Genomic DNA, 110,437 nt, shown 5'->3' on the forward strand with positions numbered 1-110,437 from the left:
TGCAGCTCCCTGCTGCACCTCAGAGCCGCCTGGAGCGAGATCAAGGTGAGAGCCCGAGGGACATGTCACAGATGTAAGCGGACTTCCTAGATGTGACCTGGCTGTGTGGCCCAAGCGGGCTCGGTGTCTTGTTCTGGCATCAGCGGAACAGGCTGTCTTGACCCATTTGGTGCCCCCATTTCTGTCCCAACCTGGTCTCTTGGCTCGGAGCAGGAGAGGTTTCACCTGGTGGGAGCAGGGCTCTCAGGCAGGTGGAGCACAGAAAGGAGTGGAGGTGGCAGATGCTTGGCTCAGCTGGGCCCCCCTTGTTTTGTACAGGAGCAGCGGTCCCATAATGCCTTGCTCTTGAGTAGCACTCTGCTGCTTTCAGATCCATCACTGATCCTCACGGTAACATGAAAGTTTACAGTATCTTCATTGTTACCCTTTTACAGTGAAGGAATTTAGACGCGGCCTCCTCTGAGGACTTAAGGGTCCTCAGCTTGTGATAAGTGGGATTGCAATCCGGTTTTGACACCAGATGGAGGCTTTCCCCATCTCACTGTGCTGTCCCTGCGACTCTATAGTCCCCACATTTCAGAGCACTTGCAATCATTTACTTGCTTGACTGGCAACATTGCTCTGAGGCTGGAGGGGCATGAATTATTAGTTTGCAAATGAAGAAATTGAAGTTCCAGGAGGTGACATCACTTGGTCACATGGTAAGTCAGTAGCAGGAGTGCAGTCAGAGCAGCTGGGCCCGGCATTACATCCATGCTGCAGGAAAGAGCACAGCTGAGGCCAGGTGAGTGAGGAGACTCGGGGCTCAGCCAGAGTGCTCGCAGCAGGGACGGGCTGAGCGCCCCTTGTTGCCCTCTGCCCTGCCAGGCCACGTGTGCAGCATGCCCCGAGCAGGCGCCGCGTCCACATTCAGGGCACAGGTGAGCGCTGTCCAAGAGGACTCCCTGTGATGAGGGAAGCGGTCTCCTCTGCACCGTGCCGTGCGGGAGCCACTAGTCACATGTGGCTTTGAGCACTTCAAACATGGCCAGTGTGACTGAGAAGCCGAATTTTACATTTTAATTTAAATAGTCATGTGCGGCTAGTGGGTATCGTCTGGATGGCACAGAACTAGCTGGAGGCCCAGGGATGAGCGTCATACGGGAAGTGGCTGAGCCTAAATTCAAACCCAGGTCTGTCAGACTCTGACACCCATGACTTTCCCCCAGTGCCGTGTTAGGAGGGAGGTGCACGTGAGTGAGTGGTAGACATTGGCTGCGGGGCTCAGAACACTTAGTTTCGTTCAGTAAGGCTGTCCCTTGCTTTACACTCGTATGGTTAGTGCCATCGCTGCTCTGTGCCCTCCCATCTTCATCGTCGTTGTCGTCTACACCGTTTATTGTACCAGGGGCTCTACCTCCATCGTGACTGATCCTGCTAATTCCTCCCCAGTGACGTTACTGTTGCCCCGTTTCACAGACGAGCACGTTGATGCTCAAAAAGGTTGAGAAACTTGTCCAAGCTGGGTAACCTCTTGCTGGAAGAGTCACGCTGGTATAAACACAAAATGCCCAGTTCTTGCTCCTGTTTCTCTGCAGCTCTAGACCAGAGCTAAACTGAAGTTAGACGGTGCTATGGAGGCAGCCAGGAAGCCCTCTCCCTGTCCTGTCCTTGAGAAGACATTGCACTGAGCACGCCGCCTGGGCACCAGCCACTGCCCACACAGGAGGGGGGCGGCAGGGGCCAAGCATGCTTTGGGGGGACAGGCTCACCTGTGTGTGTCTGTGGCTTTCTGACAACTATTGTAGTAGAAGGCACTGGCCTCAAACACATTTTTAAAAAAGCCTACCACAATCTTAAATGCAAGTTTTGTTTATCTTGGAGCTAATAAGATACGTGGCAACATGCCAGCACGTTTATAATGAGAGTCATGGGAAAACTAAATTCCTTGTCACTCACGAGCTGCGTGACCTTGGACAGGTCTCTTCAGCCCCACCCCAGCGAGTGGATTAGATGACCTCTAAGGGCCCTTCTCCAATGTTCTGTGATTCCTTATATAGCACAAGTAGTAGAGAAATCAGGATCTGGGCCTGACCCTGCTGCTTTCACATTGTGTGACTTACCTCTGAACCTCTGGTTCCTCACCTGTCCTGGTGCTGCCCGCACAGAGCTGTGAGGCCTGAGCTGGGCAAGGGGCTGCCATGTGGCGAGTGCGCAGGGAAGGCCCTGATGGGCTTCGGGGCTGCACGCACAACACCCAGCAGTACCTTGTCACCCTGCTCTCAAGGAAGAGAAGTTGGAAGAAGGGGAACGTGTCCTCTTTGGGCCAAGACGCTGGCGCAGGTGCCAAGAGCTATGCCAAAGAGAGCCTCCTGTGGTGCCGTCCAGCTGGTACAGCCCTGCCTCTCCTCACCGTAGGAGGGGCTGCGCCCACCGCCGGCACAACAGGGAGGAACTGGCAGGGACAGGCGACAAAAGCATCTAGGCCTGGGAGAGGGAAGCTTCCTGGAGCTTGTGGGGAGGAGCTGCCCCAGGATTAGAGGGCCATCAGCACAGTGGCCCTGCGAGCCCTGGTCTGAAGCAAGCCTAGGGCCTGGGGTAGCCCAAGGGCTGAGAGTCAGGGCTGTGGAATCACATGGTCTAACGTCAGCCCTGCCACTGCCCAGCTCTCTGGCTCTGGGCAAAGCACTTAACCTCTCTGAGCCTTACTGTCCTTATCTATGAAATGGGAAGGATAATAGTCCTTGCCTGCCTCTTAGGATTATAAAATTACACCCGTGAAGGCCCTTACGTGCCAGGCAGAGAAGGGACTCCATAAGTGGTTATTATTAGCTTCCCTGGACCTGACCCCAGAAAGGCCAGCTGTTGCCAGAGGAGACTGTGCTTCACAGTCTGGACTCTGATGCCCACAGGGTAACAGCAGGAGGCAGTCCTGCTCGGAGTTCCACCCCTGACCTCAGTTAGGCTGTGGCCTTAGCGCTAACAGGGAGGGGCCCGGCTGGCTGGCTGGGCAATCGAGACCAGAACCCCAGGTTTATGGGGGGTTCCTCAACCCACCCCTAAGGAGGCCTGAGGAGCTAGGATCCCCTGGATTCCACAGGTTGCCCCCATCCTCTGGTCAGAAGCTTCCCCACAAGCCTTCCTGGGGGCTCATGCGCAGGCTGCCAGGTGGAAGGGAGAAGTGACAGGGATTCAAGATTCCCAGCATGGAGCCCTGTGTACCCCAGCCGCACGTACACACTCAGGGGCAAGCTTACCTCCAGGCCTCGGCCCAAGCCGTCCCCATCACCCACCCATGCCCTCTGCCAGCCTTTTCCACCCAGCTTTTCCCTATCCTTCAAGGCCCAGCCCAAATGTCTCTCACTCCAGAAAGTTTCCTTCAGTTACCTCAGCCAAAATTGTCTTCCCCTGGACTTTTCTGATACCCGGTACGACCCACAATATTGATCATATGGTAATTTGTGTTCATGTCTTTTTTTTTTTTTTTTTTTTTACTGGGGAGTGACAGATCAGACCTGGGGTTTTTTGTATTTGTTTATTTATTTATTTATTTATGGCTGTGTTGGGTCTTCGTTTCTGTGCGAGGGCTCTCTCCAGTTGTGGCAAGCGGGGGCCACTCTTCATCACGGTGCGCGGGCCTCTCACTATCGCAGCCTCTCCTGTTGCAGAGCACAGGCTCCAGACACGCAGGCTCAGTAATTGTGGCCCACGGGCCCAGCTGCTCCGCAGCATGTGGGATCTTCCCAGACCAGGGCTCGAACCCGTGTCCCCTGCATTAGCAGGCAGATTCTCAACCACTGCGCCACCAGGGAAGCCCCCATGTCTTTTTTGTTTTAGCTTTTTTTTTTGTGGCAAAATATACATAACACTTACCATTTTAGCCATTTTTAAGTGTAAAGTTCAGTGTGAACTACATTCACATTGTTGTGCAACCATCACCACTGTCCATCTCCAGAACTTTCTCATCATTTCCTACTGAAGCTGTGTCCCCACTGAACATTTTCATCAGCCCTGAAGGAAGCCCCATTCCCGTTAGCATCAGCCCCCATTCCCCACTCCTCCTGGAAGCCACCATTCTATTCTGCTTCCTGTCTCTGACTTTGGCTAGTCTAAGTTTCTCATGGAAGTGGAATTATGCAGTACCTGTCTGTGTTCATGTCTTAACCCTCCATAGAGCCCTGTGCCTCTACTGAGCGACTGAGTAAAAGCGGCAAATGAAGGAGCAAAAGAACAAAGGTGATGCCTAAGGCTTCCTGAGACAGGCCTGGTCCCCTGCCACGCCCCTCACATCACTGACCTCCTAGAATTCATTCATGTGACGACAGGCATCCATTAAGCACTCACTGTGGCTGAGACAGGGTTCTAGGTGCTGGAGACACCACAGTGAACAGAACAGAATAAAATCCCTGCTCTCGTGGAGCTCATATTTTAGTAGAAGAGACAGACAATAAATGAGTATATATATAGTCTGCTGGGTATTGCTGAGCATCAAAGAGAAAAATTAAATTGGCAGGGGGGGCAGGAGGCATGGGTTAAGGTTAAGGGGGATGATAATTGGCAACTGGAGAGTGAACAAAATCTTACTCTTTATGTATAAAGTGCAGATATGTGAAAAGTACATACACAAATATACAGTGTATCTATGGTATTAAAATTTCATGAGCATGGAGATTAGGGGAGAGGATGTCTTAAAAGGCTCCTTGGGGAACAATAATGAAAAAAAGAGTGAGGGGAGGTCCCTGGCGGCGCAGTGGTTAGGACACGGCGCTTTCACTGCCATGGCCTGGGTTCGATCCCCAGTCAGGGAACTAAGGTCCCACAAGCCACATGGCACAGCCAAAAGAGAAGCACCGGTTAAGAGAGGAAGGGACGGAGGGTCAGGGCTTGGAGCACACACTCATTTGGCCACACAATAACAGGGCTCAGTCCTGGTGCTGGGGACAGAGGTGACCAAGCTCAGAGACACCGCCCTTAAGCTACAATCTAGTGTGGGACAGGCAAGAAACTAGGCAATCATTATACCCAATGACAAGTGCCGTGCTGGGGCCAGGGGTAGGAGTGGGGATGGGGCTCTAGCATCAGGAAGGCTCCAAAGACAGGGCCAAGCAGGGCTGGACAGGTGACTAGGTAGCTCTGGGCAAGGGCAGCCTGCTGGATCCCAGCTCCCCATCCAGGGGCCGAGTGAGCAGATGCCTACACAGAGTGATTCCTTTGGGTAAACGGGGCGAAGAGTGGGTTGAGGGGAGGCTGAGAATTTCCTTCTTTCAGACCCTCAGCTCAAAAATAACATCACCACTGGAAGATGCCTGGAATCCTCCCATTAGAGCTCCATCCCTCAACTTGAAATATTGTTCTTCATGGCAAGCAGATATGGTGGAAAGAATTCCAGACCAGGTGCCAAAATACCTGACTCTTGGTCCCGGCAGTGCCCCAATGTACTGAGTCAGCATCCTGTATCTCTAAAACGGGAGATAAGTACAATCTCTTCCCCCGCCTACTTCACAAGGGCAATGGATATGGGAAGACACATAGGAGCCACCAGTCTCGGCCTACAGACACATGAGCTCATCTACTCACACACACCCCCGTGATGAGGAGATTCCTTCCCATTTTATAGGTGAGGAGACTGAGGCACAGAGAAGTTAGTCACTTGCCAAGGCCACACAGGTAGTAAGTGGAGGAGCCAAGATTTGAACCCACTGGCTGAAAACAGGCATGGGTGGGGTGTGAGAAGACACAGACAGGGGTGGGTTTAGGGAGGCAGATGCATCGGATGCTCAGCCAGGGCGGCCCTGGGATGTCTGTCTGAGAGCCACGATCCCTCACTCTCTGGGCGCCGTTTACAAGCAGAGCACACGCTGAAGAGGTGGGCTTGGGGCAGCCGGAGGCCCTGGAGATCCCAGGCTGGAAAAAGGAAGGCCCGCGGGGCCATACAGCTGTCTTCACAGACCTCCCAACTTCAACTGGAATCTGCTTAGGACATGGATGAGGTCACATCGTGCCCTGGCTCCAACCCCCCAGAGAGCCCAAGATGAAGTCCTGGCGACTCAGCTGGGCAGACAGGGCTCTCTGCAACCTGACCTTGGCCAGCCTCTCCAGCCTCATCACTCAGGATTCCTGGCCTCAAACCTCACTCTCCAGGTTATCAAACTGCCAGTAGCCCCACACACACTGTGCCTGGCCCTGCTGCTGGGGCGAGAAGGAAGAGCGGCCCCCCGCTCCCTGAGCCTCTGCTCGTGCTGTCCCGAAGGCCAGAATGCCTGTCCTTCCCCTTTCCCTGGCCGACTCCTGCTTCCGCTGGAAGGCATTCCGAGCTGTGACTCAGATGTCAGCTTTTTCAGGAAGCCCTCCTTCATGCCTCTGTTGCAGCCTAGGCTTTCCCTGACCCCAGGGGCCGCTGTCTCTGGGTCTGCCTAGCCGGACAGGGCCGGGCCAGAGTCCGGATCTGCGGGTGGACCAGCTGCCTCACTGGCTCTCACAGGAGGCCAGCACAGCCTCATTCTGTGTTATCATCCCCATTGCACAGGGGGAGAAACGGAGGCACTTAGCCAAGGTCACACAGCTACTAGGAGGTGGAACTGGGGTTGTAACCCAGAAGTCCGATGCCAGAGCTGCCATCTCAGCTGTGCAGGAAGAGCACCCCTTCCTGGTGGGGGCAGGGGGAGCTCCGTAGCCTTTGTGGACCTTCCCAACACCAGGGTTCTCGGATTCTAATAATATTAATTGTAGCTCAGTGTCACCTTCCCAGAGAGCCTCCCCTGTCCACACTGCCTAAAACGGTCCCATATCACTCTCCATCCTTTCACCCTCCTTTAGTCGTTTTCATCGCACTTGTCACCACCTACATTTTTATAAATGTCTCTACTCATTGGTCTGTCTCCTCACCTACACTGTAGGTACCACAGGGGCAGGGACCTGGCCTGTGTGGCTCACTGTTGGATTCCCAGCGCCTACGACAGGGCAGGAGCCCAGAAAACACTTGCTGAACGAATGAATACGTCCCATGCCCATCTGCCCAGGGGGCCTGAGCCCTTCACACCTGTCACCCACCCATCCTCCCAGCAATCCTTGAAGTTAGGAGGTAGGCACATTTTTTTCAGAGAGGAAGTGGGGCCTCAGAGTGGTTAAGTAGTGATTTGCTCAGGGCCTCTGGTAGGTAGCCAGTGTCCAGGTCCATCGGATTCCGAAGGCTGCACTCTCAGACACCAGGCCAGAAACGAGGAAGCTGGCACCAGAGAGGCTAACGGACTGGCCCCGGTCTCCTGCCTGAAGACCCTGGCTTTGTTCTCTGCACAGCCCTCTGCTGGGTCCCTGAGGGCCTGAGGCCCAGAGCAGGTCCTATTTGCAGTACTTCCACTCTGCCTTTTATTAAGCACGTAAGGACTGCAGCCTTCACAATTGCCCAGAGTTCAGCTTTGCCTTTTTTTTCCCCCTCTTTAAATGAGCACACCCTTCAGTGGCTGTGGCATCATTAATTCTCTGGTCCCCATCCTTGGTGAGAGCCTCAGGTCAAGATCTTCTGATGGCCGTAGTAGGAGCATTTTCAAGCTCCTCATCCACCTCGCAGTTGTTAGAACTCTCGGAAATTTTGCCCTCTCATCCCGTCCAGTGGCCCAGGTAACACCAGAGGAGACTAGTGTTTGTCTTCCCAATTCTGTCCCTGAGACCTAAGTTCCATCTTCTGGACACTCCTTTCTGGCTGTGTGACCTGGAGCAAGTCCCTTCCCTTCTAGGATGTCTTAATAGTTCTTCCAGCTCAGATGTTCTGAAACCAATAGAAATACGATACAAGCCACAAGTGTCATTTTAAATTTTCTATCAGCCATGTGAAAAGGGTAAGAAAAAAACAGGTGAAATTAATTTAACAATATATTTTATTTAACCCAATACATCCAAATTATTTTCATCTTAATGTGTAATCAATATAAAAATACTAATGAGATATCTGACTTTTTTTTCATACTAAATCATCTCAGTTCAGACTATCTACTTTTCAAGTGCTCAATAGCCACGTGGGACTAGTGGCTGCCATATTGGATGGTGCTGGGCTGGAGTTTTCACCTTGTCTTGACCCCCAGACCCCCAGCCTCTGCTCTCACGCATCCAGGAGAACCGTGGCCCCTGCCTGGGCCTGTGGACTGCCCTCTCTCCCCATCCCTCCCCACCTGCTAAGAGCCAGGCTGGACAGCAGCTATAGGGCCTGTGACACCAAGAGCTCCCTCTGAGGCTGGGGGAGTCCTACGAGGGCTTGAAGGTACATGCAGCCCTGTAAGGCTTCTCTCTGCCCAGCATGGGAAGAGAGGACGGAGGGGAGAAGGGCACTGCCTTCCTCGTCCCCAGGAGGGGGTGAGGTCATGGGGAAAATAGATCTCAGGACCCGGGTTCCATTTTTTTTTTTTTTTTTTTTTTTTAAAGTTTTACTTGATTTTATTTATTTATTTATTTATTTATTTTGGCTGTGTTGGGTCTTCGGTTCGTGCGAGGGCTTTCTCCAGTTGCGGCAAGCGGGGGCCACTCTTCATCGCGGTGCGGGGACCGCTCTTCATCGCGGTGCGCGGGCCTTTCTCTATCGCGGCCCCTCCCGTCGCGGGGCACAGGCTCCAGACGCGCAGGCTCAGCAACTGTGGCTCACGGGCCCAGCTGCTCCGTGGCATGTGGGATCTTCCCAGACCAGGGCTCGAACCCGTGTCCCCTGCATTAGCAGGCAGATTCTCAACCACTGCGCCACCAGGGAAGCCCCCGGGTTCCATTTTTGAGTGTGTGTCCCTTCAATTGAGCCAGGTGCTGGGCTAAACCCTTTACATGAATCATCGCATTTACCCTCCCAAGAGCCCAGTGGGATGTGTGATATTCCGATCCTGATTTCCCCCAGAGGAGGAAACTGAGGCTCAGAGAGATGAAGTGACTCTTTTCCTTGCTCCTTGAACCCTCTCTCATTCTGCCTCTCCCTTTCCCTCTCCTTCCCGGCCATCATGCGTATGTGCGAGTTTGTGTTTGTTGGGGTAGGGGGGACTACAATCTCCCTGGGACACACACACTGCCTTGGGATTAGGCATTATCATTCCTGCTTGCAAGCTGCCCCTTTGCTGGGGGTCGGGGCAGTGCAGGGAGGATGGGCTCACAGCAGTATTCTGGCATCGGGAGACACAGGACTTAGCTCCCTCACCTCAGCTAAGGTGTGAGGGGAAGGGAGGCTGGGAGCAGAACTTTCTTCTCCTGCCCCACCCAGTGCCCTGAGCTACACCCCCTCCCCACACCCCGGGATCCGGCACCCCACGTGTTCGCTGGGACCCCAGCACCCTGGGCGTGGCCCTGAGCGCTTTGTGAACGAGCATCTTCCCAGCGTTCCCATCTGTCTGTTCATCCTCCCCTCCCTGTCTCTTTCGTGCCCTCCCCTGTCCTTGCATCTCTCTCTCCACCTCCGTCCTTGGGCTTCGTGTGAGCCTCTCTCGCTGGCTCCCTCAACCTGTCTCTCTGCCCCTTTCTGACTCTCTCCCTCTCTCCTTCTCTCGCCTTGTTCCCTCTGGGTCTTCTTCTCTTTCCCCTCCTTTCAGGGTTGATCTCTGGGGCTCTATCTCTCCCGAGGTCTCTAACCTCACCCTCATCCTCTCCAGCCTCCTCCTCCTCTTCCTCTTCCTCCTTCTCCTCCCCCCCTCTGTTCCTCTGTGTCTGCTCTCGCCGCCCCCTTCCCCTCTCTCCCTGTCACTTGTTTATTCTTCTCCTCCCTGAGCTTCAGTGGAGCCCCCGGCTCCTCTCAACCTCCTGTTTCTCCTCCCCGGGAATGTGGGTGGCGGCAGCGGCAGCCAGCGAGAGGCCCCGCTGGATGACAGCCGAGCCCAAGCCTCCCTCGGAGCTGTCACCAAGGAAATCACACACCAGCGCCTGAAATTCAAATTAGAGTTTTGCTGAAGCTGCTAAAACACATCAAATACTATCTTTGAAGTCCCCTAGCAAGCTGGTCATTGCTCTTAAACGAGTCTCTGTTGGAAATGAGGGTTGGGCAGAGGGTTTGGGCAGGGCCACCATCCCCGGGCCTGGAGTGGGGGCCCCTCCCTGCCAGGCCAACCCCAGACATGCCCTGTCACATGGTCCCCCCTGGGGGTTCCCTGGGTCAGCCGCCAGCCTCACCAGGCTGAGATCCCACTGCCCCATAGGCTCCCCACCTCTCCCCAGGGGATCAGCCCGCCATGGACTTGTGGAGGGGCAGCAAGAAACAGAGGAAGGAGTCCTGGACAGAGAGCCTGAGGCCCTGGGAGGAGGTGTGATGCGGGCTCTGCACAGATTCTTCTTCCAGGGCCCCGTCCCTCTGCTGCTCCCTGGCAGCTGACTTCACCCCTCGGGGCTTCCTCCACGGGCCGGGGTGAGAGTATTTACCCACACGGTGTGGCAAGGGTGAAATGAGCCATCACATGACTAGGGCCAGCACACTGCTCAATAAATAACCACCATCACTTCAACAGTAAGAGCAAAAGCGTGGGTAGTCAACCAGCATCTTCATCAACTTACGCACCAGGCCTGCCTCTCAGAGCTGTGTCTACGTCCACTCCTTCCATCCTCAGAACAACCCTGGAAGGAAGCTGCTGGGATTATCCCCATTTTACAGAGTTGTTAAGCAGCTCAGGCTCCTCCCCAGCGGCTCTCCCACAGCCTCCCCTGCTGGCCCTCCTGCCTCCCCAGTCCCAGGGTCTGGAGCTCTGTCCCGAGCCTGCCCTTCGCCGGTGGGCTGCACTTCAGTTTCCCCGGCAGCCTTCCGCCCGCCCTTGTGACGAGGTGTCTGCGGGCCCCTCGCTATTCCCGCCGCCTGCCTGGCGCACCCTCCCTGCCCGCCGGGCCTGCCTGCTTTTCCGCCATTGCTGTCCCCCCACCAGTCTGACCTTTCCCACTGCAGATCATCCTTTGAGTTTGGTCTTGTCACAAGCTACCACCGGCGAGGACAGAAAGTTTTCTGCTCAGGAACTTGAAAAGTCCTTGGACTCTTCTTCCCGTTGTCGCTGAAAGATGATCCCTGGAAAGGGCAAAAGTCATGAGACTGAGATGGGAAGATTGAACCCCGAGGCCCTTGGGAATGTGAGAGGGACCCGCTGTGTTTGGAAAAGGCACCCAGGAGGGCATGGCTGACATTTGGGCACCGGCCCTGTGCCTGGCACTGTAGAAGGACAGTCCCCAGCTGAGTGTGGCTCTGGCACAGGGGTGGAGCCCACTGGGCAAGCAGCCCCGTGGAGGGGTCTTGGCCCCAGAAATGGCCACATGTGGCAGGCCCTCGTCTGCCTGAAGAGCAAGGAGGGCACTCAAATCATGCAGTGGGAACCAGTGGGGGGACATGAGTGTATGCTAGAACCCCCCCAACCCTGAGTTTCCCTTGGAGAGGACACCACCCCAGCTCTCCCAAGTTCAAGGTGGCCGGAGAAGGCGCCCAGCATGGACATGTCACCGAGATGAGTTCTGTGATGGCAGAAGTTCATGAGGCTGGGCAGCCTGAGGACGCACCCACCCAGGGCGGGGAGCCAGGGAAGGCGTTTTGGACACCTGAAGTTTGAGTAGTTTGAAGTTGAGTTCACCAGGAGAAGGGATAGGGCAAGGGGAAGAGGAGTGTGCCAGCCGAGGGGCCGGCGGAGGGGCGCTGGGGAACCACGGCAGACTGCGGAAACTGAAGTTCAGTGGGGTTATTGCTTAGTGTGGGGACGGAGGAGTGGTGAGACCTGCGGCTGAAGAGGTAAGCAAGAGCCAGGCCACAGAACTCTCTCTGTGGGGAATTGACACAGAAGAAGGGATTTCTGAACGCTCTTGAAAATTCACTCTTACGGGATTTGGTGGCTGAGTTCAGACTAGCCAGACTTCCCTGAGTATCTACTACGTGAGGTGTACTTAGCACTACGTGAACAAAGATGATTGTCAACAGAGGAGACACCCCTCACAGAGCCTCCTCGGCCCTGAGGCCAGGCTGCAGGGGCCCCAGGCCAGCCAGTATTCACCACGTGATTCAGACAACCATCACGGATGCTCCGATGACCAGGGCAGGACAAGGACTTTTCAGATAAGGAAACTGACACCAAAAAGGAGGACGCCTTGGTCATACAAGAAGCCAAGGTCACACAGGAGTTAGTGTCAAGGTCAGAACTCAAAAGCCCAGACTCCCCATCCAGGGCTTTCAACTCAACCAAATGAGGCTCAGACAAAGCGCGAGGGTCTCGGTTAGGAATCTCCCTGATGGCTGCAGCAACTGAATGCATTCAGCCAACGCACATCTCCCGGTGCCTGCTGTGTGCCAGGCACTGTGCTGTGCATTCGGAGGCTGTGCTGTGGGACAAGCGGGGGGAGGGGGGGATATTAGATCACATCTGACCCACATGAAAGCCGTTTCAGAAGGATGCAGGGGATGAGTGAGTGCTATGCAAATATAAAGTGCTATCTGAAAGAGGAAGAGACCGCGAGGGATGCAGACTATGGAAAGATGCCTGGGACCCACCCTCCCCATCCTGAGGCCAAGGGCACTGCTGAAACCATCTGCCGGGGTTCCCTATCCTACCCTGCTGGGCTGCTCGCTGAGCCTGTGTGCGTGCACGCGTTTGCACACGTGTGCACGGCTCGCGTGTGCACGTGTGATGAGCAGGCGCTGCTGACAAGTGCCCCAGGTGTATTTCGGGGGCCGTTAAATCTCTGTGTTTAATGGCCACAGTGGTCACGGCTGTCATCCAGGATTTCACGGGCTCGTTTACATCTTTAGCTTCCTCCTTCGGAGACGAGTTCATCATCCCCAGCACCCCAGCCCCTCGGCAGTGGTGGGGAGAGGAGGTTTGGTCAGAGCGCTGAGCTCCCACGTTGGGGTTCAAAGCTCTGGTGGGGGAAACAGGCTGACAGAACAAGCCCAAAGCCCAGACTGAGGGCGGGGCAGGGCCTTGGGTGGGATCCCCAGCTGCTGGCACAGAGCCAGCAGGCTGGAGGTGGGCTGGGCCAGAGGCAGATCTGAATGTGGAGATGGGGATCGGGGACAAGCGGGAGACGAGATCCGATCTGGAAGCCGGGAGGTCACAGCTGGGTGAGGTCAGGAACTCCAGAGTCAGCTGAGGGGTTGCAGAAATGGAGCTGAGAGAGTCCGAGGAGTGGGCTGTGAATTCCTGGCTGCACTGGGAGGGGCGGCCCCTTCCTGCCACCAGCTAGAGGCTGCTCGGATCTGTCAGGGCCCCAGAGGCCCCGGGCTGCTGGGAGGGGCGGCCCTGGCTACAGTCTGACTTACCAGGGCTACTTCCAGCTAGAGCTCGGGACCAGCCCCCAGAAGCCGAGATACCAAGGATAGGATGTGAGATAGAATGTAGGTGATCAGGATCCTTGAATTCTTGGCTCACAGCAGCCACTTACCTGCTGGTACCTTTGAGCACATCATTCCCACCTGGAGCCCCCATTTCCTCCTTTATAAAGTGGGTGATCATAAGGCACTCAAGGTAATCATAAGGTGGATGAGACAGACAAACGGGCATTTACCACACTCTGGTGGGTGCCAGGATGGAATGAGGCAACATGGACACAACACTTAGCGCACACCCTGCACACCTTGAGAATTTACCCCAGTGAGCTGTTAGGATGATTAAGGGGTAAGTGCCAGGGACACTGGGAGGGGGGCACCCAACGCAGACTTCTGGACTTCAGTTCAGAGAAGGCTTCAAGGAGGAGGCGATGTCCAAGCTGAGACCTACTGGAGAAGTAGAATTAGGCCCCTTGGGGAAGTGGCAGGGCGAGGGGTGGGTGTTAGGAGACAGAGGCAAAGGTGTGCAAAGGCCCAGTGCAGATAGGAGAAGCGTGCAGGGTGTGACCACAAAGGGCAGAAGCCAGGCCACAAAGGGCTTCGCTTCTCAGGCCAAGGAGACAGGGCTTTCTCCTGGGACAGTGGGATGGCTGCAGGTGGTAAGCAGGGGAGTGTCGCGCTTTAGAAAGATTACCCCGCCTGCGCCTGCGGGTGGAAGCGGGATTGGAGGAGTGGCAAGGAGAGAGGGAGGTGATGGGGTTAAAGAGGGGGATGGATTCACTGGGTGGTCCCAAACCAGAGCGGGGATGGTGGCTGGGCGATGCCTTGGGCGTCTGGGGAGGAGGCTCGCTCGGAGAGGCTGAGCCCCTGCCCATCGCTGTCTCTAGGCGAGGGGCCAGCCTGCCTCCCCCTCATCAGCACTCCCTCCACAGCCCAGGCCTGTCACCAGCAGCCCCAGGAAATATCCCCCTGGAGAGGCCCTGATGGACCTGTCACCACAGTGCCATCCCGCCCAGCCGGCCCCTCACTGGGGAATCTGCCTTCACCAGGAACGTTGTCCTTCAGCCTCCCCCGGCTCCCAGCTCAGAGCAGGGAGGGCAGGGCGCACAGGGCTGAGAAGCTGTCTTTCTTCCCTGAACAAATGACCTTGGGCCAGGGCCGGGAACAGCTTGGCCGGAATTCAAACAGCCTGGGCCTCCGGCAGCCCTGGGCGCTTACCCCCTCTTCCAGTCACATCCCAGGGAGTAAATCTGCATCTGGGATAATTACAAACTAAACTGGACTCTTGGGAGCTCCTTCTAAGTGACCCCAGCCACAGATGGGTCTCCAGCTTCCGAGTTACACTCTGTCTCCTTCCCAAGAACCCCGCCCCAGGGAGTCGTCTGGCTGAGAGTGACATACACTGGTTTGAGCGTCAGGTATCCTTGGGTTCACATCTCATTTCGGCTACTTCCTGGCTGGGTGACCTTGGACAGCTTGCTCTCCCTCTCTGAGCCTCCAGGGAGCCTAAAGTAAATGGTATGATACCCCTGCAAGCCTGGTGTGGGGTGACTGGAGAGGGGAACTGCAAAGCATCCAGCCCCCAGCTGGCACCTCATAGATGACGACCCCTTCTGGCTGCTCATTCCCCCTGCCACTGGGAAGCAGGACATAGATCCACCCCACCTCTCCCTGAGGCTGGCATGTGAGCAAGCCCCCAGCCTGGTCCCCTCTCCATGTCCTGGCTGCTCTGTGGTGACATGGCCTCCCGTGAGGGCCATAGCACTGGACAAAGAGCCAGGAGATTGGGTTCTGGTCCCAGATTTGCTGCTGGCTGTGTGACCTTGGGGAAATCATTTGCCTTCTCTGGGCCTGTGACGCCTCCCCTCCTCCTCCGCACAGGCATACCATTACCGCCCTATTTAGCTCTCCCTCCTTTGGGCTCTTCAGTAGCTTGTCGGTGTTGCCACCATGGCCATGAAAGGATCTGTTCTAGGTCTCTCTGTACTGTCAGGCAAGCAGTTCCCGCAGCGCCGTTGGTGTGCACCCACCCTCCAGCATGCAGCACAGCACCCACCCCCCATCCTAACACTTCTGGGCGTCAGAAAATTGGGTGGAGAGAATGGGATGAAAGTGCAACAGGTTCCTTGCCCGTATGACAGAGGAGCAAACGGGCCCAGGAAGGAGGCCTGGTGCAGCGCTGGGGGACACCCTTCGGTTTGGAGCAGCAGCGACTGAGGCTGCTCGGTGACCAAGCAACGTAGGGCCAGGGCTTCCCCATGCTGCGGTGACTGTGGTGATGGCAGTGGTCGTGGCAGCTGGGAAGGTGGCAGCCGTGGTGCGGGTGAGAGTGGCCTCCGTGCTGGTCACGACCCTGGCTCGGGCTCCTGTAATCAGACCTTCCCAGGCAGTGAGGGAGCCCCTGCCCCTCCCGTCACACCCTCTGCCTCAGCGGCCTTAATGAAAATCAGACACAGATCTTTAGAGCTGCTTAGCATTTCAGTACATTCAATATTGGGTATTACCAAGTCACCCTCCTAAAGCTATTATTCCCTGTTCTGGAGATATGTCATCACTACCCACCCACCCCTAGCCCCACACTCACACCCACCCCCAGCAAGTCATGTCACCCAGGCACTCTCATTCTCCTACACACACACACACACACATAGGGTCTCTCTCTGTGTGTGTCTCTCTGCGTCTCTCTCCCGCCTTCTCTGTCTGACTCTCTCCCGCAAACACCCGCAAACACAGAGAGCTGCTCCCATCTGTCAGAGTGCTGATGTGGGCTCATCTCCTCCCGACAGGCAGAATGATGATAAGGTTATTTTTTAATATCAGGGATATTAATGCTCCTCTTTCTGATAATGAGCCACAGCCCGATCCCTCCTGCTCCCTGAGAAAGGTCCTGGGGCCGGGCGGAGAACAGTGGGTAAAGGGCTGTGATGCATGAGGGCCTCCTGTGTGCCAGGCACCCTTTTAATCACCATACCCCCTAAAGGGCAGGCGGTGGTGTCCCATTTTTCAGACCGGAACCTGACACTCAGAGAGGTGAAGTGACCTCCCAAAGACACACAGCTCAGGGAAGGGCCAGCACGCCCCCAGGGATAACCCACAAATTGTTGCCCAGTATGGCATCTGCTCTCCCTCGCTGCTAACCAACTGCGAGTCTGGACCTCCCACTCATCTGAGTACCCCCGCTCTCCCCTGTCCCAGCTGCCTCAAGACGAAGCCCGTGGGCTCTGGAACCACAGATCTGGGTTTGAATCCTGGGTCTGCCGCTTTGTAGCTGGGGCATCGTGGACAAATAATGTCCCCGCCACCCCCACCTGATTCTCCTCATTTATAAAGTGTAGATAATAATAGAACTTATTTCAAGGGCTGTTATTAAGATTAATAAGAATAGCGAATACTCTGCCACATCATCCTAGATGTTGAGAGCCCCTGGAGGCCTCCCCCACGCTGAGCAGCGCCCCAGAGAGGTAACGTCATTTGCCTGGAGTCACACAGGCAGGTAGTGGCAAAGAGAATCCAGCCCCCATTCCAGGTCTGGGCCAGGCCCCCAAAAGGTGCCAGGACCAAGGCCAAAGTCCTTATGGAGGTGGTCACGTACGGGATATTGAGGATTTGGAGTCCAGCAGGAGCAGAGGTGGTCCCTGCTCTCACAGGAAGGTACAGGTGAGTTTCCTAACTGAGCCAGGGTGTGGAGGTTCTGCAAGCGAGCTGACTTGGGCCAGGGCTCAGGAATGGCTTCCCTGAGGACGATCAGGGGGTACTGGAGGTGGGGCGGGGGCCGTCCCACAGGCAGAGTTGCAGAGGCAAAGGCTGTGCGTGGGAGGGGACACCACCACCGCGCATTCGAGAAAGTGCAGACAGGGAGGAGGTGGTGCCTGGAGAGGTGACAGAGTCCAGACCACCTGGACAGGGCCTTGCAGGCATGGTAAGGATTTGGGTCTTTATCTGGGAGAGTAGTGGAAGGCTCTGGAAAGGTTCTAATCAGGGGAGGGGAGGGCATGGGGCAGGGCCCGGCCATGATATTTTGCACTGACCAGTCTTTCTGGCTGCAGTGTGGTGCACGACTGAAGGGGCTTAGAGAGTGTGCATGGGGGCCAGTGATGTGGGCCCCGCAGTTGTCACGGTTGGAGCTGATGGGGTTCAGGCCTGGCTGCTGGCCATAGTGAGGGGAAGATGGAGTCGAGATACATTTGAGTGGTAAAATCAAAGGACCTGGGGATGTCCTGGGTACACAGCTGCTGGAGAAGGAGGAAGGCGGATAAAGCTCAGGTTCCTGACACATACAACTGGGTGGATGGTGGTGTCGGACAAGGACCAGGCGTGGGACAGAGAATCACGGAGTGTGCATCTGGGCAGGGGGTGTTTGGGGGACCGTGGAGGTGATAATGGACAAAGAGGAACAGAGAGGGAAAAAATAGAGTCCGTGAGGACAGATGATTCCTTCAAGAAGTTTGCTGGGAAGGGGAGGAGAGAGGGATGGGCAAGGGGGGTGAGGGATAAAGGAAGGGTTGGTTCTGTTTTTTCAGGACAGGAAAGACTTGAGCATGAAGGATGGAGCTGCCCAGACCTTTGAGGCCCATCCCAATCTTGTCATCTTTCCGCTCCATTCTGCTGCTGGCCAGTGGTTCCAAACTGCGGAAGTGATTGATTATATGCAAACAGGAGGAAGCAATTAGTCTGTGCATGCCTGGTCATTAATAAGCCTCTTACGTATTTATAACAACACCTCATTTACCCTCCAACCTGAGAACAAACATCCAGAGACCAGCCAGGAATAAGCGGAAGTGACCTCTGAACAGCCACAACCATTGACACCAATCTCATATATTCTTTACTCATGGGAAAGTCCCTCACTTAGAACCCGTTGACTCTTACTTTACATGCAATGCTAATAAACATTCATTTTTTTAAAGTCCACAATAGATTAGAAGTAGCAATTTAGGGGGCAGTTGGGAACTGCCAGAGGTGGGAGCTCTACAGCAGAGAGCAGAGGCAGCTGACAGCCTGAGAGTGAGGGAAGAGACAGAAATGCTATTAAGCAGAGAAGCCCGGGCTCATTTAGTGAACAAGGGAAAATAGGTCCACCCATCTCTGTGGCCCTGAAGGCACCTCTGTCTCCTACTGTCCCACAAGCAGTGGCTTGATTAACTCATCTCTAGATCCTTTTCCACATGAAGATTCAATGATTCTGTGTTCACAGCAATGACTCTGAGCCCCTGAGAAAGGGCTGAATTACATTCGGTATTTTCTGCTTCAAGAGGACTTTTTTTTTGAAATATTTTAAATTGTAAATTTTATTTTAAGCTTTGGTGCCTACAGTTCCTGAAATATTCCCTTATGTGGAGGGGGATTTTGTAATTGCCTATTTAATGATCTGCTTCCCCGTTAGACGGAAACTCTGTGCCGGGGGGGCCCCCCCATCTTATTCCCAGCATCTGGCACAGCCCTGCAGGAGGGGCTCAATACATAGCTGTTGAATTACTGAATTGATTAACAAAATTAATATTACATACCAGGCAATTGCACTCAACAAATATATTATTACACTTAATTCCACCTATTTTTACTTTTTAACATAGCTACTAGAAAAAAATTAAGTTACATATGTGGCGCACGCTGTATTTCTATCTGACAGGGCTGTCTTAGGCACTCCTGCCCTGGCTCTAGAAGTACAAAGTTTAAACACCTTCCCCGTGGTCCAGGCGAATCTCTCCTATGTAATGTAAGCTACTTCCTCACTAGTTCCTGGGGGGCTTCCTCCCCTCCAGCCTGGGAGCACATCACAGGCAGGGTACTATCTTATGACCTGGGAACCCCAGCACCAGCCCAGTGGAGGGTCAGCTCTACGCTCCCTTCATGCCCATTGCAACTCGGGAAAATGGGTACAGCAGGCACGTCACAGATGGGAAAACTGAGGCGCTAAGCAGGGAAGCAACATGGGTTTCATGTTAGGAAGCCGGCTAAGATCTCCAATGGCTCGTCCAGGCCTGGGGGAGAAGAAGAAGTTTCTATGCAAATGTGAGGAATGCCCACCCCCTCCGGTCCCCTCACAGAGTGAGCCAGGCGGAGGGTGAGGAGGGGCAGCGGAGTGGGGTTTCTCTGAAGGAGTCTAGGCCCTGAGTGGACAGTTTGAGGCAATAAGACATCCAGGGCAGGGGCTAGGGTGGCTCAAGGATGAGCGGGGTTTAACCGCTGGCCACTGAACCCAACCCCACACACTCACGCACACCCATCTCCCGCCAGACACCTCTTCTACCTGTGCCCGAAGTGGCGCCCTGCAGAGCTCATCCCTCGGGATGCAGGACAGCCCGGCTCCAGGCCCCTCCTTTAAAGTACAGAACGCCTTCCAATCCCAGCTGTCTTTCTAGGTATCCAAGCACGTTTGCACCTGTGAACTCACATGAGGCTCACAGCAATCCTCTGAATTGGTGGCATATCCTCATTATGCATTATTCTCGTTATTCTCACATAGTTGGAGAAACTGAGGCTCAGAAAGGTCCAGTGAGAAGAAATACTCTTGGGAGAGTATTTATTCCAGGAAATGGAGAGTGTAATGGGCTTGTCAGACGTTCCTGCAACTCCCCTTCCAACTCCCAGAAGGAAAAGACAAGGGTCAGGGAGCTGGCCCTCAGGTGGGAAAGGACTGGCTCAGAGGCCTTCCTGCTTGGTCAAGTCCAGCCCTTTCCACCCCACCTCCACCTTGCTCCATAGAGTAAGGTCCCAAGGCGCCAGTGTGCCAATGGGAGGGGGTGAGCGCTGTTCAGATGCACCCCCTGGAGAGTTGAGGTCAAGCTCTCGTAGCAGATCCGGCTAGCGCAGCTGTGCAGCAATCCAGAAAGCAAGGTGTCCTGTAACCCAGAAACGGCCTTCCAGCAATGACGGCCTCAAGCACTGGGTCAACAGGGTGTGGGCTTCTGCCCATCTGCTCATGATTTGCTGGATCATTCAGCTAATGTCCCCAGAGCACCTACTGTGCGCCAGGAGGATGCAACAGGACCCAGCCGGGACCCTGCCGTGGGCTTTCAGAACCCTGTCCGGAGAGGAGACACATTCCACAACCATCACGGATCCCGCTCGTGCGCCTCACAGACTTTCCCACTTCGTCAGTCAGCCCTCGCAAACCTCACTCTCCTTGTCTTTAAAATGGGGTGAAAGCCCCAAGTTGCAGGGATTCCATGAGAGAGGGATGCAGAGTCCAGCCTGGGAGGTGCACAGTGAGTGAAGTGAAGTGAAGCTGGTGGGGGGCGGGGCTGGGGCGCTAATGGCTTCTTCCTCCCCGTTGGCAGGCTGGCAACTTGCTACTTGGAAACCCGGGACAGGCAGAGGGAGAGGTGTGGGAGGAGAGACCCCAGGAGAGGGTGCACCTGGGCTGGGGTGTCCTGGGAGTATCAGAGGTGCAGAGAGACAACTGAAAGCAAACCGCTCTTGGCCCGCAGAACGTTTGGTGAAATGAATTTCTTATTTTGTCAAAGAGGATTCAGAATATGGAGCAGGCCCCTGACAGAGAGCCACCCCTCACGCTCACCGAGTCCTTCAAGGATTCCCCAGCTTCCTCACCTGCAAAATGGACAAAACCCAGGTTTGGCTGGCTCCACCTCAACCTGGGGGTGCAGAATCCCAGCCCCCAACAAAGCTTCCTCCACCAGCAAATATTTCTGGGAACCCTGGCCGGGGTGTGGGATGCCCATGAGTGCCGTGACTGCATCCTGCACGGTCTGCATCTTTCTGCCCTACCTTGCCCACTGCCCCAGTGGCCCAGGAGTGAGGTGCCAGCCAGGGACTCTTCTGTCTAAAAGAAGCCAAGAAGGAAGGTCTGCAGTCCTGAGAGCTGTGGCCACCTCTCCACAGGTTTGCACACACTTGTTATTAAAATGTTTCCATTAGCTGCCAACTTTAAATACTAGGAGACACCGCATAAAAATTCCAGATATACAGCTTCTCTTGAAAACGCAGAAAATTGGGCTCATACCCCCAGGGCAATGTTGACTGGAGCTGGGAACACTTCCCTTGGCAAGTTTCATTAGCCTGCCTGCCTGTCTCACATGGGCATTTGAGTTTGCCTCTCCGGGTCTAATCCAATCTGCTCCCCTGAACCCCAGCCCCCTTCACAGCATCCCTGAACAGTCTCTAGCTAGTGTCGCTTTGAACGCTTCAGCTAACAGGGGGCTTACTACATCTTTGAGGCAGTTGGTCTGAGCTGTTAGAAAAGGGCTCCTAATACGAGCCGTCTTCCCCTTTCTGTAACAAAGAAAGACGCACAGGAAAGAAGTGGGTTTTGGAGTCCAGCGGATCTGGATCTGAGCACCTCTCTAGCATTTAACCAGCTGTGTGATCTAAGGCAAATGATGGCCATTCTGCACTTCAGTTTCCTTAGCTGCACCTCCCCTGCGGGGCTGTGTGAGGCTTAAAGTAGCGCAAGTTTATAAAGCGCCTAAAACAGGGTCTGGTACACAGCACACACTCCCCAAATGGCCTTTATCATCCCATGTAACCTCCAGCCGTTGGTCCAACTCTTCCCCAGTGAGCACAGGAGTGGAAGTGTATTCAGAGGGGGCTGAGCAGTGGTGTGCACCAGCTGGAAGGCAGAGCAGAGGTGAGACTTGCCCCAGTGGGCACACACTTGCCAGCCAGTCCCCAGGAGCTGCAGATCTCTTATCTGCTTCCTGGACAGCTTGGCCCACCAGGTGCTCACCGGGCTGGAGGCTGGTAGGTCAGGCTTCAGGAGGGAGCCCCATGACACCATCCTCCGCCTACAGCCTGCAGCCTTCCCAGGATGAGATCTCTAATCCTGGGAACGGAATTGGAGTGAATGAAGTCAGGGGAGGGGAAAGCAAGGAATAGTAACCACCATCATCCAAGCTGGCCACCTGGCTGTGTGCCTGGCAGTATGCCGGGCACTTTACCTGGGTCCTTGAATATAATTCTCAAAACCACCCTAGGACATAGACACTCTTGTCCCTGTTTTACAGACATGGAAGTTGAGACTCAGGGAGGTTAAGAAACTTGCCCAAGGCCAGCATTGAAACGTCTGCCTGGTCCCTGAGCCTGAGCTCATGATCACCGCACTCTAAGGCCTCCCGAAACTCGAGACTCGAGACTCGGGGTGCCCAGTCATTGGGATGGGGGAGGGGAGAGAATGTTTAACTAGAAGTGCTTCTGAGTTTGCCTCTGAGCCTCTGTCCGTGAACTAGTGTGTGTGCATCACCCCACGAGGCACTTTGAGGGGGCGCGTGTGCCTGAGGGTCACGTGTGTAAGAGAGAGTGTGCCCGCGTGTGTCCATGCGGGGCCTCCCCGGGTGGGTCCGTGGGTCCCGGTGTCGCGTGGCGTCCGAACCGTGGCTGGGTGCGCGGCGGCTGAGTCCACGTGCAGACGTGGGGCGGGCGAGGGCGAGCGTGCGCACGGGCGGCGGGCGGCGGTGTCCGCGGGTCGGTGTCCGCGGGTCGGTGTCCGCGGCGGGCTCCGTGTCCCCCCCCCCACCCGCCTCGGTGCTGATTGGCTCGGCGCCGTGACGGGCCGGCCCCCGCCCGGGGCGCCGGCGGCGGCGGCGGGCGCGGGTGCCCGCGTGTGCGCTGCGAGTCGGCTTGTGCGCCGGTGTGTGCGCCCGTGTGTGCGCCCGGCAGCCGGGTGTGCGGGTGAGCAGGGAGCGCGCCGACGCGCGGGCCGCCGCGGCCGAGCCCAGGGTGCGCGGCGTCCCCGCCAGCCCGGCCCGGCCATGGCCCCCGCTCGGGGCCGCCTGCCCCCGGCGCTCTGGGTCGTCACGGCCGCGGCGGCGGCAGCCACCTGCGTGTCCGCGGCGCGCGGCGAAGGTGAGCAGCCGCGGTGGCGGCGCGGCGGGGCGGGGCGGGGCGGGGCGGGGGGGTGGTGAGGGGCCTGGGGGCGCGGCGCGCGCAGCCAGAGCGAGTCTCAACTTCCTTTCCCTCGACCCCGAATGCCAAAGGAGCTGGGATCCCTGGGTCTGGGGGGGCAGGCGTGGCACCGCGGGAGAGACCTGGGGTCAGGGGATAGAGCGATGGCGATGGGGACAGGACTGAGGGAGAGGGACCGGAGGGCTTGAGGATGAGGGACAGAGACACGGGGTCAGGGACAGGAGGACAGGACTGAGGGATTCGGAGCCGGGGACAGGGAACTGAGGCTCGGACACTGGGGATGAGGAGACAGGGCGGGGAGACGGAAGACAGGAGAAGAGGTACAGGGCAGAGAGGAGACAGGGCAGAGGACAGGGGTGGGGACAGAGGACAGAGAGCAGAGTGACAGAGGGACACAAGGATGCAGGGTGAGGTTCAGAGAGCTGAAGGAAAAGGGGCTGCGGACAGCGTGGAGAGATGGGGACCAGGAACTGGGAAACGAGGACCAGAGAACAGGACTGGGTTTGGGGGAAGATGGGAATGAGGGGCAGCGAATGAGGGTCTTGGAAGTGGGCCGGGCTGGAGGGTTGAGGACTGGGGGAGAAGGAGGGACAGCAGCCAGGGAGTGACAGCCGGAGGGGAGGCAGCTTTGGTGGGCACTGGGGAGAAGGAGCCAGTGAGGGCTGCAGACGGACTGAGGCAGGAAAGGCCCTGGAGAGCTGGGTCTTGTCCGGAGTCAAGGCTGGGGCAGTCCGGTCACTCAGGGGACACAGGGTGGGGGTGAGGGCTGAGCAGTTGGAACCAAAAGGGTCGGGGTCTCCACACACCTACGTGCGAGCGTGCACGCGTGTGCACACACACACATACATCTTAGCCCCACTGGACCCCCCAGGTCCAGCTCAGGATGCCACCCTGGGTTCTGCTCCTCACCCCAGCCCCTGCCCTGGACCTCCTCTGCTTTTGCATCTCTGCCAGGAGGAGACTAGACCTGGTGCTCTGTGCAGGATCCTGGGACTGACATCCTGGGTCCAGAGCTGCGTTCTCACCCTGGCAGGATGAACTTCCAGGTTCCAGGAAGCTCCAGAGCCAGTGTTCCTCATCCACGCTCAGATATACCACAGATCCACCCCTCACACACGAACGGCTCACAGAGATGCAGTCGTACCCACAACCAAACATGCACAAACAAACACGTGTTAGGATTCACACACATAGACCCAGGCCTGTAGAGACTCATGTGCATGGACAGCCCCCTCCCCACGCCATAGTCAGATGCACGGAAATGCGGCCAGTACACGTGTGCACACATATACATGTAAAGATTCATGCACATGAAAATATGCACATCCGTGGGCAGACATCACACATATAAAAAGACCCTCAAACTTGCATTCGTGTCCACAGAAATGCATGTGCACAGAATAAACGCACACAGACATAGATAAACTCATAATCTCCAATGAAACGGGGGCCACACAGGGAGCAGGGACCCTAGCAAGGGAGCTGAGGGGAAGAGTGTGCAAGGGGCCTGGGAGCGCTTGGAGCTGTGGCCTGAGGACACAGTTTTCCCAGGGCTGGATGGGGAGAAGGGGACAGTTTCTTCACCCAGCAGGATTCTGAAGGGCCCACATCAAGGCTCTGGGCATTGGGTGGTGCATCCCCAGCTCCTTGCTTCAACTCTCTTCTCCGGCGAGGAGCCAGCACCCTCCAGAATCCCAGGCTGGCAAACCCCAGAGCCCCTGGGGAGGGGACTTTGACCAGGCTCCCTAGCAGAGGACAGACCATTAGCCTGGGAGAGAGGATGTGTCCAGGGAGGGGCGACAGTTGGGGAAGAGGCAAGGTCTCAAAGAGAGGAAGGGGGGACATCTGTCAAGGGTGAGAAGGAGGGAGACGTTGTCCAAGGGCCAGCCCATACCTATCTGATCAACACAGCAGGGTACCCATGGCTGGACATGGGTTACCCACGCAGGTCTGACAGTCCTGGGTGGAGACCTGGGGCATGGGTTCCACGTAGAACAGCCAGGAGTCGCTGGGCTGGTGCAGAGCCAGGATCGGCCAGGGAGACTGTTGGAACTCAGGGAGGGGGCTCTTTTCCCAGCTGGGGTCCTGCAAAGGTGACAGTGCCCCAGGCTGCCCAAGTGCCCATATGCCAGGTCCCTCACAGTGCTGGGGACGGTCCTACACCTGCAGAGATGCCCCTGAGCCCCACCAGACTCGAAGCCTTATCACTCTGTGGTGTGGATTATCCACCACTTCGGGGGTGATCTCCGAGGCATTCACATCTTGGCTGACATCCCCTGGCCACCCCGAACTCTCCAGCCTCACCATCATGCGCTGCGTCCTCAGGGAATGTAAATCAATTTAGGTATTAGTCTCAGCGAAATGGAATGGGGGAAGGTGACAGTGCTGGAGGAAAAAAAGAAATCGCATAATGCCTTCCACAGTCGAACAGGAGAGGCTTAGGAATTATCTGTGCTTCTCAGAGCAGGAGAGGGACCCGTTTGATCCCCCAGAACAGCCTGGCAAGTAGGCCCAGGAAGGATGCCTACAGACATCTTGCTGATGAGGAAACCGAGGCACAGCGGGGTTAAGTGGTTGCTTCACTGAAGGCCCTAAGAGACCATGGGTCCAATCCTCCCACTTACAAGTGGGGAGACAGGCCCAGAGAGGGTCATTGACTTCACAGATGTCACACAGACCTGCAGTCCAGCCGTGCAAGAGGCAGGAGAGAGCCCAGCCCAGGTGAGCAGAGGGTTGGCATCTCCAAGGGGATTCAGGCCCAAGCTGGATGGGCTTAACGCTGGGATTCTATCCAGCCCTGCTGAGCCCTCCTGTGGGCCTGGAGCTTCCCATGAGAGACACTCTGTGTTCCCCCCACAGAAGGGGACATGAGGTAGGGAAGAAGGGGACAGAGAGGGAGGAGGGGAGGGGATAGACGGAGAAGGGTCTGGAGGGAATTGGAGCAAGCTGCCCTGGAATCCTATAACTCTTCCTGAATCCAATAGAATCGACTTTTGACTTATTTTTGGATTATCTGAGCCCCCTGGCTGACTGATCAAGAAGCAGCTGCAGGTGTGGTTGGGGATTTCCAGAGGGGAGGGAAGGGTCTAGAAAGTGGGGTCTGCAGGCAGTTGCCTCTAGAGTCAGGGTGTTAAGGGGGAGAAGTCCCAGCGAGGGACATTCATTGCCCCTGGGTAGGGGCAGGTCTGAGCTGTATCCGGGTGATGCTGGCGAAGGGCTGAGACCCCATCTGGGATGTGGGTTGGGGCGGGGGAACCCACACGTCCCCTTTCCCCACCCTCTCCCCAAACTGGGCCCTGCTGGTCTGGGGGAAACTGCAGTGCGGCCCCCTCCCCCTCCCCCCAGCCAGCAGGAGGAGAGAGCTCGCCTGACCCAGTTTTCTCTCCATTGCCTAAGAGGGAGGGAGGGAGGGAGGTAGGCGGGAAGGCTTCTCTGCCTGTGCCCCTGGCATGGGGCCGGCTGGGCTCGGGGAAGGGAGATCCCTCTGCGGACATTCGCTCCATCCCCTGATCCCACCTGGCCCCTGGGGACCCCGGGGAGGACCTCAGAGGCCCCTTCCTGGTTCGGCAAGTCCTCTCTCCAGCCAGCCTCTGGGGCCCCTGACAATGGGTGGGGAGGGTGAGAGGAGGAAGAGGAAGAAAATCAGCAAATAAGAGCATCTTCACTCTAACATTTCCTGAGGACACTTGTCTCCATCTTTGAGGGGCGGGCGCAGAGCTATGCAAATCTCAGGCAGAAGGACGCCCAGCTTCTCTTCGGGAAAGTTCCAGGAGGGCCCCGTTTGAACCCTCTGTGACCTGCCGGAGTCCGCAGATTGGGTTGTTTGGAAGCCCCTGGTTGCTGGCTGGGAGAGGGGGTACATAGAAGAGAAAGTGAAATGAAAGCTGTGGGCCTTGGAGCCCAAAGCCCTTTCATCGGCTAGATCAAAGGAAGCAGGGGCCCAGAGAGGTGAAGGGACTTACCCAAGGACACACAGCAGTTAGAGACAGTGCTGAGATTCAAGCCCTGCTCTTCACAGTTTAGTGCATCTTTATCACCTTAAAGTGAGTGGGTGGCTCCTAGGTCCCAAGAGAGAGGCAGGAGGGCCAGGACTTAGGGAATAGGAACCAGCTTTAGTAAGGCATTGACTCCAGACTTTACAGTTTACCCTCGCCCACCCTTACGTATTATTATCCCCATTTTACAGATGAGGAAATTGAGGTTCGGTTAAGTGCAGGTCACCTGCTACCAAGTAGCTGTATTGAGATATGAGCCCAGTGATGTCTGATTCCTAAGGCAGGCTCTTTTCTCCACCCTGTTGTTGGTACTTTGCAGGGTCCCCTTTGAGGATCTGGCTTAGAGTAAACTTGGCTTTCAGGCCAGCGCTCCTTCCCACCACAGTGACAGCCCAGAGGTTCTGCTCCTTGGGCTCAAGCTACCAGGGCTGGTGGCCTTGTCTGTGGTGCTCTGGATGCCAGCCCTGCAGCTACACCTGTGGGGCTCCAGGCATGTTCCTGATCTTCACTGAGGCTCAGTGTTTTCATCTGGAAAATGGAGATAAGAATGAACACCTTTCAGCCTTGTTGTGCGGGCCACAGATGAGGCATCTCAAGCTCCCCTAGCAGAGCCCAGCACATAGCAGGTGCTCCCTACAAGGCAGCTCTTCCTCCTCCAAAACCCTCCACGTCCCATGTGCACAGAGGACCTGTTGGTGCGAGGCACCCACTGGGAGACACTGGTGATGGGAAAGCTGGGGCCAGTCCTCTGGGGGGAGGTTTGACCTCACAGCATGAATGTCGGTGGGTGCTTTTGAATGCCATCATGTCCCATGAGTGGCCCAGGTCATCTTCACAAGCCCCTGTAAGGCAGGCATCACTGTCACCCCATTTTAGGGGAGGAAACGGGGGCTCGGGGAAGGGAGGAAACTTGCTGAGGGACACACAGCTTCTGACTGACAGAGCTGGGATTCTGACCCAGGACTCCTGGACCACTGAGCCCAGCTCTCAGCCGCCCCACTGCACCACCAACCATGGTAGCCTGGCACTTGGGGCAGCTTGTATTCTGGGAGGTGAGAAGGTTATGTTTTGGCGGTGATGGTGGAAGAAGGCTTCAAGGAAGAGAAAGAACTTGAACTGAGCCTTGAAGGATGGGGAAGTGAGAAAGGACCCAGAGACTGGAGCTGGCGTGTTTGGGCTGAGAGCAGACCAGTGTGGCCAGGCTGGGCTGGTCCTATGGGACTGGGGAAGGGGGGCCCAGGGGTCTGATGTGCTCTTGTTTCCTGTTCTGCAGTGAATTTGCTGGACACGTCGACCATCCATGGGGACTGGGGCTGGCTCACGTATCCCGCTCACGGGGTAAGTGATGGGCAGTGGGGCCAGTGTTGTCCCTCTGTGAGCAGGGAGAGGCTGTGACTCACAGTCTTATCATCAGACAGATCAAAAGGAAGTAGAGGCCCAGAGAGGTGAAGGGACTTACCCAAGGACACACAGCAGTCAGAGACAGAGCTGCTGATTTCTTAAATTTAGTGCATGCAGACCTTTGGGATTCCAGAACCAACCCTAGTGCCGCCTCCCGATTCTCCAAGTCTGAGGCTTGGATGTGGGATGCTTATGTCTGTGTCCCAGGCCCATCTGGCCTCCATGGTCTTGGCACTGTGCCTGGCACACGGTGCGCCCTCATTAAACGTATTATCATTGTTATTAGTGTGTAGTATGGTTACATCTCAATAAATTTCCTCCTGCAAACGTGCTCAGAAACGCACACACACAAGCACACGCATCCCCACCATAGACACAAACGCATCATACACCCAAGACTTCTTTCATGAACACTTTGGCAGCCCCCATGCCTCTGGAGACAGAGGGATAATAATATATTGATGATGATGTTGATGATGATGATGATGATGATGATGATGATGATGATGATGATGATACTGAGCTGGTATTTGAATATTTCTTTACTTTGGGGTAAGATTGTCCTCTGGGCTCTCTGTGGCCTGTGACTGGGGTCAGGACGAGCCCAACCCCTCTCTCTCTGGGGGTCTCGTCCCCAGGTATCAGTAAGCTGAGTCTGCTGTCATCAGCCCCGGTGCACCAGGCTTCAGGGAGCTGGAGGGGCAGGCCAGGGGCCCCGAGAGCCCGGAGGACCCCCTTCTCTGCCTGAGAAGGTCAGCCCTGCCTGAGGACAAAGGCTGGGTCCTGGGATGTCCCTTTACCCCCCAGGGCCTCAGTCTCTCCCTGTGAAGCACTCTTTTGTGTGTCCCACGTGGCTGTCTCCCGGGGTGAGCGTGGGTGTGAAAGGGCTTTGGCACGGTCAACCGGCTCTGCCAGTGGCAGGGGCTGACCCGTGAGCAGGTGGGCTGGGTCAGCATCTCCCCTGAGACCCAGCAGCTAGGAAGGAATGGGCCTGGCTCCCCGGGTTGGCTCTGGGTGTCTCTGTCCCTCTGTCCCACTCAGAGCTTAGGACTTGTTTTTTAGGGTAACAAGAAGTTGGAAAGGTTTTAAGCGGGGGGTGAGGAATATGGCCAGACTAGGGTTTTGGTCGATCACGTTGGTGATCTAAGGTTCTTTTGTTTGCTGGGTGCTGTAAAGAGTGGCTCAGGGAATTCCCTGGCGGTCCAGTGGTTAGGACTCCGCACTTTCACTGCTGAGGGCACAGGTTCAATACCTGGTCGGGGAACTAAGATCCCGCAAGCTGTGTGTCACAGCCAAAAAAAAGAAAAGAGTGGCTCAGAGTTACCTCATTTCGTTTAGGAGTTAGAACAAATAACTTATCTTCACATAGCTCTTAACAGTTCATGGACATTATCTCATTTCATCCCCACTACCAATCCTGCAAGTGGGTGCAGCCACCCCATTTCACAGATGAGGAAGCTGAGGCTCAGAGCAATGAGAAAAAACTTGCCACCGTCAGACAGGTTCCAAGTGATGGATGCAAACGCAGATCTCTCTGGGCCTGGAGCCCGTGTTGAGTCCCTTGTGCCACCTTGTGAAGGGGTGGGAACCAATGCTGCATTATCTACTGAGCCAGGGACCACCTCCCATCATTATGGGGCCTGGAGATTGGGCTTGCCCAGAGAGGAAAGAAGGTTTCCAAACTCTAGATCTTGAACCTGTGCCAGGCTGGCGGGTGAAACACACAGATGCCAACATCCAGTGGGTCTGGGGAGGGGCCTGGGAATCCTTTGTTTAATAAGTGTCAGCTGGGTGGAGAGAGATGGTCCTTGAGGTTCCATCCACCCTTCTGATTCTGGAGTCTGTTAAGCACCCTGGGTACCAGGGTCATCCAGGGCTGTCTCCAGCATCACAAAGTTATCAGATTGTCCGGCATGCCACAAGGCGTAAAGCCAGCGGTGCTGGGTCTGAATGAGCTGGTGCTCTGCCACCTCTAATCAGTGTGACTCAGACCAGTCGCTTTACCTCGCCTCCACCTCCTTGTTTATAACACAGGGATGATCACAGAATCTGCTCCAAGCAGTTTTCATCCGTGAGATGATGCAGGAAATGGACAATCGTACTGGCGAGAAACCAGACGCTCTGAGAGCTTAAGCATCTCTGCTAAGGTCAGGGGAGTCTGGCCCCAGAACTCATGCTTTTTACCAGGCTGCACCCCTCTCTTTGGACTCCTCCTTCCACATACTGGGTACTGCTCCACCTTACCTGGTGAATTAACAGCCATTCGTGAACTTTCCTCTTTATTGTCTCGCTTGATGAAGTAGATGAAAGGGGCAGGCATTAGCTACCCGCTTTGACCTATGAGAAGCCCAAAGCTCAGAGAGGGAATGTGATATACCCAGGGATGCACAGCTGGTTTGCTGCATTCTGTTCCGGGAAGGGGACAGAGTTCCAGAGCTGTGGCGGGGGTTGGGGGAGGAGTGTGCCAGTGGGTGGAGAGGTGGCTGGGGTGGGAGTGCCCCAGGTGGAGAACAGGGCTGATTCCGCCCTTTCCCACCCTCCAGGAACTTATGCCCCTCTGGGTGTCTGCAGCAGCCCCTGGGCTAAGCCAGGCCATTGGCACTGGTAGAGCGGCTGGAGCAGACTCAGATTGAGCTGATTAATTTATCCGGGTCCCTGGCAGGAAACAGACAGCGAGCAGCTGGCTGGCTCTTGGGTGCTCCATTAATTGTGACAATGACTTTAACCCCAGATGTGACTCAGTGCTGCCCAGAGCCCCGGCTGCAGAGTGGGGTGCAGCGTGGGGGTCCTTCTTGGGGTGGGGGGTGCAGGAGGCACGCAGGCTTCCAGGTGAGGCTGGCACGCCCTGGACTGCTTCCCCAGGGGTCCCTAGAGGCAGGTACGGGTGGGCTGGGAAGAGGCTGCCAGTTCAGCATCATACCAGTCCTGTTCCTCGGGTGCCTTCTGTGCCAGGCCCAAGCTAAGCACTTTGTAGGCATCTCCTTTCATCCTCTCAAGCCTCACTGAAGTGGGGCCTTTCTGAGCCCCTCTTACAGATAAGGGCACTGAGGACTGGCACATATAACTGGCCAAGACGAAGTCAGACCGAGGGGCTTTCGTCAGGCAGGAAAGACTTGAGATGCCCACAGTCCCGACTCTTGCGCTTGCGGGACAGCTCAGGACCCCACAGTTTCTCAGAGCCCCGTGAGGCATGGTCTTTACCTCCTTCCTCCCCTCCCCGATCCCCTGCTTAAGCAGTAGCATCTCTAGTTCAAGGACAATACACATAGAGGCCCAAGAGAGAAGATCAAGGCACTACATCTCTGGTGGAGCCAGGACAGGGACCCAGAGCCTGTCCCCCCCCTCCCCCGCCCTTGGCCACCAGCCCCTCCTCAGAACCCTCCGGAGTCCACTGAACTCAGCCCAACAGTGACTGCTCCTGGCTGATCAGCATTCTGCAGCTGAGGAAGCTGGGGCCCAGAGAGGAGCAGCAATTTGCCCAAGGTCACACAGCCATTTAGAGACTGACCCAGGCCCAGAACCCAGGCCTCTCGACTTTCGGATCATTTCACAACACTGTGTCTTCAGTATGACTCTTCTGTGTCCAAACTGGGCTTGCTGAACATTGCTTACACTTCCCAGCTTCTGCTGGGGCTCGTCCCTCCCATCCCTGAAAGAGGGTCCTGCTTCAGCCTACAGAAAGTTTTGCCATACCCTACATGCCCACTCCCTTTGGTGTGTCACCCTCCACACCTTGTCTATGAGGATGTGAGGTGCTTGGGGGCAGGGAGTATTTCTGGTGTATTTCTTTCTTTTTTTTTTTTTTTTTTAATAGATTTATTTATTTTTATTTATTTATTTTTGGCTGTGTTGGGTCTTCATTGCTGCGCATGGGCTTTCTCTAGTTGCGGCGAGCGGGGGCTACTCTTCATTGTGGTGCGCGGGCTTCTCATTGCAGTGGCTTCTCTTGTTGCGGAGCACAGGCTCTAGGCGCGCAGGCTTCAGTAGTTGTGGCACACGGGCTCAGTAGTTGTGGCTCACGGCCTCTAGAGCACAGGCTCAGTGATTGTGGTGCACAAGCTTAGTTGCTCTGCAGCATGTGGGATCTTCCCAGACCAGGGCTTGAACCCGTGTCCCCTGCATTGGCAGGCAGATTCTTCACCACTGCGCCACCAGGGAAGCCCTCTTTCTTTTTTTTTAAAAAAAAAATTGTGATAAAATACGCTTAACATAAAATTTACCATCTTAACCATTTTTAAGCCTACAGTTCAGTGGCATTAAGTACATTCACGTTGTTATATGACCATCACCACCATCCATCTCTAGAACTCTTTCATCTTCCCAGACTGAAACTCTGTATCCATTAAACTCTAACTCCCATGCCCCCCTTCCCCTGGCCCCTGGCAAGTACCACTCTACTTTCTGTCTCTAGGAATCTGACTTAAGTACCTCAAATAAGTGGAAGCATACAGGAATTGTCCTTTTGTGTCTGGTTTATTTCACTTTGCATAACGTCCTCAGCGTTCCTCCATGTCGTTGCAAGTGTCAGAATTTCATTCATTTTTAAGACTGAATAATATCCCATTGTATGGATATACACATTTTGTTTATCAGTTCATCCACTGATGGACATTCGTGTTTCCACCTTTGGGCTGCTATGAATGTGGGTGTGCAAATCTCTGTGTCCCTATAAAAAAATAAATATTTATTTATTTATTTATTTTTACTTTTATTTATGTATTTTTTGGGTCTTAGTTGCGGCACGAGGGCTCTTCATTACAGCGCGCAGGCTTCTCTCTAGTTGTGGCATGCAGGTTTTCTCTCTCTAGTTGTGGCGCATGGGTTCCAGAGCACGTGGGCTCTGTAGTTGCAGTGTGCAGGCTCTCGTTGAGGCACGCGAGCTCAGTAGTTGTGGCGCACGGGCTTAGTTGCCCCGCGGCATGTGAGATCTTAGTTCCCTGACCAGGGATCGAACCCACGTCCACTGCATTGGAAGGTGGATTCTTTTACCACTGGACCACCAAGGAAGTCCCCCCTGCTTTTGTTTCTTTTGGGTGTACACCCAGAAGACGAATTTATGGTAATTCTATGTTTAATTTTTTGAGGAACTGCCATAGTGTTTTCCACAGTGACTGCACCAGCTTACATTCCCACCAGCAATGCACAGGGTTCCTCACCAACACTTGTTATTTTCTGTTGTTTTGATAATAGCTAATGGGTGTGAAGTGGTATCTCATCGTGGTTTTGATTTGAATTTCCCTAACGCTTAGTGATGTCGAGCATCTTTCCATGTGCTATTTAGCCATCTGTGTATCTTCTTTAGATAAATGTCTATTCAAGTCCTTTGCCCATTTTTTAACAGATCTGTTTGGTTCTTTGTTGTTCAGTTGTAGGAGTTCCTTACATATTCTGGATATTAATCCCATATAAGATATGTGATTTGCAGATATTTTCTTCCATCCTGTGGGTTGCTTTTTCACTCTGTTGATAGTGTCAGTGATGGTCACTGGTTTATTTCTGAATCAGTGATTCCCGGCCAGCACCTGGCACAGGAGCAATCATACTCAACTTTCCCACATCCTGGTACCCCCCTTGTGTGGGATCCAGGCCAGCCCGTGAGCCCCCAGCCTTAGGTTGGGGGCAGAGGGAACATCACACACAGCAAAGCAGAGGGAGTCCATCCATCAGACAGTCACTCAACAAGCACCAATGCAGGGGTTGCTGCTGAAGGATTTGAGGCGGGGGGTGCAACATAGTCAGGTTCATGCATTAGAAAGGTCCTTCTGGCAGCTGATATGGAAACTGGACTAGTGGGCTCACTGATTTCCCCAAGCAAGTCACCCCACTCTGGGAGTGACGGAGTAGCCGTGTAGAAATGAGGTCAGAGCTTTGTAGCTTTGGCATCAGTTCCAGTCCCAGCTCCATCACTCACTAGCTATGTGACCCCAGACGCGTGGCTCTATGTCTGAGCCCCTCTGTTCCTCATCTGTGAAAAGGCAGCAAATAACACTTCCCCAGAAGAATGTGACACTCTATGAGATCACTTCTGTAGGGTGCATGGCATCTGGTTGACAGTCCACTGGAAGGTCAGCTCCTCGAGGCTGCAGAACATTCCGTCTTCTTCCCCAGGAAGCCACCAGCACAAGTGCATGTGGCTTGTGGTGAGAGAGGGCCAGGTGCTGCCTCTCGTTTCAGCTGGCTGTGCTCTCTCTGCCCACAGTGGGACTCCATCAACGAGGTGGATGAGTCCTTCCAGCCCATCCACACATACCAGGTGTGCAACGTCATGAGCCCCAACCAGAACAACTGGCTGCGCACCAGCTGGGTGCCCCGTGACGGCGCCCGGCGCGTCTACGCCGAGATCAAGTTCACCCTGCGGGACTGCAACAGCATGCCCGGCGTGCTGGGCACCTGCAAGGAGACCTTCAACCTCTACTACCTGGAGTCGGACCGTGACCTGGGCGCCAGCACACAGGAGAGCCAGTTCCTCAAAATCGATACCATCGCGGCTGATGAGAGCTTCACCGGGGCCGACCTGGGTGTGCGGCGCCTCAAGCTCAACACGGAGGTGCGAGGTGTGGGCCCCCTCAGCAAGCGTGGCTTCTACCTGGCCTTCCAGGACATCGGTGCCTGCCTTGCCATCCTGTCTCTCCGCATCTACTACAAGAAGTGCCCCACCATGGTGCGCAACCTGGCCGCCTTCTCGGAGGCGGTGACGGGGGCCGACTCATCCTCGCTGGTGGAGGTGCGGGGCCAGTGCGTGCGTCACTCCGAGGAGCGGGACACGCCCAAAATGTACTGCAGCGCCGAGGGCGAGTGGCTGGTGCCCATTGGCAAGTGCGTGTGCAGCGCGGGCTACGAGGAGCGGCGGGATGCCTGTGTGGGTGAGCGCGCCTCTGTGCGGGTGGACTGACAGCTGGGCTCAGTCTGGGCAGGGATGCTGGGGGCCGGGGAGCAGGGCTGGCACAGTCAGCAAGCTCCTGGGTGGTACACACAGCACCTGGGAAGATGCGTGAACCTCCAGTGTTCCTGTGTCACCAGGCCACCCACGTGTGTGTTGTGTGTGTGTTGTGGGGAGGGAGACACACCACAACCAGGTGGACCCTCCGTGGGCATCGTGATGTACCCAGAGAGGTACATCTCTGGGCACCAGTGTGATTGGGAATACTACTGGGTACATACCTGTGCTAGGGAACAGTGATGTGACCTAACATGTCCAGCATTATTCTAAGCACTTTTCACGTATTAACTCATTTAATCCCCACAACCATCCAGCGAAACAGGAACTACTATTATCCTGGCTTTAAACATGAGGGCACTGAAGCACAGAGAGGCAAAGCAACTTGCCCAAGGTGACACAGCTAGGAAGTGGCAGAGCTATGATTTGAACGCAGAAGTCTGGCTCCAGAGTCTGGGCTCAGAACCACTAAACTTCTAACCTGTTGGGCAGGAGGAGGAGTGGGTTGGAATCAGGGCTCAGGGTGAATGTGTGGCATACAGGGCCATTGTGAGGTTATGCGGGCAGGGGCACCCCGGGAGGACTGTCTGGGGTGGGTATGTCACAGCCTGCCTGTGTTCAGGGATGTGGGGGAAGGGACGGCCAGGAGCACTTGGGTCATGAAATAGCACCTGTTCCCATGGTGTACTGCTGGGGTTCCCATGTCACAGACCAGGAGCCGGATCCAGAGCCCAGGCTGTGTGCATGTGTGTGTGGTCAGCAGACCCCTACGTGGGGGCAGTGCAGCCAGGCATCCTGACAGCCCAGGAACACTGGGAGGGCTGGTGTGCACGGACAGCTGGTGCCCCAGCGATTAGTGGTCTCCACCTGGTTGCCCTTCCTTGATCTCCCCAGGGACTAGACGCATGGCAGCTCAGCCACTCAGAGCTCAGTGAAGCCTGCTTCTGGGACCATTGGTTCTCCTGAGGGAGGAGATGTTCCTGGGCAGGGATCAGAGAGACTAGGGCCTGCCCCCAGACAGCCTCAGTGAAAACTGGGACGGGGCCCTGAAAGACACTAGAAATATCCTCTGAGCCCTTTGCTGGTAAGACACAGGCCCTGAGACCACAGTTAGAGGGACCTTCAGGCCTCTCAGCACCATCCCTCTGCCCTAGGCGGCAGGAAGGCGCCTTGGTGCTCGCAGGACTGAGCAGGACACAGGCTGACAGTTTCAGGTGATGTGCAAAGTAGCTTCAGAGTCCAGCCTGGTCCAGCTTGGGAGTTATCTTGCCCCGAGATCTCCAGGACTAGATGCTTCTGTCCAGCTACCAGGCCCTTTCTGGCCCCTCTCTGGGGCTCTCTGATTTCCTTAAGAAACCTTTTTTCATACTGCCAACTGCCACAAGTCTTCACTCTCCTGGACCCTAAACCCCCAAGCACCTTCTGTGACATTTGCCTGTTTCTGGATTTGTTCTACCCTCTATGGCCTAGTTTTCCAGGCTCTCCAGGCCTCCAGCCTCTCCTGGTTCCTTCACAGACATCCCTGTACTTCTCAACTTCCCTCTGGGTAGTAACAGTAACAACAAACATCCCTGTTGCCTATACAGCTTGCAAGGGGATTCCTAGCACATCCATTCATTGGCTCGTTGTAGCAAGGCAGGTATTACAATTCCATTTTACAGATGGGGAAACTGAGGCTCAAGAGGTAGTGTCCTGCTTAGGTTCAGAGCTGGTGAGAGGTGGAGCTGGGCTCTGAGTCAGGTCTGTCTTACTCTCAGCCATGTGTGTAGGCTTTTCACCTATCCCTGGCCCATCCTGACTGCACTCCCTGCTAGAGCCAGCTCCCAACATCCCCTTATTCGGATGGGGATATAAAGTCCCTTCGTGACAATTTTTTGAGTGTTTGCCATGTGCCAGGCACTCTAATGAGCACTTAGTACACATTATATCAGTTACACATTCTGTTGAGCATCTACTGTGTCCCAGGCATCAGGGATAGAGACACAGGGCATCCTTGCCTTCGGGGAGTTCACAGTTTCTCATCCTTACAATAGTCCTCTAAGCTAGGTATTACATCCCCATCTTACAGACATGAAAAACTGAGTCCCCTCAACTTAAGTGGCAGAGTAGGGATCTGATCCCATGTTGTCTCACTCCAGAGCCCTGAACTGCTTCCTCTGCCCACAAAGCTCTCTGCGAAGCCCCCTGGGGTAACATTAAAAAGGTTAGTAACCAGGACAGTATAAGCTGTAACAGTCGGGCGGGCTAGCCAGTAGATACCCGCTCAAGGTCAGCTGCCCCCAGCCCTGGATTGAGCCAGTGAGCACAGCAGGCCACTTGTTTGTACAGCGTGAATCCTTGCCCTGAGGAGGGAGACTGGTCCTCCTGACTTCGGGGTTGGGGCCTCACTCAGAGGTACTGCTCCAGCCTCCTTTTTTGATAGAGATGGGAAGTGGAGCCCAGAGAGGGAATGCGTCTTGCCCAAGGACCCACAGCATGTCAAGGGCAGGACTCTTGGTGGAAACCCCACGGCCTGAGCAGGGGGACCTCCTCAGAGCTGGGAGAAGCCAAGGCCACTCCCATTTCCTGACGCTGCTGGTACGTTAATAAAAAATAATGAAGAAATGCCAAAGCAGGGTTAGGGAATTGCAGCATATTTTGAATTTTACATTTAAATCACAATGCAGCGTAATTATGCCAGTTGCAAGATAATTACAGGTTTTATAAAAAATATTAATTCATAGTGCACTGCAGGCAGTGACGTTTGGGGGCGGAATGCCGGTTTTAAATCGCACGAGGAGAGACTTTTCTTAACCCTGTCGGTGGGCTTCTGTGATTGTCTGTTAACCTCCTTTGAAGAAACAGCACAGGTGCAAAACTGAGGCCCTCCCCGAACGGGAGACCTGGGCCAGCGGCCCTGCAGTGTCGCCCATCCCCACCCCTCCCTAGTGGGTAGCCCGAGAGTGGGAGAGGATGGGGGATGAGCAGGAGCTGGACACAGACTGGGGGTGCCTCTGCTGGGCTACTTGAGATGGCCTCTCAAAGCTGGAGCCCCCTGCCCAGCCTGAGCGGGGCCTCCTGAGACCCGAGGGGCCCTGGCCTTCTCCATCGGGCAGTTCTGTCTGAGCAAACAGGGCTGGGAGAGGGATTCCCGGCTTCCCCAACCCGAGTGCCCCCCCCACTCCGCCTTCCTTCTAGTGATAGGAGAAGGGACCCAGAGCTTGAGGCCTGTGGCAGCGGCCAGGCCCATGGCGAGAGCCACCCTCCCAGCTGCCAGGTTCCCATCTCGCTAGTCTCACCCTCAAGGCTCCCCTCAGAAGTGGCTGGGCAGCAGTTGCTTTTACGGAGAAGACAGTAAAGCCCAGGAGAGGGGACCAGCCCAATCACATGGCTTTTTAGAATCCTTATGGAGACCGCACTTGGGCCTCAGGGACCCACGGAAGAATGTCGGAGCCACGTGGAGCTAGTCCAGTTTACCAGTGGGGAAATGGAGGCCCAGAGAGGTGAAGTGACTGACCCAAGGGCACACAGCTAGGAGTGGTTGATTGAATCCCACATCTCCCAACCCCCTGACCAGAAAGCTCCCCACACTACCCAGTTTCTGACCCAGTGACCTCCCCCGACACGTGGCTGCATCCCCCCCCACCCCCTCCAGAGAGAGGAAGGACCTCTCAGAGCATCACCCAACAGAGCAGCCCCCAGAGTCTCAAGTCCTGGCTGCCGTCCTTTCTGTCACCTGGACACAAAATATAAACCACCCTCTGCGGCCCTAATCATCTTTCTATAAATATCAGAGCATCTCATTTCGGAGGGGCAGCGTGAACAACGAGCTCTTTTGCCTTCCTGACTGTGTTCAAAATCTGATTTAGAATTAATTTCCTTTGGTCGGCCACTGGCAGACACCTTATTTGTCAAATCTCAAGCTCTTCGTGGGGGAGAGGAGAGAGGTGGCCAGGGTCTCCGTCAGCTTGCCGGCCTGACAGGCGGCCTGGGCAAGGTGCCCTCGGCAGGGGCGGGAGCCCCTCCTGGCGCACGGCCGACACCGGGCACTGCAGACTCCGGAAGTGCCCTGGGTCGACGGGCAGGGCCGGGCCCCAGCCCAGAGACGCTCCATCTGTCTCGGCCATTAATTCCCGGCTCTGCCTCCAGGTCTCCGGGCTCCCTGAGGCCTGGTGATTAGTATTCTTATTCAAGATTATTTTATTTTCATTGAGCGGATTAATCTAGCCTTGACACTTTATAGCCATATGGGTATTAGCCGAGCGTGTGAGAACCGCCCACCGGTGAAGTGGCAGGATGGCGGGGCCGTCTCTAAGCAGAGGCCGGGTGTTGAGAGGCTGGTGGGGGAAAGGCTGGGGTTTGCATCCTGGCTCAGCGGGGACCCTGGGGCGAGGCATGCAAGCTCCCCAGCCTCTGTTTCCTCTCTGCCAAACAGATGTATTCATGCTGACTGCGTACAGTGGTAATGACGAGTGCCAGGCGCTGTGCTCGTGTGAATTCACGTGTATTCACTCTTGTCATCCTCACAACAGCCCTCGGAGGTGGGAACTATTATTGTCCCCATTTTCCAGATGAAGACACTGAGGCCCAGCAACTTGCCTAATGTCACTTAGCCTGGGGGAAGGGGCTGGAAAAGAAAAGGAACCCAGGCAGCCTGCTCCCAAGTTTCTGCCCTTTAACACCTGAGGACTAGCAGAACTCTGAATGGTCAGGGACTCAAAAAGCAAAGGCTGTCATGTTGCGCCATGCATCACACCAAGGTGTCACCGCATGTGTCCTGATCTGCCCCTCACTGCTCTGACAGCTCCTTGAAAGCAGCACTAGCTCTTACTTACGTCCGGTCAGTGGCTCAGTAAATTTGGGTGAAGGAATAAATAAGGGACAGAATAAGCAAACGGTTCCAGAGATATTGATCAAGATGGACCTAATTAGTACAGTGAGGAAGAGTGGCATTCAGTTCAGCCACAGGTTCGATAAATGTTTGCTGGTGAAGCGCAAAGCCTGTTTCCCCTGTCTGCTTCTTGGGCTCAGAAGGAAGCTCTCTTAGGCTGTGCCCCGGGACTGGGCCTCCCCGGGGGGCTTCTGGGAGGAGGAGGGGAGATCACAGGGTGTCAACTAGGACCTTCCCCACAACCCCAAGCACCCAGCCCCCAGTCAGGCCTGAGCCCTCTTGGGGTCTCCCCAGGGGGCAGGAAAGAGGTCTCAAAACTGAGGCATATTCTCGCTGGCTTCCCAACCTATAAGCCCCTTCCGGCTCCACGGCCTCTGAGTCTGGGAAGCAACTTAAGGGCATCATCATTTCTCCTGATTTCAGGTTTTCTCTCAAGTTTGTAGAATTTTACAAATTAACCTAATTTTAGCTATTATGATAAAGAGGTACAGTCAAATAAATGACATATCTTTGCAAATGAAGCTTCTCTCAAGCACTGAGTTTTCTAGAACGGGACTTAGCGGAGAGAGATCCCAGTGAGTTTCCTGGTGGTCCCCGTGGCAGAGGAGTTCAGTTCCACAGATGGAGCTGGGAGCTGCCCGGCTGGGTGGCATTTGGTCCTCCTGAACCCCTGGGTTGTCTTTCTGCCCAGAGCAGATAATGGCCGGATTAGCTCACTTTGAAAACTCCCACCAGTGTTGACAATTTCTACCCTGAGCCAGACCCTAGGAACTTTGAGATGAATAAGGCGGCCCTGCCCTATTCACAAGGATCTACCCACAAGGAGAGAGAGTCAGACACACAGATGAAAAAGTACAGCCATAATGTTGCAGGTGGTGAGACCGAACAGGGATGCAAAGAGGGGGAGGGAAGAGGTTGCTTCTGTGTGTGTGTGTGTGTGTGTGTGTGTACATGTGGAGATGTGGATCAGTCCAGAAAGGCTTCATCAAAGGCACAGTTAAAATGAATCTTGAAAGAATTCAACAGGGTGACAAAAGAGAAAAGGCACAGCATGTGCAAAGGCCCCGAGACAGGAAACAACTCCTGAATGTGGGGAATGGCCAGTCCTTTAGTTCGGCCTGAGGGAGAGGGAGTGGCACTGAAGGAGGCTGCAGGGAGGCTTTGAACACCAGGCTTTATTGTTTAGGCCATGGGGAGCCTGTGAGGGTTTGGCCCAGCAGCAGTGTCATTTTAGAGAGTCCCTCAACCCACAACATCTGCACTCCCTGCATGGCTGACTCGTTCTCAGCCTTTAGGCCACAACTCAAAGACCTTCTCCGGGAAGGTCGCTCCTCCCACCATCTACCCTTTGCCACATCCTCTGCTTTATTTCCTTCTGGAAATGATCACAGCCTCATTTACTGTGTCTCCCCCTGCCGCCTTGAAAAATGCCAGCTTCTTTAGGGCAGACACTATGTGGACCTTGTTCGTGGCTGTGTCTCTGGCACAGAATAGGTGCTCATAGATACTGGCTAAAGGAATAGTGATCTCGCGGGCAGTGGGGCTGGGGAGGCGGGGCTGGGGGCCAGGTTTGGAAGCTGCTGTGGTCATCAGGGGCAAGATGTGTGTGTCAAAGGCCGGAGAGAAGGTCAGATAAGAGAAACGTATCAGGTCAGCCACGGTGAGACTGGGAGGGTCAGGAGCCTGCAGTTCCTGGACGATCAGCATTGTTCGCGGCGCTTGTAAAACACAGATTCCCAGGCCCCACCCCTGGCTCTTCTAACTCAGTGGCTGTGATGGGGCCGGGGTTTGTGTTTTTATAGGGATGGTTCCACGCCTGTCCGTGTTGGGAACCTCTGGTCTCATCACACACATCTCTTCCAGTCACGTTCCTCCCCCACCCCCATTCCCTCTCTGGCTTTCATGTCCCCAGGTCACATCCCTGGGGTTTCGGCCCCCCTCGGATTCTTAGCCTTGACCCCTGCCCCTGAGGCTGGTGTCTCGCTCAAAGACAAGTGCCCTGTGAACGACAGAACCTGGGTGGGAGGGGCCATTGGAGGCCTGGCGAGGGGGATTCAGAGAGGCTCCTCCCTGTGCAGACTATGGGGCTGGGACTCAGGTGTCAGGGTCCCAGCCTCAGCTCTGCCTCCGACTTCTGTGCAACCCTGTGTAAGTCAGAGGCCCTCTCTGAGCTTCAGTCCCTCCATCTGCAGATGAGAGTAAGAACGGGTGATGCTGAAGGTCTGCATCTTTGTCCCTCAGGGGATCCCCCAGGAACCCCGGGGCCAGAGAGCTGTCCCCGAGACCCGTCAGGGTGGCCCGGCCGGCTCACCTGAAGCCTCCTTCTCTTCCACAGCCTGTGAGCTGGGCTTCTACAAGTCGGCCCCCGGGGACCAGCTCTGCGCCCGCTGCCCTCCCCACAGCCACTCTGCAGCCCCTGCCGCCCAGGCCTGCCGCTGCGACCTCAGCTACTTCCGTGCAGCCCTGGACCCACCGTCTGCAGCCTGCACCCGTGAGTACCACCCCGTGGCCCCAGAACCCTCGAGACTAGGCTAGGACCCCATGCTCGGCCCCTCAAGCTCCCAGGGAGCCAGGTCTCAGCGGGTGAGGCAGGGACAGGTGGCTCTCATGGGCCAGGGGCCAGTCTGGGGATGGGGGGTGACTCTGACCCCTCAACAATGGCCTTGACCTCTCTGGGCTCCCAGCTTCTTGTCATAGGTCACCTGCCATCTCTCCAGGGAAATCTTTCCATTCCTCCCTCGGTCTCTCCTCTCTGCTCCAAAGGGCAGGACAGAACTGGACTCATGCCCTTCCCAGCACCAGGTGGCTTTGGTCATCTTCTGACCCAAGGGTCATGCCAATGTCCTGGGGGCTGGGGGACTGCCTGTGAGGCAAGGCGGGCATCAGAGGAGCCGCCCCCACCCCTGCCCCGCATCACTGCCATCCCTGAGAGACTGGTGGGGGCTGCTGAATTCGGGGAGCTGCTTTAGTGTGTGGGGGGAGTGTGTGCATGATTGTGTATGTGGAGTGGGTGTGGCTGCTGTGTGTCGGATTCTGTGTGTGCCTTGGGAGGCCTACAGCGCTTGTGACTGTGTGTGTCCTTGTCGGTAGCAGTTCATGCAGAAGATACCTGCATAGAGTGTGAGTGTTCAAGTGCTTGTGCCCACGTGTGTAAAGTGTTCTTAGAGGGGCGTGTGCACACGTGTGTGTGCGTCTGGGTACCTGGAACGGACTCATGAGTCCCCGTGGAGCTTGAATGAGCCTGCTTTGTGAGCTCAGCATGAGCACACCTGGCCCCGCAGGGGAGGTGTGCGCCGGGAGAGGGTGAGGCAGCAGCGCATGCCCCGTACCTGAGGGGACGCCAAGCGACTCTGGCGCCGTGCCTGCAGGGCTGCGTGACTGTCTTGGCATTTCTGCTGATGCAGCTCCTGCATGGCCTCCTCTCCCCTGGCCCAGAGGGGCCTCTCCCTCCCACCCCCGCTGGGGAGGAGCTGCAGCCAGCTCAGCCCACCCTGTTCACCAGCCTTGGGCTCTTGTGACGGGGGGAGGGGTACTTTACTCGGTGCTGCTGGGTTTTGCCCCAGAATTTACCCCAACCTGATCTCCATCTCCCCCTCCCCCAACTTCCATCACCACCCAGCCCCAGACCCCCTGCACAGGGCAGGTAAGGGCCCAGGTGTATTCACATTGCTACACACACGCACACACACACACACTACACACAGATACACCACACCACACCCAGGCGCACGAGTAAACCCTTCTTCCCTCCCTCCCTCCCTCCCTCCCCTGTTCGGCCCAGACGTGTGCCTTTGCCCCATGTAGGACCTGCTGGGGCAGAAAGGATTGCTGAGGGGCATGGTGACTGCTCTGGGCTCCTCAGGCCAGGTGAGCCTGGCTCTAGGTCACGAGCATTTGCACTCAGCTGGCTGGACTCCAGTTTCTCTCCAAATCCACAATCCAGTGCCCTCCAGTTCTAGGAATCTTAAGACTGTAAAAGACTAGGCTTTTAGTATTCCATACCCTGCAGAGTCTAAGGTTCTTTATGATTCTGAGATTCTACAATTCTATTTTCTTAAGATCTAAGATTCCCAGCTTAGGATTCTGAGAGTTGGAATTCCATCGTCCCTCAGGCCCTCCTGGTTCAAATCCCCACCCCCAGGATCCTACCCCAACTCCCAGCCCCCAGCCCCACCCCTCTCTCCAGTGTCCTTGTGCTGCCCAGACTGGGGCTCCCATCCTGGGGCAGTGGGGAGGGGTCACTTGGCACACGGAGCTCTGCTTTTCTCCACCACAGTGTTCGGTGTCATTTACATTAAGTTCAGCCAGGGGGTTAAGGAGTGGAGTGGGGGATGCAGATGACTGGGGCATCTCACACCCAGGGTAGCTGCTATGTGCAGTCTCTCCCCAGCTCTGGATGAAAATTTTGTGAAGCACAAACCCCAGGATCCGGGTGGTGCTACATGGGGTGGGGGAAGGGTGGCTTCTGTGCCCAGACCCTGACTGTGCTCCCAATCTGATGGCAGAGACACTGCCTCTGCCCTCGGGGAGCTTCCAGAGGATGGAGTAGGTGTGCCCTTATCCTTAGGGAGCCCCAAGTATCATGGGGAAACCACAGCCCTTCCCTGATCTGATGGGGGAGACTAGACCAGCCCAAATATGTGCCCTCCACGCCCACCTGTCATTCTCTGCTTTCCAGGCCCCCCGTCGGCACCAGTGAATCTGATCTCCAGCGTGAATGGGACTTCTGTGACCCTGGAGTGGGCCCCTCCACTGGACCGGGGCGGCCGCAGTGACATCACCTACAATGCCGTGTGCCGCCGCTGCCCCTGGGCCTTGGGCCACTGCGAGACGTGCGGGAGCAGCACCCGCTTCGTGCCCCAGCAGACCAGCCTGGTGCAGGCCAGCCTGCTGGTGGCCAACCTGCTGGCCCACATGAACTACTCCTTCTGGATCGAGGCCGTCAACGGTGTGTCCGACCTGAGCCCAGAGCCCCGCCGGGCTGCCGTCGTCAACATCACCACGAACCAGGCAGGTAGGCGGAGCCGCCCGTCCCCAGCTCCCGGGCCCTTCGTCCTCCCCGGCATCCGACTTGCTGTGGCGTTTGGGCAAGTGCCTGCCTCTCTGGGCTCCGCCTTCCTCACCAGGACTCTGAGCTCCAGGCTTTGCGCCCTTAGAAAAGTGAAACATGTTCTATAAGTGGAAGGAAACCAAAAAGCACAGAGGCAGGCTAGCATGGCCATCCCAGGCCTGGGTTCTAGAATTTTCCCTCTCTGCCTCTGTCTCCTCCCTGTTGTAATAGGAGTAATAATACCTGCTCTGTTACTGAGGCTTAAATGAAGGAAGTGAAAATGCTTAGCCCGGTACCTGGCCCACGGTACGTGCTCAATAAATGTCATTAAAATATCAAATCACTCTGATTATCATTTTCCAGAACAGCTGCCACTGCTGCCCCTGGGATGGATCTGGTCATACTGGTTTGGACGACAACCACTTATCTCTCTGTTTCTAGCCAGTTGTTGGACTGAAGTTAGCCCCTTTCTTTCCAAATTCTGGTGGGTCCTGCCTGTCGAGTGGTAGCCTGACCCGAGGGCCGCCTGCGGCAGTTTCCCTGCTAACAGCGCCCCTGTCACGTGCCCTGTGGCTCCTCACCCCCGTCTCCTCCCAACACCACGCAGGCCTGGCTCAGTGACTCCGTTCCCACCGTGTCACAGAGGAGGAGCTGCGGCCCGGAGCCAGCCAGGGTCACCACATAGAAGTGGCAGAGTCAGGATTCGAACCCAGGTCTGTCTCACTCCCAGGTGAAATAGGCTTCCCCACCCTGAACCCAGGGCACCCCCTCCCTGATGCCAGGGCTCCATCCTCCCAAGAGACCCTCATTCCTCTGGCACCTGTGGAGCACCGGTGAGATGCCACGCTCTCTGCTCGGTGCTAGTGACGCAATCGGGAGTAGGCCCTTGTGCGTGGGGCCAGGCCCCGCCCCTGCCCACGTGTCTCTTGGGGGCCGAGACAGGTGTCTGGCTGGTCAGGGGCGGAGGGCGGAGCAGAGAACCTGCGGCCCTCACACTGCTCCGTGTGCTCTATCATTAAAAAGAACAGCCTCCCGTGAGCCCGCACGCCCTTCCAGCCACGAGACTACTTCTCTTCACGTGGAAGCTTCCTTAAAGAGCTGTCTTGCCCTCGCATCTGCGTCCTCTCCTCTGTGGGCCTCTTCGGGCACCTCCAGTCGGGCGCCTTTGCCCACCTGTCCCCAGAAATTCAGTTTGCGGTGGGCACTCCACCCTCCCACCCCCCGCTCTTCTTCCCTCCTTCTTGGAGTACTTTTCTCTTGCCTTCCATGCCCAACCCACCCCCCACTTTCCATCCAGCTCTCCGGCCTGTCCTTCTCCATCTCCACCAGCCCCTTCTCTCTGCACAACTTCCCGAAAGCTGGAGGACCCCAGGCACGTCCGGACCCTCCTCTCTTTCCTACTTACCCAGCTCCATCTTGCCCGAGTGACCTTATCAGGGCCCACGGCTTTGAATTCCACCTTCATGCTGACGTCCCCCAAGTGTGTCACCAGCACAGGCCTCTCCCCTGAGGCCCAGCTCCCCACTCCCATCTCCACTTGAGGTGTTTCAGACACACAGAACCCCCAAACCAGCCCCTTCCCCAGGCCCCCATCTCAGGACGTGGCACCACTGTTCGTGGGGTTACTTGAGCCCCAAACCCAGCCGTCATCCTTGGCTCTCCCTCCCTCGTGCCTCGTCCACCCACCAGCCAGTCCCACTGGGTCTCCCTTCAGCGTGACCCCCTCCACACTCCGACCCCTCCACCCCACACGCACACATGCCCTCGGTCCTAGTCAGCTCAGGCTGTCGTAACACATACCATAGACTGGGGCTTAAAGCACAGACATTTACCACTCACAGTTCTGGAGGCCACAAATCCAAGGTCAAGGTGCCGGCCAGTTTGGCTCCTGGTGAGAACCCTCTTCCTGGCTTGCAGACGGCTGCCTTCTCGCTGTGTCCTCACATGGCAGAGAGAGAGAAGGAAAGAGAGAAAGAACTCTCTGGTGTCTCTTCTTAGAAAGGCATCAATGCCATCATGAGGGCCCCCATCTAAACCTCATTATCTCCTTAAGGCTCCATCTCCAGATACTATCGTGTTGGGGGTTAGGGCTCCAGTAGACGAATTTTGGGAGGGGGACACAATTCAGCCATCTCACGTTGCCTGGACAACCCTGCACCATGATTCAGGGGACCCATCGGACCCTCCCCTGCCCACCTCCCCAGCCTCACCCCATCCACTGTCGCCGGGCTCTCTCCCTTCCAGCCACACTGGCCTCTGGTCCTCATCCTTGGACACACCAAGCCCTTCCCTGCCCTGGGCCTTGGCCCTGCCTCTCGGTCAGAATGACGTGCTCCTCCCCGTGACGTTCCCCTCGCTGCCTCCTTCAGTCCTCGGTTAGCTGTCCCCCACCTCTGGGAGGCCCACCCTGACCACCTCAGCTGAAATGGCCCAGTTCCCTCCTGGGCCCCTGCAGACGTAAGGTCCTCTCCATCACAGCACCCTCTTCATGTCTTTCATGGCACCTAGCATACCTGTAATTATGCATTGATTTGTTCTCTTATTAACTCTGTCTCTCTTAACTAGACCATAAGCTCCTTGAGGGCTGTCTTGGGCACTGCAGTATCCCCAGGTCCTAGCCCACTGCCCAGCACGTGGGAGTCATTCAGGAAATTCTAGGGGGATGATCCAGTGGACACCCACAGCTCTGGGCTGGGGGCCTGGGGCAGACAGCAGCCCTGAGCAAATGGGGGAGGTCTGTCCTCAGAGACCACTTGCCCCTCCCCCTCCCCGTGCCTCCCCATAGCCTCTTGCCTATGACCCCCTCCTCCCTGGAGCCCTCTCTGGTGCTCTGCCCTGTTTCCCTCCCACCTCTGAGCCCCAGTCTCCCTGTGTGTCTGCCCCACTCACACAGCACCTCCTGCCTTGCAAATTTGTTGCCTAGAGGCACCCATGTGTTCCTGGCACCGGTGTCTGTCGCACACATACAGTGGTCTTCTCTGATCCTCACCTCCGCCTGGCAGCTGGTGCCCACCAGCTTCACTTTCTGGGTGGAGAAACTGCCCAGAGGTAGTCATGGGCCCAGCCAGCAAGAGACGGGCCAGGTTGTGAAGCCAGACCTGATTCCCAGGCTGGTGGGGTCTCCCCTGTACCACACCCTCCAACTTAACTCTCGAGTTGCTTCTTAATTTTTCATGTCAGCGTCATCCAGCAACATTTATTGGGCACCTACTATGTGCAGTCCCTGCCTCAGGGAGCTCCCACGTGTGCAGAGAGATAGGATGCCCAGTTTTGAGGCCAGAGCTGGCCACATGGGGCAGGTGGGGGGGCACGGGAGGAGTAGGGCAGAGTCGGAACTCGGGTGAGCAGAGGGGGAAGAGGAGGCCTGCGGCTGGAGGGGTCAGGGAGGACTGGATTGCAGCTCTGAGGGCAGTCCCTTCGGTTTGGCTGTGGCTGGGTCGACATCCGACCCTTCCCAACAGACTCACCTCAGGGGTAATTGCTCTGAGCACAGGAGTGGGGGAGAGAATGGGTGGATGAGGGAATGAACAAGGGGGCCAAAGGGTGACCTAGTGTGACTTCGAGAATACTTGGGCTCACATGGGCCTCAGGCTCAGCTCATGTCCCTCCAAACCCAGGCAGTGAGGGCGTTGGTTCCTTTGATTCTTCCCCTCCCTTCTCCTTTTCTTCCTCCTTCCTCGAGTGCTCCTGAGAGCCTGCTACACACCAGGCCCTGGGCGGGGGTGGGTGACACGGAGACAGAGACATCAGGTGATGGGGCCTCAGGGTCGACAAGTGCGGCTGCTTGATGGGGCTGGCGGGGGTCCAGCATGCTTCCAGTGGATGGGCTTGGCCAGAGAGGAGGAGGAGACAGTGGAAGTTGGGGGGTCAGGCCTCATCTGGGTCAAGCCAACCCCAGCATCGCAGTTGGGAACCAGCCTGTGCCAACCCCAGATAACTGACCAGGGTGGCAGCCAGTGATTTGCCAGGAGGAGCAGAGGGTACTGGCTCTCCTGGGGCGGCGGCAGGACAGTTAGCAAGGTGAGTGTGGCCCAAGCCGGCATCCCTGGGCGGGGCCTGAGGAAGGGGCAGACAGAGGCCAGTCCCCATCATCACCCATCCACCCATCTGACCTGACCGAGCTCCCTTCCCTCCCCCGCCCCAGCCCCGTCCCAGGTGGTGGTGATCCGCCAGGAGCGGGCGGGGCAGACCAGCGTCTCGCTGCTGTGGCAGGAGCCAGAGCAGCCCAATGGCATCATCCTGGAGTACGAGATCAAGTACTACGAGAAGGTACCCACAGGGGAGGGAGGAAGAGGGAGGCCACCAGGCCAGGGACCTTTGGCTGACCACCCCTCCCACGGGCAGGACAAGGAGATGCAGAGCTACTCCACCCTCAAGGCTGTCACCACCAGGGCCACCGTCTCGGGCCTCAAGCCGGGCACCCGCTACGTGTTCCAGGTCCGAGCCCGCACCTCGGCTGGCTGCGGCCGCTTCAGCCAGGCCATGGAGGTGGAGACCGGGAAACCCCGTGAGTGCAGGGAGGGGGTGGGCGAGGGAGCTGGGCCAGGTGCCAGGGCCAGGGCCAGGGTCGTGGTGGTCAGAGGAGGGGAACTAGTGCATGCTGAGCTGGTGCATGGGCCAGATCAGCATTTTTACAGGTGAAAAACCTGAGGCTCAGAGAAAGAAAGTTACATGCCTTAGGTGACAGAGCTCATAACAGCCCATTAACTGCAGGCTTTCCCCGAGCATCAGTGTGACTTGCAGGCATCATGGTGCCCTTTGCTAGCAGGATAACCTTATAATCGTCCCAGAGACCCTCTAGTGAGTTGGCAATATCCACATCCCCATTTTACAGGTGAGGAAAATGAGGGTCAGAGCAGTAAAGCGAACTGCCCAAGGTTACCCAGCAGAGCAAGACTTGAACCTGGTCAGCTTGGGGACAAACTCTGTGCCCTTCCCCAGTATCATCCTGCCCTGCACCCCCCGCCTCCAGAACAGTGGTTCCCACGGTGTAGTCCAGGACCAGCAGCAGCTGCAGCCCCTGGGAGCCATCAGAAATTCTGATTCTCAGGCCCCACCCCAGACCTTCGGAAGCAGAAACCCTGGCGCTGGGGACCCAGAAATTTTGGGTTGATCGTACCCTCAGGGTGATTCTGAGGCACATTCAAGCTTGGGAACCCCCTGCCCCTATCTCCAGCCCGTTGGGGTCTTCTCCTATACTCCGCACCCTCCAGGGGGGCAGTGCTAAGACAGAGGGTTCAAGGCTGAGTTGATGACCTTCCTCAACCTGGGCACCCCCTTGGCACTTGTGTGTCTCAGGTGCTCTTAGGTCTGATACCATGTTGAGACCGCCCAGGTAGGAATCCTGCCCGGCTCCATCCCGTTTACTGTGTGTCCTTGAGTAAGTTCCTTGAGTTCTCTGGGCCTCGGTTTTCTCATGTGACAACTAACGATAATACTGGGCTATCCCTGGAAGGGATATGGGTTACTGACTGGAATGTGCAGCTCTCAGTGTATTCCGCTTTGTCACTGTTACAGTAACGGGCAGGACAGGCATTTTTGGACTCATGCTACAGGTGAGAAAGCTAAGGCTCAGAGAAGTCTAGTGACTCCGCCCAGGTTACACAGTCCCGGGACGTGGTGGCACCCGGTTGGAAAGCAGGATATTGAAGGGGAAACTTGTAGAGGGGAGGGTGGGGCAGAGGAGGGTGTGGCCTGGCCCCGGGAAGGCTGCCAGACCTCTGGGCCTGAGGCCAGGGCCGAGTGGCTGGCCCCCCCCAGCCTGGCTTCCCCCCACAGGTCCCCGCCACGACACCCGGACCATCGTCTGGATCTGCCTGACCCTCATCGCTGGCCTGGTCGTGCTTCTGCTCCTGCTCATCTGCAAGAAGAGGTGGGTGGTCCTGGCCCCCAGCCACCCCAAACCCCTCCCCCGGAGCACTGTGTCTCCTGCCTGCCCCCGGCCCCGCTGAGCCAGTGATCCCCTGTGCCTGGGCTCACTTACAGATACACCTGTTCTTCCTTCCTCCTTCTTGGAACGCTTTTCTCTTGCCTTCCATGTCCGGCTCACCCCACCCCCCACCCCTGCCACTTTCCATCCACCTGTCTGGCCTGCCCTCCATCTCCACCAGCCCCTTCTCTCTGCACAACTTCCTGAAAGCTGGAGGACCCCAGGCTGGTCTGGGACCCTTTTCTCTTTCCTACTTACCCAGCTCCATCTTGCCTGAGTGACCTTCTCAGGGCCCACGGCTTTGAATTCTACCTTCATGCTGATATCCCCCAAGTGTGTCACCAGCACAGGCCTCTCCGCTGAGGTCCAGCTGCCCACTCCCATCTCCACTCAGACGTGTTTCAGACACACAGCACCCCTAAACCAGCCCACCGACTAAGTAGGTGTCAGAACTGGGACAGGACCCAGGTCTGTTAAAACTAAAGACCATGCTCTTACTTACTCTCCCCCTCCCACTCTGTTCCAGAGGGAGGTGGTGTGGGCTTAGGGTCCCACTCAGCGAGAATTGGAAAGATCATCCATAGATGGAGAAACTGAGGTCCAGGGAAGGGAAGGAGCTTGCCAAGGTCACACGGCGGAGTTGACATCAGAAGCCTCATCTCCCAGCCCCTCTACCAGGGGTGCTTTCGTGTAACATTGAGCCAATAATGCCATAGACTTTGCTGTGAGGGCCAAGTGGACTTGACTTTGTAAATTATATGGTGTTTGTAAATGTCAAGAGTGTCACAGTTCAGCTGGGTTGAGAGCCTGAGGTTGGGACTCCCCCCCCCGCAGGGGAAGGGGCTGGGGTGGCAGAAGCTGACCTGAAAGGGGAAAGGGGGTAGAAGGGAGGAGTTTGGACGTGTCCCTGAACGGGGTCAGAGCTGAAGCCAGGGACGGTCCACCCTCCACAGGCACTGCGGCTACAGCAAGGCCTTCCAGCACTCGGACGAGGAGAAGATGCACTATCAGAACGGGCAGGGTGAGTGCAGGGCCCGGGGATCTGGATGCAGAAGAGGAGGTCGCAGTAGGAACCAGTGCCGGTTTGGGGGTGGCGCAGGTGGGAAGGAGAAAGGTGCCCACAGAAAAGACTAGAGCCCCAGAGAGAGACAGCGGGCTGTCACAGAGACCCGAGACCCACATACAACTTTGGGGGGTCATATGCTCTTGGACAAGAACCCCTGCTACAGAGAACTTTTTCAGGACCCTGCAGAAACCTCAGAAAACAGGGCAAATATGGGGACGCCTACCTCAATGCCCCACTTCTTTGCCCACGGCAGAGTCAATCATGGTACTGATTCCCATGGAGCCTGAATGCAGTCTCAGAATCCTTCTTAACACAGTCTTCTGGAGAAGCGCTTTCCATCAATCTGAGTTGGCACTGTGATGTGACCTTTTTTGGTCACATTCCTACCCTAGGACAATTGAGAAAGGTCTTAAGGACCCTAAAAGTGACCCCAGAAAAATGACAGACAGGCTCAGAACTCACGAGAAATCCCAAACTCCCCAGAGCTACTCCACAGAGACCCTGCTTTCACGTGGCAAGCACTTATTGGGCACCTACTGTTTGCCACCACGTCCTGGGATTCCTGGAGACACTTCTCACCACCCCGAGTCCCGTCCCAGGCCCAGGGAATGCTGGGAGAGAAAGTCCTCATGGGGCCCACCGATGGCCCTTCTCTCCTGGCCCTTCAGCACCTCCACCCGTCTTCCTGCCCCTGCACCACCCTCCGGGGAAGATCCCAGAGCCCCAGTTCTATGCAGAACCCCACACCTACGAGGAGCCGGGCCGGGCGGGCCGCGCTTTCACCCGCGAGATCGAGGCCTCTAGAATCCACATCGAGAAGATCATCGGCTCCGGTGAGCTTCAGGGATTGTGAGCGTCTGGACATCACAGGGGGTGCCCAGGGGAGGGACACCCAGTGCAGAGGGACACGGGAGCTAAGATGCCCCACATGGCCAGACACTCGGGTGTGCGGGGCTGGGAGAGTGCGGAGTCTGGGGTGAGGGGAGGAAGGTCCCACCGCCCACCCCCTGCCTGCCTCACTTGGGTTCACAGGAGAGTCCGGGGAAGTCTGCTACGGGCGTCTGCAGGTGCCGGGGCAGCGGGACATGCCCGTGGCCATCAAGACCCTCAAAGCCGGCTACACGGAGCGACAGCGGCGGGACTTTCTGAGTGAGGCATCCATCATGGGTCAGTTTGACCACCCCAATATCATCCGCCTTGAAGGTGTCGTCACCCGTGGTAGGTGCCAGGCGACGGCAGCCTCACCCTGCAGGGCCCCTCCTGCTGGGGTCAGGGCTCTAGGTCCATCCCCAGACCACCCTGCCCTGCCCTATCCCCCTGGCTCAGGTCCCCAGATGACTTGGCAGGGAAGGGGGCCAGAGCCTGGAACCCCAGTGGAAACCCTACGTTCCCTGGGGCCCTGGGTGCTGGCCCAGCTCCTGGCAGCTCATAGCGGGGGCGGGGGGGACATGTTCCTGATCCCCCCACCAGTAGCCACCTCCTCCCCGTCGCCCTCCCCAGGCCAGCTGGCAATGATCGTGACCGAGTACATGGAGAACGGCTCTCTGGACACCTTCCTGAGGGTGCGTGCCCCGCCCCTCCTTTCACCTGGGCCGGGGGAGGGAAGTTCAGTCTGGGTGGTGGGAGATAATGTGAGACCTCCAGATACTCCCTCCTCCCCAGAGCTTGGACCCAGCAGACCTGGGGAAGGGCGAGCCAGGTGTGGGGAGGGGTCTTCAGGGTCAGCCCATCAAACTGCCTTTCAGCCCCCCATCATGTGGAAGTCCCTCTGCTGCACGGGTCCTGATGCGCTGTCCTGCACACAGGCTAAGAGGGGTGCCTCTGTGGGGACCCAGGGCCCCAGTCAGCTGGGAGGCATGGCGGGTGGTGGTGGAAATCCCTAGATTCCCAGCCCTCGCCGTGCCGTTTATCTGCTGGGTGCTCTTAGGCACAGGGCGAAACCTCTCTGGGCCTCCATTTCTCCTTCTGCAAAATGGATGACCAGTCACTGCCCCCCTACCTACCTCTCAGGGTTGCTGTGAATGTAAATGAGACGTGAGAACAAACCTTAAACAGCAATATGCTTCCTAAGCAGTGAGGCACTTTGTAAACTGCAAAGAGCCTTCCTGAAGCCCAAGCCACGTCCCCCCTGCAGACTCACGATGGGCAGTTCACCATCATGCAGCTGGTGGGCATGCTCAGAGGAGTGGGCGCCGGCATGCGCTACCTCTCGGACCTGGGCTACGTCCACCGCGACCTGGCTGCCCGCAACGTCCTGGTCGATGGCAACCTGGTCTGCAAGGTGTCTGACTTCGGGCTCTCGCGGGTGCTGGAGGACGACCCCAACGCCGCCTACACCACCACGGTGCGTAGCCCGCACCCCCTTTCCAGCAGGTCCTGGGATGGAGCCCCCCACGTGTCGTTAGGGAAGTTGGACGTTTCAGGGTTGCCTTCAACCTGGGGCGAGTCCTACCTCTTCTCTGCACCTCAGTTTGCACCAAAGCTTTCCCACCTCTGCTCCGTCACTAACTGGCTTGCGGAGATACCAGGGCCGGTCCCCCCATCCCTCACTCACTGGGAGATTTGGGGAGAGTTGGCATCTCTCTGAATAGCCTCCACTCCTCGTCTGTCTCTAACGTTTGACTAAAACCCAGCATTTTCAAAATGTGTTCTGGGGGGATTTGGGCTTCTCTAGCAGTGCTTTAGGGGCTGCCTTAACGGCGGAGGGCCTCCAGCCCTGCCTCAGTCAGGACCTTCCCTTAGGATCTCGCCCACTGAGCCTCCAAGTAAGGTTTCACGTAGAGAAAGGATTTTGTGACCAAAAAAAAACCCTCCAGGGGAGCTGGAAAATTACTAGACCACGTTCTCTGAGCTTCGTCACTTGTTCAGGCATCAACCTGTTGACCGATACTTACTGAGCATCTACTGGGTGCCAGGCCCTCCACCCACTGTCTTTTGTTCAGTCTCCACACCAGCTCCATGTGCAGGTCTCCCCCATCAGAACAGGTGCTCTTGGAAGGTGGAGGCCGTGTCTCTCCAACCAGCCTTCAAGTTTCCCAGCCCAGACCCCTGCCTTCAGCTCCCTGACGAGCTGGGGAGAAGCTCTCAACACTCGTGTGTCCGTCGCAGGGAGGGAAGATCCCTATCCGCTGGACGGCCCCCGAGGCCATCGCCTTCCGGACCTTCTCCTCGGCCAGCGACGTGTGGAGTTTTGGGGTGGTCATGTGGGAGGTGCTTGCCTACGGGGAGCGGCCCTACTGGAACATGACCAACCAGGACGTGAGTTCCGGAGCCTGGCTGGGCAGAGGCGGCCGGGGCCTCGGAGGGAGGGACCGCTCCAGCCCATCGCCGTGTTCTTCCCGCAGGTCATCAGCTCCGTGGAGGAGGGGTACCGCCTGCCCGCGCCCATGGGCTGCCCCCGCGCCCTGCACCAGCTCATGCTTGACTGCTGGCACAAGGACCGGGCCCAGCGGCCTCGCTTCTCCCAGATCGTCAGCGTCCTGGACACGCTGATCCACAGCCCTGAGAGTCTCAGGGCCACGGCCACTGTCAACAGGTGCCTGGCGCCCACCCCAGCTCCGCCCAAGCCCGGCTGCCCTCCCTGCTTGCCCTAGACAAGGCCCGGACTTAGTCCAGGCCTTGGGATGGCTCTGCCCCGACCCCTGGACCAGACCCAGCCTGGGCCCCTGACCCCTGTTCAGACCTCTACTTCCAAGCCTGCGGTCTAACCCTTCAGACCCTCCTTGCCACTGCCGAGCCTAGATGCAGGCTGAGTGGCTGGCGCCAGTGGCTCCTGGCAGACCACTTACCAAGCGCCCCTGTGCCTCAGGTGCCCGCCCCCCGCCTTTGCCCGGAGCTGCTTTGACCTGCGCGGGGGCGGGGGTGGCGGCGGGGGCCTCACCGTGGGGGATTGGCTGGACTCCATCCGCATGGGCCGCTACCGGGACCACTTCGCTGCCGGGGGTTACTCCTCTCTGGGCATGGTGCTACGTATGAATGCTCAGTAAGTGGTGGGCCCCTGGGGACGGGAGCAGGGGGAGAGGGCAGAGGCCAGAGGTGGAGCCGCTGAGGATGGCAGCTCCGGGGATGGGTATGTCCCCGTCTCCACAGCTCCCAGACTCCCAGGTCAGCACCGCCTTCCTTTACAGGGATGTGCGTGCCCTGGGCATCACCCTCATGGGCCACCAGAAGAAGATCCTGGGCAGCATCCAGACCATGAGGGCCCAGCTGACCAGCACCCAGGGGCCCCACCGGCACCTCTGACCAAACCGAGCCAGCCCCGGGTCATGCCAGCCGTCAGAGGACTTGCAGGGTTGGCCCCCCCCCCAGGCCTCTGTCCCTCCTCCTTGGCTGCCTTCCCCTCAGGTGCCAGGGAGGCTGAGGACTCCACCGCAAGACCTGGAGTTATCTGGGGTCAGGCCACCTGGGAAGGGACCTTTGGTGCCCAGCAGGGAGGGGACACCTGCCCCCAGGTCAGAGGGCCTTCTCTGTCCCAGAGGCTGGGGCCTCAATGCCACTGAGCCCAACAGCAATGTCGCTCACCTGCCTCTGTGTGTGTGCGCGTGTGCGTGAGGGTGCCTGTGTGCACGCACTCACATGCTGTAGGGGTGTGTTCTCACGAGGTCACAGGAGCCCTTGTGAACACGTGTGATCATGTGTGTGTGTGTCCACCCATCAGGTCCCCCATGGATGTGTGCCAGTTATGGTGAGTGTGCTTATTCGTTGAGGCTGGGGGCACATGTGTGTGACTGTGGATGGCATGTCATGAATGAGGACGCGAGTCACAGCGTGAGGATGCGTGAGCAGGGAACTCGGTGTGACACTGCCCATCAGATGTGGGCCCAGGTCCCAGCACCCACAGGGACTGGGGAGAAGCTCACACCCCTCCCCCAAGCCTGGAGGCTGGAGCCAGGGGCTACTTCCAAACCACACCAGCACCAGGCCCACCCTTGTCTCCGCCCGGGTGAGCCCACCCCCGGCTCTATCTCAGGTCTGAGCCCTCCATCTAGCTGGTGGGGGGCCGCCTGCCTCCTCCACCTGGCTCCCACCACTGCTTCAACAGGAAAACAGGGTTCCCGGCCAGCCCCTCTGGCCACCTTCTGTGTAGGCATCAACACAGGGTACGTGAGATGCCCTCAGCTGAACTTGGCTACCTGGCCAGGGGCCAGGGGCCACCAACTTCCTTCTAGTCTCTGATGCCCTGCACAGCCTAGGGTTCCTCACTCGGAAGTCCCTCTGCCAATCTCACTGCTCAGCCCTGGCCTGCCCCCCAGACCCACACCTAGGAAAAAGGACCGTAACATCCTAGTTTTTCAGCCCCGAGTCCACCCCTCCTGCACCTTCCGGGCAGACCAAGGGAGTGTGCCTTGTCCAAGGTCACATGGCAGCGAAGTTTCAGAGCTGAGCCTCCTCCCGGGGCTTTTTCCCCACGTCCTCCCGCACAGAGGAGGAAGTCACCCCCCACTCAGAGTTGACCCTCCCTCTAACGGCCCACCAGGGTATGTAAATATCTTTTTCTACCATGTCAGAATATTTTTTCCTCACTCCTGACAATGCAAAAATGGTCTTCAAAGCACATAAAAAGCACCCAGGGTGAGAAAGCCCCATCCCAGGGGAAGCTGGCAGGGCCCAAGGAACCCCACTGGGCAGGATGCCGGGTGACCACTGCCGGCCCCGAGGGAGGGGCAAGCCCAGCCCCACCCCCTGCCCAGCCCTCCCAGTAGCCAGCACGGCTGTTCCACGGAGACACCAGCACTGAGCCCCCCTCTCCCTCCTGCAATAATTCGGGGAGTCTCAGCCCCGCCCAGGTGCCGCGGCCAGCTCTCTACACCTCTATATATTATATTACTATATAGCCGAGCTGTTCTTCCTTCCTATGGAAGTCGGAAACATGGTCAGGACACGATCCGGGGAGGACCCTGTCTTCCTCCCACCCCCACCCGACTCTCACCCAGTTCCTGGGCTCTGGATCCTCACAGTCAGGGGGAACAGAGTGGGCCTGGCACTTGGGAAAGTGTGGCCCCTGCCCCCAGTGTGAGGTGCCCCTCAAAGTCCCAGGGATCTGCCTCTCTGTGGTCTCCATCCTGAATCTTGTACTTACCCACATTGAGAATAAATTCTGCCTCATCTTTGCCTGTGTCCCCTATTTTTTTCCCATTCCTACAACCTTGACCTCTCCTGGTAAGGAAGGAGCAACCTTATGCTGTGCACCTACTGTATGCATCCCATACATTTTTTTTTTCCCTCTCTGGTCTTCTCATCTATCCTAGGAGGTAGGATTCATGTGCCCATTTTGTGTAAGAGGAGGCTGAGTCTTATAACTTGCCTAAAGTCAGTTTTTGGGGGTCTGAATTGGAACCCAGGTTTTGTCCAACTCCAAAGCTCATGCTCTGCTAGGAAGCACCCCCAGTTCTTTCTTCTGTGAGGTACAGATGGTGCTTAACACTGGAGCTCAATCCCTTGTAGCTGGGCATCGCCCTTGCCTCGCGTTCTCTTGGGGAAGAAGGACAGCCCTGGAGGAGGAATGCATGAGAAAAGAGCGTCTCATGGGACAGCTTCCCTGGGAACAAGGGGCCCATTGAGAGACCTGGGTCCTATGGGGCAGGGAAGGGAAGACAGGATGCAAGCAGCTTCCATAGTTACATCAGGAGGCTGAGGACCCGACTCTGCTCCCAGAGAAAGGGGGCAGCAGCAAGAGAGAGGGTGGTGGCAGCAGAGCCCAACTGTGCCCATTTGAGTCAATGGCTCAGACATTTGGGGAAGATACCCCTGGGGTCTTGCTGATGAACAAGTAAATGGTCTCCAGTAGCCCCTCCAGCTGAGGGAAGTGTCTTCGTTCCTGCCTCTCCCTCAATTTGTGAAAGGGGGACCATGGAGAAAACACATTTATGTGTTTCCTACAATCTCACTAATAATCATGCTCAGAGAGGCCAATCCCACGTGGCAGAACCATCATGTAAGCTAGATCTGCCTGAGCTCAAGCCAGATGTGTTTCCCTCTGAAACTCTTAAACTCCAATCTAGGCGCCACCCCACGGAACCAGCTGTTTCCTATGAGGAAGAAGCTGTTATTACATAACTTCTCTTCCCTAAGGACCAACCATCTCAGTAGAACCTACTGAGCACCTACTATGTAGTGGGTGCCGCTGGGGATACAAAGCTGAACTCTAGGCGGAGGTACAGAGTGCACAAAAATGGTTCCCTCAATTGGATCCAGGGGGCTAAGTGTCCAGAAAATGGTGCATGCAGAGGGGTTAAAGGAGGTTAGAGGAGGCGTGTAGGGGAGATTGAGCCTGGAGGGCCAGGGTTGTCACCAAGGACCTCCTGGAGGAGGGAGAATTCAGCTGGGCATTGGAGGATGAGAAGGGTTTGGAGATTCATTTCCTAGGCAGTGCCCTGTGCAAGGATGGAATGCGGAGGAGATAAAGAATAACAGCCACAGGAGAAACAAATCATGCTCGTGGATGGGAAGCCTCCCTGTTATAAAGTTGACTAGTAGCTTCCAATTTAATCTATACATTTTATTCCCAATAACATTTGCAATGAGGTTTTCTCTGCAACTTGACAAGGTCATCCCAAAATGCATATGGAATAAAAAAGAACCCAGAATAGCTAAGACAGTTTTGAAGAAGAAAGAAGAGGAAGAGGAAGGGAACTTCACCCTGCCAGATCTCAATAATTACTATAAAGCTTTAATAATTAAAATCATTTGATTTAGTCCCAGGAATAGAGAAACATAAAAAGAACAGAATAATGTCTAGGAACAGTCCCAAATATATATGTGTTTGAAACATGGCAAGGGGTAGTCAATGAGTGATGTTAAGACAATTAAATACCCCCATGGAAAAAGATAAAAGTAGATTTCTGCTCACATGACTCACAAAATAAGTTCCAGGTTGATCAAAGTCCTAAATGTAAAAAGCAGACTATAAAGCTTTTACAAGAAAACAGGAAAATAACTTTACGATCTTAGAGTAGAAAATAAGACACAACAAGCACAAATGATAAAAGGAAATGATGATAAATCTTATTTCATTAAAATCAAAAACTTCTACATGACAAAAAATAAATTTGTTAAAGCCATGGCTGGGAGAAGATATTGGTAAACTGTACAACCAACCAAGAGAGAATTAGTTTCCAAAATTTAAAAAAAAAAAATTTTTTTAACTTCAAAGAATCAATTTACCAAAACATTCCAAAGCAATAAGAAAATGGACAAAAGCTATGAACAGAAAAATAACAGAGGAAGAAATTTGAATGGCCAATAAAGATATTAAAAAGATTCTCAACATCACTAGTAAACATGGAAATGAAAATTAAAACAAAAATTAGATAGCATATTACACCAATCTGATTGGCAAAATTCATCTATAACACTAGTATTGATGAACGTGGCGGGGGGGAATAGCAACGTTTATAAACTGCTGGTGGGAATGTAAATTGGTACAACTACATTGGAGAGAAATTTGGAAACAGTAAATCTTAAGATGAGACCCAGCAGCTCTGCCTTAGTGTGTGCCTGTCCTAGGTTAGGTCCCCTAAGCAGTGCCTGAGATTCTTGTGCAGGTGATTTATTGAGGGAGGGCTCTCATGTGAAGAGAGAAAGGCAGGCAGATAGGGTAGGAGGAAATGTTAAGTAATGGTGGGTTCTCAGTTGGAGATTAGCTTCAATCTGATCCTGTGGGGAGGTCTGGAGCATTAATAACATTGCAGAGCGGATCTGCCTTGAGGCAAGGGGGCCAGACTTTTGCACCCCCCATATCCATCAGTCATTGGCTATGGGCTGCCCAATGCAGGGGGGCAACTTATAACTTCCTGGATGAGGACATTCCCAAGAAGCTGTGAGCAGCTGTGAGCCCTTAGCAGCCAACACTCACAGCAGCTGGAGGATGAGTGCACCTGCAGTTCAAAGAATGTGGGTGGAGAGCCCAGAGTGTTTTCTATGCATCCTAGAGAAACTCATATGAAAAAGGATACATGGACAAGGATATTCATTGCACCTTAGTATGTGATAGAAAAATGGGGAGCAGCCTAACTGCCTCTCAGCAGGAGAACAGGAAAATAAGCTGCTTTATAAATATAATGAAATCATCTATCACAGTTAAAATGAACAAACTAGATCAACATGTCCCAGTATAGGTAAATCTCCAGAACATAAATATGGAGTGAAAAAATAAATGACAAAGGAATGTGTACACTACTATACCATTTATATAAACTTTTAAAATTTATGTAACAATAGAATTACAGGTTTTGCATGCATAACTAGATGAAGACAGTACACGTCTGGAACAGATAAACACCAGCTTCAGCTCAGTTACGTCTGGGGAATAAAGGCAAGGAGGAGAGGGGTATTGAACTGTATTGATAGGTTTCAGTTATTTTCTTTTTTAAAAAGAGAGGGCTCTGAAGCAAATATGGCAAAATGTTAACACCCATTTGATCTTGGTGGACACATACCCGTCTGTCACATTATTTTCTGATTTTTCTGTATGTTGAAATGTTTTATAATTAGAAAGTAATTAGGGCTGCTTTCAGGAATCAGCGTCTCGGGAGAAACCGGAACCAGCCCTTTGGAGAACTGGAGTGCGCTGTCCAGGGTGCTGGACTCCAATGGCTGGAGGCTGGTCGTGCAGCAACCGATCAGCAGGTCCTGTCAGCTCTCTCCGAACTGCATTCTAAATCTAACCATGTATCTCCACTTGCCCCCAAGTCTGAGCCACCACTACTCCCCTCCCCTGGAGGTCTGCGGGAGCCTCCTCATGGGTCCACCTGCTTCCTCTCTCGCCCCCATAATCCATTCTCCATGAATGGCCAGAGGGATCTTAAAAATTTAAAAGAGATCATGCCACTTCCCTAGTTATAAAACCCTCCAAAAGCTTTCTATCAAGTTGATAATGACATCTAAAATCCTCACCTGGCCTAAAACACCCAACATAACCCGCACCAGCTGGCCTCTCCAACCTCCCTCCACTCATCCTCCCCCTCACTCACGCCCTTCTTTTTACTTCTTGAACGTGCCAGGCCTTGGCATTAGCTCTTCCTCCTTCATGGGATGTTCTTCCATGTCTTCAAAATATTCAGCCAGACAGTGACTGCTTCTTCCTGAGTCACTTTCTACCATGTTACCCAATGTTATTTTTTTTATAGCCCTTAAAACCTGTTGAAGTTATACATGGTCTATTTACTTATTTTCTGCCCCCATCATTCAATACATTCTAAAAAGCAAGTATGGCATCTAATTTACTCAATGCTTTAACTCTAGCACACAGAACACTTGTGGCCCTCATCTGTGTGTAACAGGTGTTTGTTGAATGAATGAATGAATGTATATTTACTGAACACTTCTTCTGTGACAGGTCCTGCCTTGAATCTGTGAATTCTGGAATAAATAAGATAATTTTTGCCCTCAAGATGCTCACAGGCTAGAGAAAACATAGAAGCCAAATCATAGGATCATAGAATGTTGGAATAAGTTCCTTTGTTTTATTATAGAATTAGAGGGCTTTGAGGAACCAGATTGTTCATTCTCCACACCCTCTATGTTTCTTAAATAAAGAAACCCAGCCCTGCCTAGAGAGAGAAAAGGATTCAACCAAGTTCCCACAGCATCAGAGGCACAGTCTGGGTCTGAACCCAGGCCACCTAACTTTTCATAACGTGCATTAAAGAAAGGCTTCCCAAAGCAGCTTTGGACTGTCTTCTACCTCCTGGATCTTGGTATCACCATTCTAGGACCACCTGCAGAAGGGAAAAAAATTCCCCAGAGGAGCAGTTTGATGATCAAAAGGAAATCCTCAGACATATGAACACCTTACACTTTAATCAGATACAATGCCTGAATTTTCACCATTAGTATCTCATCTCTTTGGAGCAAGCCTTGCTCTACTTGGACTCCCCTGAGGAAACACAGAAGCCCCCTGGAAGAATAACCTTCTGGGCCCTGAGTGTGGGCAAAGCTGGCCAAACCCTCCCAGCCCTCTGAGGGAGCTTATGGGGAGAGGAAAACAGATGGTACAACTGGGGGTTAGAGGAGGTGTAGGAAGAGGTGATCCAAGGCACCAAGCCAACGTTCCTTATCTGGCCCCACCCATGTATCTTGTCTCATCCCTTGTGCCCACTCCCCAGAAAACCCACAGAGGACCCTACAGCCACAAGAAAACACCTGCAGGTCCATAAACATTCTCGGCCCTCTCCCATGGCTGTGGAACATGTATGTTTTCCACTAGAGAAATGTTCTTCCTCTCCCTTCCCCTCTGGTTAATTCCCCCCCTACTGAAGATCCCAACCTCTGGTACCCTTCTCCCTAATTTAGGGCTGGATGCCTCCCTTCTCTGAGCTCCCACAGACCCCCAGACTTCCCATTAAAACACTTATATTGCACTGTGATAGATTCCCCCCCCCCCTTCCCTGTGGACTGATTAAGGCCAGAGCTGTTCCTATTTAGCCAGAGAACCCCAGTGCTCAGCCCAGGGCTGGGTCATGGTCAGAATTCAGTGAATGAGAGAGACACAGGCAAATAACCTTACTGGGGCCCTGGGTATGTGCCCTATCTTGGGGTCAGTTTCTTCATCCTTCCCTTCCATGTGATCCTGAGCCCATTACATGGGGTCAATACTATACACACCACACAGGCTTGTCATGAGGATTAGAAGATGATGTGAGGGTAAGATACAAGGGGTCGTGTCTGGTGTTGGTCACTATAGCTGAAGGAAGGTGGCTGGGTGTCTCTGGGATGGTGCAAGGGTGAAGCTGTCGGTGAGCGTGGGTGAGGTCTTAGAAGCAGGAAGGGGTAGGCTAGCATCCTAGCCCCAGGGAAGGACCCTCACCATTGTTCCTCTATCATCTCTCATTTCACCTAGGGGATGATGGCCTAGGCCCGTGGATCACCACCTCTCAAACTCCATTCCCGATGCCTGGGCACCTCATTAGGACACCTCCATCTCTCCTACCCTAGGTGGCTGGGGAAGGGTCAGCTACTGGCGAGAAATTCGCAGTCCTTGGAGGGCTTGCATTTCCATGTCTCCTGTGTTGGGGCTGGTGGAAGGTGATGAATAAAAGATGGGAATGGGGGGAGCGCCTGTGGCTTTAAGAGAAATGTGATGAGCATTTAGAGTGGAGAGATTATCACAAGAGCTTCTCTCTGAATACCAAAGATGAGGGGTCCAGCATCAAATAAAATAAACCAAAATAAACCAGAAAGCCACCTTCCTGCTTTGAGATGGCAGGAGCCCAAGGGAAGAAGAAGGGGGCCCAGGGTCTTGGCTGGGCAGAGGGCAGGGGTAGAGGTGATGCAGGCTCAGGTGAAGGAAGCCAGGAACCATCAAGGGAAGGTTCAAGTGGAGGCATGACCAAGGTGACACAAGGGTTGGGGCCAAGGTGGTGAGGGGAGGGGAGCCCAGGTGCAGTCCCCTCCCTCCCAATGCTGACATCATCTTTGGATGCTAAAAAGTAATTATTCCTCCCCTCCTCCCCGGGCACGCACTTGTGTGAAAGAGGCCGTGAAGAAAAGGCTGTCTGTATGGCATCTAATGGGAACCTATGTGGGTGGCTTATTGTTATTAATACTAATGAGTCACTATTTACCACAATTTTATCATGTGCCAGACACAGTGACAAGTGCTTTCCATACATGCTTTCCAGTCCTCACAGAAGCCTTATGAGAGTGTTACTATTACTACCCCATTTTTACCAGTAAGGAAACCAAGGCTCTGGGAAATTATGTAACTTGCTCAGAGCTGGTGAGTGGTGAACCAGGATTCAGACCAGGTCAACCTGGCTTCTTGGGGAGGAGCACTGGTGAGGTGTGCTGGAGGGAGTGGTTAAGGATGTGGGCCCTGTCCTAAGCTCAGGAATCACCCAGTCAGTCAGCAGATCACACCTAGGAAACCCTCCCAGGCTCACTGGACCAAGAGGATGAGTGATGGGGCAGAGCCGGGGTGGGGGAGGCCCACTGTTATGGATTTGTGTTTCGATGACTCTGAGAGATCGTGCAAATATTTTTGTGCATGTGGTAGCATGTAACTGTGCAAAAGGGTATGTATGGCATTATCTCCAAGGGTATATACGACTGTTGGTGTAGGATTGTATGTGCATGTGTCTCTGCAAGTATGGCTCTGATGAGTAAGTATATGCCATGAAGGTAAAGGCGGCTGTGGTTAATGGATGTGTCTTTGTATGTAGAACCCAGCGACTAAAATACATAAAACACACAAATGTGTGTGATTGGTGTTGGTGTACTATTGTATATGCAGTTGTATGTGTGTGTGTGATATATATGTATTTCCATGACTGTGACATGAATCAGTGCGTGACTGAGTATATGAGTGGTGTGTCACTATGTAGAGGGTAGTAGGAGCATGTGTGTGTGTGTGTGTATGTGTCTGTGCATGCAGGGATGCCAAGCTCAGATGGTCACCTCTGATTCCCTCCCTCCCCTAGTCTCTCCTCCAGTGACAGAACTGCATGTTTGTCAAGATGCTCAGAATAGGAATCACTCTGCCTCAGTGTAAGGATCCTCACAGGAACATCCTGGACATGGAATGTCCAATTTCAGATGCACAGCAGAGCCCCAGAATCCAATTTAACACATGCATTTGACTCCTCCTCTGAGATCCTCCCAGTATCACTCACAGGCCAGGCAGACACTCCTGGCACTATCCTCAAGAAAGGCCAAGTCTCAGAGGGATTATGTACCAGGCCCTTTATATATATCTCCATCCTTCTTCCCATCCTTTCACAGCTGGGGAAACTGAGGCTCAGACAAGTTAAGGCTCTTGCCTCCAACTTCAGGTCCAAATTGCTTTCCCCCAACGTCCCCAATTTCTGAACTTATGCTCCATAATTTCTCCTAACTCTTGTCCTGCCTGAAACCAACACTTAGTCAATCATTTATTCAACATTTATTCAGCACTTCCACCCTGTGACCAGATAACCTGGCCTGCCAGTCTTTAGCCAGTTGTCTGAGGACTGGAGCCGTCACCTTCCCTGGACTGCACTGAGCCTCAAACCCAGCAGGACACTCTTGCAGCCAAACACTATGGAGCTGTCCTTGATGCTGATTCTGCATCTGCAGGCGCCTGACTCCAGGGCCTGGGCTGGGGCCACCTCTGGACTTTGAGAGGAGCTGTGGCTGGATTATTGGAAGTATTGAGTCATAGTCAGGGGAAGTGATTTTCCTGCTGTGCTCCATGTTGGCTTGGCACGTCTAGAGTCTTGCCTCTCTTCTTGCCTAAATACTTCTTTTGGAGTTTCTCAGGCACTGGGTGAGGCTGATGCAGCGTAGGTCCTGGTTCAGTAATATTTGGTAGCCTGTGCTGAAGGAGGTAAACAGAACCTTGGGTGTGTCAAGGGGAGGGTACCATGCTGAAAGGGGGGTCTGGGAACCATGGCAGCAGGAGATTGTGTCAAGACCCTAGTAAGGACAGGGGAGCATCGCCTATCATTGTCTTCAGATCCTGGAGGGGCTGTCCTGGGAAAGGGATTTGGGGTATTTCCTCCCACAATCGGAAGCTTGAGGCTTCAGAAAGGCAGATTTCAACTCTACTTAAGAAACCCTTCTTACAGTCAGAGTGCCCCCAGTGAAGGATAATTTTGCCTCAGGAAGAAATGAGCTTCCAGACAGTGAGAAAGACAAAACATCCCATTTTTCTAGGGTCCTCGTGAGAGCAGACCAGCCCTTAGGCACAATGGCTGCAATTTATTGAACACCTATTATGTGCCTGCCACGACCTATGGGCATGTATTCATTAGCCTCATGTTACAGAAGAGGAAACTGAGGCTCAGAGAGGGGAAGTGACTTGTTCAAGGTCACATGACTAGTAGGTAATTGAGCTGAAATCATGCCCACGTATGTGATTCCAAACTGTGCTATTAACCTCTGTGCTACAAAGTCTCCCTGAACCAATCCAGAAGGTGTGGAATTACTACCTTCTCCCCGACATCCCTCCACAGTCTTCTCTCAGCTCCCTCCCCACCTCCTCCTCATGGGTTAAGTTTTAAGGAAGAAATAAATTAAAAATGGATGAGGCGTCCAGCGCAGGGTGTGGGGCCTGATCCGATTAACACTGATGTTTCTTTCATGAGGGATGGGACAGTGATTCTCACCTGCAGCCGCCCAGGGTGTCTGTAAGTCACCAAGGCCACCTGCCTCCCAGCTCTGTGGGTTCTCGGACCTGCCCTGCCCCACCATCTGCCACCCCCTTCCCCTCCTCCCGTGCTCCCCATGGTCCAGCCATGGCTCCCAGAAGCCCCACCAAGCTCTGGCTGTATCTCCAATCCTGCCTGGAGCGGCAGAATGAGCCCAGGCTTTGGATTAGACCAGAAGCTAGATCCTAACTCTGCCTCTTACTATGAGACTTTAGAGAAGCCATGTAAGTTTGGCTTTCTCTCCAGTAAAATAGGGAGGATACCTGCCTCACAGACTCACTGTGAGGTGTGAGTTAACCTGTCTAGAGCTTGGAACATAGTTTATCTTCTCTTAGTGAACACTCCATCGAAGGCTGTTACTGCTACTACTGCTGCTGCTACTACTATCATTATATTGATGAATGGAAGCATTTCTTGTCCTGAGTGCTTGATGACCAAAAAGAGAAATGGATGAAAATCAAGGAAGTGGGACTTGAGGTTCCATTCATGGAGGAGCAGGGCACTCCTTAGGGAAGCCCCAAATTTCTCCCCACCAGCCATGTTTACAGAGCAGGGAACAAGCAACAGAGTCAGACTGACCAGGGCCCTGATTATTGGGGGTTTGCCCCACCTAACTTTGCAACCAACTGAGAGGCAGATGGGAGGCCCTCAGATGGAGCCCCAAAGCATCTTGACCACTGGAAAAGCTGATACTGGAGGAAGTGGCCTCTATCTGAGGGCTGGGAGGTTTCCTATGGCGACCCCAGGGGCTGACAGACACACTGCCCAGCCACAAGGGCACTGGACCCAGCAGCAGCCTCAACTGCCAAGGAGCAGAACACACGTGGGCTTCCTGTGGGCAGCCTGGCTCCCTCCACCTCAAGCTGAGTCCTTGGCCTGGGTGCTTCCCCTATCTGAGCACCAGTTTGCTGCTCTGTTAAATGGGGTAACACCAGAACCTTCCACACAGAGCTATGGCCAGGGTTAGAGGGTATAAATGAGGCAGAGGGGCAGCGGACCAGAAGGCTCCCTCCAGGGCTTTAAAACACCCCATGTCCCCAGGGCTAGGACCTTTCACTGGATCTGAGCCCCCTACAGACACCTGGGCAGATGTGACACAGGGAGGGGTCCAGGCACTGTCCTCAGCCCCCAACCATGGAGCAGACCTCAGCGGTAGCTCCGAGCCTCCTGCCTTGCGTGACAGACGCTGCATGTGGCTGTGAGGAGGAGAAGGAGGGGAAGAGGTCGGGAAGCCTGGGGCCCAGGGGAGCACCCGGCACGCCAGTCTCCCTCACGCAAGGGCTTGACACGCGAGAGGAAGGCATCCACCAGGCCTCCTCCTCCCCTCCCCTCCCCCCAAGCACATCTAGGGAGGGTTAGCAACCCCAGCCTCTGCCCCAACTCCAGCCTCCACTCCCTGTGGCCCATCAGTCCTTCTGTCCATCTGTCCTCTCAATGGGCAGACTGGCCACCTGCCTCTCCCTTGAACTGCTTCTTGGACTGTCACTGTGCCCGTCTGTCGGCCTGTGATTCTGTCAGTCTGCCTGTTGGTTGTCAGGCTTCTTGTAGGTCAGTCTGTCTATCCATTGATCTTCCCCTGTGTTTTCCCACTAGGTCTATCTACCTGTCCTCCCAATGGTCAGACTGACCTCCCACCTCTCAGTCCACCTGTAGTCTGTCATCACAGTCGTCTGTCAGTCTGTCTGTTCATTAACTCCCTTATCGGTCAGGCCGGCTGCCCATCTGTCTTTCAGTGTCTGTGTGCTTTCTTCTGTCTACCTGGGGGTCGATCAGTCCTGCCTTTCTATCTGTCTGCCCGTCCATCCACCTTGCTCTTCCCACTCCTCATTTTTCTCCATGTGTGGAGCTGGGTTCACTCATCACCAAAACCCACCTCTGTCTGCCACGGACCAGGGCTGGCTGCCCCCAGCGAAGCAGAGCAGACTGGCCAGCCCGCCCAGGAGCCCCTCAAGCCCTCCAGCCCTCCAGCCCTCCAGCTCCAGTTCCCCCCGCCCACCACCGCCTCCACTGCACAGCCTCTCCCTTCTGTCGGCATCCACCCCCTCTCTCCAGCGCTGGAGTGTTATAGAAAGATTTAGCAAAAGGTATTTAAGGGAGACTAGGTTCAAATTAATGGTGAAAATAAGGTTTTATGATTCCATTTCAGTTTTATTCCTCGACTGATTTTCTCTATTAGCACTGAGCATCAGTTGTGGATGGCTGTTCTCTGCAGTATTTATGGTAACGCAGGTTAATGTCTGAGTTGGAGGAGCTCAATTAGCAAATTCATGGACAAGGGGGTCTGCTCGCGCTTCTCTTGCGAAGCCCGACGATTCATTAGCCACAGGGAGACTCTGAGTTTCATGTCCGCATACAAAATGCAGGCTGCCGTTCTCCCACGCGTGTGGTGTCTGACTCAGAGCCGGTGCTCAGAGAGCCTGTGGGTCTGTGTTTCCGGCACCGGTCATAGTGCTTGGCACAGAGTAGGACCTCAATATTTGTTTGACACTCTGCACAGGGAACATGGCATGTGTCTCCAAACATTGAATAAATCAACTAATCACTTTGTCCCCAGTGCCAGGCACAGAGGCTAAAGAAATTGACACACCCTTGATCTCCTGTACCTCACATGGGGTTGCCACATGGTAAATGCTGGATGAGTGTTTGTTGGGTGACTGCTAACAAATGAATAAATGAATGAGTCAATATCACTGGTCTTTTCCAGCAACAAGGCTGCCTACATCCCCAGCATCCTGCCCTGAGGGGGACTAGAAGAAACAAGATCTCAAGGTCCTAGTCTGGAGGCTCTAGGGCCAGAGGAGACATACAGAGCCCCTGCCCCCACCTTAGGGCCAGACTTTAACAGGAGGGGCAGCCATTTCCAGGTCTGTAGCTTTGGGGTATGCTGGGCGGGGCGTCCAGGTTGAGTAGAAGTGTGGCAGGCAGCACCAACCTGTCTTCTGCTAGTTTCTCAGCCCTCTTTTTCGGGGTAAGGAAGCTGATCAGGAAGAGGATTCTCCTAGTGCCTCATTGGAGACTCATCTGATGGTGATGCAAGGCTGGGCAATTACTTCCATTTTGCAAATGTGGAAACTGAAACCCAGAGAGGGGAGGCTCTTTGCCCAAAGTCACACAGCAAGTTAGTGGCTGAGCCAGGATTTGAACACAGGTCTTCTGTGTCCTTTCTTCTACTTCTTGCTGCTGCCCAGCCCCATCCTTTGTCCCCTCTGGACCACTCCCACTAGAATGTCAACTCCATGAGGTCAGGGACCTTTTCTATGTTCACTGATGTCTCCCCAGTACCTGGAACTGGGCTGGCAAACTATATTAAGTGCACAATAAGGCCTTATTGAATAGTAAATGAATGAATGGCTGGATGAATCCCATGCCCAGCTGTGAGGGCAAGAGAATGACAATATTCATAGCATCTTCCACCTATTCTGTTCCTAGTGCGTGTGTCGGGTGCTGGCACTAGAAGATTGTTGCAGTCTTCCCAACAGCCCTGTGGGGCGCGCATTAACCCTGTCCCCACTTTCAGTTGAAGAACCTGAGTTTAGAGACCTGCCCAAGGTCGCATAGCTAGTGAGTGGCTGAGTCAGGGTCAGGATTCCAACCCAGTTTATTCTGTCTCCCAGCCCTGAGCCCACACCCACTGGGCACCTGCCCTGTGCACCCCTTGCTTGAGGCTGAGCCCACCCAGCTGCCCACCCACCAGCTACATTTAAGTCCAGCCCCCGGACTGACGGCCCCCCGGCCCCAGGCAACATTCAGGGCCACCTCCCAGGGGCTGGAGCCAGTGCTGTGACAGGGAGACCAAGAAAGTCTAGGTCCAGGGGGAGCAAGGCCGGGCCCCGGGCCGCTACCTGCCCACTCTGCCTGCCGGAGGGGTCTCATCAGTGTCAGCAGAGACCTCTTAGTGAGATGAGGTTGACATTTCCTGCACAGCCTGCCGTGGGCTTCCTGTCTCTCCCAGGAAGGGGCTCTGGTGGGAGGGGTGTGGCATGAAAGGCAGATGTGACAGCCAGGCCCTGGAGACTGGCCCCGGGTGCCCTCCTTTTCCAAGTGCTTGACGAAGAAACAGATGCAGCTCCAGCCCCAAGCTAAGGACTTGCAAGAGGAGCTGCCGGTGTTTAGGGAGGGCTCCTGTGTGCCAGTAACCACATCTTATCCTTTATTCTTACAGCTGTGCACAAAGGAGGCACACGGAATAGCCCCGTTTTACAGTTAGGGAAACTGAGTCTCAGAGACGTGAAATTGATTGCCTAAGGTCACACAAACGGAGCAGTGGATGCAGGGCCAAATTCTCTTCAACCCCAGAGTCCTCACCCTTAAACTCCCCTCTCAGGGGCCTCAGCTGAAAAAAAGTAAGTCACATAAACGTGGCCCCTGTTCTCTGGGAACTTCCTCCTACTATTTAATGAGGTAGGAGAAAAAGCCCCTGGCTGGGGAGCTAGAAGACGCAGATTCAATCCTGCTACTACAGATTCCCTCTCTGTGTGACCTTGGGCAAGTTACTTAACCCCTCTGATCCCCAGCTGTGACATCCTCAAAATGGAGACGTTTATGCACCCACGTCTGAGAGGGATCATCCTGCCTGTCTGATCCCTAAAATCCCCTCCACCCTCTCACTCTCTGATTTCTTGGGCTGAAGAAGACTTTCATATTGAGAAGGAGGAGGTGGCCTGTGGCAGTCAGTCTCAGAGAAAACAAACAGCACAGCCTGTAAGAAGGCTCCCAAAATGTGGAGTGGGGCAGAATCGGTCCAACGCTCATCAGGGACCTGATGACCAGAGAGCAGTGACTTGCCCAAGGTCCCACGGCACGTGAGCATCCATGAAAGGATCCCCAGTCCAGCACCTTCCCCTGTGCAGCTGCCACAGCAGTTAAAATGTTCAAAGAAATTTAAAGCTTTACCTTTGGCCCTTATTATTATTTTTTTTTAATCTTTATTCCTTTTTCTTTGAAGAGAACAGCACATTAGGGTTCTTGGAAACTTTTTTTTTTTTTTTTTTTGTCCTTTTAAACAAAAAATAAGCAAACTCAGTCTAGAAGACCCTGAGGACAGAAATGGCATCTCGGCTTCCTCTCGCTACCCCCCTGGAGACCCAGTGGCTGTCTCCCCGAGTCCCTGGCGGCTGACACCGTCATGGAAAGGCCCGCCGGAGTTGGGGGGGATCTTGCTGGACCAGCTGCTGCATAAACAGCCAGCGACTTCAGACAGACTGGAAAATCAGGCATCACTTCAAAGGCTCAATGACAGTCGGCACCGGTGGTGGGAGCACGGAGGTGGCCTCCCCTGACGACAAGCCGTGAAGCGGAGGCTGGACTCACTGCTGTGCTCTCACCAAGAAACAGCCGACAGAAGGACGGGCACCACCTCGCCCCACCAGCGAGCAAGTTCTTACAATATTTGTCAAACCCTGAGCTCCAGGGAGGGTGGATGATCCTGCTAGAGGAAGGGGAAAGGGGTGGGAGCAGAACGGAGCACTGGCCCTGGGGTCCGGGGCCTAATCCCTCCCGGAGCCAAGCATCACCTGCAGAGCTGGGGCCTCGAGCCGCTGGGGAAGGAGCAGGGGAGGGTGGCCGTGGGGCTGGGAGCCGGCCTGAGATGGAGGAAGAGGAAGGGCCCAGCTCCCTCACCCAGGCGCCTCGGGGTGCCGGGCAGTCTGCGGCCACCGCAAACCTCAGGCCACGCAGTTCCGTCCCCCTTTACAGAGGAGGGAGGGCTGGACTCACTGGCCGCAGAGAAGCAGCAGGAAGCCCCACTAGAAAGGTTAGAGTGAAACAGAAGTAGTGGGGAGTGTGCATATGTGTGCATATGTGTGGGTGCACCCATATGTGTGTCCTCAGTACCACCTCTTTCACACTCACACCTGCTGGGTGTATTCCTGAGGGGCTCATCCCACCTCAGGCCCCCACTACCCTCTCACTTCTCTCTGTCCTCCCTCCCCCTCCTCCACATCTGCTACTCAGAGAGACGTTGAAATGAGACAACCCAGGTTCCAGACCCAGTTCAGCAACCCCAGGCTGTGTGACCTCAGACTAGGGGCCCCGCCTCTCTGAGCCTCAGTTTCCCTGTCTGTAAAATGGGACATAGTGCTCTGCCTTCTTGGAACGGTGGAGGTGTGTGAAGCACCGAGCTTGTGTCTGGTACACACAAGCCCCCAGTGTACACAGGTCCTTCCCCTCCACCCCCCATCCTCTTCTCCCCTCTCCTTAGCTCCTCCCAACCCCTCTCTGTGCCTCTGTTTCTCCATCTGTAAAACAGGGATAACGCTGCCTATCTCCAAGGCTGGTGGTGAAGATTAGGAAAGATATGTTTAAGCAGGGCCTGTGGTTCCGTCACTCTCTGGCCGTGTTCTCGTCATCCTGTCTCAATGCCTGGCACATAAATGTAAGTTGTTAGTACTGAATGAGGGAGGGGCATTGGTCTCGCGTGTTTAACGGTTTGCACTGATCTTAAGTGTACAGCAAAATGGCTTAGTACATAGGTATACACCCATGAAACCACCACCCAAATAAAACTGGAGACCATTCCCAGCAGCCCAGAATGTTCTCTCTTCCAGTCAGTACCTCCCGCCGCCACCACCGGAGGTAACCAACCGCTATTTAGGATACAGCCAAAGTTTTAACCTAGAAAAGCTGCGGGTTTAGACCGCAGGGAGGAGAATGGATTGGAGGACGAGGCAGGGGACCAGGGCACAGGCATCCGGGCAGAGATCTAGCAGTGATTGCATTTGGGGTGGGATGCCAGGAAAATGCTGGCTGTCAGAGAAGGCCCGTGAGCCTGGGGTCTCAGGGGACCCCTTCTCCAGAAGCCTTGCTGCCCGAGGGAGAGGCAGGAAGTGTGCACGGTGTAGCTTGTGGTCACATGCATCTGGAGGCTCTGGGCTGGGCTGCGCCAACAGAGCCAGAAATGTGGGCAGCTGCCACCCCCAGGTCTCTGATGTGACAGAGATGGAGACACACACGTGCCCGACAATTAATTAATTGTGACTTTCACCATGCAGCGGCCGCTTCCTATTGATCTACGCCCGTCTGGAGTGAGAAAGACAATTAAGAGGGAGCGCAGCGGCAGCAGCTAATTACCCACAGAATGAAAACCGTGCCTTTCAATTTATTAAACTTTTATCACAAAACTAACCTGGCCACCCCCTCCTGCTGAGAAGCCAAGGTGGGGTGCTCTGGAGTGACACCCCCAGTTAGCCCTTCACAGAGGCTGAAGGCCCTAGGAAGTCACGACACCTCATTGCCACAGAAGACCCTGCACACACCTGGGTTCTGGGAAACAGAGCTGGGAGGGGGGGCCAGAACCAGCCCCGGGGGCCTGAGACCTGAGTTCTGAGTAAAATCAGGCAACGGAGCAAATGAAATCAGGCAGAGGCCTTCCCGGAATCCAGAGGCTTAGTTGAAGGCAGGGAACATTCAAGCCAAGCTGCAAAGGCTCTTGGAAGTCACCCAGCCCCACCCCTCAGGTGACAGAGGCAGCCGGGCATGTGAGCAGGTCCAAGAGGTCACGCAGCCCTGGTTCAAACCTCAGCCAGGCCTCCTAGGACTTATACTGCCTGCCATTATTTAATGCCTGCACAGAAGAGACTGCCACTCCCGTTTTACAGATGTGGAAACTGAGACTCAGAGAGGCAAAGGTGCTCGCTCAAGGCCACAGAGCTGTATACGGTAAAACCCAGTTTACACCTCTGCTTTCTTATTCTCTTAGTGCTTGGCCTGGGGCAAATGACATCACCTCTCAGAGCCCCCATTTTCTTATCTGTAAACTGGGAATGATATATCTCCCAGGCAGGGAAGTTGTGAACATTGAGATATTTTTTTTTTAAAAATCCCTGCCTGCCCTACAGTGTGGCTAACTGCCATCGCCTTTGGCAACAGGGAAGCTGAGGCCCCGAGATGGTGTCACGGACTCAAGGCCAGCACGCAGGCTGCAGAGGGAGCAGAGGCTACCCAGCCAGCCCTCTTTCTGTTCCATAAACGTCTCTAAGTTCAGACCCAGTTCTGCCTATTGTGGGATGTCTGTGGGGGACCCTGAGCAGGTCACCCGCGAGCAGAACTCTGATGCCCTTAGATCTGCCTGGCTTTGGGGATGTTCTTTCTTGAGTATCATCTCATGGAGTCTGCCCCCAGCCCCACGAGGCAGGCAGGATGGTGCTTGTTAGAGGTGAAGATACACCCCGAGAAAGAAGGGAGGGGCTGAGGTAGCATAGACAGAGCCTGGCCGAGCACCCAGTCTCCAGCCCCCAAGCCAGGGCCCCCTCTAGGTGCCTGGGCAGAACTAGTGCCGCAGCCTGGCTCTAACAGCAGCCTGGAACCCATACCCAGGCTGGCCCCAGAGGCCAACCCACGAGTTTTTGCTTCCTCTCTTCCCCGCCAGGTCAAGCCGGCCTCCGGAAAACCCCCCAGCAGCCTCGGTTCCTGTGGGAGATGGTGGGAACAAAGGGAAGGGTGCTGGTCCCACCAGCCCCCACCCCAGTGTGTGCCAACTCTCACCAGGGTCTCCCAGCAACTGCTGTCTGCTGGGAGCCAAGAGGCTGGAGAAATCGAGTGGGGCGGGGGGCGCCCAGAGAGGGCTGCTTTGAAGTCCATTTCCCAGGGGAGAAAATAGCTGAGCCAAGGCTGTTTGCACTGCTCTCCCTCCCAACCCCGTGCCTTCACCCCAAGCCCCCCACTAACACCCACAACAGCCTGGCAGTGTAGGCAGCAGGCACATTCTTTACTTCTTTACTTCGTGGAGACAAGGAGAAGCCAGAGGCTAAGCAGCTCTCCTTGCTTAAGTTGCCTCGAGGCAACCAGGCACCTGCTGACTTTGAACCCAAGTTCCTTCTTCATGCTCCTTCCCGTTAACTTGGCCAAGTTTCCCTGAGCAAGCACTATGTATTTCTGGAATAAATAGCATCTAGTATTTTGTAAGCACTTGCTATGTGCTTGGCACTATTCTGAAGACATTACTGTCTTGACCCCATTCAGCCTCAGCCCAGCCACATGAGGTGGCTTCTATTACTATCCCCATTTTACAGCTGGACACACTGAGGTGCAGAGAAGGGAGGAATAAAGTGACTTGCCTAATATCACACAGCCAGGGAGAGGCAGGCTCAGGATTTGAACCCAGGCTCTCTAGGCTGCTTCTCTAGCAAGTGAGCGAGGGTTGGGGCTGAGGGGGTGTGGATGAGAGGGAGGAAATGGTGGGGGAGGTTCCGTTCATGGGCCAGGCACTGTGTCAAGCTGGGAACAGGTGACTCTCACCTGCCCCTGCCCCTGCCCCCCAGGACTCACACTCTGCTGGGGCTTCTATGTGGGTCAAACAATTCAAAGTCCATTGTGACCCTTCTTGACCCACCACAGGGTCCACACACAAGGACCCTCCACTCCAGGCATCTCAAAACGGACAAAAGCCCTCTTACCTGGAATTCAGCGCCTGCGCCAGGGAAAATGGGGGAGTCCATGGCCCTTGTCCCCCACCCCTGCTTTCCCCCATTTTCTCTCTTGGGTAGGACATGGTCCACAGTCTCTTGTGGGTGGAACTTGGTTGTGCCTGGGCTCCCATCTTCAATTGCGTGTTCTCATGGAGAAGCTTCTGCACTGGGCCGGGTCTCAAATCCCCACCCAATAGAGCAAGAAGAGGCCACGGAGCTCAGTCCTCTTGCCATGATCCCTCCCCACCCACCTCCCTTCACTATAGCTTTCAAGCTGGGTCTGGTTCCCGGGAGGCCTCCTGTCTTTGCCCCCCGCCAGGGCTTGTTCGGTTCTAAGACCCACTCAGAAAAGGAGTATTTAGCTACTGACTCTGCTGCCTCTTCTAGCTTGAAAAGTCAGAGTGTGACAAGACTCAGGAAGTCACGTTACCTCTAATTCATCCCTCTAGTGCTTTAAACCAAAGAGTCTTTGGTCACCCAAGCTGGACACATTCTGGGGGGCGGGAGGAGGACTCTCATTTTTGCTTTTCTTCAAAGGGAGATTATCTCAACAATATTCTGAAGGAAATTCCCTATTATGAAAGGGAGGGTGTCGGTGAGACCAGGCACAGATAATAGTAATCTAAGGTTTAAAGTAATCAGAGACTTAAGCAAGGGATAGATGGAGGGTTGGGCGCTATAGGGGCAGGAGAGAACACTGGAGGGTAGAGATGGCTTCCTGGAGTCGGGGTGCATTCAAGATGAGCCTTGGGGGACGCGTGGATTTGGACTATGGAGATGGTGCAGCAGGGCATGCCAGGTGTAGGGGAACTGTGTCGGCAAAGGCATGGAGCTGAACAGGTAGCAGAATGGCCAGTGGGCCGTGAGCTGGGTGGGGGTCTGGTTCCTGGATCATTGAGAACTGGGGCTCCTGGCAAAGACCTTGGAGTGGCCCCCCAAGATGGTGGCAATAGTAGGGTCTCATGAAAGCAGGGACTCTAATAGATATCTGTACATCCATGTTCAAGGCAGCATTAATCACACTATAACCAGAGATGGAAGCAACCCAAGTTCCATCAATAGATGAATAGATATTAACAAATAAAATGTGGACGATACATACAATTAAATATTATTCAGCTTTAAAAAAGAAGGAAATTTTGGGCTTCCCTGGTGGCACAGTGGTTGAGAATCTGCCTGCCAATGCAGGGAACACGGGTTCGAGCCCTGGTCTGGAAGGATCCCACATGCCGCGGAGCAGCTGGGCCTGTGAGCCACAATTACTGAGCCTGCGCGTCTGGAGCCTGTGCTCCGCAACAAGAGAGGCCGCGATAGTGGGAGGCCCGCGCACTGCGATGAAGAGTGGCCCCCGCTCGCCGCAACTAGAGAAAGCCCTCGCACAGAAACGAAGACCCAACACAGCCATAAAAAAATAAAATAAATAAATAAATAAATAAATTTAAAAAAAAAAAAAAAAGAAGGAAATTTTGACACATGCTACAACACAGAGGAACTTTGAGGACATTATGCTAAGTGAAATAAGCCAGTCGTGAAAGAATAAATACTGTCTGATGCCACTCATGTGAGGTACACAAAGTAGTCAGCTTCACAGAGACAGAAAAAAGAATATGATTGCCAAGGGCTGGAGGGAGGGGGAACGGAGAGTTGCTGTTTAATGTGTACAGAGTTTCAGTTTGGGAAGATGAAAAGAGTTCTGGAGATGGATGGTGGTGACGGCTGCACAACAATGTAAATGTATTTAATGCCACTGAACTGCACCCTTTAAAATGGTTACAATGGTAAAAATTTTTGTTATGTATATTTTGCCCCAATTAAAAAAAAAAAAGAGTGGAATCTCAAAGGTCAGGCGTGGAAAGAGTGGGAGATGTGGTCAAGGCAGAGGAAGCAGTGAGGACACAAATCCTAACACCAAACAGGCTCTGGTGAAAGGCAGGCACAGCTTGCAGTCCACGCTCAGCTGCTTCTTAGCTGTGTGTTTTTAGGCAAGTCACTTGCCCTTTCTGAGCTTCCTTTTTCTCATCTGCGAAACAGAGACAATACTAGCTATTTCTATTCTCTTGCAGGGTTGTTGCAAAGGTCAAATGTGGTCATAAAAACAGCTCTTCATTGAGCAATTACCACATGCCAGGCACTGAGTAAAGCGCTTTATACATATTAACTTGTTCAATTCTCAGAACAGCTCTATAAAGATGTATTTTAATAGTCCCCATTTTACAGATGAGACAACCAAGGCTTTAGGAGGGAAGATGCCTGCTCTGCATTACACAGTGGGAAGTAAAGGAACTGGGACTCAGACTTGAGTCATGATGAGAGCCTATGAGTACCCAGAGGGGAGTTGCTGTGGCCACCTTCTTCCTCCTCCTCCAAGAAGTCTCCCAAGATTCCCGCACTGGGGTAACTCTTGTCTTACCCACTGGGAGCTCCCACCTCGGGTTTCTACACTGTCTGGCACCCGATAAGCCTTCCACTTTGGGAGTTATTTCTGTATCTGCCTCCCTGCCACAGAATTTAAGCTCTCCAGAAGTGAATCTGGGTATTTTTCATATTAGAATCCTGGGAGCCCAGCCTAGACAACACAGAACTGATGAAAGTCTGGGCAGTGCTGGAGAGCTCAGCCTGAGGACAGGACCCTGGAGCTCAACGGGATCAGCTGGGGAGGGTGTAGCCTGAAGGGTTCTTTGAGGGTGTTGTCAATGACAACGACAGCCTGAAAATGAAGAGGAGGAGGAGGGTGGTTCAGACTATGAGGCCAGCAACAATATCAACGTCATTATCATTCTGTGTCAGGCCCATCCTGTGCTGTATGGGTCAGGAGAAGGAAGTTATGCTGTAGAAACAACCCACACCTCAGTGGTTTGACACCACCAAGATTTACCCATCGCTCCTGCAAAGCCTGTTGTGGCCCAGATGACTCTGCAGGGCAGTGGTCCTTCATGCAGACACTCAGCGAGCCAGGCCACTTGGATTCTGTGGCTCTAACCATCGCAACATGAGGACTCCACAACAGCAGCAGCAGAACAAGAGCGTGTTAGAGGATTTGCACCAGCAATGTCACTTATGCTCACATGTCATTGCACAGAACTGGTCCCAGACCCTGCCTAACTGCTAGGATGAGGTGGGGAAGTGCAATTCCCCTGTGTCTCCAGATGTGCAGAAGCTCTTAAATATCTCACAATATGTGACAAACATTTCACGTATCACACCTCACTTAACCCTCATGATGATTCCTGAGCACAGACAATCCTGGGACAGTCAGTAGAGTAGAGGCCAAGGCTTTGGACTCTGGAGTCAGATCTGGCTTCAAATCCTAGTTCCACTGCCAAACAAGTGATGTCCTGGCTCCATTGGTAGTGAGCTCCCTGTCACAGGAGGTATACAAGCAGAGGCTGGATGACCACCTTGGTCATCATCATCATTGTACATTAATGTGTGATGTCTCCCAGAAGACACCTACATTTTATTTATTTTAAAATTATGTTTTATGGAAGTAAAATATATATACAGTGAAATACACATAAATGTACCATTTGGTAAGTTTTGACAAATGTGTACACCCGTGTACCTGATACCCCAGCGTAGATATAAAATATTTCCATCACCCAAAAAATTTCCTCGTGCCCCTCTCCCTGCTCCCCTCTCCCATCCCTGCACTTTAAAGGACAATGCTTAACTCTGAGAGATGATTTGACAGATGTGGGGTGTCAGCAGAGCCTGGACCAGCATGAGGTGAGCGAGGTGCCCAGGGCACACATTTTAAGGAGGGGTTCACTCTCAGAATCAGTTCGGCACTCACAGAGTCCTGAGCGATCGCCTCCTTACCCTAGTCCTGGCCCAGAATTTCAGGCCAGGCAGGAGAAATAACGTACCTGGGAATAGAAGGGCCATTCCTGAAGCCTTTCAAGTCACATGTCACAAGACTGACTGCAGCCCTGAAAGGCAGACTGGGAGAGGATGAGACCCCCAAGGGGGCGGAGCCTTGACTCAGGAGTCTTTGGCTCACAGGGGTGCTATGGGCATATTTTGATGCTTTCTGGTAAGAGTTCCCATTTACTGAACACTGAAATGCCAGGCCATGTTAGACACTTTGTGTGCTGTCCAACTCTCAGTACAAGCCTGAAAAGCGTGTCTTTGTATCCCCATCTTTCAATGAGAAAACTGAGGCTCAGGAAGGTGGGAGTGACTTGCCCAGGGTCACATAAGCAAGGACCAGTGGTGTGATTCAAAGCCTGTCCTCTCTGAGCCTTGAGCCTATTTCTCCCTCTGCCTTCCCGCAGAGCTCCAGACACAAGGACGGCAGGTGTGCTGGGGAGCCCCGAAGGTGAGCCCCCTACTCCTAGGCTGACCCCTCCAACCTCCCCAAACGTGACGGCCCAGGACCCCTGCAGCTGGGGTCACCGTTTCCCAGAGCCTCTCCCTTCTCAGCAGCCGGCGCCGCCGGCAGCTCTGACAGCCTTTCCTGGGAGCCCGAGAGGGTGGTTTGCATACTAGGGGTGTCATTTGCATATACTTAGGAAAAGCCTTCATTTTTCCCACCTGCAGCAAACTCCAGGCTGATTAGTTCTCCCCACGTTGGAGAGTTAATTACTCTCCCGTGTAGACTGGTGTTTATTTGTAATCAGCAGAGGGCTGGGAAGAGGGGGAGGAAACAGGCTGAAGCATCTGTCATTAGCCCAAATTCTGAAACCGCCCCGTGGGTGGAAAAATGAGTAGGAGCTGATCACGGCAGACCTGCGCCCAAATCCCGGCTCTGCCCCTGGGCTTGCCCCTGTTCAGGGAAAGGAGAAGGGAGATTGGACCTGAGGTAGCGAAGTGTAGGACAATTGCCCGCTGTGAGTGGCTGGCAGGACAGAGGCGGAGGCTCAGAACGTCACACTGAAGAAAGCAGCGCCTCGGGAGTAGGGCATTGTCTGTCCCGGACATCTTCCAGGACCGCCTTAGGGTGGGGCTGGTGGCGGAGTCCCGGCCCCAGAGACAGGAGACTGGACCAGCTCTGCTGTGTAACACGGGAAACTGATTGCCCTCTCTGAGCCTTAGTCTTCCCATCAGTTCACCGGGGCTGACAACAGTAGTCTCACCAGTCCCCTGGCGGGGAATCACGTGAGGCACGCAGGGGCTGTGGAAAACATAAATCTCTAATCAAATGTAAGAAATATTTCTGAATTCCCAGGATGGAAATGGTCTCAGCCCCAGGGAGATTTAGTGACCTTCCCTCCCTCCCACCCCCACCCAACCCAACAAACCTGGGCTTTCCCCCACTTCTCCTACTTCATCAAGGCATTTCTAGACACTTCAGCACCTGCTCCCCACTTGTCCGATGAAAAAGGCAGGCCCAGCCCACCTGTCAAGATTGGAGAGGCCCTCAGGTGCTGTCAGAGCTCCAGAAAGATGCTGGGCTGCCTGCCTCAGCTCACTCAGGGCACCTAATGAAAACGGCAGAAGCCCCACCTCACAGATTCTAATGCAGTACACGTAGGGATGCAGCTCAGGCAATGGTATACTTAACCAGCTCCCCCAGGTGACTCTGACCCAGGAAACTATTGCTTTGGTTCAACTCCTCCCTCTTTTTTACAGATGGGGAGACTGAGGCCCAGAGGGGTGATCTGCCCATGGACACCCTGCAGAGCTGGGAGTAGAACCCAAGTCCCCTGCCTCCGCCCATAGTGGCCTCTCCTGATGAAAGTCTGGGGCAGGGAGAGAGTTGGCAATGATATGGGGGGTCACAGTGGGAGAACCTGGCTGGGGTTCTTGGCTCGCCCACAAGAGCAGTGATCTTGGCCCCCAGACAGAGATGAAGGCACCTATTCCCCTTTCCCCTGGGAGGCAGAGACAAGCATCCCCTTCAGCCCACATCTTCCTACCAAGATAGGCTTCCCAGTGAGCCAGGAAGAGTGGGGAGAATAGTCACCCACAGGCTGTGTGACCTCTGTAAGCTGCCAGATAAAATACAGGATGAATAATTTTTTTAGTATAAGTATATCCTATGCATAGTGTTGTTTATCTAAAATTCAAATTGAACTGGGCATCCTGTATTTTTATTTGTTAAATCTGGCGGCTCTAGACCCATGAGCAAGTCACTTTACCTCTCTGAGCCTTAGTTTCTTCATCTTTAAAAATGAACCAAAATACTACCCTGTAAGGATACTGTGTAAATTAAGTGAGATGATATATGTAAAACGCTTGGCACAGGGGAGGTAAATTTGTGAAGCTGGCAAATCTTGCCTTCAGAGTCCCCATACCCAATACTTTTATCTCCTCCATTCCTCTCTCCCTTTCAGAGTTCCTATTTTAGACCCCCGATCTGCAGGATGCCAGTGAACATCTTCAGAAAGGTGCCTGCTGTGGTGGAAATAACACTACCACTTACTGGCTGTGTGACCTGTGGGGATTGTTTACCCTCTCTGATCCTCATCTGTAAAAATGGCTTGTCATAGTACTACCTCCCTGGGGTTGTGATGATGAAATTTTTAGATAGTGTATTAAGCACTAGTACTAAGCCTAGCAGTAGGGCTCACTAAGTAGAGCCCATTAACGTCTTGCAAATGCACTAAGACACAACTTTAATTGTAAAACATCCCAGAGAAGGCAAAGTTTACCCCACAGAAAGAATGAGTAAAAGTGGAATTGCAGGCCAAGCGATGGGCAAATGAGGGAGGTCATTTCTGCGTGGCGAGTTGGGGGTAGTGGTGGAGGAGGATAGGGGGAAGAAGGGTGGCGGGGGATTTAAAGGTGGGGGTAGGGTAGGGCTTTCCCCTGGCTACTCCCCTTGCATCTACGTGAGCTCCTTTGAAGCTCGCATTATCCAGGCCTTCTGGGTGCCGCATTTCCTGGCTGTGGAGTCCAGGCAGCCCTCGGGACCCGGGGCCCATCCCCCACCAGGCAGAGGCCTGTCCTCCTTGCTGGCTCTCACAGCCGTGCTTGTTTTCCAAACTCTCTCCTAATCCTCTTAATCTTTTTACATCTCATCTGCCTGCATGCCTGGTGGCTTCCATTAGCGCCTTTCCAGCTCAACCTGCGATCTGTGATCTACACGTTGGAAATTTCTTCCAGAGCGGCTCCACCTGGCCCCTTGCAGTCTTGGCTGCTTCCTCCTGGGCAGCCAGGATGCTGGTCTCCAGCTGTGGCCAGCTGTTAGGGGAGCTTGTCTTCTTCGTATTTTTCTTACTCTCCCCGCAAAATCATTTGTGCTGTGTTTGGTCTTCTTTTTACATTTTTCCCCGCAAACTTCTCAACTGGTCTCCGTGCATGGCCCCCCGAGCAGCAGGTGGGAATTTTGCTAAGTGCCTCCTGCCACATGCCAGGTTCAAGCCACACTGATCAGAAACCTTGTCCCAGTCCAAGGGGTCACTGCCATTCCCCAGACACAGGAGTTCTCTTGTGCAAGAGCAAAAGGGAGGCAGATGCTGGATTTGAACCCACGCTGCCTCCGTCTCCACAATAAATCATTTCTTGTTCTACAATGCCCTCCGTTTTTCATAAAACAATCCCCCAAAGCTCTTTTATCTGCTGAGAGAGGCAAAGAATAAAGAACATGCACTGAAAACGTGTAGCAGTTTCTGACAGCTCCCTCCCCAATTCCCAAACATCCCCCCCCAAAAAAAACCCTGATCTTTTGGGTGGAGGGAAGGTGAATGGAAGGAGAGATTCAGAAGGCCCCAGAGGAGGGGAAGGATTTCACAAGAAAGCCAAGATTAAGACAATCTCCATAATAAAGAGCCGGGAAAAGGAGAACAAGCGGATCGGGTAGAGGGTCCAGGAGGTTTGTGTTTTTGAGGGAGAGGGAGTGGAAGAGGGAGGTGGGGGGCAGTGGATGGGACAGGAAGGAGTATCCACGTCAACTCCATGTCCCCTTCTTGGTGTTCAAACAGTACAACAGGGATTTGAGCACATCCGTTCACAGGGTGGCACAAGGAGGAGGGTTGTACGCGAATGTTCTCAGCAGCTCTCTTCATCATTACCGAAAATATCCATGAACAGGAGAAGGGCTACACGAAGTGCACTGCATGCACGCAATGGAGTACTACTCAGCAATAAAACCGAACCGACACGAGCAATAAGACAGCTGAATCTCACAAGCATGTGAAATGAAAGAAGCCAGACACAAAAGACACACACTGAACAATTCTATTTACGTGAAGTTCAAGAACAGGCAGAAATAACCCATGGTAAGAGAAGTCGAAACGCTGGTCACATTGCGGGGAGGGGGGAGTACAGTTGTCCCTCAGTATCTGCAGGGGATTGGTTCCAGGACACCCCTGTATCCCCTCGGAGACCCAAATCCAAGGATGTTCAAGTCCCTTCTATAAAATGGAGAAGTATTTGCATATAACCTACCCACATCCTCCCCTATACTATAAATCCTTTCTAGATTACTTATAATACCTAATACAATGTAAATGCTATGTAGATAGTTGTAAATACTATGTAAATAGTTGCCAGCGCAAGGCAAATTCAAGTTTTGCTTTTTGGGAACTCTGGAATTTTTTTCAAATATTTTTGATCCGCGGTTGGTGGAATCTGTGGATGCAGAACCCTCGGATGCTGAGGGCTGACTGTACTACAAGGGGCACGAGAAAACTTGCCGGGGTGATGGAAATGTTCTGTATTTTGATCTGGGTGGTGGTAAAGGATATTTTCATTTACATGAGAAGCCATTGAACAGGGCACTTAAGATTTGTGCATTTTACCGTATGTAAATTATACCTCAATGTTTTTTGATTAAAAGAAAGGAATACAAGAACTTCAGAGTTACATTATATGCACATTTGACTATCTGTATTTTGCCTAGTAAAATTCAGAGTGAGAAAGAGCTAATGATACCAATGAAAATAAGGTAAGGGACGCTGCCCATCACTCCAGACCCTCAAGGAGCCTATTCTGGAGCGTTTTCCTGCGGTCCCCACGTCTGCCTCAAATCCAGAGCCTCTCGTGGTCTAAATGCCTCACCACTGAGTACAACTCTAAACCTTAAATATTGAATTTCTTTCTTTTTTTTTTTTTTTTTTGAAATAGGGGGTATATATTAGCCAACTGATATGCAATTGAAGAACAAGAAATCTGTTCTGATGTCAAAGCTAAAAGTGACAGCATAGAAGTATCCCGAAATGGTAATACAGTCTCCAACATGGCGCTTTCCTAAGAATTTCTTCCAAGGGTAATACTGACCATTTACAATTATTGCCTTATATGCTGATTTTGGACCCCAGCCCTTGAGTGAGACGTGACTCCACCATAAGGAATTTGAGTAATTTAGAAATTATTTTTCTGGTTATTCCTTAGACCCTTGGCTATACTGTGGGATGGGGCCCCTGGATCCTGACCTCACAAGCATGACAAGGGGTTTCCTCTCATCCCTATATCTCCTACCTCCCCTCCAAGAGCCTGAGTTCTGGAGAAAAGGAAGAGAAAGCCATCCCCTCTGATTGAAGGTGTCCCAGCTGTGACATTCACAGGGCTATTGCCAACCCATTACTTTTCACATTAATGATATGTTTATTACTATCGATGTCTTTTATTTCTTGGGAAGTGTTTATACTCTTGTAACAGCCTGATAAGTGAAATCATCCAACACTTGGAAATAAGGCAAATAGATAACTGGTGTCCTTTCAAAGTCAAATTCGAGTAGTGTCTAACAAGCCTTCCTAAGGATCATCTGACACTCCAGGGGAATGTCACTTTGCTTGACTTATTACTTACTATTGATTAGGGCCCAGGCTCTATAAAGATAGCTGTTAGCTGGTACAAAACTGATAAGTTGCCAATTATTTTTGTCTGGTAGAGATGCAAATGATTTCTTTCCAATACAGAAGATAGCCCCAACGTTAGGATTTTATTGCCCTATAGAACATTAATCAGTTTTGTATGTAACTTAGCAACCTTAAGAATATTCCAGAATTCTTGGTTTTTTGGTTATTGTTGTTTTTGTTTTTACTGAATCTTTTTTACCATATATAGGTATATATAAATTTTTTTCTCATATCCTTCATTGCACTAGCTTTGTTCCTTCATTTATAAGCTACAAAGAAAATTCGCATGAGCTCACTATGTATTTCTATATGAATTGTGTATTTAATATATTGAAAACTACATTTTGAGAAGCCTTTCACAGTATTTGTTTTTCCCTCATGCCACCTCTGCCGTTCTCTGCTTCCCACCACTCTCTCATCTTGAGAAAGTGAGGCTCAGAGAGGTTAGGTAACTTGCCCAAGGTCACACAGATATTATTCATAATGATGACTTATTTTAATGTGGTGTTTGACAGTGTAAACTTCCTCATATATTCATATAATCCCTTGGCAGCTCACCGAGGGGACTGTATCATCCCCATTTTACAGATAAAGAAACTGAGGTCTGGAAAAGTGATGTGGCTTGCCCAAGGTCATAGAGAAATTCTAGTTCCCCTAAGCCCCTGAATCCTGGGGAGCAGTAGAGGGTCTGGCAGGAGGAGCTCTGGGTCCCCACCCTTAAACCAGAGCATCCCCGTCTAGATTTGTTGTATATATATTGTATGTCACACAAGATTGCAAATGAAAAAGGAGTCCCAAAGGCTTGAAAACCCTGGCCCTAGACTGTCTTCACCTGCCCAGGTACAATAGCCCTCCCTCTTCTCCTCCTCCTCTTCCTCTCCTCCTCCCTCTGGAAAGCAAAACAAAACATCAACAACGACAAAAAACATGGTCATGGGAAGAAACAGAAAGACATGGTCAGCCCAGGCCTGAACACATTGGTCTCCAGTCTGGAGGAGACAGAATCACTCAATCTAAAGAAAAACATTCTCTGGGTCCAGGCTGTCAATGACAAAGTGAGCTGTGCTGACAGGTAGTGAGCACCCCGTCAGTGAGAGTGAGTAAGGCTAGATGATCCATCCAAATGTTAACAGCAATTCTCTAGATGGGCTTTTGTCGCTGATTTTTAAATGTTGATAAAAGCTAATTATTAAGTGGTCACCATGTGTCCACTGTTTTGTGTATGTATTATGTCATTAAAACTTTATAATATTCGACAAGGTAGAATCTGTTGTTTCCAATTTACGAACAAACAAACTGAGACCCCAGGAGGTCAAGTATCTTTCCAAGGACTTGCAGCTAGGAAGTGGCAGGTCTAGGAAGTTGATTACTGAGCTTCCCATTACTACTGCACTGTTCTTCTTTCTTCTGTATTTCTGTATTTCCAAGCTTTGGCAATGAATACATGCTGCTTTCATAATCATGAAAAAGTCTTACAAGTTACTGATTTTGTAAAGGTTCCTTCTGCCCTGATGTTCTAGGCCTCTATGGGTCTCACAGCCCTGCCCAGTATCCCCACCACGGCCCCCCCGGCAGACTCCCGGCTTGCTGTCCCTGTCCCCACACCATCTGTGGCTGGGGTAGGATGTCCCATGTCCCAGTCTTGCTGAGGTCTGCTCAAAATGTCCCTTGCAGGCCTGTGACCCTAGGGCAACACTGGGGGCAGTTCCAGGGAAGGAGAAAGGGAAGTGGGAAGGGATGTGAAAGTTGGCCACAGGCCAGCACCGCCCTGCTGGCTGTCCCACAGGGGTCCCTGGGTGAAGGGACGGGAGTCTCCAGTGCGTGGACGACCAGACGCAGGTGAGGCCAGCGCTTGACAGGGAGGGAGCTGTAAAGTTCAGCGAACCAAGAGGGGTGGCCCAGGAGGCTGGACCGAGCAGGGAGGGAGGGAGAGCTCTGCTGGCTGGGTCTGTGCCAGGACAGTGTTGCGGGGGTGGGGGGGGTGGGGGGAAATGACCCTGATCTAGGACCCAGAATGAGTGAGTGGGGGGACCTTAACTCCAGGGGCTTGGGGGAGGGGGGAGGTAGTGACAGACCCATCAGCTGTAACCAAAGTTCCTGGGTCCTGCCCTCCCGCCCCCAAAAAACACAAGAAGCTGGGAAAAGGCTGTGGGTGTCAGAGGCCAGCAGAGGGGTCCCACGAAGGGATCGTGGGTGGCAGTCAGCCCTCTGTCCTCCAGTGGGTGCTGAAAGGGGCCGAGTGTGTGGAGGAGGGAGCAGACGTGTGTGTCAGGTGTTTGTGAATTCAGGTATCTATGCGCAGCTCTGCCATCTGGGTGAGAGGGTGTAAATTAAACGGGGAGCAGGCACTCAATAAATATTTGTTCAGTCTCTGTAGGAGTGTATGACTGTGTGTGTCCAGGTGAGTGCGGGGGGGGGGGGGGCATGTCAGTTTGGGTGTCAGTTTGTGTGTCCAGGAGTGTGTGGTGGACTTTTGACTTTGCTTATTGTGTCGTGTAGGTGCGTGAGCAAAAAGCTGTGTTCGTGTGTCTGAGTGTGTAACTATATGGGTATGTTCAGTTGCATGTGTGTATCTGTGTGAGTTTGTGGTTCTGTGTGTGTGTTTGGGGTCCCTGGAGCTGGATGGAGGGTGGACATTGAAGGCCCTCGAGGAGGTGTGTGCAATGGTTGGGGAGATGATATATATAGATAGACAGAATTGGGTGGGGTTGGGGGGTTCAAATGTGGGTATTGGGTGTGCGTGAGTGTGTGATGTCCAGCCTGCCCAGGCCCTGCCCGTGTCTCCACAGTGACACCATGGAAGCCCCCTGGGGCTGGCTGGTGATCGGTGTGCTGGCCATATCCCTGGCCTCTTCGGTGACCCAGGACGTTTGCCGAGCACAGGATGGGAGGGACGGGGCCGCAGGAATACCCGGCCGACCCGGACGGCCAGGCCTCAAGGGGGAGCGAGGGGAGCAGGGTAAGCCCTCCCTCTGGCCCCAGCCCCTCATCCCTGGGCTTCGCCTGGCCACCAGGGTGGAGGCTTGGGACGGCACTGAGAAACAGGAGTCCACCTGGGCCCACACATGAAGCCTCTCCAGTCTGCACTTGGTCCCAGGGGCTGAGGGGGGCCTAGCCTTCTTCCAAGGCCATGTCCACAGGCCCCAGTGGCCTCTCTGTATCCCCTTTACTGCCCGGGTCCTCTTTCTTTGGCCTCACCTTCCTCCTCTGGACAGTGGGTCACTGCAAGCAATGAATATGAAAGGTCCCAAAGCTGTGTTCAGTCCTTGGCCTTTGTTCAGTTACCAGAAAGATTAATGCCCTTGGCTTTAGACTCAGGAGCCCTTGTCTTGCTGTGTGACCTTGAGTGACTTACTGATCCTCTCTGAGACTCAGTTTCCTCATCTGTAAAATGGAGAAATAACCCCACCTAGCACATCGAGAGGGATCAATTCATGGCAACTATCTTTTTTGCTTCCAGCTTCCCCACAACTCTGTCCCTGCTTCCCCCTTCCCTGCCCCCTCAGGCTTCAGAAACTCTCATGTTCTAGAAAAAAAGGCTAAGGGTGAAGGGAAAGGGAGGAGGGCACGACCAGAGCAGGAAAGGAAAGTCTCATGTAATCGCCCGGAGCCTCCCAGTCCATAGCAGACCAGAAAGATCTGCATGGGCATTTGCAAACCATCTGCACACAGGCATCCTACATGTAGTCCCTGAACCTGAAGAAGTCAAGGTCAGTGCCCTGGGGGGAGTGTGGAGTGCAAGGCTGTGGGCAGGAGTACCGTGAAGCCAGTGGACTGCTTTTCCCAGAACCTGACACTCCCAAGTGCCTGCTCACATTTCTCTCCATTTTACAGATAAAGAAGCTGAGGCTCAGAGAGGTTGAGACCCGTGCCCAAGGTCACCCACAGCCAGTCAGAATCAATGTCTTGAAGGCCCAGACACTCCCCCTATCCTCTATCCCACAGCCGTCCGGGGTCCCAGCCACCTCCCTGAGGTCTGGAGGACACTAGACCAATTGGGACTCTCACTCCCAATCTGGCCTTTCTCCCCACAGGGGCCCCTGGTATCCGGACAGGTGTCCGTGGCCTTAAAGGAGACCAGGGAGAGCCTGGGCCCCCTGGAAAACCTGGCAGAATGGGCTACCCAGGGCCCAGCGGCCCCCTGGGGCCCCCTGGCCTCCCAGGGTTGAAGGGCATCAAGGGCAACCCAGGAAACGTCCAGGACCAGCTGCAGCCGGCCTTCTCGGCCGTGAGACGGAACCCTCCGATGGGCGGCAACGTGGTCATCTTTGACACGGTCATCACCAACCAGGACAGCCCATACCAGAGCCACTCGGGCCGGTTCATCTGCACTGTGCCGGGTTACTACTACTTCACCTTCCAGGTGGTGTCCAAGTGGGACATCTGCCTGTCCATCGTGTCCTTTGGGAGGGGCCAAGTCCAGCATTCCTTGGGCTTCTGTGACACCAACAGCAAAGGAATCTTCCAGGTGGTGTCCGGTGGTACGGTGTTCCAGCTCCAGCAGGGAGACCAGGTCTGGATTGAAAAAGACCCCAATAAGGGCCGCATTTACCAGGGTTCAGAGGCCGACAGCATCTTTAGCGGCTTCCTCATCTTCCCATCCACCTGAGCCCCTCCCCACCATGGCCTCCGCTTCCTGCTGTGTGACCCTGGCCCACTCACTCCACCTTTCTGGTGTCTATGCACTACTCTGTAAAGTCGGGGTGCTGTTGCTTTAGCTGCCTGAAGGAAGATCATTTCTTGGAACTCTTCCTGGAATAAATACCTGAGTCCATGTCTGCTGACCTTGAAGTTCAGTTGCTACCCTGGTCATTGGGAGGGAGGCTTAAGAATGACAACAATTATTGAGTGCTTACAGGCCAGGCCTGCATTTAATATTTTACAATAAATATTTAGCAGGTCCTGGGAGCCTCACTGACCTGGGCTCAAATCCTGGGCCACCATTTACTTACTAGTTGTACAATTATGTGCATTTTATGTTACTTCAGTGAATCTCAGTTTCCTTATCTGTAAAGTGGGAATACTAATGGCACCTTCCCCAAAGGGTTGTTGGGAGGATTAAATGACTTAATATATGAAAATTACAGAGGAGTGCCTCGTGCATAGTAAGGGTTACATACGTTTTAGCCTTAATTATATTTTGTTTAATCTTTACAGTTGAGCTCTGAGGTGGGTATTATGACCTTATTTTACAGAAAATGAAACTGAGGCTAGGGGGCTGGGACAAACTTAAAGCCCAAGGTTAGTGTGTAAGGGGAGAAGCTGGGGTTTGACTCCAAGTCTTACTGACACCCAAGCCTGTGTGTCTACCTACTACCCTAGCCAGCCTCCACAGACACACGCCTGACAATTGACACGTGTCATTTCCAACGCTCAACCAGAAAGGCAGATCCAAGGGCATCCAGAAGTCTTCCTGAAGCCAGGTTTCCCGAGGCCAGCGCTGGACTTCTACCCCGGCAGGCACAGAGGCTGGGGCTGTTGCCTGCTGGGTATCCCACCTGGGCTGGGGACTGGGAGGGTCTGGAATGTTTGTGGTGCATTCCCAGGGTCCCACTTAGCCTGTCTGGGTGCTGCTCAGAAGCAAAAAGCCCCACTATGCCCTTCGTATGTGAGAAAAGTAAGGCGACCAGAAGTTCAGTCCTGAAAATGCCCAGCGTCCTGTGCTTTTTCCCAAAGGAAGCTGATTTTACCTTTGTGCTGCACACATTCACGTATGCACACACATGCACAAGAATACACATCACACTTGCACACACACCTCCCGAGATGCACGTGGACCCACATTCCTGGACCAAGACTCGTCTACTCCTCACCCACACACCCACTCCCTGAGACCCACCGGGTGCACCCCTGGATGCACTACTTACGCCTCCAGACCCACAGACGCACTCAAGGATACACATGCGTCATACCCGTGCACACCCACCTCGTACACCCACGTGCCCCCATCAACCATCAGTAGTGCTCTCACACACACGTGTTCCAGACACACCCCTGACATGAAGGTGCACACACCCTCCTCTCCCTCTGACATGCATGTGCCTTAGAAACGCCTGTGATCTCTGAGTCCTCACGTACCCACCACCTCCACGCCCGCCTTCCCCACACACTCAAGACCCACTTTGGGGGGAGGCCCAGGCCCATCAACAGCCTTCGGGGGTCAGGAAGAAGAGAGTAAAGCTCTGCAGCCCCAGAGCAGTTCTGGACTCCTCAGCCCCCTTTGCGCCTCCACTCCGCCCCGATTCTCCCCCTGCCCACCCAGAACACACACACCCACGGACTGGGAAGAGAAACAGATCTGTGAGCACCTACTGTGTGCTGGACATTTTATAACCATGGATGCATTTAATCCCAACAAAATCGATGAGGACCCTGAGGCTCACAGAAAGGAGACATCTACCCAAGGTCACACTGCCAGAAAGTGGCAGGGCCTGAATTTGAACCAGGTTTGCCTGACCCCAAAGTGAAGGGTTTCTTTCATTGCAACAGGGCTCAAAGACAATGTCAGGGGTAGGGGGCCCGTAAGAAGCTGGAGAGGCCAGGCTATAGAAGTGGCGGTGCAGGGAGTGCCCCGCTGCTTCTTACCCTAAATTCCACCCATACCCACCCCTCTTTGCAGAGGCAAATCACTTGCCCCTCTGGAAGGAGGGGACCCAGCCGCAACCCAGGCGGGCGGGGCAGGGGCGGGCTGAGCGCGGGCTGAGGCTGCCACCTGCTGGAGAAGCCAGACCCGGGCGCGAAGGAGGTGAGGACTGAAGATGGGAGAGAGGCCCGAGTGCCATCGGCCGGGTCCCCCACCCCCCCATAATGCTGTGTCCATCATTTCTGCTCTCTCCAGCCTTCCACCCACCTGGGAATTCCAGGGCCAAGTACATTCACGTTCTTGCTCTTGTTGCACACTCTGCAGCCCTGTGCCAGAGGGTGGAGAGCCAGCTGGGGAGACTGAGGCCCTGAGGGTCACCCAGCAAAGCAGGGGCAGGGCTCGGAACTCTGCTCATGGCTGGCACAGGGCTAAGCACTGTGTATGCATTAGCACTGCCCTGCATGGAAGCTACTGGAAACCCTCATTTACAGAGGAGAAATCAGTGCTCGGGGAGGTCAAACCACTCACTCACATGGGTGGCAGGAGTGGAATCAGGGTTGGAACCCTCCACTGCCCATCACCTCCTTCCTCTCCGGAATCTCATGTGAGGAGAAGAAAGAGAGGAGGGGCCTCTCTCAGCTCTGCCAGCCTGGCCTCGACTGGCAACCCCTCACTAGCCATAATAGGCTCTGAGACGAGAGGCCAGGGATGGAGGTGAGGGAGGGGGTGCTGGCAGGGAAGGTGGGATCATCATGGGCCCCAGCAAAGGAAGAGGCACCAATATGCAAAGCCTGGTCCTCCCCCACCACCCAGTATACAGATGGGATGACTGAGACCTAGGGGCCAGTGGTTTGCTGAAGGCCTCGGGGCCAGGGAGTGGCGGGGCTGGAAGGAGAACCCAAGGCTGCTGACTTTGTAGCCAGAGGACTCTGTCGGCCACAGCAGGCTGCCTGCTGTCAAAGTTTGCCCTGGATGTCCACCCCCAAGTAAGGCAAATGGGAGGGGGCATATGGAAGTCTCTAGAATAAGACCTGTCACTTCACAAGTGCATATGAGGCTTGTTTCTGAGGGCAGCTAAGCAGAGGGGTCAGAACAAGGCTTTGGACCCAAGAAACCATTCACTAAGTGACTTTGGGCAAGGGTTTTCACTTTCCTCAGCCTCAGTTTCCTCATCTATACAGGGGGAATTATAACTTCCCCCTAGGGATCTTGTGAAACAACGGGGTCTCAGGCACAGTAAATGGCAACAAACAGGGATGGGCATTAGCTGGGCTGAACTTGACTCTAGGGGAAGTCTGCCCAGGCGGCTGATGTTTACACGCACACACACATATACGCACCCTTCAGCAGACCCGGGGCAGCGGACATTTCCTCATTTCAGACACTCATGACCTGGAGGTGGAAGGACACAGGGACATCACTGCGGTCAGCCTGGCTCAGCACCCAAGAGAAAGTATTGAGTCAGGAAAAATTATGGGAAAGGGGATGTGGTATTGGGGAGAGGAGGGGAGGGGACAGCGCAATCTGCCCAGGCCCTTCTTGCTGTGTCCACGCTGACACAGTGTCCTCCTGCCTTGGAGAGGGGAAGCAGATCTGAGGACATCTCTGTGACCAGACCAGAAACCTCCCACCTGTCCAGGTGAGGGCAAATGGCAGCTTTTCCCCGCTGCCACTTCCTGAAACGTGGCCCCAGGGACAGCCTGATTTGTGAGAGGAAGGAGGGTCCCCATCTCCGCTAAGACGGGGCCTGAGCTTGAAGAAGAGGCCCCATTCCCCATCCACTGTGCGGTCCCAAGGGGCGAGGGGCCGGGGAAGGGAGGTCAGCTCCTGAGGGCTGAGAAGGACGACTCCTGGGGAGAGAGAGGGTGAGGAGGGCAGGCCGGGGGCTGGGGGACAACTCAGCTCTCTCCCCATCCAGCTCCTTCCCCAAATGGACATGGGGTCCAGCTCCTGGCCCCACCTTGTACCAAACCTGCTGCTGCTCTTGCTGGCACTGCTGCCTGGGGGCCAAGCCGGCACAGACTGCTATGGGATCGCCGGGATGCCGGGCCTTCCCGGGGCCCCAGGGAAGGATGGGTATGACGGATTGCCAGGGCCCAAGGGTGAACCAGGTGAGTCTGCTGGCCTGCTGGGGAGGGGTCACCTAGGACCTGGGAGCAGGAGTCGGAAGTGTCCATCTGGGGCTGACTCTGGGGAAGGTGGACAGCTGCTTGATGGAGAGGAGTGTGGTCCCTCTGGCCACACCTGCTCCCAGGGCAGAGTCTTAACTCTTGTGGCAGGTCTATCCCCTCTCCCCCTCAGAGCCCAGGCTCCTCAATTTCCCCATCTGATAACAGGGAGAGAACAAGAGCACCTGCCCTAGAAGGTGGCAGGGAGGATCACGGAAGATGATCCAGGTGAAAGCCTTTGGCAAACTCTAAAACGCTCTGCTACTATTGTATTCCAACCCCTCCACGACTTGCCCTGCAACATGGACCCCAGTGACTGTATACAATGCCCAGGTGGCCAGGGTTCAAGTACCAGCCCCACCACTTCCCACTGTGTGAACTTGCACAAGTTACATAACCTCCCAGTGCCTCAGTTTCCTCATCTGTAAAATGGGGAGATGGTAGTACCTACTGCACAGGGGTGCTGTGATGATTAATAAAATTAAATATAAAACAGTACTAGCACGTGGTAGGTATCAGTAAGTGTGGGCTATGGTTGTTACTGCTGTTGTCATCTTTGTTTTTATCAGAGATGTGTGCTCCCTTCACTCCCTAGGATTCTGGGTAGTTGGAGGGGTAGGGAGTAAGGAGTCAGGATCACAGTCACAGAATCTTCTGTCGGAGATTCACGGGCAAGCCCTAGCACGAGTGAAAAGGGCTGAGGACATGAACGGGCACTAGTGTTGGGTGAGAACTGGAGTCTGCTGGTGACTTGTCTGGGAGTAGGTGCACATCTGGGGGTGGAATGTGTCCAGAGTGGGCATGAGGGAGGCTGGGGTGTGGCTGGGCAGAGGTGACAGGGGTGGCAGAGGCACTGGGCGAGGGAGGCCAGTGGAGGGGAATGTCCTTAGGAATTTCCCACTGTCATCTTCCCTCCTGGCAATAGAGTGGAATTGTACCAACATTCCAGAAGGAATTCTCCAATTCAGGATAAGTCAAATGAAGCCCCCAGGTCTGCCATTTTTCCAGGACCCTGTACTTCACAGCTGTCTCTGGCCATCTCACTGTGTGGGATGGCTGATGGACACCAATTTTTTTTTATATAAATTTATTTTTTTTAATTTATTTATTTTTGGCTGCTTTGGGTCTTCATTGCTGTGCACGGGCTTTCTCTAGTTTCAGAGAGCAGGGGCTACTCTTTGTTGAGGTGCGCGGGCTTCTCATTGCAGTGGCTTCTCTTGTTGCGGAGCACGGGCTCTAGGCACGTGGGCTTCAGTAGTTGTGGCTCACAGGCTTAGTTGCTCCGCAGCATGTGGGATCTTCCCAGACCAGGGATCCAACCCGTGTCCCCTGCACTGGCGGGTGGATTCGCCACCACTGCGCCACCAGGGAAGTCCCAGACACCAATTTTTAGCTCCTAATTTGTGCCAGGCACGGTTCCAAGTGCTCTATGTATATTCATCTCATGAGGTAGATAAAATTAACTCTATTTTACAAATGAGAAAACTGAGGCCAAAATCCTTTGAAGAAACGATTTACTCCCATTTTACAAATGTCAAAGCTGAGGTTCAGAGAGATTGAGCAACTTGCCCGAAGTCACACACTGAAATCCTGTCCAACTTCCAAGGCCACGCCCTTAACCGCTACCCTGCACTGCCTCTCAGGCCCCCTCCCCACTGCCGTATCCCACCCCTCCCTAGTTGGTTGCTGGAAGTCAACCTGAAGCATGAGACACAGCCCTGCTTAACATAGCTGACAGCCATCACCGAGACCTGACATTACTGAGCACTGCCTATGAGGTGCTCGGTACGTGCATTCTCCCACCCCACTCTGCCAGCAGCTCTGTGGGATCCGTTCTATTATGCCCTTATCTCAACTGGGCAAACAGAGGCTCTGGGAGGGGAGATCGCCTGCCCAGGATCACGTGGCCTGACGCTTAGGTCTGCTGGGTTCTGATTCCCCACTCCTAACCCTGGGATCTAAAAGGCTCATAAGCTGCAGATCCATCACAGTAGGTCTGCACAGACACCCACCCCAAAGGAAGTTGGAGGAGGAAGCAGCCACGAGGGCCAGCAGGGGTGGTCAGAGAGGGCTTCTTGGAAGAGGAGACTGGAGCCAGGCCCTAAGAGATGAGTATGGTTTGGACAAGGGGAGAAGCTCTTAGGGGCTCAGATAATTAAGGCGGTAACAAGAGTCAGACACTGACTGGGACTAGCCAGACTTGACTGTGGGTCCTGACTCCACTTCCTACCAGCTGCATGGCCTTGGGCAAGTTTCTGACCTCAGTTTCCTCATATGTAACATGAAGTAAGTTGAACCAGGCCAGTTGTCAGAGGGGTTGAATTGGGCTGAGTGGGGCTGGTGGCCTCTGTGTTTCCATCCGGTGGATCCCATGTGCTAAGCTGGCCTGGGCCTGGGCGGTTCCAGCTCAGAAATGGAAACAGGTTTTGTGGGGCTCTGAATCTCATAAAATGTTGAGGATCCTCTTTAAGAAAAGTAATACAGAATTTGATGCGGGGGAGGGGGGAGGTTTCACAAATCTACACATGCTACAAAATTGTTTTAGAACTATAAACACACAAATAATGCATGTAAAAGTGGAGCTCTGTGGATCCTACAAAGGTTAATTTCTTGGTTTTGATTTCGTACTTTAGTTATGTAAGATCGGGGACAACTAGGTAAAGGGTACATGAGACTTCCTTGTCCTTTTTTTTTTTTTGCAACATCCTGTGAATCTGTAATTATTTCAACATAAAAAGTTGAAAAAATTATAAATATAAAATTATGCAAAGGGTCTTGAAGGGGCCAGTGCAAGTAAATGGGGCCCAAAGCTTAAGTTTTATGACCTTTCCAGGAAATCTGCCTCTGACGAATCTTCTGATTTTTGTCAAGAAAAACTAAGAACCTAGACTTTTAGTTGAGGAGTTATCTGAGGCCGCATGCTCTCCGTGGGCTGACAGTCGTGGCCTCTGGCACGCTCTCTATGCGGCCCAGCTCTGCCACCTCCTGAGCTGGCTGGTCCTACCCTCCTCTCCATCACAAACATGGAAACTGAGGCCGAGACGAGGCCGTGCTGTAGCCAAGGTCAGAGGGCAAGACCATGGGGAGGCAGGATTTGAACCAGGGTCTCTCTCCCCTCTTCTCCCTGCACACTGCTCGCAGGTGAATAGGCCACCCTCTGGGGGAAAGAGAGTCCAGAGACCAAACCCTGGTGGCATGTCCCCTGGAGGATAGCCCTGTCCCTCTTCCCTGTCCCCTGCCCCATCACTTCCTTCCCACCTGCTCTCTCCCCAGGAATCCCAGCTATCCCTGGGACACGCGGACCCAAGGGTCAGAAGGGAGATCCTGGTACACCTGGCTATCCTGGGAAAAATGGCCCCATGGGAACCCCTGGAATTCCAGGGGCTCCTGGCAACATGGGACCCCCTGGGGACCCGGGCGATGAGGGCAGGTACAAGCAGAATCACCAGTCAGTATTCACTGTCACACGGCAGACAGTCCAGTTCCCGGCGCCCAACAGCCTGGTCAAGTTCAACTCGGTCATCACAAACCCGCAGGGGGATTACAACACGAACACTGGCAAGTTCACCTGCAAAGTTCCCGGCCTCTACTACTTTGTCTACTACACGTCACACACGGCCAACCTGTGTGTGCAGCTGTACCGCAGCGGTGTCAAGGTGACCACCTTCTGTGACCACATGTCCAACAGCAAGCAGGTCAGCTCAGGTGGTGTGCTGCTGCGGATGCAGGTGGGCGAGCAGGTGTGGCTGGCGGTCAACGACTACAACGGCATGGTGGGCACTGAGGGCTCCGACAGCGTCTTCTCCGGCTTCCTGCTCTTCCCCGACTAGGGCAGGCAGGCCTGCTCCGCTCCCCGGGGCCACCCCATCTCCCTCAGCTTCCCTGCAAGAACCCACTGGGCCACACATCCTTGCTCAGGTCATCTCGCCACCGGATGGACTCCTCCTCCAGGAAGCCCACCCTGCCCTCCTGCCCTGAGTTCTCTCCCTCCTCCAAGCTCCTTCAGGAGTCACTGCTTTGACACTTAACCAACACCTTCTGATACTGTCATTAGTGTTTTCCAAGTCTTGGAAGAGGCAGAGAGATACATGAATAAATAATTAAATCAAAGACTATGCACGGCTCCGAATCCTCACTGCCAATTCCCTAAGAAGTAGTTCCCTTCATCTTCCACTTTGCCCCTGCCACAGCCATCTGTGGGCTCCAGATTCAGGCATCTAGCTGGTGTTCAGTAAAGCTTGGTGCCAAGGTTGAGACGCTCAGCACCATTTGGCCATTTGGGAGAGAGATGGTCAAATGTGGCTGAAGGCTGCAAGGGGTCCCCAAGGGGCCATCTGCTGTCACTTGTTTGGGTGAGAGGCACTGCTGTCATTAAAGGTATTCGTGCTCACAGGTAAACGGGAGTGTGTTTGAATTCCCAGACCTATGTTGACCGACGTTGAGTTTTGGGAGCACCCATCACAAGAGGGGTTTGGGCTCAGGCAGGCCCAGTACAGATGAAGGCAAGATGTGCAATGAATTTGTGCTGAATTAATGAGTGAATTGGGGTGAATGAATGAATGAGTGAATAGTGGGTAAATGAATGCCTAAAAGCAGAGGGAATGAATAAGTAAAAAAATCTTAATAGCTAACATTTATTGAGCACTCACTATACACCAGGCATTATGCTAACGCATCTATTAAATGATTTAATATTCGTAACTATGCTCTAGGTGGGCATGGATGGGTGAGGGAGAGAGTGAGAATCTGACTCCTGGATGTCTGATTTTCCCCGAATAACTGAGACTCTGGGGGCCCCCAGGAGACCATCCAAAACCACTACTGCCCACAAGCCATCAGGGTTTCACTGTGAGACTCCTGAACAGTTGGGCCCAGCTGCCCCGATCCTTGTTGGAGGACCAGGAAGCCGGCCGTAAGCTGCTGCACTCTCGCTGCACTCACCATGAGAAGGGGTTGACAGTTCGGGTTCAAAAAGATAAAAAGTGTAACTTTCCTGTGCAGATTGAGGGTCCGGCCTCAGAGCCCAGTGAAACCCAAGGCTCACTCAGGCCAGGGAAAACCACCCCAGCCTGATTGGGCTCTCAGCTTGGTTCCAAAAGGCCCCACAAGGCCCCACAGAACTCACAGAGGCATGAGATGGGCTGTAACAGCAGAGGCTGGAGCTCAGCTCTCCAACCACCGCCATCCACTTTGGCTCCTTTGTTCCTGAAGGAAGCTGTTTCACACCCCCATAGCTTTGCTCATGATGTTCCTTCATTCTGTAGAGCCCCCACCCGGCTCATACAAATCCTCCGTCCACTTAGATAATACACACTCAGCTGTCAGGAATCAACACAAAGATCACCTCCTCCATGAAGCCTTCTCTGATTCTCCCCTTCGTGTTCCCACAGGGTCCTCCACCGACTTGGACCACAGATTCATGACTTGTTAGAGCCCAGGTTCCCAAATCTGGGGGTTCAACAAAATTACCTGCAGACTTATTTATAAAATAAAAAAACAGATTTCTGGACCCAAGCCTGTTACACAAAGGGGTTTGGGAAGAACTGCTATTTCCAGCAAGCTACAGGCTGTCTACATCTCAGGAGTGGGTCACAGGACAGCTCTTGGGACTAGGGGAACCTGCATTGACCTGTTTCACCAATCAGCCTATTCTGAAAAATTGAAAGTTGCTCAAGGTTGATTCAAGGGCAGCAGCGGCTCCAGAGGCAGCAGCGCCGGGTCCCCATGGAGGTGCTCCTAGAGCTGTTTTCCTGGAGCAGTGGAAGTTCTGACCGCAGGGTCAGGACCCATCAGGTTTGTGTTCTCACCATAGCGCAGGGGCCAGTTCGGTTCCTGTTCTTGCCCTGAGATCTCCCTCATCCCCCTGAGTTTCGGGAAAATGGCTGAAGCTAGTAAGCCCATGATGAAGAAAGCTCCAAAATCTGTTCCTTTGGAGAGGAATAAGAGAGAAAAGGAACAATTCCGTAAACTCTTTATTGGTGGCTTGAGCTCTGAAACCACAGAAGAAAGTCTGTGGAACTACTACCAGCAATGGGGATATCTTACAGACTGTGTGTTAATACGGGAAACTGTAAGCCAAAAATCAAGAAGATTTGGTTTTGTCACGTTTTCATCCATGGCTGAGGTTGATGCTGTGATGGCTGCCAGACCTCATTCCATTGATGGGAAAACGGTTACGCCCAAACGTGCTGTCCCAAGAGAGGACTATGGAAAGCCGGGGGCTCTTGTCACTGTGAAGAAGCTGTTTGTTGGTGGAATTGCAGAAGATACTGAGGAACATCATCTTAGAGATTACTTTGAGAAATATGGAAAAATCAATGCCATTGAAATAATTACTGATGGGCAGTCAGGCAAGAAAAGAGGCTTTGGGTTTGTTGCTTTTGATGACCATGATCCCGTGGATAAGATTGTGTTGCAGAAAAATCATACCATCAATGGTCATCATGCAGAAGTAAGAAAGGCCTTGTCTAGACAAGAAATGCAAGAAGGCCAATGTTCTAGAAGTGGAAGAGGAAGAAACGCTGGTTTTGTATATTTTCATGGTGGTGGGGGAAAGTTTGGAGCAGGAAATTTTGGAGGAAGGAACTTTAGAGGAGGATCTGATGGATATGGAAGAAGACATACATTTGGGGATGGCTATCATGGGTCTGGAGGTGGCAATTTGGGGGTTAGCCCTGGTTATGGAGGAGGACGAGGAGGATATGGTGGTGGATATGGCAACCAGGATGGGAGCTCCAGAGCTGGTTATGACAACTACGGAAGAAGAAATTATGGAAGTCAAAATTACAGTGATTCAGAGAATTATAAGCAGAAACCCTCTAAGTACGAATTACTGAAGAGTGGAAAACTTAGTGGCAGCAGGAACATGGGAGGATCATATAGTGGAGGAAACTATGGTCAAAGAGGCAGTGGAGGAAGAGGGGGCTATGGACAGACAAGATGATATTGAACTTCTTATTTGCCATGGGCTTGACTGTATAAATAGAGAATTACAGCCCAGAGGTAACAGAAGAGCTTTAGGTTATCGAAATAACAATGTTCAGGAAACCCTTATCTCAGTCATGCATAAATATGCAGTGATATGGCAGAAGACACCAGAGCAGGTACACAGAGCCATTTTGTGAGCAGACTCAATTATGTAAGAACATTACCTTCCTGTGGAGGAAAGACTATAAAAAATGCTTTTGAAACAGTTTCTTAGCTTTTGAATAGTTGTGTCTTTCCAGTGGTCTCTATAAAAGTGTGGAAGCATCCCTTCTTTGATAATGTCAAATTTCAAAGTTTTGGGTGACATGTGAAACCTTTTTCAAGATTTTTCTCAAAGTTTTGAAAGACTATTAGCCAGAACCATGGTGTAATAAGACATAACATCATTCTTCTAAAAAAAAATCTATTTCGTGTGTAGAGTTAAGAAGCTGTTGTACATTTAAGATTTAATAAAATAATTCTAAAGGTAAAACAGTAGTAGTTTGTCCTCTTTGATAATTTTGCACTTTTAGTTTTTACCTTTTAAATGTTTTTCTTGTTTTATGATATCAAATTTTGAAGTATAATGACATGACTTACCTATATTATGAAATAGTTACCAAAAAAAACTTTTTCTTCTTGTGATGAATAGGATCTATTGCCTTAACAACTTTTATAGAATCCTACAGCTGTGCTCATTTTGGTCTTCTTGTACATTCCATCTTTTGTAATAGTGAGTAACTGGTCATGTATCTATTGGTCATTTGTATATCTTCTTTGGATAAACGTCGATTCAGTTCCTTAGTCCATATTATAGTTTGATTATTTGCTATTGTGGCGTATGAGTTTTTGTTGTACATTACCTGTTTTGTATTTATTTACCTTATAACTGGAAGTTTGTACCTTTGAACAACCTTTATCCTGTATTTCCTCCCACCAGTTTTCTGCTGCTGGGAGCCACAAGCATGATGCATGATTTTTTTTCTGTGAGTTTAATCATTTTTTTCGGGATTTCACAAATAAATATGATCATCCAAAAAAAGAAGGGTTTGGGGAGGACAGAGACATGGGTGGGTGGACGGTCCGCCAGGCGAAGTCAATGCACGAGGTCCACCACCTGGCTTTTCTGCACTTATTTCCTTACAGGTCTGCATCCCTCACCGGACTGTGAGCATTCTTGAGGGCGGGGCCACTTTGATACAGGCCAGGCGCATAGTAGGGGCATGGGAAACGTGTCCGATGAGAAGGAAGGAGAGATGAAGACACACACACACACACACACACACACACACACACACACACACACACACAGCAATAACAGAGGCCAGGGCCTAGGAACTCGGCCTGGTCCACAGAGTCTGAGAGCCCCTGGCAGGGACAAGGCGGGGGTCATGGGGCCGCTCCACCTACAGCTCACCTCCAGCAACCACTTAGCAGTCCGCCCGGCAATGCCGCAAATGATACATCTTTCTTCTCATTTCTCTTTTGTTTAAAAAATCAATGCACCGTTTATGTAGGCCACGGTGTCAGATCAGAAACCTGTACTTCGGAAACGACCATTTTTGTACCATTTTTATTTTCCATAATTGTTTCTTTGTTGTTCTCTCTTTGCCAGGAGAGACAGGCCTTTGAAAATGCCAGCTTGTCTGCTGGGCTGAGGGGAGCTGGGGGAGGGCTTTTAAGGGGGGTAGCAAGGGTGGGACAGGAGCTAGTACGAGGCACCCCAAGGAGCAGGGGGCCTCTTTCAGACCACGGGATGTGGAAGGGTCTTAGGCTTCCCTTCCACCCTCTGTAGGGATTGTCCCCTCTCTATCAGGGATGCAAGCCAGCGTTTTAAGGGTACAGAGGCCAGCTGGCCCTCACTCAGGGGCCAAGGGTCTCCCTAGCTCCTGACCCCTAATCCAGGCATGGCTCCTGTGCCTCCAGGCTCCAAGATTTCTGTCTTCTCTTCAGAGAAATCACACTACTCCCAGGTTTGCCTTGGGTGCCTACTGAGGGCTGGGCACTCAGCTTGGCCCTGGATATGCGGGGTTACATCACTGGCCCCACAATCACCCCAGGAGGGGGTGCCCATGCCCCTGACTCATATACGGGGAAACTGAGGTCAATAAACACGCCTGACGCCACACAGCTAGAAAGAGGTAGGCCTGGGATTCAAACTTAGGAGGGGCTGATTCCAAAGCCCACGCCCTGACCCCCCCACCCTGCTGCTTCCTGTTCTTAGGCTCATTCTGTTTCTACCCCAAATTCAAGCCCATCTTTTCCCATTTTTACCAGCCACCAAATCATTGGAGGGTCTATAGTTGGCTGAACCCAGAGACCCTTGGGCTTTATCACATGAGTCTCTTTCCCTATCACCCTCAGCAGTAAACACTTAATTTCCGCCAAGAAGCACCCACAAGCCCAACGATTTTCTCTCTCTAAGCACAGATGTCAAGAGAGCCCTCCTGACCTATGGCAGCTCCTGGGACTTGCTGGGCAACCATCCCTGAAAGGGGCATCACGTTGCTTTAGACGCAGCCTCGGTAAGAGGGTTGATATCCCGGTGCCAGAGATGCCTGGCTCCAAGTCCTGCATCTGCCACTAGCGAGAGCTGTGGGCTCCAGCAGCTACTTCTTGTGACATTCATCACAGGAGCAATGAACCATTGTGTCCCTTGATGCTTAATACCGGTCTCCCCCAGGAGAAGAGACACTCCATGGGGCAGGACCCAGGGCTGATTTGCTTGTGCCTCTATCGCCAGGGTACATAGAGGCTCACGATAAATATTTGCTGAACAATGCTCTCTCCCCTCTGGGCCTCGGTTTCCCCATATATAAAATAAGCGGCCCAGGCTGGGTGACCTGCAAGCCCCTCTCCTGCCCGAACTTGCTGTGATTCCAGGATCTACAAGCAACAATCTCCTGCCTGTGCCTATTACAGGCATCAGCTACAGGTCTGCTAGAAGCAGAGGAAGGGGTATAAGTAAATAATGACCACATTTTAAATTCATTTTTCATTATTAGATTATTTTCTGAGAACAGGGAAAGAGCCGGGGTGTAGAAGGGAAAGAAAGCAGAAGAGATGAGCCCAGAAAGAGGAGGCCTGGGACATGGTATGATATTAACAATTAACATGTGCACTGCACTTTACAGTTTACCCTCCTCTTTCTCCTCCGCTATCCCATCTGAGCCCCCCAGTGCAATCTGTAGAGCAAGTGCAATTATGGTCCCACCATATGGCAGAGGAAATTGGGGCTCCCTTGGGTTCCCTTGGCTGAGAATGTTTAGTTGGTAAGTGGCAGAGCCAGCATATGAATCAAGGTTCCTGACTCCAAATCCAGCCCTCGGGCACCAGGCCAGCCATGTTTCCATTTCATTGAGGAACACCCCTGTTCCTGAAGAAATTCATGAGGTCAGGGGCCTTGGCAGGCAAGCCCCCAGTTGTGGACATTCTCCCGGAACAGCCCGTTTCCCCCGAAAGCTGCTGAGCTGGCAAAACCAAACTGGCCACCCACCCATCCTATTTACAGTAAACCCCTCCAGATTGCAGAAACGGGACCTGAAACTGCCTGAGGACAGCAGAACAGGGTGAGAATGGGGTGACAGGGAGGAGGGCCGGCCTGCTGGGCCCCTGGGAGGGGACTGTCAGGGGAAGGCCCTTGTTCTCGCTGGAGAATGGAACTTCCGCTTTGGACTGAGAACAGGAGGCTCCCGGCTCCCCGTCCCACTGTTGCCCAGCCCAGCGGCATCAGAGGACGCCAGGTTCCCAGGTGAGGATGGGGCTCGGCGCCTGGGGGGACTGGCGGGCAGGACCAATATGGCAGAGGGTGGTGATTCCCAAAGGCTCTGCATCCCCTGCCTCAGAGCCACCTGGAGTGTCTGACAGTGAGGATTCCTGGGCCCAATCTCAGACCTCGGGAGTCAAACTCTCTGGGGGTCAGCTTGGGAGTCTGCTGCTACCTGGGGCCCCAGGTAATGGGGAGGCACCAGGATAAAGGCTTTGGGGTCACCAAGACTGGAGCTGAGCCCTGCTTCTGCCTCTCAGGTGCTGGTGATCTGGGCCAAGTCACATGACCTCTCTCAGCCTGGACGCTCTCTGGGGATAACAGAACCTTTCAGGGCTGCTGTGAGCCCTAAAGGATATCAGCTCAGCCAGCGCTGTCCCCCATGGGGTTTGGATGGGTTTGAATGGGGAGCGGGTTTGAATCTCAGCCACACCTGGGCTGCGTGACCTTGATCGAGGTTCCCGCCCTCTCCACTGCCCAGTTTCTTCGTCTGTGAAATGAGAAAGCAGGGATGCTTTCCCAGGGGGCTGCTGTAAGGACCAAATTAAATGAGAGAATGCGGCCTGTGAAGTGTTTGGCACAGAGCCTGGCACCTGCTAAGTGCCCAACGCATTGATTATTAAGGGTGTCAAATTGTCGTTGTGTAAAACCTCCAGCCAGATAAGCAGGATAATCCTCAGAGCCACCCTCTCTTGGGAGTGTGACAGAGCCTAAGCCGGTCACTCGTGGCCCTGGTCACACCCACATTTGCAGCCCCCCTTTCCTTGGTACCCAGTACAGCCCCTGGTCTAATTCAGCTCCTGGTCTGAGCCACGAACTGATTAGGAGCCGAGGGGGCTGAGGCTGACTTTCTGAGCACATGAGCCCCACATCAGCAGGTTTTTCTGGGCTGGCACAGGCCTCATGAGGCAGAGGGGGCAGGGGTCTGGCCACAGCCCCACCATTAGCCAGCTCACTGGGTGATTTGGGGAGGGTTGTTTTCTAATGTTTGCATCTCAGTTTTCTCATCGGCAAGGTGGGAAAATAATCACAACCCACTTCCCTGGAGTGCTGTGAGGATCAGAAAACCCCAGCTATGGGTCTGAACTAGAGCCCAAAACCCTATCATTCTTCCCCAGCCATGGCCTCACCTGGATCCCCACGGTTATCTTGGGAGATGAGCAGGGACCCCTCTGCTCTCCTATTTTAAGAGCAGGAAACTGCTCAGCCTTTGTGGGCTGAGGGGTAATGAGGGAAAGGCTTCCTGGAGGAAAAATGCTTTGACCTGGGCCTGGAAAGATGGAGAGAATTTGGATCTGGGCAAAGGTGGAATGGGCTGCCTCAGAAGGTAATGAGCTTCCCATCACTGAGATGGTACAAGTCATGGACGGAAGGGGCCTTGGCAGAGATGTTATTGAGGAGACTTAACAGTAGGCTGAGGGTCCCTCAAGAAATTAAACACAGAATTACCATAAGACCCAGTAATTCCACTCCTGAGTATATACTCAAGAATTGAAAACAAGTTTCAAACAAATCCTTGTACATGAATGTTCACATTAGCACTAGTCACAGTAGGCAAAAGGTGGAAACTTCCCAAATGCCCATCAATAATGAATGGATAAACAAATTGTAATATGTCCATACAATGGAATATTATTAAGCCATAAGAAGGAATGAAGTACTGATCCATGCTACAATGTAGATGAACCTCAGAAACATTATGCTAAATGAAGTAAGCCAGACACAAAAGTTCACAGTGTATATAATTCCAATTATATGAAATATCCAGAATAGGTAAATCCATAGAGTCGAAAAGCAGATTGGCGGTTGTCAGGGACTGAGGGGGGAAGTGGGATTTGGGGGTAACTACTTAGTGAGTACAGAATATTATTTGGGTGTTATTGAAGTGATGGAAATATTTTGGAACTGGATAGAAGAGGCGGTTGTACAACATTGTGAATGTGCTAAATGCCACTGAAATGTTCACTTTAAAATGGTTACTTTTATGTTATGTGAATGTCACCTCGATTTAAAAAAGAAAAAAAGAAGAAGCTAAGCGTTGGACTAGATGAATTTTAAGGTCCCTTCTGTCCTGAGAATCGAAGCCATGGGCACTGGCCATGCTGACCAGCTCAAGACAGCCCAGGGCTTCTTCCTCGTTCCCTGGATTAGGAAGGCGCAAGCACCGTCCTCTCACCGGGGCCCACAGCCTTTGGAGGGAACCTGAGAATATTCTGCCAGAAGAGGTGGCCTGGTGCACTGGCAGGGACACCGGCTTCCACGCCAAACAGGCCTGGCTTTGAGTCCCGGCTGCGGTCCTTCCTGTGTTACCCTGAGCGAGTGACCTGACCTCCCTGAACCTCAGTCTCCTCTTCGGTGTAGAAAAATTGGTTCTTCCATGCAGGGCTGCTCTGAGGATGTGACGTGGCCCGCTGTGGAAGCAGCATAGGCAGCCCGAACTCAGAAGTTCTAATGACTGAGAACACTTGGAATAAAATCCCAAACCACAGCTATCAAGACCCTGACCTCCGGTCCTCCGACCCCTGACTCCCCTCTGGCTACACTGGCCTCCCTGCTGATCCTCCACATTTCCGACTCTGTGCTGCCTCTGGCCCTTTGCCCTCCCTGTCCTTTCCTCCTGGAATATTCTTGCCCCAGCTCTGTCTGAACCTTCAGGTCTCGGCCTAAACATCACTTCTCAGAGATGCCTCCCTTGTATAAAAAAACTTTCCTGGTGGGAAAGTCTATAGTCTATAGACTATAGACTTTCCTGGTGGTAAGTCTGTAGACTTTCCTGGTGGGAGGACTTCCCTCACAAAACCAGCCCTCCAGGCACCCTTTCATTTCGGCCAGGGCACTCACCACGGTCTATAACTAGTTCTATTGACTTGTATGTTGACCTGTTTATCGTCTCCCAGACTGTCAGCTCCATGAGGGCAGGGACCACATCTGCCTTGTTCATCAGCGAATCTCCAGCGCCCAGAAGAGGGTCCGGGGGATAAGGCACTCAGTGAACACAGGAACAAGTGAAGGAGTGAATGAACAAACCATGGCCGTCACCTACCGCATCTTCCTGTCCCCCCCCACCCCCCGCAGGAAGCAGCTGAGACAGGGCCGTGATGAAGACCCCGCGGGGCGGCGCCCCAGTGCTGCTGCCGCTGATGCTCCTGAGTCTGCTCCACGCCTCCCGGGCCCAGAGTGGCTGCACTGGGCCCCCGGCCATCCCTGGCATCCCGGGCATCCCCGGGAAACCGGGCTCCGACGGCAAACCAGGGACTCCAGGGATAAAGGGAGAGAAAGGTACTGTGGACTTGGGGAACAGACTAGTGTCACTGACCAAGGTCCCATCTCTTACCTCCCAAGTCCCAGTTGCCCACCTTAGGGATTGCAAAACACTTGCAAATCCATCAGCTTGCTGAGCCCTCCACAATAACTTTGCAAGGAAGGAATTCTGATTCCCATTTTACAGATGGGAAAACTGATGTCCAAAAGGCTACTGACTTGCCAAAGGGAACCCAGTAAATGTTGAGGCTGAGGCCAAACCATGGCTCTCTTACCACTAAATCCACTGCAGTCACACAGTCCTGGGTTGTTACCTCCAGGGTAGGTGGCTTCGCCTCTCTGAATTGCTATTTCCTCACCTGTAAAATGTGGATAATGATTCTTTTTCAGAGTTGTCACAGGGTTCAAGTGAGACTTCCTGCCATAAAACCCTCCTGTAAGATGTAGTCCATGCGTTCATTTAACCATAGCCTTCCGCTGTCCTCACATAATCTCACAATCCCACAATCCCACAAAATATCATCATGCTCACGATCCCACAAAATATCATCATCCCCATTTTACAGATGAGGAAGCTGAGCCTTGGAGAATGTGACTCAGTCAAGGTGACCCAACTAATAATGGCAGATGTGACATGAGAAACACATCTGCCTGTCCTCTGAGCCCATGTTCACAGCCACTATACTCTGCCACTCTACTGGAAAAGGTTTTATCTTGTGTTCTGCCAAACCAAGGAGGAGTAGCTGTTTGGAGTGGTGGAGTGAGAAGGATTCTAATACTCGCTTCCGGGTTCAGCAAGAAAGAATGCGTGATTGATGAGGGATGTGTGCTATCAGGGAGGGGGTGGAGAGGGATAGCACGTGTGCCCAGAATTCCTGATCCCTGCTCCAGGCTTAAGCCTGTATGAGCTGGTGAGGAGGGCAGGTCCAGCACCTTCCTGAGGGAGACACCACTCCCCACCCCATGGGCATCGGTCCCCATTACTGTCAAGCACATCTCAGACTCAGAAAGCTGGGCTGGAAGGAGACTCGGAGGCCCTCCTCGACATCCCGTCCTCTTGTTCACAGATGGGGAGCTGAGGCCCAGAGAAAAG

At 53.8% G+C, this 110,437-nt stretch overlaps 5 protein-coding genes across 5 annotated transcripts in view; all 5 read left to right on the forward strand.

The window, feature by feature from the left end:
* Positions 1-22,924: 22,924 nt before the first annotated feature.
* EPHA8 (EPH receptor A8) lies at positions 22,925-58,373 on the forward strand. The gene is made up of 17 exons (XM_057550867.1): positions 22,925-23,020; positions 28,349-28,413; positions 34,676-35,339; positions 42,619-42,774; positions 44,962-45,297; positions 49,478-49,602; positions 49,678-49,840; positions 51,112-51,205; positions 52,216-52,283; positions 52,997-53,161; positions 53,361-53,546; positions 53,829-53,890; positions 54,463-54,672; positions 55,437-55,586; positions 55,673-55,863; positions 56,137-56,310; positions 56,456-58,373. The coding sequence occupies exons 1-17, from the start codon at positions 22,927-22,929 to the stop codon at positions 56,568-56,570; spliced, it is 3,018 nt and encodes a 1,005-aa protein (XP_057406850.1). The 5' UTR covers positions 22,925-22,926; the 3' UTR covers positions 56,571-58,373.
* Positions 58,374-88,340: 29,967 nt separating this feature from the next.
* Positions 88,341-91,384, forward strand: C1QA (complement C1q A chain). The gene is made up of 3 exons (XM_007175088.3): positions 88,341-88,439; positions 89,390-89,559; positions 90,635-91,384. Exons 2-3 carry the CDS (start codon positions 89,397-89,399, stop codon positions 91,207-91,209), a joined length of 738 nt encoding a protein of 245 aa, XP_007175150.1. The 5' UTR covers positions 88,341-88,439; positions 89,390-89,396; the 3' UTR covers positions 91,210-91,384.
* Positions 91,385-94,704: 3,320 nt separating this feature from the next.
* C1QC (complement C1q C chain) lies at positions 94,705-99,466 on the forward strand. The gene is made up of 3 exons (XM_007175089.3): positions 94,705-94,822; positions 95,102-95,294; positions 98,625-99,466. The coding sequence occupies exons 2-3, from the start codon at positions 95,114-95,116 to the stop codon at positions 99,179-99,181; spliced, it is 738 nt and encodes a 245-aa protein (XP_007175151.1). The 5' UTR covers positions 94,705-94,822; positions 95,102-95,113; the 3' UTR covers positions 99,182-99,466.
* A 928-nt stretch (positions 99,467-100,394) lies between these two features.
* Positions 100,395-102,813, forward strand: LOC103011321 (heterogeneous nuclear ribonucleoproteins A2/B1-like). The gene has a single exon (XM_057548407.1). The coding sequence runs from the start codon at positions 101,230-101,232 to the stop codon at positions 102,292-102,294; it is 1,065 nt and encodes a 354-aa protein (XP_057404390.1). The 5' UTR covers positions 100,395-101,229; the 3' UTR covers positions 102,295-102,813.
* Positions 102,814-105,960: 3,147 nt separating this feature from the next.
* Positions 105,961-110,437, forward strand: part of C1QB (complement C1q B chain) — a 5,301-nt gene continuing 824 nt past the window's right edge. Inside the window, exons 1-2 of the mRNA XM_007175090.2 lie at positions 105,961-106,068; positions 109,159-109,362. Coding sequence (XP_007175152.1) covers positions 109,182-109,362 — 181 coding nt within the window. The 5' untranslated portion in view covers positions 105,961-106,068; positions 109,159-109,181. The remainder of the gene's footprint in view (positions 106,069-109,158; positions 109,363-110,437) is intronic.

Source organism: Balaenoptera acutorostrata, chromosome 1 (genome assembly GCF_949987535.1).
Source record: "Balaenoptera acutorostrata chromosome 1, mBalAcu1.1, whole genome shotgun sequence".
NCBI lineage: Eukaryota > Metazoa > Chordata > Mammalia > Artiodactyla > Balaenopteridae > Balaenoptera > Balaenoptera acutorostrata.

What these genes read in the sequence shown, in the direction of transcription:
- EPHA8 (XM_057550867.1), top strand. Translation starts at nt 22,927, where the DNA reads ATGGCCCCCGCTCGGGGCCGCCTGCCCCCGGCGCTCTGGGTCGTCACG. An exon ending in CTGCTCATCTGCAAGAAGAG is followed by an intron (nt 51,206 to 52,215) that starts GTGGGTGGTCCT and finishes CACCCTCCACAG; the next exon opens with GCACTGCGGCTACAGCAAGG. An exon ending in GGAACATGACCAACCAGGAC is followed by an intron (nt 55,587 to 55,672) that starts GTGAGTTCCGGA and finishes TTCTTCCCGCAG; the next exon opens with GTCATCAGCTCCGTGGAGGA.
- C1QC (XM_007175089.3), top strand. Translation starts at nt 95,114, where the DNA reads ATGGACATGGGGTCCAGCTCCTGGCCCCACCTTGTACCAAACCTGCTG. An exon ending in AGGGCCCAAGGGTGAACCAG is followed by an intron (nt 95,295 to 98,624) that starts GTGAGTCTGCTG and finishes CTCTCTCCCCAG; the next exon opens with GAATCCCAGCTATCCCTGGG.
- C1QA (XM_007175088.3), top strand. Translation starts at nt 89,397, where the DNA reads ATGGAAGCCCCCTGGGGCTGGCTGGTGATCGGTGTGCTGGCCATATCC. An exon ending in GGGGGAGCGAGGGGAGCAGG is followed by an intron (nt 89,560 to 90,634) that starts GTAAGCCCTCCC and finishes TTCTCCCCACAG; the next exon opens with GGGCCCCTGGTATCCGGACA.
- LOC103011321 (XM_057548407.1), top strand. Translation starts at nt 101,230, where the DNA reads ATGGCTGAAGCTAGTAAGCCCATGATGAAGAAAGCTCCAAAATCTGTT.